We start from the raw sequence: 118,259 nt of genomic DNA on the forward strand, positions 1-118,259 counted from the left end.
AAAACAACAGCTAGAAATGGCTGCTAATACCCCGTATGCTGAGGAGTAAATTAAAGGAGGAATTAGCTTGCGTCTGATTAGCTAGTTGGTCAGGCAATAGCTTACCAAGGCAATGATTAATAGCTAGTCCGAGAGGAAGAGGATGATCAGCCACACTAGGAAGATGAGGAATACAGAGCCATGCACGAAAGAAGGAGTCACTGATCGAAGCTTAGTTCCTAGTCCTTCTCACAATCGAGTGGGCCAGTTTCTCTTAGGAATCAAATCATTAAATCCTAGACAGGACGAATTCACTCTTAGGAATCATTAAATCCTAAAAATGATTGTTTTGATGTATCGCGTAAATTCTTTGAAATGAAAATCAAATAATTCTCTGTCCCAATAAAGGGATTATGAATTTAGCTAGGCTTATAAAAAGTTAAAAACAATCAACCCTAGCCCTACCCATTATATAGACGGGTCGATGTAATCCATTTGGAATATCAGATTGGATCGCCCTATAAGGCGAAAAAATTGAAATGACCATTTAACAGCAAGCTAATTTTACAAGTCTTTTTGCATTATTTGACTACTAATTAGGGCTGTCCATCGGTCGGATCGAATCGGTAAATGCCCTTGCCGATTCGATTTCCGAAAATTTCGGTAATCCAGTTTTGATGCCGATTTCCGAATCGATTTTTTCGGATTTCGGCATTTTTCGGATCCTTCGGATTTCGGTATATTTCGGTATTTTCGATCCTTAGATATTTGCAGGCCTTCTCATTTCTCTCCCCTTATTATGCATTTTCCCAAATACCTACACACAGATTCACACCAAAACCCAGGATCGAAACAACACACAGAAACCATGGGGAGGGAGAACAGACAAAACATAAAGCATCAAACATTCACATCAGCTTCGATTCACAGACTCACAGAGTTTCTAGGGTTTGATATGGGAGTTTTCAGCTCGATCAAAATTGGACCCATGCGTTTACACCAATTGACAGAGCTCGGAGTGAGGAGAAGAATGGGACCGGAATCGCCGCAATCAGCCGTCGGAGTCGCCGGAATCGAGCTGGGGAAGCCGCAGACTTCCCGGCTTCAAAGCACCATGTACGGCGGTCGTTGGGGCTGTTGGTGATCACCGAAGGAAAAAGCATGCCCAGAGGAACGTTGTGGGACTATCCCGACGACGAGAAGTCGCCGGAGTGAAAAAATCCGGCTAAGGGGGGTTTCGGGTCTGGTGTGTTCGATTGGGTTTTTGGCTGGGATTTTGGATGATCAGAATCTAGAGGGAGAGAAGGGAGGAGACGAGCATGAAATGCCCGGCCACGTCGCCAGCCACCGTCGGACGGCGGCCGATCATAGAGAAAGGGAAATCAGGAAGGGAGGAGAGATGAGAGAGGAGAGAGGAGAGAGAAGAGAGAGTTGGGGGATGCGGCTGGTTTAGGAGAGAAGGAAAAAAATTCTAAGTTTAGGTTTTTATACTAAAACCCTACTGTATGAAAAGACCAAATTGCCCCTTATAACTTCGAGCGTCCCTAATTTCACCATCGTAAGTCTGATTCGGGTTCCGTTGACGTCTACACGATCGTAGGCTCGAACTCTACCTATCTAGACTATAATTAAATTATAAATCCTAATAAAATTTATTGTTCCTCAATAATTCACTTAAATCAGTAAAATTCAAAATAAACCCTATTAAATACCATATACCCTAAACATAATCAATACCCTATCCTAGATCCTATACATATACCCTATACTAGTATCTCTATATATACCCTATACCATATCCTAGCTAGTAATGGTGTAGGAACAACCAATAATAATTTGATTAGTTTTGGGGTTTAGTCAGATTAAGGTTTGGCCAATTGGGGGTTTATAAATATACATATATATATATATATATGAGAACATCTCTGATCGAAACCGTCTATGTTTTAGGAAATCATTCAAATATCATCTATGCAAAAAATCATTCAAATCGAAAATTGTTTAGCCATTTGATTAGTATTAACAATATTGAAATCTAATTGATGAATTGTGTTTGCATGTCTACATAGTTTAGATGAACAATAATGACTGATTTGACTAATTTTTTGCGATGATAATCTTTAAGGAGAGACCTAAAAAATGAATGGTTTCGATCATTAAAATACAATGGAGAATGGATTCCACAAAGAATCTCTTAAGTATTCTTAAGAAAAACTGAGAAAGTGAGGAAGAGAGAGTCACCGGGGGGGGGGGGGGAATAGGGGTGGGTGGGCGCAAAAAAAAAAAGAAAGGAAAGAAAAAAATGAAAAAAAAGAAAGGAAAGAAAAAAAATTGGAGTTTGGGCAATTGGGGTTTCGATTGCGGTTTTGTTTGGGGTTTCAATTGAGATTTTGTTTGGGGTTTTTTAGTTGTTTTAATTCATGTAATACATTTCTATATAAATAAATAATTAAAAATATCTTAAACCCTAATATAAACTATAGTATAAGACTATAATACCATAATACTAAACCCTAATATAAGACTATAATACTATATGTTATATGTTATATACTTATATATGTTACATATATAAATTATAGTATTATAAACTATGTAGTATATACTATCAATATATAAACTATAGTCCTATAGTATTATAAACTTTATAAACTATATACTATCAAATATATAAATTATAGTCTTATAGTATTATAAACTATATACTATATTATATACTATTAATTATATAAACTATAGTCTTATAGTATTATAAACTATATACTATCAAATTATAGTAACTACTAAGAACTAATTAGTTTATAACTTTATATATAACTATATATTATATACATAAACAATGTTAGGTATATAAACATTATAGAGTAATTAATAAATAATAATAGACTTAGTGTATAGAGTTTAGTGTTTAGAAATTAAAATTGTATGCTTAATTGGGTTTTAAGTTTTAAGTTTTAAGTTTTAATTATAGTACGTGTATGGGATATTAATAGAGTTTAGTGTATTTAACTTTTAACTTTTAAGTTTATGATATAAGATAAAGTGTATAGACTATAGAGAATATATAATATATAAGGTAAAGTGTCTAAAACTATAAGTTATAACTAAAAGTCTAAAACTATATACTAATTAGTAATTTTATTATATAGGGTATAAGTATAACTAAAATTATATATTAAAACATTATTATATAAGTAGTTTATACTTTGTACTATATACTATATAGAGTTATAAATTATATAATATATAAAGTTAGTAAAGTTATAAACTATATATTTATATAAACTATATGACATTATAAACTATATACTATATAAACTATATACTAAGCATATTAATGTAATAATAATACATATAAATATATATAATCATATACTAACCATATTAAATTATTAATGTAATAATATTACATATAAATATATATAACTAAATTTCGGTAATTGTTTAGGATTTTTCGGTATATATTTCGGTTTTTTCGGTAATAATCGATTCGGTTGCTTTCGGTCATAATTTTCGGTAATCGGTCGGTTTACCAATTTTTTTCGGTTTTTACCAAAACCAAACCAATTTTTTCGGTAATTTTTTGGTTTCGGATATTCGATTTTCGGTATGTTAAAATCGATTTACCAAACCAAAAAATTTCGATCGGTAGTCGGTCGATTCGGTAAATACCAAACCAATGGGCAGCCCTACTACTAATGTGTGCATATATTATTTGGTTAAAAAAACAAAACATTGATATGAAGTCTGATTATTGATCACATATAAATAAGTGGTTATTTTTTTCATTGAATTATATGTACGTGTGTATTCATGTAATAAATAAGTGATAAAGACATTCAAATAGTTTGGACAACATATAGATCGAGGAGGTGGTATAATATGTTTTACGAGAGATTCTTTAATGAGAAAGGTATATAGTCGTGTCACATGTATGGTATAACTATTAATGATCGGTAGAATGACATATATATGTTTATTTCAAGTAAAGTTTATAGTATTTTAGAATAAATAGAGCACTTCACGGCATAGTATTGGGTGATCTTACCTACCATAAACATGATTTGAATGTCTATTCAAGACTTTGTCCTATTTTACTCCAAAAATAAAAAGCCAAACTTGGAAATTTGGTCCATATATCATGGGGCTGCAATTTTATCTAAAAAGATTGTAATTAACTTTATTTTCCTTAATTTTTGATATGTAACCAAATCTACCACAAGACCCGCTCCAAACCCAAATTTGCTATAATCACTCCTAGCCGCATGAAGATTCTGAACGTGCAAAGAGAAAACAAAACCCAAAAAAGAAGGCCAAAAATGGAAAAGATGAACTTTCATATTCCAAAAAAACAGCATGAACCTCTCCTATAAATTCCTCCCAATCCCATCACATTCCTCAGGCAGCCGAAGTCTTCGTTTCCAAGGCGTTTGATTTCGATCATTTTCATTTCCCTTTTACGAACGCCTAACAAACACCATAACAGCACCATGGAAATGAAGAAGATCGCTTGCGCTGTTATCTTCGCTGCTGCCTCTGTCAGCGCTGTGATGGCTCAGGAGAGCATCAGCAATGCCCCCGCCCAAGCACCAGGACCAAGCAGCACCACCAGTGGTGCCGCTGCCGCTGGCTTGCCCGTCTTGGGGTCCATGGTTGGTGCCTCCCTTGTGTCATTCATTGCCTTCTACTTGCAGTAAATGATCAAGAAAGAATGAGAGAGAGAAAAAGCGCGCTTGAGCTTGGTTCGATTGAAGGAGGGGAATGAGATTGATTTTTCAGTTTATGTATTCCATGAACTTTTTTTCTTCTTGTTTCCTTTAGGTTTTCGATATCTTCTTTCTCATTTATTTCACATTTAAGTGCATGAATGACATATATATATAATACAATGCAATAAAAGAGCATTCTGGTTCTGGGTTAACGTTGTACAAGGTTCCAAAACCCCCCCCCCCCCTTTTTTTTGGTGCTTGGTCTTTATTTTTCAACTACTCTTGCATGGTTGATCTCTAAACTTTCACTTTATAGGTCCAATATTGTTTATAGTAAATTAGGGAAACCCCCTTCAAACAAATATTACTTCCATTCAAATTCATATTAATTGTTTTACAATTGTTAACCTCTTTGGCTAAATACCAGTTAGTTTCCATTTTAGGGATGATGAGTTAGCCCACAGACGTTGAGATACCCAAAATGCCCTTAAGCCTTCATAACTAACATTCAACACAAGTTGACTTCTTGTACGTGGGGAAAATCATTTAATTCTCCTTATATCTTGGTTATTGATTGTTGTTGTAATCAATTTTGAATTTCAATAATAAAATTCAGATTTAAGTCATATATCTTGTATCATATTCTCCATATATATATATATATATTTTTTTTATATTTGGAATGCTTAAATGCTAATACATAATTTATCTACATTAATTAAAGGGGGTACGTTTTAAAGCCCAAAATGGAAAATAAGCTTTAAACCCACAATCAAAAAATCGGTCCAAACCCAGGCCACTAAAATGAAATCATGTGGAAAAACACGCTGAGCACAAATGCCCAGCACTCTGCCATTTTTTGTTTTTTTCTCGTCTGGGTATTAGAGCAGGTTCACCCATGTGTGTTAGGTCGAATGATCACACGTGCTCTACGTCACCTAATATGAGTTGTCCACGTGTTTGGTTTAAGCGACGCTACACGTTGCTTGTAAGGGTCTTGGGACACATTGACAAATAAGTCCTTAATATAAAACATGTTTAATTGACATCCTCTGCATACATTATAATTGAAAAAGAGAGTTTTCTCAATAATTACATTGTAGATAATTAGCTTAGGCATTAATGTGTTCAACTCACTCTTGAATGTGCATGTGATAATATTGCACAAATTGTGTTCAATTCAAAATCTAGGCTAACTTCAATTGCCATCCTTTTTTGGATGAATAAAAAATATATTGGAAATCATCATGAAATTTAATTAATCTCTTGTGTGCTAATCTCATACTAATCAAATACAATTACGTTGTTCTACACAGTGCCGTTCCTGACTTTTTAGAGACCCCAGGGCGAAAATCTAAAAAGGGCCTTTTTGTATATAAAGAAAAAAATTATAAAATTATGTAGGCATGTTTTCCATTTACTTTTGCTTGAAAATAAAAAATAAAATGATACTTTCATTAAACATGAGATAATATTATAGTTTGTACAAATTTTTAACAAAAAACTTGGGACAATAAATAATTAAAGTTATAGGGCCTTTGGACATACAAGCTTTGAACAAAAAGTAATTTAAACTTTGAACAAAACCCTAATTTCATTGGAGACAATGGAGAGGATACGAGGACTAAAGAAGAGATCAAGAGAAACCGATAGCTAATCGAAGAAGACCATCGAGCTGAAGCCTTGAGAATCGAAAATCTGATCGAATGGATTATGGAGGAACTTCAACTGAGGAAGAGAAATTAAATGATTGAGAGTTGAGAGAGTTTGAGACAGTGAGGGAGGGATGGAGAAAGAGAAAGAGAAAAACAAAAAACAAAACCCTTATTCGTTTAATATAAAAACATTTTGACGTTTAAACTTTTCAATAAAGAAATAAAAGTCTAAAAACTGAATTTAATTTTTACTTTAGTTATTATAAATTTAATTTGGGCCTCTTACAAACTTGGGCCTCTTAGATATAAACCTTGAACACCTTAATTACTACTTACTAGGCCTCTTCATACCATAGCTTTAAATTTAATTTTTTTTAATATTATAATATATATATAAAAATAAAATTGGGCTCCCCTTGATAGTGGGCCGTGGGCGGTCGCCCCTCCAGCCCTTGCTCAGGGACGGCTTTGGTTCTACAGCGTAGACGTACTCATAATTGGAACAATTAATTTTTTCAATCACCCTTTAAAGATCATCTCTGAGAAAAATCAACCAAATTGAAAATTTTTTAGTCATATAATTGTTACAAAATAAACATATAGTTTTGATAACAACTAGACTCACTGTATATTTAATCAATAACAACTTGCTAACCAAACGATTTACATTGTGGTTGATTTTGCAAAGATGCATGATCTTTAAAATGAATAGTTATGATTATGAGCCTACACAGTGAAACGACGTAATTCTAATTAATTAGTATGAAATCAGTACACAAGGAATTAGTAGAGAATCCAAATCTTTTAGGTCATAATATCAAATATGTATTCTCACAATTATTGTTTGAGTGCAAATTTGCTCACCACCTTATTAAGATGGTGAGCTTTACCACCATATTGGGAGTCTGCCATGTGTCATGTGGAGGAGTAAAACTTCAATGTAACGGTTGCATATACTCATTATCTCTATTCTTTCATCACGTAATTACAGGATGAGAGAGAGACACGTGGGTGTATTATACACCTGTAATAGTTAACTATTTAAAATTAACATATTAAAATACTATTATAGTGAGAGAGCGAGAGAGAGAGAGAGAGAGAGAGAGAGAGAGAGAGAGAGAGAAAAAAAATTTGAAATAAGTGAAAATACTATTATTGGGTTTTTTATTTTTAATTTTTTTATTATAATGATATTTTAATACGAGTTAATTACACTTACATCCCCTGAGGTTTATCTTTTTTTTGCATACACCCTATGAGGTTTCAACAATTACACATACACCCTCCAAGGTTTCAAAACTGTTGCATATAACCCCCTATAGTGAGACGAAAAATTATGAAAAATTATGCAAAAAGACATGTTAAGTAGGGCTGGGAATGGGTCGGGTCAGGCCCATATCGGCCAAACAATCGACCCACCCGAACAACTGAGTTTGGCCATTTTCAACAACCACCAACCGACCCAACTATTGTGAGTCGGTTGCGAGTCGGGCAACCGATAAAGCAGATATAAGGCGGGTCGATAATGGTTTCACCCGACTTTTGTCCCTCTAACAAAATGCACTGTGATCAAGCTATCCAGCCCAAATTCAGCAAATTGAAATTCCAATCAAATCCAGTAAAAAACGCAATGTCGATCCCTACAAATCCAACAAAACCCAATCGAAATTCCAATCAAATCCAGCAAATCGAAATTCCAATCAAAACCCAGTAAAAAACGCAGTGTCAATCCCTGCAAATCCATCAAAACCCAATCGAAATTCCAATCAAATCCAGAAATCGAAATTTCAATTAAAACCCAATAAAAAAACGCAGTATAGTCAATCCCTGCCACACACAACGAAGACTAGAGGGATAGGGAGGAGGAGAAGACAAAATGGTGGAGCTCGGAGGTGGTCTCGGCACCGGCTGGGAAGCTCTGGCAGATGGCGACGTAGAGGTGAGCTCGGGTTGGCAGAAGCATTGCAGAGAGTGTGCGAGGCTGCGCGATGGTACGGGGAAGAGGAGAAGACGAAGATGGCTATGATGATCAGAGACCAGGAATCGCAGCGACACACGAGCCGGAGAAGGAGACCAGAACGAGGGAAAGGATAGAGAATAGAAAGACGAAGGGGAGAGGAGATAAGATGAGATAGAGAGTGAGAGTCTGATAGTGATACGGTTGCCGTCGTCAAAGGATGGTGAATTATAGCAGCTCAATGCAGTGATCGAGTATTGCAAGATTTAATGGAATGCAAAATTGCTTTTGTAACTTAATGGTACTGGAATATTTGAACATTGGTGGGAGAATTGCTATTATCCACTATTATACTTAAGGTCCTAAAATCCATGGCTAGTATTTGTTTAATCTTTTACTAGATTCACCAATACATCAACTATACGCAACAATGGTGAGCCTCTATTTGCAACTACCTGCAACATTGGTGGAGAAATAAACTGTCAGCAGTGTTAGACAATTCTTGTCTCCGAACTCTACCATTCCAAAAAATTGGTTTGGGTAGCCACTTTGCCACCCATTTCTCTACAATCTACTGCCTAAGAGTGACTGCAAGGTGGCGATTGATCCTTCAAACCAATCTTTAGTTGATGATGCATCAATAGATAACATAAATCAATAGTGAATTTAATTAAGCAGCAAATGGTGTAGTGGGACCTGCATCACATACATAAATATCATGAAATCTGGCACTACAAGTAAGCTATATATAGAAAGACTAACAAAGTTTCATATATAGCTAGCTACATGTGCAGCTACCCTACCACCAAGGGTCATGCAGGTCGTGACAATTTCTAATTAAAAAGGTAATTGTGTGATAGTTACCAATTTAAAAAAGTATATGGTTGTTATTCACTTATATATAATTTTAAAATTAGACATTGGTAATGTCAACAGCATGTCAGCACAATGACAAGATCCATAAATTACTTTTTGCTTTTGTCCGGTTGTTAATTCACATATTTTCTCTTAAGTTGATTTTGGTCAATAGTGATTATCATGGTATTTTGAAGAAGTTCATTGACTTATTTATAATATTTAAAATATTTATTGATTTTTTTTTTTTTGTAATTGACCCAATAAACTAATATGAATATATCTAAGATATTAGTAACCACTACAACCCCCATCTTATTTTCTTCTTCCTAAATTTTGCACTGTCATGAATAGCTCTCTCTCTCTTAGGGCCCGTTTGTTTCACCTTCTTAACAGGGATTGGCTTAGTTAAGACTCTAAGCCCATGTTTGGTGAGAGTGGGATTAAAAAAAGAGGGGCTTAGTGAATCCCCTCTAACTTAAATGAACCTTCTTAGATGGGCTTAGTGAAACCCATGAAAAAGTGGAGGATTAGCTAAGAACCTCTGCCTTGCCTCACCATCGTCACATGGAGCCTCACCATCATCACCGAAAATATGATCTGGATCAGCTCAACACCGAAGTCGGAGCCGTCCTCGCCGTCATCCGTCGCCGTCCGGTGGACCCCCACACCCACTGCTTCGCTATTGGAGAAGACAGCATCGACCCATCTCTTCTCCAATCCCTAAAATCTCTGCGCGCTCTGATCTTCAACCCCCAACAAGACTGGTGGACCATCGACCCGTCCATCTACCTATCCCCATTCCTCGACGTGATCGAAAGCGACGACGTCCACGCGGCCGCCACGCGGGTCTCCCTCTCGGCCACCCTGAAGATCCTGAAGCTGGGCGTCTTCGACGAGAAGACCCCCGGGGCCAAAGACGCCATCAACCACGTCGTCACCGCCATCACCACCTGCCGGCTCGAGCGGACCGACCCGGTCTCCGAAGACGCCGTCTTGATGAACATTCTGCACGTTCTGACCGCCATCATGAACCACCGCGCCTCGGTTTTGCTCTCCGATCAAGCCGTCTGCACCGTCGTCAACACCTGCTTTCATGTCGTGCAGCTTTCGACGAACCGAGGGGACTTGCTCCAGCGAAGTGCCAGGTACACAATGCACGAGCTGATCCAGATCATATTTTCAAGGTTATCTGAGATTTCATTTGGTTGTTGTAATTTTATGAAGTGGGTGTTAAATTTTCTATCTTTTTTGTTATTTGGGATTTCATTTCTGGTTTGGGATTCAAATCTGTATCTCCACCTTGTTAGTCCTGCACTACACCAAACATAAAGGCAGTTCTTAGCTAACTTAGTCCATGCCAAGCTAGTCCATGCCAGTCCCTATAAATAATCTATGCCAAGACAGTCCTGTGAAACAAACGAGGCCTTAGTGTCTTTAAAGTAAAATAAACTAGTTTGGGTTTATGAACTAGTTTTGGGCCATCTTTTTTTTTATTATTATTTATATTATGTGCCTTTAAAGTAAAATTTAAATGTAAAAAAAAATTTATTTAACTAATGAGGTGGGTTTGGGGATTGGGGACAAGGATGTGGATCCCATTCCTCGCGGGGACAAATATAGGGAATCCCCTAATTGAAAATTTTGAGGATTAAGGTGGGTATCAAGGGCAAAAATAAATTCGATTAAGGGTATGGAGGTGGCTTACCCATCCCTGCATGTCCCCATTTCCATTTCTATACAATTATTAAGATATAAAATTCTAAACACCCTTAAAATTGTACACATGTAATTGATCATACCCCTTCTTGGTGTTACGATTACACACAATTTTTTTGTTTTGTTTTTTTGTTATCCTCAAATCGTGAGTTTAGACTACATATTCAAGTAAAATCAACAAAAATATCAATGTTGCAAATAACTTTTTAAATCAACCACCTCAAAAGGTTGGATCAATGATCAAATTTCTAGGCACGGATTAAATCAGATCAATGATCGAGTTTGAAAGAATAAAAATCTTTCTATTTATAACTTCTATTTCTTTGAAAAAATTTGTTGGGGTCCGGCCTCGGGGTCTGACTATTAATCCTGATTCGACATTAGAAGTATATTAATTTTTCCCCAATAACCGAATACTTTTGTCTATAAATACTGCATATTTGATTCCATCTACAAATCTATTTTCTTCCCTATGAGATAGGCTTAAGCTTTCGCGTCTCTCTTAAATTGCAGTCATGGTAAAATCTTGGTTTATTAATTTAATCATTAAACATCAGGTAACTGCCAAGCACACGAATTCTCTATAAATAGAAATAATGGATAATTGAGGGCTTGTTATTCAACAATATAACATGACTTATAATTTTTTAATGGCAGTTCCAAAAAAGCGCATCTCTTTAACTCTTTTTTTTTTTTTTTTTAAAAAGGGATTCGTAAAAATATTTGGAAAAGAAAGAGGAAAACAACAGCTAGAAATGGCTGCTAATACCTCGTAAGCTGAGGAGTAAATTAAAGGAGGAATTAGCTCGCGTCTGATTAGCTAGTTGGTGAGGCAATAGCTTACCATGGCGATGATTGATAGCTGGTCCGAGAGGAAGAGGATGATCAACCACACTAGGAAGATGAGGAATACAGAGCCATGCACAAAAGAAGGAGTCACTGATCGAAGCTTAGTTCCTAGTCCTTCTCACAATCGAGTGGGCCAGTTTCTCTTAGGAATCAAATCATTAAATCCTAGACAGGACGAATTCACTTTTAGGAATCATTAAATCCTAAAAATGATTGTTTTGATGTATCGCGTAAATTCTTTGAAATGAAAATCAAATAATTCTCTGTCCAAATAAAGGGATTATGAATTTAGCTAGGCTTATAAAAAGTTAAAAACAATCAACCCTAGCCCTACCCATTATATAGACGGGTCGATGTAATCCATTTGGAATATCAGATTGGATCGCCCATTTAACAGCAAGCTAATTTTACAAGTCTTTTTGCATTATTTGACTACTAATGTGTGCATATATTATTTGGTTAAAAAAACAAAACATTGATATGAAGTCTGATTATTGATCACATATAAATAAGTGGTTATTTTTTTCATTGAATTATATGTACGTGTGTATTCATGTAATAAATAAGTGATAAAGACATTCATATAGTTTGGACAACATATAGATCGAGGAGGTGGTATAATATGTTTTACGAGAGATTCTTTAATGAGAAAGGTATATAGTCGTGTCACATGTATGGTATAACTATTAATGATCGGTAGAATGACATATATATGTTTATTTCAAGTAAAGTTTATAGTATTTTAGAATAAATAGAGCACTTCACGGCATAGTATTGGGTGATCTTACCTACCATAAACATGATTTGAATGTCTATTCAAGACTTTGTCCTATTTTACTCCAAAAATAAAAAGCCAAACTTGGAAATTTGGTCCATATATCATGGGGCTGCAATTTTATCTAAAAAGATTGTAATTAACTTTATTTTCCTTAATTTTTGATATGTAACCAAATCTACCACAAGACCCGCTCCAAACCCAAATTTGCTATAATCACTCCTAGCCGCATGAAGATTCTGAACGTGCAAAGAGAAAACAAAACCCAAAAAAGAAGGCCAAAAATGGAAAAGATGAACTTTCATATTCCAAAAAAACAGCATGAACCTCTCCTATAAATTCCTCCCAATCCCATCACATTCCTCAGGCAGCCGAAGTCTTCGTTTCCAAGGCGTTTGATTTCGATCATTTTCATTTCCCTTTTACGAACGCCTAACAAACACCATAACAGCACCATGGAAATGAAGAAGATCGCTTGCGCTGTTATCTTCGCTGCTGCCTCTGTCAGCGCTGTGATGGCTCAGGAGAGCATCAGCAATGCCCCCGCCCAAGCACCAGGACCAAGCAGCACCACCAGTGGTGCCGCTGCCGCTGGCTTGCCCGTCTTGGGGTCCATGGTTGGTGCCTCCCTTGTGTCATTCATTGCCTTCTACTTGCAGTAAATGATCAAGAAAGAATGAGAGAGAGAAAAAGCGCGCTTGAGCTTGGTTCGATTGAAGGAGGGGAATGAGATTGATTTTTCAGTTTATGTATTCCATGAACTTTTTTTCTTCTTGTTTCCTTTAGGTTTTCGATATCTTCTTTCTCATTTATTTCACATTTAAGTGCATGAATGACATATATATATAATACAATGCAATAAAAGAGCATTCTGGTTCTGGGTTAACGTTGTACAAGGTTCCAAAACCCCCCCCCCCCCCTTTTTTTTGGTGCTTGGTCTTTATTTTTCAACTACTCTTGCATGGTTGATCTCTAAACTTTCACTTTATAGGTCCAATATTGTTTATAGTAAATTAGGGAAACCCCCTTCAAACAAATATTACTTCCATTCAAATTCATATTAATTGTTTTACAATTGTTAACCTCTTTGGCTAAATACCAAATTAGTTTTCGTTCAGTGCTACAAAAAAGCTCATACATATCACTATATTAGTATCAATTTTAAAGATATTCAATATAATATAATTTTTAATATCATTTAAAAGTTTTTTTTTTCAAAAATTGATATATAAACTATTTTACATATTATTAGGATTTTGAATGTGATATATTATGTTGGACAAATTTATTAACTCTGCTTTAAAAGTGATATATATACAAATAAATGATGAGAAAATTTAAGAACGAGAAAAATGCGGTACTGTTCACCACTTAAAATTTTTTTGGCAACCCGTGTTTACACACACCCACACTCACATCCAAACTGAATCACCCCCAGACCAAACCCACACCCACACCCTAACTCATCATCTTCTTCATCGATCTCCGACGAAGATATATAGATTGAGCTCGAAGATTAAGCTAGCTAGCTGGCCGGCTTCCAATCCACCCAGCTTTAAGATGTTGAGAGCGAAGGCTTGTAGATCGAGATCGATGGGTTGAGCACTCGCGAAGGGTTGCAGAGAGTGAACGCGACAGAGAGACAGAGAGAAGTCTGAGAAGTTGCAAACAGAGAGAGAGAGAGAGAGAGCTCGATCTGGATGACGTCGCGAGATCCAGATCGACCCAGAGAAGCCTTCCTGATACCACTTTCCAGCCTTCACGATTTCAGGTATTTGATGAGATTGTTTTGTTATTTTTTCTTTTTAATTTTAAGTTTAGATTTCGGATTTAGGGTTCTAATATCTACAGGTTGTTTGAACATGAGAGTTTTGTTTTTTGGGTGTTTATGGAATTTGGGTGTTTTGTAGTTTGTTTGAACTCGGGTCTGTTTGAATTTGGGTGCTAGAATTCTTTGTATTTACTTGAAATATGGAACATTATGTAATGATCATTCATTTTGGGTCTGTGTTATGAATTTGGCTCTACCTGGGTTTTGTTCCTTTCACCAAGAATTTGGCTCTTCCTGATTTTGGCATTTTGGGCTGCTTATGGATCTCTGTTTGGTTTATTTGAAGTTTCTGTTATTCTGAAGTCTGAATTATGTTCGTCAATGATGATATTTATATGGGTTACTTGTAATTTCAGATAGTCTATTTTATATGCATTCATTTGATGCTTATCTTTGTATAAAGTCTTTTGCACATAAGGTTATAATTTATATGAGCTCTGCAGTCAATTCTCACTCAGTATACATCACAACTGATGATGCCAGCTATCTCTCTGATGGCCTCATTCATAACAAGAGACGCAAAGCCGCTCATGAGAGAAAAAAGGGTACATCACATATATATATTTATATATATATATATATGTGTATGTATATATAATAAGTGATTTATGTGTACGTGCATCCATATGTTTCCATTCTTTTGATTGATTAGGTGATTTGTTGGAGGATTGATATGTACATGTTCTTCGCTTGTAGTTTGATCTGCCATTAGTGGTATATACTATATATAGTATTACATTGTACAAGTTTACAGTATGATCATACTTTCTTCTTTTTGTATTAATTTTTGTTTTTGTAATATCTCTGCTTTGATGATTTCAATCTTTCCAATTTGTTAATTCGTTCCATTGTGATTTTGTTTTCTTAATGAATTCTTTGTTAACACTTTAATTGTTACTTCTTGTATACATATATATGTGTATTAGTGTAACTTGATGGATTTTATAAGTTTATTATTTATTTATTATGGTAGACTGTATGAGTCTTCTATGGGGACAATTCAATTCTTCTTTCTTTTTGGTTAAACAATTGTATTCTCCTTTCATTGTTTGCATTTTTTCTTATTTAGAGTTTTCTTTACTCAGGCTCATGCATTTTATGAAACCTTGCAGTAGTAATTAAATACTGTAGATGACATGCTGCTCTTCAAATTAATTGATTTGCATTTACTAAACGATGCACCTTTTTAAAAACCCACTGTTAATTTGGCATCTCCAAGCAGCTCTCTCTCTTGTAGTAAAATTATTAAATTGATGCAAGAAGATGAGTTTGTTTTAGCATTGATGACAATAAATTAAAAGTTTTGCATTTAGATTGTTGAGATTTGGTAATTTTGGTTGTGAATGGATTTTAAAGAATGAAATCTCCTCAGGGAGGCCATGGACTGGGGAAGAGCATCGAGTATTCCTAGCTGGATTGAAGAAGCTTGGGAAAGGTGATTGGAGGGGAATAGCTAGAAATTTTGTGACCACCAGAACCCCAACCCAGATTGCTAGTCATGCACAGAAGTATTTCCTCAGGCAGGCTACAAATGACGAGGAAACGAAGATCAAGCCTTTTTGACATGCACTTTAAAGACTTTTCTGTATCTCTCTCTCTCTCTCTCTCTCTCTCTCTCTCTCTCTCTCTCTCTCTCTCTCTCTCTCTCTCTCTCTCTCTCTCTCTATCTCTCTCTCTCTCTAATCTCTCTCTGTACTATGTATATTTTAGTGTCATATAAATTACTAGTTTAGACTTGATGGACCTACAGGATCAAGGTACTCTAGACTCCTCACGATCACCAACATATAAAGCTACTGAAACTAGCTTCCTCACAGGTAAGTCCATATATTGTGTCCATATATTCTAATTTAAGGATATAAAATGTCATGTATTGTTTGAATTTTGTATAATAGAAATACATATGTGACAGCATGGTGTAATGGTGTGGATCCAATCTTGTGTATGGGAAAAGAAATTGCTTGAGTATCATTGTTCTTTTTTTTCTTTGGTCCACTTGTGTAAATGTTTTTTCTTTCTTCCCCAGTTTCAGTGCACTAGCCATGTTAGTCTATTGGCCAATTATTAATTTATGGGTTAATTTAGACCAAAATTTTTATAAGGGTTCTACTACTGGTGTTGTACTTTATAAAATTGTCTGACTGTTTAAATCTTACTTCTTAGATTTAATAATGGGAAAGGATAAGAATGCATGATTGGTCTATCTCATGCTCCAATCAGATTGTTTAATTTCTGGATTTGCTGTATTGGGTTTTGTTGATGCACAATTCTAATAACGTACTGCCTTTTCTTTGGTATTACAGCTTTCCTTCTCGTTCAGACCAAAATTGTTGATTTTTTGTGGATTCAAAGATCTGCATATTCAACCCAAAACATAAATCAAGGTGCAAGCCAATATAAAGTAGTTTAATGGAATTTATATTATTTTTTATTTTTGGGTTCCTTCATATCAGAGTTTATTTGGGTTCCTTTACTTCATGTTCTTTTATGCTTAACCTAGATATAATGTTTCTTTAGTGCTTGTCTCTGCTGTCCTTTCACCTTATATTGATCATAGATAGTTTTATATCTTTATGTTCTATAATTCTCTGACCTTGCTGACTTTTGCTACTCAGGTTCTTGCCTCTCTCCATCATGCAGTCATTCCTTATCTATCTAATCTTGTCTTGTTATGGTAAAGTTAAATACTAAAGTGGTTTTATTTTATTTTTCATATATTTTCTTTGTAACTTTGAGTCTAATTCATTGCTTGACAACATATATGCAGCGACTTCTTAACTAAATCATACAACATTGGTGGTGTTATCAGTGTCATGGCTCTTAGCAGCCTCTTCATCCTCATAAAAAATATGGTTTAGACTTTAGAGTACCCCAACTTTTATGAGAAACTTTATGCATTGTTGGTTCCTTTAATTTTTATGGCAAAACATTGGTCAATATCTTTTCAGGTAATGCTAATTACTACTATTGTAACAGTTTTCAGAAGCTAAAGTTGTATAGCTAGTGAGAAAACCCAGGAAATTGACATAAATTTTTTATCCTTTTAGATATGTTGTGTTCATGATAATCAATTGAATGCAACATAAAATATATTCTATGTGATAGCTAATTATAAGGCCTGATATGGATTATACAATCCACAGAGCTTACCGGCTCTGCCATGGCTGGTGCTCTTGGTGGGTTCAATGCCCACGCCAGCAATATTGTTACTGCAATCTACATAGCCACTGGCCAGGATCCTGCTCAGAATGTAGAGAGCTCTCACTGAATTAACATGATGGAAGCTGTGAACAATGGCAGGGACCTTTACATCTCAGTCAGCGTGCCTTCCATTGAGGTACAATACAACTAATTGATGCTTCTTTTGAGTGAATTTATCTCATTCTGAATTTTAAATGAGTTTTGAAGTTGATGTCAAATCCATGGCCTAGTTTTTTGGGGAATGTTATTCTTTTGCTTGTGTTTCTTGCATTTTTTCCTTTCTCATGTACACTACCTATCTTTATTGACATGCCCTTTGCAGTATATTGCACTTGCAAATCACTATATGTTTGAAAATTTTCATATATTTTTATTCTTACAAGTTACAATGAATTTAGATAACAATATAGACCATTTGCTATGAAATCTTGAATATTTTAGTAATGTGATTTGGTATGAAAACTCAATTTGTTTCTTTTTAGTACTGTGATTTTGTAATTTTGTTTGATTTTTCCAATTGTTAGGTGATCGAATTTATAAGGAAAGCAGTACACATGGGAAGGAAATTGAAGTCAATGAGGTGCAGATTTCATGGGTTAATTTTGATTCAATCAGTTTGTAAAATTATTTTCCCTCATGAACTGCTATGATACAAATTAGAACAAGTGTGCACTGCCATGCCTTATATTTGTACATGTTGATGACTATATAGGCCTAACTTAGATTTAATTAAGGATGGGGTTAGAGATGAGGTCTCCAACTAATTTTTGTGATATGTAGACATATTTTGGGTACTTGGAGATATTGAAATTTATGTGAATTGAGGATCTTTACTATGTAATGGATGTTGAGCATTTATCTCAATGGGTTGGCCACTAAAAAAATATGCAATACAAGTGTAATGGTATTGAGCAATTATCTCAGTTTTCAAGCAAAAAATTGATATCTAAACAGGGTTTACATAACAATAATTTCAAAATATACGAGATCAGTTCTTTCAATGTAAGTGATATTAATCATGCCTTCAAAATCAGTTCCATCACTCAAACTGATGTCTATGAGTATATTTATACCAGTTTCATACTCTTAAAACATATAATTCAGATATACGATATCATTTATTAGAACCAATAACGATATCTATGAGACTATTTATATCAGTTCCGTAATTCAGGAACATATAAGTCTGATCTAAGATATATGTTCTTGTACACAATACAGATGTCTATGTAAATAATTATACCAGTTATACTATTATACGATTAAAACCATATTATTCATTTATAAGATATCAGTTATAAATATAATACTGATATAATATATTATAAATATATTATAAATATATCATTTACTACGTTTTTAACCATCCGGGAAGGAAAAATATATCGCATTTAAAAAAAGGAACTGACGTAAAAAATGATATAGATATCAGTTCAAAACTAATATGTAAACCAATGAGAATATATATCACGCTTTCCAATATCAAATTTTAGGGGCCTTAGATATCGGTAAATTATTAATATGTATGACCTTTTTTGTAGTAGTGATTTTAGGGATGATGAGTTAGCCCACAGACGTTGAGATACCCAAAATGCCCTTAAGCCTTCATAACTAACATTCAACACAAGTTGACTTCATGTACGTGGGGAAAATCATTTAATTCTCCTTATATCTTGGTTATTGATTGTTGTTGTAATCAATTTTGAATTTCAATAATAAAATTCAGATTTAAGTCATATATCTTGTATAATATTCTCCATATATATATATTTTATATATTTGGAATGCTTAAATGCTAATACATAATTTATCTACATTAATTAAAGGGGCTACGTTTTATAGCCCAAAATGGAAAATAGGCTTTAAACCCACAATCAAAAAATGGGTCCAAACCCAGTCCATTAAAATGAAATCATGTTAAAAAAACACGCTGAGCACGTACAAATGCCTAGCACTCCGCCATTTTTTGTTTTTTTCTCGACTGGGCATTAGAGCAGGTTCACCCACGTGTGTTAGGTCGAATGGTCACACGTGCTCCACGTCACCCAATATGAGTTGTCCACGTATTTGGTTTAAGCGACGCTACACGTTGCTTGTAAGGGTCTTGGGACACATTGACAAATAAGTCCTTAATATAAAACATGTTTAATTGACATTCTCTGCATACATTATAATTGAAAAAGAGAGTTTTCTCAATAATTACATTGTAGATAATTAGCTTAGGCATTAATGTGTTCAACTCACTCTTGCAATGTGCAAGTGATAATATTGCGTTCAATTCAAAATCTAGGCTAACTTCAATTGCCATCCTTTTTTGGATGAATAAAAAATATATTGGAAATCATCACGAAATTTAATTAATCCCCTTGTGTGCTAATCTCATACTAATCAAATAAAATTACGTCGTTCTACAGTGTAGACGTACGCATAATTGGAACCATTAATTTTTTCAATATATCACCCTTTAAAGATCATCTCTGAGAAAAATCAACCAAATTGAAAATTGGTTAGTCATATAACTGTTACAAAATAATTAAACATATGGTTTTGATAACAATTAGACTCACTGTATGTTTATTCAATAACAACTAGCTAACCAAACGATTTCCATTGTGGTTGATTTTGCAAAGACGCATGATCTTTAAAATGAATAGTTCTAATTATGAGCCTACACAGTGAAACGACCTAATTCTAATTAATTAGCATGAAATCAGTACACAAGGGATTAGTAGAGAATCCAAATCCTTTAGCTCATAATATCAAATATGTATTCTCACAATTATTGTGTGAGTGCAAATTTGCTCACCGCCTTATTAAGATGGCCGGTGAGCTTTACCACCGTATTGGGAGTCTGCCATATGTCATGTGGAGGAGTAAAACTTCAATATAACGGTTGCATACACTCATTATCTCTATTCTCTCATCATGTGGTTGCGGGATGAGAGAGAGACACGTGGGTGTATACACCCGTAATAGTTAGCTATTTAAAATTAACATATTGAAATTAATACTATTATAGTAAGAGAGAGAGAGAGAGAGAGAGAGAGAGAGAGAGAGAGAGAGAGAAAATAATAATTTAAAATAAATGAAAATACTATTATTGGGTTTTTTATTTTAAATTTTTTTATTATAATTATATTTTAATACATTAATTTTAAAAAGTTGACCATATATAGTTTACCACAATTGGCAGGCTCGTAATATGATGCTCACCACGAGCAAATTTGCACTCTTACCGGTCACCACAAAGGAGGCAACTCAAACTAAATTCATACCTTGGTGGAGTACGTGGGCTGGACTCGGGGAAAATCCTGAATGGAGGTGGAGCTGTAAGGGCGATAATTAAGTTATTTGTTTGATGATGGTTGTTGAGATCGCTTGAATCTCGTTAAGGATGACTATTTTGGACACAACTGGCAAATGACACGAAATAATCGAAAACAAAACCCAAAAAACAGCAATGCAAAAACAAAACCCCAAAAAAGGAAAAATATGGAAAAGCTCGATGAAGTACTGTTATATTCCAAAAAGCAGCATGAACCTCTCCTATAAAACACTCCCAATCCCATCACATTCCACAGGCAGCACTCTTCATTCCAAAGGTGTTTACGTTTGATCATTCTCATTTCTCTTAGACAAACGCCTAACACCTTCACAGCACCATGGAAATGAAGAAGATCGCTTGCACTATTCTCTTCGCTGCTGCCTCTGTCAGTGCTGTTATGGCTCATGAGGGCACCAGCCACTCCCCTGCCCAAGCACCAGGACCTAGCACTGCTGCCGCCGCCGTTGGCCTGCCCGCCTTGGGGTCCATGGTTGGTGCCTCCCTTGTGTCATTCATTGCCTTTTACTTGCAATAAAATGATCAAGAAAGAATATATGAGAAAGATAGAGAGACGACGAAACGCTTGAAAAGATTCAATTGAAGGAGGGGAATCAGATTGATTTTTGAGTTTCATGTACTCCAAGAACCATATTTCTTCCTTTACTTTAGGGTTAATGTCAATCTCTCTTCTTACTCATTTCTTTCACTATTATGTGAATGACACACACACACACATATATATATAATGCAATTCAATAAAAGAGCTCTATATATGGTTCTGGGTTGTACACGGTTTCTCTCTTTTTTCTTTTTTTTTGGTGCTTGATCTCTATTTTTCAATTAATTTTGTATGATTGATCTTGGAACTCTCTTTTAACGGAAAATATATATATATATCATGTAGCTGTAGTGCTGTACAAATTAGCTCTTAAAAGTGGTGAAGGTGGGTGGGGTATAGTTATGATTAAGCTAAGTTCAGGGTTTGATTCCCTCAAATGTAACAAAAAAAAATTGTAAAAAAGAAAATAGGGTGTTGGAAAGAGAAAATGGGTGGGTATAGAAAGTTGAGTTTATTACTACATTAATTAATTAACATTAGTTTTTAATTCTATTATTAAAGGTGACGTGTTTGTGGGAAATATATGGATTATTGAGTTTCCTAAATTGATTGTGGCATGAATGTTGAAGTCTCGGTATGCCCCAAAGTCCAAACCCAGATTTTAGGGATGAAGATATGGGATCTTCCTCTTCATACATTAATTGTGGAGGTATAATATGTGGGGAATTAATTACTCTAGGGTACATGACAAGTATTTTATTTAACCTCTACTATACCTATTGTTCAAATTTAACAATAAGGTCACATTTGTAAGTTATGATATTAAAAAAATATGTTATTTTTTTTTTCTCTCTCTCTCTCACGATCCACACTGCTCCACAACGAAGTTTCTTGCTCCTGCTTTCTCCCAACAAATGGCGACCACCGGTGTGCTCCCTACACCAGCGCCGACTCAACCCACCCTCCCCGCTACCGGCTGGCCACCACTTGCAGCAAATCGATGCGAGAAAGGGGAGTAATGTCGCAGGCTTCCTCTCTCTCTCTCTCTTTCTTTCTTTCTTTCTTTCTCTCTCTCTCTCTCTCTGTGCTTGATCGAAGCCTGCTCGAAGCCTTCTAATGGATCTGCTCCGAGCTTGATCGAAGCCTTCTAGATCTGCTTTGACCACTCCGACTTCTCCTTGATTGGGCATGATCACAGCTTGTGGTACGTAGACTCCTACTTTGATTTTTTATCAGTAGAAGGTTCTTGATTCTGAAACTGCAATTTCTGGAACATTGGAAGTAAACTGAAACTGCAGTTTATTGGAGTTGTAGTTACTAACTGCAGTTTCAGAAACTGCAAATGAACTGAAACTGCAGTTTATTTGAGTTGTAAGCTTGCAGTTGTAGTGTAAGTGAAACTGCAGTTTCTGAAACTGTAAGTGAAACTGCAGTTTCTGAAACTGTAAGTGAAACTGCAGTTTCTGAAACTCCAAAGTAAACTGAAACTGCAGTTTTTTTGGAGTTGCAGGCTTGCAATTGCAGAACGATGCTTGTGAGTGAAGATGAACAATTGTCGATTTGGTAAAGTTGAAGAAAGAGATCGATTTGGCAAAAAAAAGAAGAATATCAGTTTTGGGCTGTTTGTGTAGCTGGTTTGGTTGTTATGCGTTTCTTTTGGAAGGTGTCCGCATGTTATATATTGGGGGGCTAGTAGATAGTGTCCGCAAGTTAATAAAAATAGATTGAGTAGTTTTAGTTAATATTTTGCTTTGTTAGTACCTTATAATTAATGGACTCATATGTGGGGAAGGGAGCTATTAGAATTGGGTATTCATTGGCGTGTAGGGGATGGTCAGTCTATTCAAGTTTGTGGACCGTGGTGAGTTGTTTTCTGCTTAATTCGAATATATCAGTGGGATTTAGTTGAGATCTAGGCCGTCCACGTACCCTTAGATATTTTTAGCTATAACATGGTGCTGTACTGCTGTGAAATTGAATAATTAGCATTTTCCTAGCCGTAAAAATAATATAAAAAAAGTACCATTTTCCTTTGTGACATGGCCTACATGAAATTCATTTGGGCCGGGCCTCTAACTTTGGGTCATTCTGCTTAAATTTAGGGATACATCGCCTTTTGCTTTTTCTCGTCTTAACCTTTCCCCATCTCTCTCTCTCTCTCTCTCTAAATTTTTGGTTCACCAAAAATGGCCGCCATGATCTCACGCAGACTCAGCTCCAAGCTTGTAAGATCCTTTCATTCTTCTTCATCATTGTCCTTATCCTACTCCACCTACTTCATCACCCAAAAGCTCCAAAATCCTAAAACCCCTAAACCCTTCGCCCACTTCTCCAATCCCACTTTCCCTCAAACACTCTCAAACCCTGAATTCGATCTTTCAAACCCTTTCACATCTTCATCAACCCCCACCACCATTGTCAACGACTACGAAACAGCACCAAATCCAAAACCCATAAACCCCAATCTCGATTTCTTTGGGTCACATTCAAGTTCCAGTACACAATTCAAAAGCCTTCACCAAAGGGTCTTTGATCCTGAACCCAATAATTTCAATCTTGGTTTTACACGATCATGTTCAAGTTTCAGTACCAATTTGTACAATCCTAGGCTGAAATGGTTATCAGATAACAAACCCAGATTTCTTTCAACCTCTGGTTCATCATCATCATCATCATCATCACCAGAATCTGAGAAACCCCAAAAGCCTAGTGAATACCCCAGCCAAAACCCTGAGTTCAAGCACCAAGAAATCGAAGGACCGACCGTGGAGCGTGACCTCTCTGCTCTGGCCAATGAGACCAGAGCAGTTCTCGAAGGCATGGCGAAGAACATGTACAGTCTGAGCAGGGCAGTGGCTCTTCTGGGTTTGGTCCAACTCGGCCTTGGAGCTTGGATTTCATACATCACTCGGTCTTCGCCAATTCCGGAGGTCTCAATTCAGAGCTTTCTGGCATTTGGGTTGCCCTTCTCATTGGCATTCATGTTGAGGCAGTCTTTGAAGCCCATACACTTCTTTACGAAGATGGAATTGCAAGGTAGGCTGCAGATTTTGACTCTCACTCTTCAGGTTGCTAAAAATTTGAATATCTTCTTTGTTCGGGTTCGTGGACTTTCTCTCTTGTGTATTGCTGGTTTGTCGGTTGGAGTTTTGTTCACAATGCTTACAAGATAGTTTTAGTTATGATTAATAAGATTGTTTTCATGAATTTTGATTCGTGATTATGTTGTTGGATTGTCATATGGTTGATTTACCAAATTCGAATCAGATTATTAGTTATGGAGTATTTCCATTTTTGTTTGCTGTGTTAACAGATTTTACCACCCAAGATATAGGATATGGATTGTAGTATTGGCATAGTTATGAGTAGGGTTGGCGCTTTGCAATCTGCTGCGATGATACGATTTGAACTCAACATGAAGTTAACGGATTATATTAGATTTGTCATTACATAACACCAACTCATTAATTACACTTGCTAATTCGAATAATAAACATGTCAAATTAGAGCAAATACGAATAACTCAATCTTGACACAGCAAACATGTTTATTTGATATCATATAAAGAAATGGCTAATTTTCTTATTTTTTAATGAGAGGAATTGAGAATTATACGATTATTTTGTAGATTTTGATAGTATCACGATTCTATCTTATGAGTGTTGATCATAAATTTGGTTTAGAAATAAGAGGATTTGGAATTTTTTGATCACAATATATGTGGCTCAACACATACACGATACAATTAATAATGGATATGTTAGGTTTGTTTCAACTCCTTTGATTAATCAAATATTTCGGGTTATGATTAATTAGTATTTGGCACAAATACCCACAATCAATTCGATGGGCATGTTTGTTAGTGGCTTTTGGAGAGCTTAAAAGCGCTTTTACATATATTTGGCAAAAAAAAGTTAAAAGTCCTATTAGATTATAGAAGTACTTGTATACATTGAGAAAGGTTATGAAGCACTTCCACGTATATTTACACAAAGCACTTTGATTTTTAGTATACAAATTTATGTACTTCTAACAAAAACACTCTCTGGATAAGCACTCCTGAGGATTTGCCTAGGCAACTCTTTATTTTAGTATGCATAAAGTTAATTTGAAATGTTGGTGCCATTGTAACTGGAAAAGCATATGGTGTTACATTGTCTCCGCACCTGCAAATACTGACGCATACTTATGCTTTCTGCTGTAAGAGAGAGGAGAGCTAGTGGATACAGCAATCAGCAGAATCCAAAATTGATGTATTATGTATTTGTAGGTGAAGGAACTCTGTTGGAATAATAAATGAGTGGCTGTTCCTATTCTTTCCTCGAGTAGCCAGAAAGGCCTGTTTACTGTTATTAGGCTATTGTAGCCCTTTGAGGCATTTAATATTTGTTCGTTGGGTGCTGTTCCCAGCCCCTTATTTGTACCAAGATAGCAGAATGCTGTCTTCATAATGTTAATGAGATTAAGTGTCTCTATGTGGATGTAGGCTTGGTTTTCTTCCAGCTGAACCACCAAATCCTTTTGTCTTCCTGTTAAGCTTAACAGCTTAAGCTTTTCTTCATGGTATCAGAGCACTAAGCTCCTTAACCATTCCGCATTTTTTTTTCTTACTCTTCTTACATGGGGGAAGAACAAGAGAAACACCCTTTTGGGTCGCCCTTGGGTCTGAACGTATATGTACCCTCTCCTTCATCACCATTTACTTTGGGTTTGTCTGAACCAGAGTCCAATCCAAGTCTCAGACTTTGCTCTGTTTTACTGAATGGCCTGAACTACATTCCTTGGTCTAGAGCTATTACTTTGGCTTTAGGAGGAAGATCAAAACTTGGCTATATCAATGGAAAAATCACTGCTCCAGAAGCTGAAGATCCAAAATTCGAAGAGTGGCTTTGTAAAGACCAACTGGTCATGTCATGGATGCTTAATTCCATGGAACCACAGATTGCCGAAATATTCAGCTACTCTGAATCTGCTCAACTTCTCTGGGAATCTGTCAAAGAAATGTATGGCCATCAAAACAACGCAGCTCGAATCTTCCAACTTCAGAAAGAAATTGCAAGCCTTACTCAAGGTGGGAAAACCTTCGTTGAACATCTGGGAAAGCTAAAAGGCATGTGGAACGAGCTAGCACTATACCGACCTCACACCACAGATAACACAACCCTTCTAAAACGTGCAGAAGAAGATAAGATTTTTCAAGTTTTGACCAGCCTGGATTCCGAGTATGAAGATCTACGTAAGCATATTCTCATGAGTATTGAACTTCCCACTTTCTCCAATATTTGTACTACTATTCAACGAGAAGAAGTGAGGAAAAAGACCATGAATCCTCTAGTAAAATCTATGTCTGAGTTATCAGAATCAAAAGCCTTCGTGACTGAGAAGCAACGATCAGAAAATAAGAATTTCAAGGACTTCAAGGGAAAACGAAGTCCTGTCTCATGTGAACATTGTGGACAAGCACGACACACTAAGGACAGATGCTGGATTCTTTATCCACACCTGAAACGCCAATTCAACAAGGACAGTAGAAATTTTTTCAAGTCTACTACAGATAGCAAAGGTCCGCCAAAGTTTACAGCTAATCTTGCTTCAGAAGAAACTACCACCCGAAATTCCTCATCTTCTGCTTTAATCAATCAACTCACTCAACTGCTCCAACAAATGGGGAGGAATGAGAAATCCAATTCTGATTATCCAGCGACTTCTCTTGCTCCAGGTACTTTTCATGCTTTTTCATCTTTGTCCCATAATGATCTTTCTGATATCTGGATTGTAGACTCGGGAGCAACAGACCACATGACTAACAACAAGCAGGGTCTCCAAAATCTTCAAAATGCTGATAAGAATCAGTCTGTATCCGTTGCCAATGGTTGTTCTGTACCTGTTCTTGGCTATGGAAAATTTAATCCACTTGGTTTAAACGTTTTATCTGATGCACTCTACGTACCTTCATTTCCTTTTCAGTTGTTATCAGTGGGCAAACTAACCAATGCTTTAAACTGTGATGCTATTTTCTCTTCACATTCTGTGGTTTTTCAGGATCGAATGACCAAGAAGAAGATTGGTGAGGGCGTTTATTCCAATGGGCTGTACTTGGTAAGACAACCAATCAATCAGTCCAGGGTACTTCAAGCTTCTGCCTCAGCAACTGATAACTTGTGGCATCAACGTTTGGGCCATCCATCTACCCGTGTGCTCAAATCTTTGTTTCCTTCTTTTAATTCTAGCTTTTTTAAGTGTGATATTTGTCATTATTCTAAACAAACCAGATTACCTTTTGTGTCATCTGTTTCTAGAGCTAAGAAACCTTTTGATTTAATACATTCTGATTTATGGGGACCAGTCCCTATTGATTCTCATGATGGTTTCAAATATTTTGTTATATTTGTGGATGATTGTTCTCGTACTACCTGGCTTTATCTCTTAAAATCAAAAAATGAAACTTTGTCTTGTTTCAAAGATTTTTGTAGCATGGTTGTTACCCAATTCAATTCCCATGTCAAAGTTCTAAGGTCAGATAATGGCACCGAATTTTTGTCCAACAATTTCATTGAGTATTTATCTGAACATGGCATTTTACATGAAACAAGTTGTGTAGGCACCCCTCAACAGAATGGAGTGGCAGAGAGAAAAAATCGCGATCTACTTGAAAAAACAAGGTCTCTCTTGTTCCAAATGCACGTTCCAAAGAAGTTTTGGTCACAAGGTGTCCTTGCTGCCACCTACTTAATCAACAGATTACCTAGTCGTGTCCTCAACTTCAGATCTCCACTTGAAGTTATTAAAAGCAGACGATTGAACTTGTCTCATTTACGTGTGTTTGGCTGCCAATGCTTTGTGCATATTCAAGCTGTTCACCGAGACAAGTTGGAACCTCGAGCTACCTCATGTGCGTTCCTTGGGTACTCCTCCACAAAAAAGGGATATAAGTGCTATGATCCCTTAACTCAGAAGATCCTTATCTCTCGGGATGTCTCTTTCGACGAAACCAAACCTTTCTTTGGAACTCAACAAGAGACACATCTTCAGGGGGAGAATTTATTTGATCAAATTCCACTACCCATTGTGGATGACTGTCCTCTGCCTACACATCCCGCTACTAGTGAATTGGAAGCCATAGACAACAATTCAATTGCTTCCCATCAACCCGTACCTACACCTCCCTCTGCAGCTCCTAGAAGGTCCAATAGAACTCGTCAAGAGTCAACAAGGCTCAAAGACTTTGTCACCTATCAAGTCTCCAGGTATCCTATTGACAATTATCTCTCTTATAATAATTTCTCACCCTCACATGTTGCATTTGTTAGTTGTATCTCAAAGATCACAGAGCCAACCAGTTTCCATGAAGCTAATAAACAACCCATTTGGCGTAAAGCAATGCAAGAAGAGCTCCAAGCACTTGATGACAATAAAACTTGGACCATTGTCCCACTTCCAAAGGATAAGAGACCAGTTGGATGTCGCTGGGTCTACAAAACAAAGTTCAATTGCGATGGAACCATAGAGCGACATAAGGCCCGGCTGGTAGCTAAAGGTTTTACCCAAACCTATGGGGTGGATTATAAGGAAACCTTCGCCCCTGTTGCCAAAATGAACTCTGTTCGTGTGCTCCTATCTGTGGCTGTCAATCACAATTGGCCTCTACATCAAATGGACGTAAAAAACGCGTTCTTACATGGTGAACTAGAGGAAGAAGTTTTTATGACCATTCCCCCCGGGTACATCCACACAGCTCCGACTGGTATGGTGTGCAAGCTCCACAAAGCTCTCTATGGTCTGAAACAGTCCCCCCGTGCTTGGTATGCTAAGCTAAGTTCTGTTCTCGAAGGCACAGGATTCAAACGTAGTAGTGCTGATTCGTCCCTGTTCATTAAGCAAAGCTCTTCAGGAATTGTGGTTGTTCTCATTTATGTTGACGATCTCATTATTACTGGAAGCAGTGGAACTGCTATTGCCCAACTAAAGTCATCTCTCTCTCAACAATTTTCCATCAAAGACTTGGGTACTCTCAAGTACTTTCTCGGCATTGAAGTTGTTTCCTCCACCAAAGGCTTGTTTTTAAACCAAAGAAAATATGTCTTGGATCTTCTCAAAGAAATCGGAATGCTTGATGTCAAACCCATGTCCAATCCTGTTACAAGTAAAGGTAAACTCGACTTGGATGGAGAACCTCTAACCGACATCAGCAAATATCAAAGAATAGTGGGTAGGTTGATTTATCTCACTATCACTCGTCCTGACATCACGTTTGCTGTGAGTCAGGTCAGTCAATTCATGCACTCACCCAAGTCACACCACTGGACTGCAGTTAAAAGGATCCTTCGCTATTTGAAAGGTTCCCCTGGTCAAGGCATTGTAATGGCACCTCATGGGCACTCTCAGATCATGGGATACTGTGATGCAGATTGGGCAGGGGATCCCATTAATCGAAAGTCCACTTCTGGGTTCTGTACATTTGTTGGCGGCAATCTCGTTACCTGGAAAAGCAAAAAACAAACTGTGGTTGCTCGCTCCAGCGCTGAAGCCGAATATAGGGCCATGGCATCTGTTACAAGTGAGTTAGTCTGGCTTCAGTATCTCCTCAAAGATTTGGGCGTCAGTTTCTCTCTTCCTATGCAACTTATGTGTGATAATCAAGCCGCCATTCACATCGCATCCAATCCTGTTTTTCATGAACGGACTAAGCATATTGAGGTTGATTGCCATTTTATACGAGAAAAAGTTCAAGCAAACATTATCAAGCCTCTGTTTGTGAGAAGTGGCGACCAACTTGCTGATATTCTCACCAAAGGCATTCCAACCAATCAGTTCCATCATATCTTGTCCAAGCTTGGATCTGCCAATGTTCTCGCCCAAGCTTGAGGGGGAGTGTTGGAATAATAAATGAGTGGCTGTTCCTATTCTTTCCTCGAGTAGCCAGAAAGGCCTGTTTACTGTTATTAGGCTATTGTAGCCCTTTGAGGCATTTAATATTTGTTCGTTGGGTGCTGTTCCCAGCCCCTTATTTGTACCAAGATAGCAGAATGCTATCTTCATAATGTTAATGAGATTAAGTGTCTCTATGTGGATGTAGGCTTGGTTTTCTTCCAGCTGAACCACCAAATCCTTTTGTCTTCCTGTTAAGCTTAACAGCTTAAGCTTTTCTTCAAACTCCTTTCCAAATTTCAAACCAAAATAAAAGAAGGTGATCAATGTTTTTCAAATAGGGGAACCGCCAATCATGGGCTTTCCAGGCCCCCTATTCTTGATCCCTTTGGCATTCTTCAGATTTTTATTTTTTATTTTTTTTGGCCAGGAGCATTTTTCAGATATTTGAATAATTGGGAATGTGATATCTTGAGGTGCATTTTCCAGCATTGCTTTAGTGCCACTACCATTTACTCACTCGCAGTCATTTGTGCAAGAGTAATACAATAGAAAAACCTTAAACTAGAATTACAACACCAAACCTCATTTATCTCTATCAAACAAATTTCATCATAAATTGGTGATTACAAATTTTAATTTTCTTTCGCTGAAATTTGTGATCACTCGCAATCAAATAGCATACATATTAAAAGTAATATAATATACATTGCACACTTTTTGACTCATTAATCGAAATAGCCACATATGACTAGATATCACTAAATCGACTATATATGTAAGAAAATAATAAATAAAGCTAGCTGGTGCACTTCGGAAGCAACTTAAATTTCCTTTTTCCGCTTTTATCATTTTTTTTAGTGTTTATAGAATTATAAGAATTACAAAACAAATTAAAAGATATGATCCTTCAAAAAGAAACCATTTATCCGTCCTCCCTAGTCCCTATACACAAATTTAATCCTAAAAGTACATCTCCGGAAGGTTACCCGAGCAATCACTTTCTCCCATGCCGGAACAACCAAACCCCCTTTTCTCTCCAACTCAAAAGAATTATACCCAAAAACAATTGTGAGTAGGGAAGCCTCCCCCACACCTCCTCAGACCTCCTTGCAACAATGTTCTCAACCATATACAAAAAGAATATACTCCAATTTGTTGGATTTCAAACGACCTTGAGCATACAAGTGGTGCAATTTCAAGTCGGGCATTTTGTAGAAGGTAACATTTTTTTACTAGCTGCCCTCTGGCTTGGGTTCTGTTCGCACATAAGTGAGACTACGAGCTGTTGGTGAGGGAACAAAATTGCCAGAGACTGAAGCACCACTGTCACCAGGAGTGGCCTGAGTATCCCGCTTCCACTGCAAGCTCCTGGCTCCAGGTTTGATTAGGGGACGAGGCCTAAACGCACCAGGCATGCCTCTTGGGTAAGAAGACCTAGCAAACCTGGCAGTGGCAAATGGAGAACCACGGGCAATCCGTGGCCATGTCATGACAGGAGCAACTTCTTGATGTGCAGCACCCCTCTTTACAACCTGCCAATGGGATAATGATTGTAAGGATTGTCCTATAAGTAACTCCATTTAAACGCCCCCCTCCCCCCACCACCAACAAGAAAAAAAAAAAAAAGTATGGATTCCACATCACAGTTGACATAGTCTAATACTTGATGGGTGACGGCCAAAATGCAATGGTCATTGAAGACATATCCATGTTGCAAAAGTTGTGCTTGCAGGACGAATATGTGGCAATATATAAATTATGAGCTCACAATAGCAAAAAGATATCGCTTTTAGTAAATTATGAGATGTAGTTTCTGCAATTATTACCTTAAGTATCCGTGACATAAAGGAGGTACCATCCAGAGATAGTGCATTGTCTGCTGCCTCCTTTCGTGTGAACTCTACGTAAGCCGACCTGCTCAAGTACCGATATTCAGAAAAAGAGTAACTGAAGAATATGTATTGTCCCCAAATAAAAGGAAAAATTATGCCTTGTAGCTGTGAAAGGTAAGTAGAATTATGAGACGACACATCTTACCCTTTAGGCTGCCCAGTTGCTGCATCAGTAAGTATCACCACTTTTAGCACTTCCCCAAACTTGTTGAAATGTCGAGACAGACTATCTTTTGTGGCAGCAAAGTGGACCTGTGAATTTGTAACAAATATAACAAAACTAAGAACGTAGAGAACCAAGACAAACTCTGAAACCCAGAAGAGCAAAAAGATGAGCTATTACATTGCTAACGAAGATAGTTCGAGAATCTGCGTCCTCCAAAGGACGACCAGCAGCATATTGACCTGCACAATATTGTAAAAACAATAAATTATATACATAGTTGTATACTGCTGAAATCAAGGAAGATCCAATGCAGGAAAGGGAATCAATCGTTTGAAGAGCTAATAACAAGGGATCAACTCCCCTAAATTGGGGAGGAAAACTAGCATCTCCACTTTAAACAATATTAACATGCAGGAAAAAAAAGTGTCGACTATTTTTATGAGTTCCAAAACTCACCAGTGGAAGATGAAAGCAACTTCTGGGAGTCTGCAGCAGGATTTGCCTGTTATCACCGACGCAAGTAGCTGAGTATAAAGGAAAATTGAGAAAGTGAAGATAAACATACATGTAAGGCGTGTGTGTGTGTGTTCATCTTACATTTCCATTACCAACTGAGACAGGGTTGCCATTCTCCTTCATCACACGCAAATCAGATTTAGGAACCCCTGCCTCATCATCCTGTACAGATTTCCAATCATCCAGTTCAGCAACTTCTCTTGGCTCCTGATGAGGTGGTTTCCAAGTATTGACATTCACAGATATGTTCACAAGCTTATGTGAAGAATTTGCAGCTCCAGTAGGTCGACTATAATCTTTATTCCTTGATGTCCGCATAACATTGTCAGCATTCTTAGCTACACTGTTCTGCACCTTCAGTGAATTCTCACCCTTGTTTCCACCAGATGTCCCAGTTTGTGAAACATCAGTAACTCTACGACCCATAACATTGACATCATCAAAACCTTCATTGTCTGATATGGAATCAGAAACCAAACCAGTATCACTTTCTAACATAGTATTCCCTACATACTGCCCACTGTGTTCACTTCTTTGTAGATATGTTGATCGGGTTTGCTCAAGTATTTGGACATCTTCATATTCAACATCCTCAGTAGCAGCTTCTCTAAATGAAGTGAGTGGCCCACTGGTCTCTGAAACATCCATACCACGACCAAGCCGGTCAAACACACTTCCGGAAGATTTAACTCTTGTCACATCTTCAGCAGCTTCTGCCATGGCTTTCATTACAGTTGCCATGGGATTTGGCACTCTGGCAACAGTTGCCATGGGATTTGGCACTCTGGCAACAGTTGCCATGGGATTTGGCACTCTGGAAACGGACTGGATTCGTCGGGGACGATCAACCAATGTTGAGTCAACAGTGGGTGTAGAAACCACAGAACGGAGGCGCTTCAATGAAGGCTCCATTGCTGAATTGGATTGCCTTGAGGTTGTCAGAGCATCACGCACAGCAAATTGAAGCAGCCGTCGAGGGGCATCAATATTCGCTTGCGAAACTGGTTCCCTCTGTGAAGATATTGATTATTGACTCAGAAAATTGGATAATAATAATCAAAGTGCACACTTTTTATACCAAAGAAGAATTTTCGAGGAGAATGAGTCTAGTCTACAACATTAACTTGCTTAAATACACATAAAATCCTCTTTTTCATTGATGAGGGGACGAGGGGGAGGGCAGAATATACATTGAAAACCATAGATATATTAAAAGCCAGTAATGTTAACACCCATGCAAGCACATGCAAATTAATGCTTGATATCAACAACAAAATATTCTAAAAAGAAAATGAAGGGGAAAAGATTAAATGCTATTTCAGTTTCCACATAAAACATGGTCAAGAATGGAACACTGATGGATCGAAGAATAATAAACGAAACAACTTAAAACAAATCTTTCCAATCTGCAGATGCGATTCATGTAAAAATGACAGTTCCAATACTGAAAAACAATACAGTTTCGATACTGAAAAGCAAGACAGTTCCAAACTGAAAAGCAAGACAGTTCCAATACTGAAAAGCAAGACAGTTCCAATACTGAAAAACAAGACAGATCCAATAATGAAAAAAAAAAAAAAGAGTCAAATACTGAAAATGAGCAGTCTCCACCACACATCGGCATATATTAATTATTTATGACTATTTAATAAAACTGAAGAACAGATAATTACAACAAGAATAAAATGTCACCAAACACAAACAGATGCAAGCTCCAATATCAAATGATTAGAGTCAATCTCATATTAAAAAAATTTAAAATACCAACCTTTGTATTCTGCCGCTCATCAGGCCGAATCCTTTTCCTCTGAGCTGCAGGCTGGGGCAAAGGAGACCTTGCACGACTGACTTTGTCATGACTTTTTTCCTCTACATAAATATTTCCAATCTCAGAGCTTCGAAAAGGAGGGGGTTCAGCAGCATCCCTTGCTAGTCCTTTCCACTCCCTATTGTGCCGGCTTCTAGATAATTTATTAGACTTCTCTCTTTCTGGCTCAGAACCCAGATTATGAGCATCGTTTTTTCCAGGTTGGTCCCCTGATACGGTTTTTCTTTTACTCACGTCTTCTAAATGCGAATCCTGAGGTTGTACATGCAAATCCAAATTTGAAGCCAGATGATCCCACAACCTGTCAGGAATAATTTTAATAAACAAATAATTAAATCATATAGCTGAGAAGAAATGTGACCAGGTCACAAAGCTAAGTAGAAATGCTAAACATGCATTATCTATTAACTCAACTTTTCTCATAAAGGAGGAAAGATAATCAAATTACCAAGAAACAAAAGAATCGCTGTCATCCCCCAAAAATACATTTAACTCATTCTTTGCTTCTTCTTTGCCCCTTCCATTCCTTAAAAGGACAATTACATATTCCTGCAATGAAGATTAGAAAAGTGAGCTAGAGTTCTAGTGCCATAAATTTATTCTGTGCGTAAATTTTATTTAAAGAAAAATCAAGGGTACACAAGTTTAAAAGAGCCCTGAAAACATAAAGAAAAGACAAAAGAAGAAGAAAGACAACAAGTCAACCAAAAGAAAAACGTCCTCAAAAAGAATTTTTCATCTCTAACATGACGCTCCACTGCTTCAAATCTCCTACCATTCCTTCCCGTCCAAATGTAGCAAATCAAGCACAGCAAGCAGATGACCACAAATAGAACATAGTAGCACCTAATGAACCGCAAGTGAAGAAAAGGAGAAAACCACATAACACCCATGTAACTGGCCAATGCACCATATATAGAAGTTATAGAAGTTATAAAAGTTAAATCTATAACTAGAATAGGTGCGAAATAAAAAAATGAGAAAAGAACTTGGTACACATTAATAGAGAAAACATCGGTACACTAAAAACACAAAGCAAATAACTATAACAGCATATGTTTAAACTTTAAACTCACTACTCAAATAAAAAATACATAAAACAAAAAACAAACCCACCCAAGCATGATAGAGATACAGAAAAAAAACAACCATAAAATCAATGAAAATAAGAGGTATATTGCAGAAAACATTTTTTGGGTATTGGATGGAAAAAATCAAGTACTATCTATTCAAACAACTTCATGGTCCTGTAAGGGGCAACTACCTTTAATCTCTACCTTTAACAACTTCTAATATTATATGATAAATTTTCTATTAAGGGCACCTTAAAAAGCAATGTGTTCTATGTGTCATGCCTACCGGTGTGTTGGACATACCACCTCCAAAGGCATGCTCATGATTGATGCTTCCTAGCTTAAAGTAACAACAATTAGCTTATTTAACCCCAAGTAAACCCATATGGGCTTAAAGCCTATACTATTCATATATAAAACTCCAGGGCCTTGCAGTAGTTAGCATAGCCCTAAGGGCAACACCTCTACAAAACCCCACCCCCCCCCCCCCCCCCCTTCATCGGTACTCCACCAGAGAATTATTCAAATACATCAGCCATCAAGAACATCACATTATATTTCCTAAATGCTCCTTAAGGAGAAAACCAGCACATGAGAGGGAAAAAGGGCATAAGCAATTCTCCAAGAGCTCCCCACACAATCACCTTAAAGAATTTCAGACCAAAACCTATTAATATTTGGCACACATCTCGCACCTTAGTCTTTACTGCTCACATTTCAAACAATGGGCATTAACTCTTTGAACAAAAAACCCCAAAGGAGTCTTGGTGCATCTCAGAGGTATCTTAACAGAAGCAAGAGAAAAGCAACCATTCTCTACATGCTCATACCAACAAATAGGATGTATTCAAAATTATGGGTAGTGATTTAAATGACAATAATTTTCAAGAGTTCCGCAATGCTTATGAGTTAGCATCTCCGACCTCTACCACCAACCTTAAATCCAATGGCAACATTGCCAGCACATGTAAGAAAGCTTAACCTAGCCACAGTTCAATAAAAACAGTTCATGGTATCAAAATTTACCATCCAAATCAATCGAAAACCGGCAAATATCCACTAGAAACAATATCCAATCACCGAAATAAAAACAGAAAACCAAACCCAAGATATTCTCCAAACCCCAATCAAAGCACTAAATAACAGTCCAACAATCAGCGCAAATTTCAGAACAACGCGCAAAGAGACTTAAGCCAAATGAGAGAGTCCGTACCACAAGCGTGTCATCGGTGTAATCCCCCATGAACTCCTTAAGCTTCTCCCTCACACTCTCTCTCAACTTGACAACTGAATCGCCCGTTAAATTAACCCTAAAGGTCCGATCATCGGCTCGATCCACGCTGCCCATTGCGCTACAAACCCTAATTTAAGCCCTCAAAACAAATACCTTATCACCCAAACGCTTCAGAAATCTCCCTCAATCACAAAACCCTAGCTCAGGTTTATAAATATCCGCAACCAACAATCAAACTCCTCCTCCTCTGGGCGATAACTGGGTACGGAAGGTTCGAGGATTTTCTCGGGAAAGTGACGGAAAAGGTTTCTTGGGAATTGGGTTATAGGGTTGCATGGAAAAAACCCCCGGGAGCGAATTGCCGGGGAGGAACAAATGGGTATCTTCTGAGAAGAGAGAGAGAGAAAAAGAGAGAGAGAGAGAGGGTTTTGATTGAGGGTAAACAAACCGACTCTTCGTAAGACAAGTTTTCTACTGGGAGTGGAATGCTCTGCTTTGTTGCCGTTTAGGGATAATTTTTTGTTGTTTTGTTTGTGGGCTGTTTGTTTTTCTTTTTGTTATGGGCTGAAACAACGAAATGCAATAACAATAAATTTCCCTAAAGACAGCCCAGTAGCCCACATCCAAATAAAGGGAAGGCCATGGCTATTCCGACCGGCCTAAATTACTAAGTTGACCACCCTATTTCAAAATTCTAACTTTACCCTTAAAACAAAAAATTTTGATTTTATTCGACAGTTATCTGCTGAACATTGGTGGATTATTCGGTGGATAACTACCGAATGGAAATGAAAAAGGCATTCGACAGTTATCTGTCGAAATATTTGTATTTATTCGACACTTATCTGCCGAACATTGATGGATGTTTCGGTAGATGACCACCGAATAGATCTGGATGATTTTATCATGTTTTTGCAATAAAGGGTAAAATAGGAAAAAAGTTGAAAAAAATATGTTTGGGTGGTCAACTCAGCAGTTAAGGATGGTCTGCATAACCTTACTCTAAAGGGAAAAAGACTAAATTCTAAAGATATTAGGGGGTTCTACATATACCCCCCAAAATACTTTCCCAACCCCCATTTTGTTCTCTGGCCAAAGAGAGAAAAGCATTGTGTGAATTTGGATTTGGGTTTGAGGTTAAGGTTTGAATTTGGATTTGAGTTTAGGGATTGAATTTGTATTTGGATTTTGATTGTCATTTTCTCTAAGATTTTTAAGGAAATGATGGCCAATAATTGGAAACGAGTTTAATAATAAGAGGGATGGAATACTTTCGATTGAAAAATGGGAGGTTGGGACTAGGTTGATAATGGTCATTCACGACAAATTAATTTCTCATTGTATATGAAGTCTTTGTTTCTAGACATTTTTCTTCTTTAATAACCAAAGCTGTTGTTCCTATTTTTCCTCTTCTGCAATATATTTTCATTGAAAAGAGAAAAAATATATACACATGAACTTAGCAAATCTACAACCTACACTTCCATGTAAAGTCTGCTGGAGATAAGGAAAGGGTTGCCAGAGATATGGGGAAGAAGCGCCGAAGATACAAAAAGGAGGGGTTGGGGTTCCAAATCAGGTTGGGTTTATGGGTTTTTTTTATTCTTTGAAAAAAATAAAAACAGACAAGTGTAAGTGTGCTATTGGTCCATGTCGATTGGGGTGACCAGGAGGTTCACTTGGGGTGTGACCCAAGTATTGTACCCCGTCAATGCTTCTCCTCTCCTATAAGGCCTTCTTCGTTCATAGAATGAATCATTTTGGAATGTCAAACCATACTCATTTCAAAAGAATGAGAATGAATAATTTTTAGGGAAATTACACTAAATAAATTTTTACTTTTCTAAGCCCTTTTTTGACTTGAAAGGACTATTATACCCTTGATATAAATATTCTAATCAAAGGCAAAAAATTTGTCATTCTGTCTCTCCAGCTCCATCCCACCAACTCTCTCTCTCTCTCCCCGAGTCGTAGATCTCACAGACAGATCTATACAAGATTTGGATGAGATCTTATCACATTTGGAAGACCGAAAAGAGCTCCCATCGCACCTCTTTATCTTTCTCGATCTCATCGAAACCCAAAATCAGTTCTCTCCTTCTCTCTCCACCTCCGGTGGCCTCATTGGCACTAGATCAGTTCGTCGTCGTTGCTCGAATCGTGGTCGAGGTTGTGTCGAATAATGGCTGCCACTTTGGGTCGCTCGAACCCAGATCCAACCAGAAAGATCATCCTACAACGACAAGCTTTGGAGCGGCCACCATTCAAAGGGTCACAACCAATATCCCAATTGTGGATCCTCTCCAAAGCTATTCTCTCCGGATATTAGATCAATGGTCAATATTTGAGCTTTTTTGTCTATTCTATTAGATCTCTTCAATAGGATTGTGCTTGATCTTTGAAAACCACAAGAGGCTATGCACCAAGACTTATACTAGTAATGGAGAACAAAATCTCATATCTGAAACAGAACATTGAAAAAGAACAAAATCTTTTAATTTTTTTTTCCTTTTAAATAGAATTGATAAAATAGCTCAATTATATCTGGATCCACGATTCAATTTGAGTGTGAGAACATTGAAGCTATTATGCAACTCATATCTAAGTTGCAAATGTGGTTACAAGAATGAACTTGCTGCAACCACTCTAAATTGTGCTGCAGCCAGTTTTTATTAACCGTGAGGGGGATTTTTTTGGGAAATGGCCAAAGAGCTATGAAATGTAAGACTTTTCCCGCCAAGGTCAAAAAAGTTAAGTGCATCATTAAATGAGGAAAAAAGTGAGTGCATCATTAACTGAGCTTATTTTATAAAATTGCCCTAATTTTTATGCTAGTGTTAGAAATGTTGGGAATGGTAACCAATAAATTATTAACTTGAATCACTTTGATCTCTTGTTTTAGATAAATAAGTGGGTTTGTGTAGTTATACAAATCAAAACTTGTATCTCAATGAGTTTGGATCCTATGTCCTCTTGGTGTCTCTTACTTAATATTTTGACACATGTTAATTCATTTATCATGCCTTTAACACTATTAACTTGTTAAAAATTAAAAACAAAAAAGAAAAACAAAACTAATTCTTCCATATATTCAAGGCTTCAAAGTGTTCTTAACATTTTCATATTCTTTTTGTTGACCCCCCCCCCCTCTCATCTTCTTCAACATGTTCTCAGACTCTCCATCTACACAAACCCACCATCGATCTTCTTCAACTCACAAGTAACCACCAACCAGTGGAACAAAGAATCAAAACACACACTGATTTTGTTTCTTTTTAATATTGTTGTAGACACCGAAATTGTTGAAAATTACAAGTTTCACCATTTGGCTAGTCAAAGATGATTTGTGCAAGTCATGGGCTTCAAGCACATGTGACACATGACTCATCAAGACAAAGCAGGCCACCAAATATGAGAGACATCAAAGAAGAACATCAATTAAATCAAATCAATGGCTAAATTGAGGGATATTTGGTCATTAATGGGTTAATTACCGAAATTAGGGGCATTAATTAGCCAATTTCCAAACTATTGGAATTTATTTATATTAAATGTTAAATCAAGCCAATTAGCCCCAAATCAATCAAAATTAAGGCTCAATCCCACAAATCAAGGAATTCAAATTGGGGATTCTAAATTCAGAATCGCACTTTTGCCTATAAATATAGGCTCGTGGTTCAGAATAGGGGTCTTCACACTTTTGGGAAAATCAGATAAACTCTTTGGCCAAAAGAAAAACACCTAAACACTCAAAGAGTTCTTCATAAGGCTCGTAAAGAATCAATAAGTACAATACACACGCGCCGATTCTTCCACCACCAAAGCCAAAAAACCATTACCACATGACATATCTCAAGGTCAAAGATTGATCAAGATCAAGCCTTGACTGCCCTCAATCAAATCTCTTTCAAATCTCAACTGTTCAAGGAGACTTGAATATTCAACTATTTGATTCAAGATCAAGTGATCATCGCCCTTTGATCAACACAAAATTTGAGATTGAATCAAAGGACTTCTTTTGTAAAGAAAACATACAAAGAGTGTAACCTTCAAATTTATTAAAATACAAATATTTACAGGAAATTTGTGTTTACAATTGTTACCTTAAATTTAATGGGCTTTGACCCTAAGGATGGAGATGCTGTAAGAACCAAGAAATTTCTGGTTGATCCTTCATTACCGACTTCTCATCCATCACTCCCCTGAAGTTGGCCTAGCTTCCATGTTTTCTTTAGAGGAATTTCACCAAAATTTTCAGCAACCCTTCTTAGATTGCATAATTCTATCATTTCAATTGCAAGCCTTTCAAAAAGATGATCCAGGCATAAAAGACAAAGAACTTGTCATCATATCATGTAGAAGAGAAAGAGTTGCATCTCCTGAATTTGCAGCTGGTTGACACATGTGATTCTATATCTGCACTTGTGGTCTCAAATCATTTGTGTAGATTAACAATATGATAGACAAGTGGGTGTTTAATCAAAGAAAAGTTCACTGAACACGATTGTTGAATGAATTCTTGTATAAAGGTTTACGACATGTCAAACAAGAATCCCTAATTATAATGTTGTATGGAAACCTTTGACTTGAGGCACTATGGGTTGCCTTGTGCATGTGTGACTAGACTATGACTATACAATGTACCCATACTCGTGACCTTCACTTGGAGTGCGCATAGCTTGGATCTAGTAATTCATGTACGAAGGATTATAGTTATACAACAAGAAATCTGTCACCGTCAATAAAAAAGGTGAATGACTTGTGTGACATTCTATGATAGTTGTCATGAAAACTCTGGTCAGAGCATTAGATTATAATTTGAGAAAGGTCTTCTCAAATTATAAGACTGGACAACATCAGTTATAAGATGTCTAGACATATGAACGTTTACAGAGGATTGACAAATTGTTTCCTTGTCCCATTGTTTATATTCGGGTTATTGTATGACAAAAAAATATATTTCGATAAGATTATAATTGTATAGGTTCACCGATATTCTAATTATTCTAGGTAGTCATAAGACGCTGTTAAGTGTCACTCATGATTTGTGTATTAAAGAATTAATTAATTAAATATAATTTATTAATTATTCTTATTTAAAAAATGTTTCTCATGGAATACATTCAATTTCACTGCGAGAATGCCAGAAGAATTAGAACGTACTAAGCGGTCACACTCTATATAAGGATGATTGACCAAACAATTGAACAGTATATGGAAGATCTAATTAATAAATTATTGGGGGAATTAATTATTAAGAATAATTGATTAAAGTTCAAATTAGATTTGGACTTGGTTTTATAATTAATATTTGGGTCTCACTTAAGCAAAGCCCAAGTTGGTTGCATTTATGCAAAGCCCAAAATAATAAACATTATATTTTTATATTTTGAAAATATAAATTATAAATATGTATATATATATAGATAATTGGAATACTGACTTGGTAAATTAGTTTTGGATAAAACTCTGATCAATCAAGTTTGACTTTGCATTTTATTTAGGATAATTAATAAAAAATGAAATATCCCAACAACCCAATCCCACCCTATATGGCCGACCCACTATAGGATTTTTAGGAATTTTTTTTTTTCCTACTTACACTGTAAATAAGTGTTATTTCTACTCAGTTAGTGTAAATGAGAGTCCACCTAAGGTTTAGACTTTCAAATACGTTCTTTCACTTTCCTGAAAGTTTGTGGAAGAGCATAAAAGAAAGTCAAACCTCTCACATACATAGTCGGCCATACATAGGAGAGAAGAGTTTTGATTGTGAGCTAGCAATTTCGATCATCACTCTCATCTACTTTGCTTGGATCACATTCTCGTGGACTATTCTTAGAGGCACGACACTTGTGGTGCTAAAGGTGAATCCAAACGTAGAAGAAAATCACCATGAACAAACATAGCTCTATTGATAAACAAAAGCAAGTATTCCTTTATCCTAGTTCATGTATTGAATTCCATATTTGTATATCATCGTATCCTAGGTTATAGGTTTGATAAGAAAAACTTTAATTGTTACTTTCCGCTGCGTTTTCTATAATATTTCTATATTATGATTAATCCCATGAGGTTTTTCCAATAGAGGTAACAACAAATTTATTTCCAAACTCATCCTCCACTACTTCAAGTTCACGTGAAGAAAAATCCAACTTGGTGACTGTGTGACACCTTTTTTAAAATTGAGCCAAAATATTTTTGAAGAGCATGATAATAATTTAACACTAAGAATAGTATAGGGTCACTCAAATTGGGCCGGGCCAATTGACTATTATGTAATTAGCAAATATGTGCATGTGACAATTATGGGAACCCAAATTATATTTTGACTATTATGAAATTTTCAAATATTTTATTAATTTATTTGTAATTTGCTATAAAATATAGTCGAGTTCAACACTCCACCACGTATAGAACAGTGCTATATAAGACTATTGAACCTCTTAGTCCAACACTGCACCAAACATAGGACAACATTAGATTTAGTCATTTCCAATCCAACGCATTCCAAAGAAAATAATCTTTCCAATCCAATCCAATCCAGTGTAACAACTAACAAACCAGACCCATAGGCTTAGATAGCCCAAGACATTAACCGCAGACTTAAAATAAAGGGGGGAGTGGAACTGAAACCAGTCTCAAAGCCATCATGACTCAAGGCAACTAAACCATCAGTAACATATTCTTTTCCTTGTATACTACTAGTCTCTTTTCACGTCGCCAATATTATTATAGACAAAAGATATTGTTATTCTTTTGTTCTTGATGGTGGAACCTTTTTTTATTTTTTATGGTGGAATCGTTTGAATGCAGAAAATTATACACCAATTTTAAGGATTTAGAAAAGTTTATCCGTGTGTTGAAAATTACATGAACAATATAAATAAAATGCAAATAATAATTTTAGTCTCCGTAGTTTGATGGTTATTTCAATTTTTTTAATTAAGTCTTTATAATTTACATTTTGTTACAATCAAATTCAAAATTAAAATTTCGTCCAAACTTTATCTATAAAACCTTAATTTTTACCTTAATCAACACATGTGGTGCATGTGCCTGAATTGAATTTCAACTATAGAATTTATATAAGACTTTGAGCATGCTACTATGCTATGCTAATATGGTATTTGCTATCATGTTCATGACAATCTCATATTAACCCATTTACACCCAAGTGTTTAATACATAAATTTGGTGAGAGAAAGGTATACAATAAATTAATCTGTATCTAATCTTAAATAAAATATATTCTTATAGTAAAATCATAAATAAAGATTATAAATAAAATAAGAATGAGATGTAATATTTCTTGTCTTGTACTAACCTTTAGCTACCGCAGGATGATGTGGGCCCACACGCCCACCCCAATCTTATTGAAGTGAACCTCAGGTAGTGCCGTAGTGGGCTTGGCCATATGTGACCGACCCTCTTTATAATTTATCCCCACTTGCTATCCAGCAAACTAGGTCCGTATGAACAGTGTGTAATCCAATCACAACCGTCAATCTCAATTTGACTTTTGACAACAAGTCATATTAATTTAGCCAAATTATATAGGCTCTCATAACATGGAGGTAAAATTTGTTGTAAATTCTTTAGACAGACGTGAATTGTCTGTCTTTAACCGATCCAATGAATTAGTTTGATACGTAAAATTTAGTTCAAGACATCTTTGGTTACAAAAAAAAATGGGACTTATTGAATTGGGTTTATAACTAATGAAACCATTAAAAAATTGTGGGAAAACAAGACATTTTTGTAAAAGCCTGCGAAATCTAATATTAATTATTAAGAATAAGGTGTTTTATTTTATTTTTTTTAGGCTCCTTCAATTTGTACATTATAGACTTCTTCAACTCAAATTAACCTTGCAAGTACATGCCACATGAACATTTTGTCAAGTGATTTCACAAAAATTATGATTTAAACTTAATTACAACTGTTAATTGATTACAAGAGTGATACAATTAGAACGATAAAAATCCAAATAAAAAATAATTCAAATTATATAAACCAAATCTTTTTTTTTTTTTCAGCATGTGTTATATTGACTAAGCTCTTGGTAAGCATTCACAAAGATACTAATACTTTTTTTATTAAAAAATAAATAAGAAATATGTGTTATTTGAAATTAAAATTTTGTTAATTTTTTTGTCAAAATTTAATTTTGTTTATGAAGAGAAAAGCGAGATGTGGAGAGAGAGAAAAATGGGAAGAGGAGGAGAAAAAAAAAAGCAAGAGAGAAGTTCCTAATTAATGGATGGACAATAACTCTACTGACCGAGTGTTTTAGATTTTTTTATTTTTAATTTTTTTAATGGCTGTATTTAGCAAAGGGCACTTTAGAATTTATAAAAATTTGATTGTAAAGTTACCATTTAACCTCCTTATAATGGATTTCATTTATTTAACTAAGGATATTTTTTAGATTGAAAGTTAAATAGTAAGCAAATTAATATGAAATCAACCACTCTTTTGGATTCACCACATGAGTAATTTAATCCTAACCGTTCATTTTTTAAGTCACACTTCAAAGATTATTATTGTAAAAAAATCAACTAAATCAGAAATATTTATAATAAATTACTCATAAATTCAGTTTTTGAAAGATTTTTAACTAAAAACTCAACCAAATAAAAAATTAAATTACAACTTAATATGTTTGTGTATGCGCGTGCGGAGCGTAAAAATTACATTATTGAGAGCTCAACAGGTCATCGAGGGCTCGACAGCTTACTGAGAGCTCGATACATGTTGATGCAATTGCTTGCAAATGCATCTTTTTGCTTGCATATGCATTTTTTTTTGCTTGCAGATGCATTCTTTTGTTTGTCGATGCATTTTTTTGCTTGAAGATGCATCTTTTTTACTCGCAGATGCATGGTTTTGCTTGCAAATGCACAAGCATATTCACTCGCATCTGCAAGCCGCCGAGCGTTCGGTGGACAATTTGACTTACCTTTTCGACTGGTTAAGGTTTGATTTAACTTTTTTTATTATTTGGACTTCTAATTAACAGTTCATTTATTTAGTCATCTAATTGTGATCAAATAAATAAATGAATACTATGTTTTGATAAAAGCATGAAAATGGTATTATTATAATCAAATGGCTAAAAAATTTTCGATTTGGGAGATTTTTTACAAAAACTAATATTTGAAATGGGGCCTAAAAAATAAAGGGTTCTGCTTATCTTATTATATCATGTAGTAGACCAAAAAAGATATTTAGCTTCGTACAAATTTACTAATTAATTAGCTTTAAAACATTTTTATTTTTAAAATTTTTTTGTTTGTTTTATATATAGAGAGATAATTATAATAATGGTTCACAAATTTTACCTCGAGTATCACTTTGGTGCATTAACTTATTTTTTGAATTATATACTTAACAAATTTTCAAGTGTATCACTTTAGTCCATTTTATTAATTTTATATATTATTTTTGTCATTTTTAACCACATATATCACGTTAGGAGGGAAGAGCGAAGAAATGAGTTATCATTTTTATATTTCAAAAGAGAATCACATGCTTGACACGTGACTAAAATTGATAAAAAAAAAAAAAAGGATAAACTTGACAGAATAAACTTAAATGATACGCAGATTATAAAATTAAAAAAATAAGTTTGTGAACCTAAGTGTTACTAATCATATTGTTGTAATTTGCTATATATATATATATTAAGATAGAAGATACTAAGACAGTAAGATGATGTAAAGTTGTAAATCATGTAACAGACATAAGTACATAGCATGGAACTAGATTATAAGTACTGTAACGTCTTAGTTAGGTCTGAATGGTGCATATGGTAGGAGACGTCTGACGTGTGTCAGCCACACGTGTACATCTGACGAGGACAGAGATGGGAGAGAGAGAGAGAGAGAGAGAGACCGCGTCGCGAGAAAACGAAAGCGGTCAGATAGGGCGGCTTGGCTTATAAAGGTCGACGCGAGAAATTGCCCTTGTCAGTTGTCAGTTGTCACCATTCTTTAGTGGGGTTTCCAATTTTTTTCCCGTTTCCCATTTTGCCCTTCCACTTGCATTCTTCTAGGATCGCGTACATTTTGCTTGTTTTCATTTTACCTATGCAACAATGCCAACAACATGCACCAATAAAAACAATAAAATATTTGCTCCTTTCTTCTTAGTGGATGACAGGAAATATCCCTCTCATTACCACTTTATTTATTATTGTATTTTTCTTAGTTTTACTTAATTTCACGATCGATTTGTGTATTTTAAATTTATTTAGAGTGAAGAAAAAGAAAAGGAAGATGAAATCTTATAACACATGCTAGCTTTTACATTATACGATAAATTATAGGCTATAAAGATGTCATACCAAATTGGCAAGGCATCCATGATGAAGCTTTTGTTTGAATTTAGGATAAGTAAAGGAAAGAAATTGCTTTTCAAGCATTTTTTTTTATATAATAGCTTTTATGGCAAATCATGAGAATGACCATAATAGTGTGTTTCGTAGGTAGAAATTTAAATTTCATATATTACCTTAAAGGAATGAAATTCTTAAACATAGTCTATTGCCTATGTCTCAATTTTTTGGAGACATTTTATCAAGTATTTTGTTTCTCTTCTTAAAAAATATTAAAGAAAAAGTTGGGTGTCAATACAACTCAATGGGTGGAAAAAATGACTAGTGTAGGTAATTATTTTGAGTAAAGAAAAAATAAATTATTTTGACTAAATTAAATGACCAAATGAGAGGGACCAAGTGATATGTCACTTGGGGAAGTGGTTCTCATAATAAATTACTCATAAATCCAATTTTTGAAAGATTTTTAACTGGAAACACAGCAAAATAAAAAATTAAGTATAAACTCAATCTATTTGTGTACGTGCGCGAGTAAGGGAACTTATGCCCTATCGAGCGCTCGGCAACTTACAGATGCAGTTCGTTGTAGATGAATTTTTTTGCTTGTAGATGCATTTTTTTTGCTTCTAGATGCATGATTTTGCTTGCAGGACGAAAGCTCGGCAATGCCCATCAAGTGCTCGGTGGACAGTTTGAGTTTTTTCTATTTAAGTTTTCGACCGACTGAGATTTGGCTTAACTTTCTTTCTTATTTTAGACTTCTAATTAAAGAATTCTTACTGTTACTTGTTTCTAAATGTATTTGTAAGTAATTAAAATTTATATATAGCTGTTCTCTCTTATTATGTATGTACATAATAAATGTAATCTATAGTATATTAATAAGACTCACGTGTATATTGTGAGAAAAAACTTAAAAATAACTGACACATACAATAAATTTGGCACAAAATTATATAAATATTGTATTGATTTATAACATAATGAAATCATTCTAAAAGGGTAAATGAAAATCGGCACATATATAACAAATTCATCTTTAATCTTTAATGCCATTAGAGTTAAAGTTTATAAGTGCAATTCATAAAAACAAAAATAAATAATAAAATATATGTGATTGACTATTGCAACATCCGCAACCAATAGAATGAATCCGACGGCTAAACATTGTCGTCCATGTAAAATCCCCGGTCCCACCCAATCTTAAATTAAGCTTGTCAGGACATAACCTTTTCTCAATAATGACGATTACCACGTCAGAACCAATCTACAAGAAGCAACCAAGCCAAGCCAAGCCAAGCCAAATAAGATTTTTCTTTTAAATATTTATTTATTTTATTTTTAAAGTAAAGGTAATTAATTAATTAATTGCTCAGAGAAAAGTAGGAAGGGCATTTTGGTAAAAATGAATCGCAGAAATGTTTTATACGCGTCTCTATGAGGCCCATATTCCATCGCCATTACCGACCTTTCAGTCCCTTCATATCCCCATTTCTCTGTCTCCCCTCATGCCCATCCAAACCTCCTCTCTCTCTCTCTCTCTCTCTCTACCATATTCTCTCTCTAAAAAACCACAACTTTTTTCTCTCTAGAAACCTCAACCTCCTCCACTTTTCTCTTTCGATCGCACAAAAATATTCAAAATCGATAGAAAGAGAGCTCGGAATCTGAAAATCAAAGAAATGGCCCAGAGGACGGAGAAGGAGGAGACGGAGTTCAAGGTCCCTGAAACCCTAACGCACTGCGTCAACAACTGCGGCGTCACAGGCAATCCCTCCACCAACAACATGTGTCAGAAGTGCTTCAACGCCACCACCTCCACCTCCACCACAACCACAACGACTTCTTCTTCTTCTTCATCATCATCAACAATTTTGAAGTTTTCCGGCGAGAAAAGCGCGAGATCCAGCTCGTTTCGGTTCGAAGGTCCGGCGGCGGCGGAGATCGGTAGTCGAAAAACATCGGCGTCGGAGAGCTCGAGATCGGACGAATCGGCGAATCGGCGAGTGGTGAACCGGTGCTCCGGATGCCGGAGAAAGGTCGGGTTGACCGGATTCCGGTGCCGGTGCGGTGAACTCTTCTGCGCCGAGCACCGTTACTCCGACCGCCACGTGTGCAGCTACGACTACAAGGCCGCGGGTCGCGAGGCCATCGCGCGAGAAAACCCCGTGGTCAAGGCCGCGAAGATCGTCAGGGTTTGATTTTTATAAAATATTGAAAAAAATTAGTAGTAATCGAACTAAAAATTCTGAAATTTCTCTCATGATGATAAATTTAGAGGATTTTGTGCTTCGATTCTCTCATGGCGTCTCTCTCTCGGAGATCATCGGCGATCGATCGTTTAGAAGCAGAAGAAGACCACCTTCGTTTAGAGCAAGAGAGAGAGGAGAGGACCGATCGCTCGCTCCCTTTCGATATTCAAGAAAATCAAATTCGCTCTGATAATTATTTTTTTTATTTTCATTTTAATTTTTGTGTTTTCTTCCTTTTTATTTTTTTTGGTTGGAAATGATAAAATTATTGTGATTTTACGATATTCAATGCGTTGTTGGTTGGTGTTGGTGTACAGCTTTTTCTGTTTTATTATGTATTTTTCTTCTTTTGTTGTGTAGTGTGAATGGCAGTTAAATGTAAATTCGAGCAGGGAACGGGGGGTTTCCGTCATTTAGGAATTTGCGACTGGAAATTTCGGCTGGGAAAGGTTGAGACTTGAGAGCCATGGGGCCCACGCAATGGACAAGTTGGTAGTTTTTGTTTTTCATTTATTTATTTCTGGCGATACAAGGAGACGATAAATTGATAAATGATACGTATAAGCCGGCAAGTTAAAGAGGTCCAATAGGAAAGTGCTATGTGTGCATGGAAAAACCATAAAAAGCTGTAAAGTGGTGAGGTGAGGTGAAGGGAACATTTGCGTATAATAATTAGTCGCTGTTTTCATTACAAAAAGAAGAAGAGGGTGTGTCAGGATTTCTAGAAGTAACTATTTGGTGTGACTGTGTCATTAATCTATTATATTATTACGTGGTGTTATTAATATAAGTCGAACTTAAAATTTCTTTCAACATTGAAAAGAAAAGTGATGTTATTAATTTATTTATCTTATCAAAAATATAAATTCGTTATTTACGTATATTATAACAGATTAATAATATCATGTGTCGGTATTACTATTACACCAAAAACTTGTCGACGTAAAAAGATGGTGAGATGGGACGGCTGAGATGAAGTGTTGCTGTGTGGAAGAATAGATGACGTCGATGAGTGGGCATGCGTACCTGGATAGTTGGCCCATTGGGGTTGGGTGGGGACCACATTGGGTAGGTCTCTCTTGGGGTTGTGACCTTTGAGTGACATGAAAAGCTATCAGAAAAGTACATGTGTATTATATATTTATATGTATGCAATAATGTATAATAATGTATGTATGTATGTATGTATGTTATGTATGTATGTAAATGAGAAGATGAGGAGTTTAGGTTGTTGGTTGGTAAGTTGGTAACATAGTTGTTTCATGGTAGAAAGTGGAAATTTTGTAGATCTAGGTTTGGATGCTCTCATCTGTACCAAATATGGACAATTTTCCTTCCAAGAAATAATTAGCTGACTTTATTGTCTATTTTTTTGTTTCTTTCCTGAAGGTGGAACACATTAAAAAAATAACTAAAAACACATTTTCTAATCCATATTGGACATTAACAATCTATAATTAATTTTCTGATTAAACAAAAATGAAGTCAAATCATGTTGTTCTTTATTTTGTAGCATATTATTTATCAATCCACGAAAAAAATTAACTATTTTAGGAGTAAAACTTTGACCCCATTAAAACCGTTTTTCATAAAGAAACAAACAAATGGGTGCTCTTTATAGTTTATTCATCCCGCAGCCAGCGATGAAGTAATCGCTCCTTTCTAATGAATCATGGTTCGACCCAAAGTATTGTTTGAAATCAATTAATTCTTTTTTATTTAAGAGGGACATTTCAAACTTCTCAAATATTATGCAGAAAAATATCATTAACTTAACAATTAAGTTAGTTGGCTCATTTTGTTTGTCTGTACTTTGTTGGAAATAAAGGTGTAATATTAGTATATTAGATATAATTAAATACAAACAATCAATTGTAATTAAAGACGTCTTAATCATGACTTGACGCGTTAATCCTGACATAACATGTCAATAATAATTGGATTAACATAACATGTCAATAATAATAAGGGAAATGTTATCCATCTTCTTTTTTATATTCTTATTCTGCAATGTATTTTCATAATCAGAATCGTTTATTTTTTAGATAATTATTTGAAGATCATCTCTACAACAAATCAACTAAATCGAGAATCATTTGGTCATATAATCATTATCAAATAAACAAATGGTAAATCAAATTATTAACAAAACCTTATGTTTATTTGATCACAGTTACATAACCAAACGATTTCCGATTTGGTTGAGTTTTTGTAGAGATGATCTTCATAGTTAGATCTAAAAAATGAACGGTTCCGATCATAAATTACATTGCGGAATGAAAATAATAAAGGAGAATATCAGTAGAGAAAGTAGATTGGAGAAGGTGAATAACATTCCTCTAATATTAATTACCAGTCCAAGGCATGGACACAAGCCAATAGCCCACACACCAATCACACACCTATACCATGGAAATAAATGTTTATGGTTTTTTGTCCAAAAAGAATAAATGGGTCCCACACAAGTGTGTTCTCTTTCTACTCGTGCTATCCAGATAGACGCGTCAATCCTGATCGAATGCATGAACACAAGAGTAGCACAAGCCAACACCCACATAATTTTTGGTCCAAAAAGAATAAACTAGGTAGGTTCATACATACGCGTTCAGTTTCAGGTGTATGGTGTGTTAAAAATTAATCATATAAACGTAGTGAGAAATAAAATTTTACACAATCATGCTTCAGATTGTGATATGATACAATAATTTCTATGATTTACAAAATAAGATTCATACGTTGTTCTCTTGATTGGAAGCCTACCAAGATGCGGATCCACAAGCTCTCCGCCAGTTGGTCCTTCTAGTCACACAAATATGTATGACCTCTAATTAGTCCACGCTAGGAAAAGATGGACGAATTGAACTTTATGGAGATTCTTGAAACCATGAAACCTTGATTCCATGATCTAGTACTTTGCCAAAGTTTCCTGAATCTAAACATCTGTTGTCTCTTGGTAACATCTCCCATAATACCAGGATTGATAGATCCTATGTTAAACACACACGTACCCCTATACGTAAGTGACGATACCCAATTAACATCTGTGACTAAACTCTAGGAATCTAGCTTTATAATATAGTTAAAGCATAGCGACCGAATGCACAGGACAATTGTGGCGTCTCAAGTATAGAGACCAGTCGTATTATCAAGAATTAACGAATTTCTGTTGACATGTGTGTAATACTCCATAATAGGTATTCGTTATATCGGTCATGTTCAGTGAACCATATATTAGCCCCATGATTTTCTCATAGTGTCTCTACACCGATAATCTGAGACCGATTATCCTAAACGTTAAGCGGGGATAGATCATGCTGGTTTTACTAGATTGATATTGTCTAGTTATCAATCATGTAATCAGGAATTGTTTAAACTTCAAGTACTAAGATATATAAGTCTCATTGTCCTAACTTCTTTAGGACATTATTCCCTTAACATGAAATCATAGACCTCTTTTATGCATATACATATATATATATATAAGGATATAGTATGTATATGAAGGATGAAACATAAAAGACAAATTTGCTCTTTGATATTAGAAATATACACAATACGTTTATAAAACGATTTGCATAAGTGCATATTCCAACATGGTGATGGTGCGCTTGTGTTATTGAACCTCTTCTAGTTCATACTCCCGTTGCACAAAAGTGGGTATCCCTAGAGATCTCAACCAAGTGTGTGTTCTCTTTCGACTCGTGCTATCCAGATAGATGCGTCAATCTTGACCGAATACATGAACACAGGAGTAGCACAAGCCAACACACACATAATTTTTGGTCCAGAAAGAATAAACAAGGTAGGTCCATACATACGTGTTCAGTTTCAGGTGTATGGTGATGGTGCGCTTGTCTTATTGGACCTCATCTAGGTCATCCTCCCGTTGCACAAAAGTGGGTATCCCTAGAGATCTCAACCAATAGACCCAAATTATGGCTAAAATCATTAAAACTTTTCTAATGTGGAACTACACCTTTGTAACTTTGTTTTTCCATTTTATGTGTCTCAGATCAATTTCTCATTCACACATTTATGCTTTTAAGCATAAATATTGAACTTGCATTTCCTCATGATGGAGATTACTATTGCTATATGGGAAATGACTCCACTTATACCCTATTTCGCAGTTGAGAATGTTACTTTCACTTTGTTTTAATTGAGAATTCCAAATTACTGGTCATCTTAATTAATTTGTCATCTCCATCACCATTAAAATAAAATAAAAAATATAAAGGAATTGAAGGAAAAAAAAAAAAGACAGGGAGGATGCAGTACCACCCCACCCTTCTCACCTCCACCCCAGCTCCCTCCCCCTCTTTGGCTACCGGCTGTTGACCCCCTCTTACGTGAGCCTGATCTTGCGAGCTTGAATCTCCTCCGCCTTAAACATCGCGAGCGCTGGTAAGCAAGGAAGAGTTCTCGCACGACTTGGAATCGCTGGAAACCAAGCTTTCCTTCATCCAAACAGAACCTGCAAACCAGAAAAGATTGATCATCAGAAACGAATTGAGATATATGGAAACACAAATTCAAATGCAAACAAAACGATTTAATTTACTTTGGAGGCTGTCTGGATCTACAACTCTTGTTGGGAATCAACTCTCGCTCTTCTCTCGGCGACTTGTAGTCGTCGTCCTCATCCAAACGGAACCTGCAAGAGAATGGATCAGAAGATTGATCGAAAACAGAGGCATATAAACTTAAATTCAAATGCAAACGAAAGGGGCAGAGAGAGAGAGAGAGAAAGAAAGAGAGATGTGGCAGAGGGGAGAGACCAGCGCAGGCAGGAACGGAGTCATCGATGTGGAGGGAGGGGTCGGCAGCCGGTGGCCGGAGAGGGGGAGGGAGGTGGGGTGGAGGTGAGGAGGGTCGGGGGTAGGGGGTGGGAACGGTTCTTCATCCCTCTGCCTTTTTTTTTTTTTTTTTTTTTTTCTTTAGTTCTTTATTTTTGAAGTATTAGTTTTTTAATAGTGACGGAGAGGACAAATTTGCTCCTAAAATGGATCACGTGCGGGTCACGTGATCGATTTTAATGGATGTTTTGATGGATTTGACAGAAAATTTTTAATAGAGATAAACATTAATTTGGAGTTAATCAAAGTGAAAGTGGCATCCTTAATTGCAAAATAGCGTAGGCACTCTAGTACTGCCCATAGGGTATAAGTGGAGTTCTTTTGTTAAGCTTTTTCCTTGTTTTTATCATCTTTTTATTTTATTTTAGAAATAATAGTCATTTTATCCTAACTTTAGGCATGAATTACCTATTTTACCCTCACTTGCATGACAAGTAACATGTGTTTGGACGAAAATATTGATGAAATCTTGATAGCCTATTTTTAAAAGTTGGAGGGGTAAGTTAATCAAATTTTTATATAGTTTGGGGGTTGGGTCATAGTTGAAGGGGCAAAATGGCTATTAAGCCAAGAAAATAAATACGAATTTTTCATCAAATTAATTGTTGACTAAATTTGTGATCCAGATTCAATGTTTTATAAGAGAACATTATCCTCTAATACTATAAAATAATCCAACATCAAGTGCTGAATTTGACTATAGATCCATCAATTCTTCAAAATAAGATAAAAATTGAACTGTGCTGTTTATATATCATATATGCATTTGTTTATTTTATTTTATGTTCATGAAGAAGTCATAATATAATATATATTGTGGTCTATTTAGGAGGCTACTGGGGTTGATCTCAGGTGCATGGAGCTTTCATGAAGACAAACGGTGGAATCAATTTTTGGACCCATTTACATGCCATATATTCCACAATGGGCAGACACTCAAAATCATGTCATCACATGAGATATCGGCTGCCCATTCCATTCAAATGGTATACATACCAATCAGGAGTGCCTTTCTTTAAAAGTAATTATATAAGAGGCAAAAAATTATGGAGACTATGGTTTCAATGATTTATGTTGATGATCACATGAATCAATGATTTACAATTGATTTTTTTTTTTTTTTGCAAAGTGAGACCTAAAACATTAATGGTTTGGCTCATTACATCACATTTTAGGGTAGTTCACATTTTAGGGTAGTTCCCTAACAATTTAGTCATCTATTTTCTTGAAACAGTGCATGTCCCTTTATAGATGACATTGTATGACGATTGACAAAGAGATTCTTTTCAAAATAATAAAAAGACAGAATTTAAAGTCTTGAAATTTTTAAAATTTATTGTTTGACCAACCTATTGAGCATGATGAAATTTAAATGTAACGTATGTGGTACATGTGTTGGTGGTCATGGTGGGGGCTGTGGGAGTGGTGGTGGTGGTGATGGTGATGGAGGTGACGGGGGTGATGGTTTTGTTAGCAAGTAGGGTGGTAGGAGCAAGGTGGCAGTGGTGGCGGTGATGTTAGTGATGGCAGGGACGGAAGCGAGATGATGGTGCAAGCAATGATGAGGCGGGTGAGGGTTGTGGTGGTAGTGGTGGTGGTATTGATGATGATGGAGGTGAGATAGTGCAAGTGCCAATGAAAGTGGTGGTGAGGTGATGAAGCAGTAAGATTTTGAAAATGACATATATTTAAGTGGTGTTTTCTATTTTTTGGCCAAGGGTGGCCAAGCAAAGCCTTTGGTCCTTTTTTATGGTTGATGCGAGGTGTGCCTGGCACTGGTCAAGGCTATTTTGGGCTTGAACAAAATTGATTGTGATTGATTTGGTGACTGTGCCTAGCTAAATCTGCTTTTTATCAAGCGATAATACGGCCAGACAAGGAATCGCCTCTTGGCCTAGGTCCTTTTCTAGTCTTGGGAAAATGACTTTGTAATGAACAATAAAAATAAATGGATCGAACAGATCACAACCAAGCCCATGGTTTTGTTATTGAAGCCCAGTGGACGCCTAAGCCCAAGTTTGTTATACAAGCAAGCCCAAGTCGGAGAGATTAAACAAGGGAGGTCCTATATTGCCGAGAGTCCTTGGTGAAGTAGGATTTCCAGGAAAGGCAAGAGAGCAATAACTTTGGCGTAAAGAAAGGAAAGAGGAGTCCGAGAGTAAATAGGAAAGGGTTTCCTAACCCTAGGAATTGATCACTATATAAACAAGGCTTTGAAGAAGAAATCTCTCTCTCAATACATCTCACAAAAATCAAGCACAAACTTTTCAACAACTTAAGTTCCAAAATTCTCAAGGATTTCAGCGTTTCTTTTAAATTCTCTAGTTCTTTAAGATCTAATTCCTTTTGTTTTTGGGTCTGCTAAGATCTTATTATCTTAGTATCGATTTTCTTTAAGTTGTTGCTTTCCATTCTCTTTACTATTTTCTTTATGAATTTTGTTATTAGAACTCGCATCGTTACTCAATTCAGAGATGATAAAATCATTCATACTTTCTTCATCAAGATTCATTATTTTACAATTAACCCTGTTACACAAGCCACAATCATTCGTACTTACGAATTTGAACATCGAGTCATAGAAACCAACTACAATTAGAAGTCCTTAAGAATCAAGGCACTAAGAACCTAGGTGAGTTTTGTGTTTCTTTGCTCGCCGCGCAATTAGTTTGGTTAGAAGTTAGATCTCGGTGCAGAAGAGATAAAAGAATTCAGTCTCTAGACTGGCCATTTTGGCCATGCAGTGGCATGCCCGCAAATTATTAAAAGGACTACAGTGGTTCTTTGCTAAAGATTCAGCCATCTTTGCCGTGATTTTTAGGGGAAACAATTAGCAACAAAGAAATTTAATCCACCTCCTAGTAAATAACTCGGTGGGGCTCATCAGGTAAGAAAATAATCTGATCAAGTTCTTTGAAAATAACCTGGCCTCTTATTAGGCAATGTTTACAAAAGTACTTGTGTTTATTGGCCGCATTTACAAAAGTAATTGTGTTTTTACCACCTAAAGTTTTAGTTGATTCCCACTTTACCACCCAGATGTTTATTTGTCCTATTTTACCACCTACAACTATTCTTCGTGTCCCATTTTACCTTTTTCTGTCTATTTCGACAATCAAACTATTAAAAAAGCTAACGTGATAGGGGCATTCATGTCATTTTGTCCACTTGGACAAAAAATCAATTAAAAATCTTCATACTTTACAAATATTAAATTTAATTAAAAACTAAAATAATTAAAACAAAAAAACCCAAATGCAGCCCCCCTCACCTGAACCCTACCCCACCCTCTCCAGCCAGCTTCAACATGCCACCAGCCCTTTTCACTCTCTTTTTCACTTCCTCTCTCATCTCTCATCTCTCCTCTTTCTTCCCTTCTTTCTCTCTGCCTCTCATCCCTTTGCTCTTGTAATTAATCAAAGACTTCCATCGGAGACATTTATAATAGAAAAATGAGATTGAATTTCTCAAACAATAATGAAAGATGTAGGGCTAACATGGATTGAAAATTAAAAGTCGATAAACCCTCGCTCTACATAACGAAGACAGTTGCAACAACCCTAACCGCAACCGCCACAGAACCGGCGACAGTGAACCAAGTCAAAACGGCACCATCATTGGCCGATGCAAAGCTTCCGATGGCAGTGCATAGAGTGAAGAGGGAGAAGTGGCCGGAGAGATTGGGGAAGATGAATTAAGGAGGAGAAGGTGAGAGTCGACAACAGGCGCTGTTGAAGGAGCATCTATTGGTGGAGTGCTTAGTGGAGAAGGCGCCGGAGATTAGCCGTCGATGGTGACTTGGCTAGTGATGATGTCGGAGATTGTGCTCTTGTTGAGGCCACCAAGAGTGCAACCATTTTTGGGGAAGTCGTCGGCGACTGTGGGTGGGGGATGGGGAAGGAGGAAGGAGATGCTGGTGGTGGTTTGGGGTGGGGTGGGGGTGCTTGGAGGAAGAAGATGAGTTTTTTTTGTTTAATTGATTTAAAATTTTAGCTTTTTTTTTTTTTTTTGCAAAAAAAGAAGTTTTACCATTTTTTATTAATTGTTTTGTACACATGGCAACTTACGTATGCAAAAAATAGGCTCATAATAGCCAAGAAGGTGCCACATCACCAATCATTTTAAAATATGAGAATTTTTTATTTATTTTGTGTTCAAGTGGACAAAATGACATGAATGTCCATATCACTCAGCTTTTTTGATAGTTTGATTGACGAAATATACGGAAAAATGTAAAATGAGACACAAAGAATAGTTGTAGGTGGTAAAATGAGACAAATAAACATCTGGGTGATAAAATGAAAATTAACTAAAACTTTGGATGGTAAAAACACAATTAAGCCTTTATTTTACTTAAAAAAAGTTTGGTCATCGTCTTATTTATTTTTTCATGACCAACAAGTTTGGCCTACCCTTATCTCAACTTACTCTTCCAAATCTGGTCAGCCTCATTGAGATACAACTCATGTTTTAATTAAACTTATATCAAACCTTTCCATTTAACTAGGTCGGATTCCTTTCATTCAAAAATAGCCCAACCTTCTATTTTACCCAAGCTAGCTAGCCTCACTTGATCTAGACAAGCCAGATTTATTTTGACCAAGGATAAATTTAGGTCCAAACATTCTGGTCTCAATCAAAGTCATTGTACCATTTCGATCTAACCCAAAGGTAACTTGCCTGAACTAACTTACTCAAATTCTATTCCCATTGATATTCCAACCGGTGTCAAAATATGGCCAAAAAAGCTGGCATGTTTTACAATATCTCCAAGTCAGGCCATATAAAAAAACTAAGCACCAACACGTCCGTAAACGACATCAACGCAGCCAAGGACGACATTAACACGGTTAACACCAAATCGGCCAAGGCCAACACTACCAAGACAAATCCGGCCAAGGTCAATGTGGCCGCAATGTGCATTACGTGCAGGTCGTATTTGTCCAACCTCATTTTGATCAGACAAAGGTTATCTAGTCACCTTGACTCCTTAATTTCATCTTATCTAACCTTAAACCAACGTTCTCGGCTTACTTCTGCTTAATTCGGCTTAGGTGTTAAATTTAGGCCCAAACTGGTGGAAACTAGAGATACCATTTTTCAAATACCCGTTTTGCCTAAATACTGAGTTTGAATTCTTCATCTAAACAAGGTGCTATGAGAATAAAATATCCACAATAAAAATAGATAGCTAATACTAGTTTTACATAAAGTTGGGTTTGGTTTAGTGATGATCATCATATACATATATGTGGTAGTTGTTCTTGTTCACGAATGGATGATGACAAGAATGGAATCAGTTTCGGTTTGTCTGGGAACGTACCTTTTTGCAGTTCAATAATTTGTTTTTGTTTTTGTTTTTTTTGTAACATTAGGCCATAATGCAAGAGTTGTTGTCTCCCTCATGTTTTGTTCTTATGTTATATTATATATGTATGCATTTCCTCTATTGGCTCACATTTCTTTCTGCACTATGACATCATTCAGTTTTACCTTGCCTCTCTCACTGTTTCAGTTGCCCATATTTTCTCCACATGTTTCTGACTTTCCTATTTTTCTTTGGATGTTGTTAGAAAACTAACTTTTTTATTTTTTATTTTAAATTGTCACATAATTTTTCGTGTTGGGGAGGTTGAATTGACAAAAAAAAAAGTTAGAGAAGTTGAAGATATTTTGGGGCTGTTTTAGTACACTATAATTATAGAATAATGCTATACTTACCACATTTCTTATACCACATTCTTATACCATCTCACGTGTCATTACTTTATTGAACAGAGTTTTTCTTTTTCTTTTTGGGTTTTTCTTTTTATTTTTTAGTATCCAATGTATGAATGCCATGTAAGTTGCCACATAAGGTGGTATGAAATTATGGTATAAAAATGTGGTATATCTAGCAGTACTGATAATTATATGACATACAACCACGTTAATGATAGAAAATCTAGATTTGAATAGTGAAATAGTGAAATCATCAACATCTAAGGGCCAAAAGGCAATTTTCTAGATTTTATATATTGTGGCACAAGATTTTGAAATTGAAATTTTTATATTTCAACACATCCCTTCATATGTGACTAAATTAAGCCAAATAAGTGAATAATTTATATTTGGTGATATAAAAGAAACATAATTTTATTAGACACAACATGTGAATAAATTATACGGTACCATGTTAAAGTTGGAGCATTTAACTCAATGGCATGACTTCCAAAATTTCTGATGCAAGATTTATATTCTCAATAAGGTAGATCCTACAATATTGGAGTTTCTTGGATGGAAATTGGAGATTTACTGTCCCTCTTTATATGGAAGTTGAAAGAAAAATTGAGAAATAGTGGAGTTTCTAGGATGAATTTTTTTTTTTAAATGCATTTTCAAAGGAAATTTAGTGGAATTTAGAAATATATAGCTAAGAAATTAAAAAACAACATATAGAAAAAAAGCATCCGTCAAAGAACCACCAGATATGTCATATGTGCACAAAAAACTTTGCTGAATAGAGGAAGTTGACATATTTTGCTAATAATGGAAATGAAAAAGGACACCAAAGTGGGCTGTGGGGCACCATATATACAGCTATGCAGCAAATTTTCAATGGCACAAATGGCTGTCAAAAATCCAAGGGATCTCATTGATTTTCCCCACCAGTGGCTCTAAGCCAAGCACAGACGTTAATGTTCCATTGGACAAGGGAGCATGGACAGCATTTATCAATGCTACCTACAGCACAATTAAAGAAAGCATCCAAGACCCTTACCTCTATCAGAGATAGAGAGATAATACACAACATATTATTTGAGATATTACAACAATAATATTAAGAATTTCAAATTTATATTTCAAATTTAGATTTCAAATGATGTATCATTATATATGGTTATGTTTTATTTGTTGTAAAATAAATAATTCTTAAAGTGAACTATGTATGAATTAATAAAATACTGACAATGTTACACATTATTTGAGATTCAAATTTAAGATTCCTAACACTACTCATATTACAAATATCAGTACTCATTTATGAAGGGATGGAATGTATTGAAAGCAAAGCTAAATAACAATTTTGGTGTTAATTAACCATCAACAATGTTCAAGTGCGCATGGTAAACTAAAGGGTTAAGCTCATTAGTACAACTGACCCCAATGACCTTTTTCTTTTAATTTTTTAAAGCCGAGAGGAAAGGAAAAATGAGCATAAAATCTTTAAAGCCCATCACCTGTATTTCTTTTTTTGATGGAAAAATGATAGAAAAACTTTATTCGACCCAATTGATTAATGTCATTCAGTGCAGAAGAATTTTAAAAAAAGGGAATAGTCCACAATGTAGCCAATCAACTTTGCAATTAATTATAACACCATTGCTCTGAATTTACTATTCATTATCCCACACATAAAGATTAAAGACAGAGGTCCAACCTCCTCCTCCCCCTTTAATCTCCTTTGAACTAAAATAAAAATTCATTCAACAAAGGTACAAAGCATATATGTCAAAAAAAAAAAAATTTATTTTTTAAAAAAAATCATGTATGTCGTCAGCCAACAAAATTGGAAACTAAAAATTCCTTTTCAAACAGCCATTTGCTATAAATATCCATTTTCCTCTATCACATCTTCCACATGTCCTCAACTATATATTATAGGACACAGCTTTAATTAAAAGATATAAGCAAGTTTATTGGTTGTAGCCAAGGAGTGTAATTTTGATGTCGAGGAAATTTTCGATGGAAATTTTGACGGAAATTTTTGTGAAAATTTCGATTAAAATTTTGATTTCGATAAAATTAGACAAAAACGACCATATATTTATTTAACATATTATGTACTACATAGATAAAAAATATTGAAGAAACCAAATTATATAGTAGGTTTCATGTGATATAAGGTGAATATAATGTGCGCTGGATGCAAATACTATTAGAAAAATGGGTCACTGATTAATAATTATATAAATAACACCTCATACCCTTAACCCTAAACTATATACCCTCTATATACCATATATCATGTAAGGCTATATCTCTCCATATACCCTATACCATGTAAGGTTATACCCTCTATATACACTATAAGGCTATACTCTCTATATACCATATACCCTATATTATTAAATTTACTCAACCCTACCTCCTAAACCATAAACCATAAACAATAAACCACTCCCTAAACCCTAAATTATATTAAACTTATATAAAATTATAAACTTAAATACTCCATAGTGATATTTAGTTTATAAACTTATATAAAAGGCTTATTTACATCATTGTCTCCTGTAAGATACATTTTTTTTTTTTTTTCACTTTGCTCCCTGAAACTTAAATCCTTTCAGTTTGCCACATGAACTTCACACAGTTATTGCAAAATACCCTATGTCATCAACTGTGTCAATTTTCCGTTAAAATAGCTGACGTGGCACCTATATGGCATGAGTGAGACCCTTTTTTAGCTATGTAAGATCCATGTGGACAAAAAAATAATAAAAAATAATTTTTAAACTAAAAAATAATAAGATCCATGTCAATTTTTTATAATTTGTTTTGTCCACATAGATCTTACATAACTAGAAAAGGGTATCACCCATGTCATATAAGTGCCACGTTAGCTTTTTTAACAGAAAAATTGACAGAGTTAACGGTATAGGGTCTTTTGCAATAACTGTGTGAAGTTCAGGTGGCAAACTGAGAGGATTTAAGTTTCAGGGGACAAAGTGAAAAAAAGTGTATCTTATAGGGGGTAATGGTATGAATAAGCCTATATAAAATTACTAAACCCATATTATAGTTTTTCTAAAAAAAAAAAAACCATATTATAGTTTATATTGTTTTAAACTTTTAATTAGGTTTTATTACATTTTTAATACCCTAATGTCTAACAAAAAAACATATTTAAATATGTAATGTATAAAGTTTTAGTACAAATTTTTTAATTAAACTAGTTAATACCCATAAATTATGTAATTATGTGTTTTTTGGTACAAAAAATATATAATTATGTTTATATAGTTGTTTAGTTTATATATTTTTTTATTATTAAATTTTTTATACTCGATATTCCTAAAACTCTAGAACTCTAAAAAATTATAAAACCTATTACTTCCACCAATTTGTAATACAAATACTCAATATGCTGATGGCCAAAAAAAAAGAGTAGTACTTAATATGATTGAGTGTTGAAGTCGAAGTGTCCAACCCGCTTAAAGGCTTACAGCTAAAGCCTTTCCCAAAATAAAAAAGCTTAAAACCTTTGAGTATATTATATTATATTTGTTAACCACTTAACCCTAAAGTCATACACATATTTTTTCACTCTTCTTTCTCAGTTTTGTGTCGCTGCTCCTCTCTCTCTCTCTCTCTCTCTCTCTCTCTCTCTCCTCCTCTTCCTCATCTTTGTTTCTCAGTTCTCTCTCTCCTCTCTCTCTCTTGCATCTCCGTCACCTCACTCTCTTTCGTCGTCGATCTGTGTTCTAGGGTCACGGGGGGAAGCCGGCCAGGGAGGCTAGAAAATGCAGAGAAGTCACCGGATGAGGGTTGGGAAATGCAGAAAAGTCGGAGGAAGGAGGGCTGGGAAATGCAGAAAAGTCGCCGGGGAGGGTTGGGAAATGTTGAAAATGGATGGGTTCAAAATTTCGACGAAAGTTTACAAAAATACACGTGTGGCAGCTTCGAAATTTCGAAAATTTCGCCGAAAAATTATTGAAAATTAATGGATATGTTATAAAATTTCGAGGCTCCCCAAAAACAAAAATTTCGGCGAAATTTCGCCGAAAGTTTCGAAATTTCATTCCTTAGCACTTGTAGCAGCCTGCCTTTTTTGTGCACAAAATATGCGTGCTAGTACTACAGTGGTTCCTAACAAATCTCATCGTATCATTTTTTCACCATGGCCAAAGAACCATGACTCTTTATGGGGAAAACAAATGCAGCAATAGAGATTTCAGCTAGAGTTGCATCAAACTCGAAACTAGAAATTAAATTTGACAATATGCACAACCCTAGATAGGGCAACTACTTTGAAACACCCAAAAGACAATGAGTTTCATATGCAGAAGATGGCATCTAAAACCCCACATAACAAATTAAAAAAACCTAAAAGACAACAGAGTGATAAATATTTTAAGAGAAATTTGCACATTTATGGTACAAACTATAAGGGGTGTGTGCATTTACTACCCAAACAAAATATTTTTACTAATTGCCATATAAACTTTGTTTCGTGTTGCAATGTACCTACCGTTAGATCCCATCTATTTTTCTGTTACACGCTGACATGGCGTGCACCACGTGTCACCTCTTTTCTTTTATTTTCAGATTTTTTATATTTTTCTATTTTTAGAAACTTTGAAAATTAATTAAAAATAGCTCCGGAGTCAGAAAAATATACGGAAAATTCTTACGGATTCGTCTTAACTAGTATTAATTTACTATGGGTAAAATTACCATTTTGCCATCTAAGTGTTTCCAGAAAATTTTGGAAGTACACATTTATTTCTTGTTTTAACGCACACACCTTTTATAGTTCGAGTGCTTGTGCAAATTTCTCATATTTTAATATTTTACATTCATCAATAATTTAAATGTACATGGTAAATTAAAGGCCAAGGTCATCACAAACAACCCATCATGGTTTCTTAAAGAGTGTCAAGAGTAGAGGCAAAGCAAGCATAAATATATAAAGTTAGCAATTGTTTTAGGAGACACAGGCATTACAACAGTTCCCCGACAAACCTGCAGTACAATAATGCACATTCAAACTTATTGCAGAGACCTTGGCCAACAAAAAAAAAACCTTATTGCAGAGCAAATTTAAAAAACAAAAAGGAAGAAGAAGAGCTTCAGCTTCAACTTCCTTTCTAGTTACTAAGCGGGTCCTCTTAAGTCTTCGGACTAGCCTACTAGTTACTAACTTACTATTTGTCTAGTTCTTCATTTATGTAGGGGCTGCCATTTCACTGAGGAACTGAGCAACCCAACTGACCCAACCCAATCTATTCGAATTGTCTTAGTTTCCCATCTTTCAATGCATGGGTTCAATCAGGCTGCTATTTTATCAACACGACACATTCAGTTTGGGGCCCAGGTTGCATTGCATATATATTTCCAAATCCATGGAACTCGACCCAAACTAATTGACTATATGAAGATTGCACAAGCGGATGGAGATTGGAGCCTTATCCTCCATACAATGGATGCATGTGTGATGCAGTACCTATGGATGCATGTTGTTGTGTTTGGCTCGCCGAAATGTTTCTAGAAAGTGATTAAAATAGGAAATTAGCAGTTTTAGATAATTCCTAGTTGGGTACAGTTTTGGCAAAATTCCTGCCTACAATCTAGAATAGGTGAGATAAAGATTAGGTAATTAATCTTGGGTGAGAGATCTAGGGTTTTTGGAAAACACTTTGAGAAAGGGTGTACAAGGGATTTGGGATTGGGTTATGTGATTTAGTCCAATTGTAATCTTATACTTATTATTCTCATAGTGAAGAACGAAGATCTCTCCCGGGGACGTAGGCAGAAATTTTGCCGAACCTCGTAACAAATCTCAGCGTGATTGTGTGTGCTTGTTGGTTTATTATTTTCTGTTTTCTTGGCTGTATTTGTTATTTTTCTTTCATCGAATTATTGCTTGTACGCCGTGACGGTGGGAATTAGGATTTAATTCTCAAACTACATCAACAAGTGGTATCAGAGCCATATTTCGTGTTCATCGATCGTGGTTCCGTGTTTATCGATCAAGGGTAGTTTGTCATGGCAGCGAGAAGTAGTAGTGTTTCATCTTTTAAGGTGGAGCAATTTGATGGAAGAGGTAAGTTTACTCTATGGCAAAAGAGAGTGAAGGATGTCCTAGTATCGCAAGGCGTGAGACACGCCTTGAAGGGAAAGGAAGAAGGAAAGTCGGCAAAGATGACAGATGATGACTGGGAAGACTTGGAGTGCAGGTGTGTGAGCACGATTCGGCTTTATATTGCTGATAATATTATCAACAATATAGATGAATATTCTGCCTCGAAATTGTGGAAGAAACTAGAAAAGCTTTATTTAGCTCAGAAGTCTATGGCCACAAAGTTGAATCTGAAGCGGGACATATATAAGCTGAAGATGGAAGCGGGTGCACATCTCATGGATCATATGAACGTGTTCAAAGGACTGCTGAATCAACTCGAAAAAGTAGGGGTAAAGATTGAGGAAGAAGATCGAGCCCTCTTACTTCTAACCACACTTCCTGATACATATGACAACATAGTGGATATCTTCTTGTATGGTAAGGATACACTGAAGATCGAGGAGGTCGAGTCAACTCTCTTTGTCTAGTGAAAGGAGAAAGAAAGTTGAGAATAAAGATTCCTTATTTGTTGCTCATGGTCAAAGAGGAAGGCAAACTACCAAGGGTTCTAGTGATAATAGCAAGGCTAGATCAAAGGGTAGTGGTAAGGGTTGGCAATGCTATAGGTGCAAAGAGCGGGGACACATAAAGAAGGATTGTCCGACTTGGAATAAGAAGGATGGTCATGGCTCTACAGTAGTAGCAGACTATAATGAATCTGGAGAGCTTCTCACAGTCTCTATAGGTAACACTTCTTCTCATGGTGATTGGATATTGGATTCGGGTTACTCACTATATATGCTCTAGGAAATAATATTTTGAAAAGTTTCAAGAATCAAAGGGAGAATCTTTCTCTTTCCCTGACGGGTCCAAAGTTGATGTCATGGGGGTTGGAATGGTGAAGATCAAGATGTTTAATGGGGTGGAGCATTCTTTGGGTGGAGTCGCTTATGTCCCAAAGCTACAAAGGAATTTGATATCCTTTAGTAGGTTGGATTCCAAGGGCTACCTGGTTTTGATAGCAGGTGGAGTCATGAAAATTACTCATGGAAGCATGGTCCTAATGAAGAGAGAGAAGTGTGGTGGTCTATATCGTTTGATAGGAACTCAAACCTCGATGGTTGGTTGGAAACGGAATGCACAAGAAATCAAGCGCTTGAGGAAGGTCTCGTTTGTGGGTACAGCAGAGACGGTTGTGACATGTTTCCAAGGTTCAAACGATGGTGAGAAAGGAGATCCTACTGGAGGAGGGGGTGAATCGAGGCTTCTCTTCGGTGCTAATCGGTAATTGGTTACACGATGCAGCTGCACATAGGTATTGGCCGTGCGAATCAAGGGTGGACCATAGTTTCTTGATTCGGGTTATGTGTAGTTGGTACAAGATCAAGGCCAATGGTATTTGGTGCAAAGTAATTTGCATGATATGCTCACCAAGGTGGAGATTGTTGTGTTTGGCTCGCCGAAATGTTTCTGGAAAGTGATTAAAATAGGAAAGTAGCAGTTTTAGATAATTCCTAGTTGGGTACAGTTTTCTTAGGAATGCTAAAAGGCTTGCGCAAGGCTTTTCCTAGTTAAGGAAGTTCTGAGTTTTCCTAAGTGTACAAGGTTATAATTAGTTATTAGGCCTATTACCTAATTCTACTAGGAAAAGGAATTCCCAACTGTAACCTATTATATGCCGCAGCCTATAAACTTATAAATAGGCTGCTGCAAGGCTAGTTAATATATAGACAGAGCACCAGAAAAGGGAGAGAATCAGATTGGAGTGAGCAAGTCCTTAGGATTCTTGGGAGGCACACAATTTAGAATAGGTGAGATCAAGATTAGGTAATTAATCTTGGGTGAGAGATCTAGGGTTCTTGGGAAACACTTTGTGAAAGGGTGTACAAGGGATTTGGGATTGGGTTATGTGATTTAGTCCAATTGTAATCTTATACTTATTATTCTCATAGTGAAGAACAGAGATCTCTCCCGGGGACGTAGGAAGGAATTTTGCCGAACCTCGTAACAAATCTCGGTGTGATTGTGTGTGATTGTTGGTTTATTATTTTTTGTTTTCTTGGTCGTGTTTGTTATTTATCTTTCATCGAATTATTGCTTGTACACCTTGACGGTGGGAATTAGGATTTAATTCTCAAACTACATCAACATATATATGTCACATTTTGTTGGAAACGGCTGAAAGGTCATAGTTGCATATATGATATTCACATGACCTGTTACACTAAGGCAACAAGTATGCCTTTTCAAGATGTCAAAAGAACTATACTTCGCATTCTCTGATCTTAGAGAAGTCATTAAACCCCTCAAGGATCTCAAGGTTAATGGATTATTCATCTATGAGAAGTACGTCTGAAGTTAGGAGCAAGGAATACAGAGGAATACAGAGGAATACAGAGTTATGCATATGTAGGTTGAGAAGAAATTAAAGGATGACCAGCCCCTAGAATTTAGTGATCACTTAGATGAAATAGTAACAACTTTTCAGAGACTTTAACGGTGTGTTAGGATGGAGAAAAAAAAATTTAAATTTAGACAAAACTCATCATTTAAGAAATGATATGTTCTAATTTTCTTGTTTGGATTATAAACACAGAATTTTGTAAATTCTATATGGAAAAAAAAAACTTAGAATTTGAGGACTATAAATTTTAAATTTAAATTTCACTTAAATTGATGTCATATTTAAAATTTCAATTTACAAAAGAAAAATAAGTCCTAACCACCCATCACCTTGTCAATTAACCACAATACCACCACGCCGTAGCCACCGCCACCACCACCACCGCTGCCATCTCTCCCATGTACCGCATGTGGGCCATCACCCTTACTATCATGATCAATTCACCAAAAGCATCATCCTTAGTTGTCACCATCACTATCACTCATTTATAATTGATGCAAAAAAAATACAACTATAAATTCTGTATCGTAATTCTATTATGTTTACAAATTCTAAAATTTTAAACGGAATTAAATTCCATCATTAATTAGTAGTTTCAAAATCCTTGTCCAATTAAAATGCATTGTAAAGAGCAGGCCTAAAGGCATGAGTTGGACAAAAAGACATCCTCGTAGATTATATTGAGGAGGACCTTAATTATCTCCCCTTGGCGACACCACGATTACCGTAATCCTCAATGAGGTAGCTCAGGTTAGTGATGAACTGATTATTAGCCACGAGTTTTGCACCAATAAGGAGCATCCACCATGTCTAAAGGTCTAAACTCATCTAATCATAATTTCAAGCATGGATAAGTTAATATGTAAACTCAACAGATTGCTTGTGGGCTTTGCAGATATTTCTCAAACTCAAAATATGCAATCTCAGTAAATTGCTTGTGGGTTTGTTCGACAATGATTTATATATTTGTTGTTTCCTAAAAGCATTGATGCTTCTTGTAATAGATTTTGTTCCAGCAAATAAGATGAACAGATTGAAGGGCATTAGATCTAATCGCGACCGTTGTGTCGCCGGAGACCGGTTCGCCGCCATTGATACCGTTCGGTCCAATGGACTTTTAATCATACCAAGATCTACAAACCCCAGAAGACCGCTTCACCGTTCGAAACCCAGACGCGATATCGACGTCTGCTGATGTCGAACACCGTAAATCCGAGCCCAGAGAGAGAGGGGAAGGAGAGTGATTCGCGGACTGGTGGGGTGGGTGGGAGTAAGGGAGGGAGGAGGGGGAGGGTGAGAGTGGCTGTTGCGTGCTAGTTTTTTTTTTTTTTCTTGCTTTTCATTTTGGTTTTTCAATTTTCATTTCATTTAAGTTTTTAATCTCATTTAGAGGTATGATTATTTCTAAATACTTTTTAAAAATAATTTGTTTTTAATTGTACTTAATCATAAAATTGAAAGTTTGAGAAAAAAAGTTAATATTTAACAAAAAAAAAATTAACTGAAGACATCGTCGCATATTAATAAAACAGTAGTGCTACATATACCACATTTTTATACCATAATTTCATACCACCTTATGTGGCAACTTACATGTCATTCATATATTGGATACTAAAAAATAAAAATAAAAACCCAAAAAAGAAAAGAAAAACTTTGTCCAATAAAATAATGACACGTCAGATGGTATAAAAATGTGGTAAGTATAGCATTATTCTTAATAAAATTGAGTGATAAATGATAAAAATTATTTTGATAGGTACGAGAGCACACCTCTTGGTGTAGTATTTTATAAAGGCTTATTCATACCATTGCCCCCTGTAAGATACACTTTTTTTCACTTTGCCCCCTGAAACTTAAATCCTCTCAGTTTGCCACCTGAACTTCGCAAAGTTGTTGCAAAAGACCCTATGCCGTTAACTCTGTCAATTTTTCCGTTAAAAAAGCTGACATGGCACCTATATGGCATGAGTGAGACCCTTTTTTAGTTATGTAAGATCCATGTAGACAAGCAAAATTATAAAAAATTGACATGGATCTTATTATTTTTAGTTTAAAAATTATTTTTTTTGTCCACATGGATTTTACATAACTAAAAAAGGGTCTCACTCATGCCATATAGGTGTCACGTCAGCTATTTTAACGAAAAAATTGACAGAGTTAACGGCATAGGGTCTTTTGCAATAATTTTGTGAAGTTCAGGTGGCAAACTGAGAGGATTTAAGTTTCAGGGGGCAAAGTGAAAAAAAGTGTATCTTACAGGGGGCAATGGTGTAAATAAGCCTTTTATAAAAAAATCAACTTTAAAATAACATGGATGTATAGTAAGTAAATGGTGTGAGGTGAGAAAAGAGAGCAGTTTTGCTCACTCCTTTAACTTAGGTGTATGCTCACCTCCCATTTAAAATGCTGTTATGTGTTTAAAATGTTAACCATGAGTTAACTCATTATATTTAATTATTATTCAACAATAAACAATTCATATAAAGCATTTAAAAATATTTAAGACTTCAGAAAAAAAAAACTTAAGAAAACCCATAGCCCACCCACGTGTGCATCTCTCCACCACCCCCATCCCTTCTTCTTCCTTCTCCTCCTCCTTTCTCATCCCAGACCTTCTGCAACTCAAGGTCAAATAAACCCTGCTCCGGACAAAAATAAACAAATAAAACCAAAACGACAAACGAACACAAATCAAAACCCAAGCAACCCAATCAAAAACTCTTCTTCTTCTTCATCTTCCTTCTCATACTCTGCGATTTCTTCACCTAACAACAAGACCCATAGCAGCCTATATTTTTCACAATTATTGGCATATTCATATCACATATAACAACCTCAAAAATGCCAGGAACACAGCAACACAAAAGTAAAGATAGATCAAAATCACAGTAGAGAGAGAGAGAGAGAGAGAGAGAGAGAGAGAGAGAGAGAGAGAGAGAGAGATTTGGCAGAGGAAAAAAAGGGGATCAACGAGATTTGGTAGAGAGAAATAGAAAGAAGGAAGGGTGGAGAACGGGGAAGAAGGAAAGAGTTTTAAATATTTTTAAATATTTTGTATGAATTGTTTATTATTGAGTAATAATTAAATACAATAGGTAAACTCATGGTTAGTTTTTTAATATTATAACAATATTTTAGATGAGAAGTGAGCATAGACCTGAGTTAAAGAAAGTGAGCAAAACTGTTATCGTGAGAAAAATAAGAGTGTGCATATAAGGGTCCTAAAATTAAAAAGAGAAACATTTGAAAGACAAAATTAACCTTGCACTTTTATAAATCTCAAGGGCATTTATGTAGTTCAGCTGAAAATCCAGGGCATTTCACCAAAAGGCAACCAGTATATGATGTATCGTAACGCCGTAGGGCTTGTTTAGCAGCCGAGAGAGCAAGTTCATTGCAGGGAACTCGAGGTCGTCTCGATTGGGATCGCTGGTCTTCAACAATGGTGGAGAAGGCCGGAAAGGGAAGAAAGGAGGAGGTCGTTACCAGGGAGTACACCATCAACCTCCACAAGCGCTTGCATGGATGGTAAGACTTCAAATATTATTTATACATGTATCTTTGTTGTTCTTGTTAATGGGTTTAGATCTGAGTTTAAGGAGCTTAATTTAATTTTATTTGTGTTTTTTATGGTTTTATTTTCGTGGGTTTTTTGTGAGCAATATGTATTATTTATTGATTACATTCTTTGATTTTGACCTTGCCCAATTGAACCCAAAGTGTAGTAGATTATTGGAATTACTGCTCAACTCTGAGCTTTGTGTTTTTGTGAGAAATATGTGTTCACATGGTTGTTTTATTGATTACATTCTTGATTCCGAACTTTCCCAATTGAACCTAAAGCGTAGTGGATTATTGAGATATATTAATAACCTCTGAGCTTTGTTTTACTTCATACCCAATTTAGGGTTGCGATTTCTAGATGTAAAGGCATATATACACATATTTATTATAGCTGAAAATGTTTTGTATTAAAGCTTTCATGAAAATTGTTTTCATATGTTGTATACATAATAAGAGTATTAAAGGTATCAGAAATGATTAGTTAGGGTGTGAAAAGAAGCTTATCTGTGCAGTGAACGAATATTTTTGCTTTTTGGACAGTGTGATTGTTGTTAGCAGGTTGATGCCACTTGGGTTTATTAAATTATTCTTGAGGAAGTTACACTTTTGCAGTAATCTAGAGGATTGCTTAAGATTTATTCTTGGAACCAGAAGTGAATTGTTGATTTGGTAACATGATTTGATGTACTGGTGTACTGCAACCATGATTTATTTATGGCTTATGTCTAATTAGTCCATTTGATTTTTATTTTTTATTATTTGGGATAGCCAAATTTTCTGCATCTCATTCTAATATTTAATTTTTAAAATTTTTAAGACTAAAACTGAAAATTTTTGTTAAACCAAGAACTGGTTGAGAACTGAGGGCTTTGTAGAAGTTAGAGGGTGTTGTACATCAGGAGCTGTGATATTTTTGTATAGAAGACATCTGAGATAACCTATTTATCACAGCATTGAATCCCATTTTAAGAGTTAGTGGCTTCTTGTTATGAGACTCAAAATTATGTAGAAGAATCTTGTTGTACAATCTCTGTTTTTATATGAAATTCTGCTTTGATTGGATTTTCTTTTTAATTTTATCTGAAGCTTCATGATCTTAAATTGTCTATGTTTCCACAAGCTATTTAGATTTAACTTGCTCTACCATAATGTTTCCATCTTTATTTTCATATTGATTCGTGTCTTTGTTGCATTTGATTCCTTCCTGGTTGGTATCATTTTGCACAAACCTTCATTTTTGGCTGTGAATTTATCTCCGACTTAATTGAACTTCAGTGGTAGCAAATGCCAAAGTTGATGTTTCCATCTTTATTTTCATATTGATTCGTGTCTTTGTTGCATTTGATTCCTTCCTAGTTGGTATCATTTTGCACAAACCTTCATTTTTGGCTGTGAATTTATCTCCGACTTAATTGAACTTCAGTGGTAGCAAATGCCAAAGTTGATGTTTCAAAAACATTTTTGTGCTTTCGCATGTATGTCAATGTGCCTGAAATCAATGTATTGAGCTGGCTCTGCATTTTATTTATAGACATTGTGTTTCTGTATACAGTATCACAATTACATATTTTTTTTGGGAATATGCTTATATCAATGTACCATTGGTCTTGATTATAACTTACAATTTGATCAGAATATATTGATATTACATGCAATGCAAGAAACAAAGGTAAAAATTACTCTATAGTGGTGAAGAATATATCTTTTTAAAAGATTCACTGATGGGAAATCTGCTTGTTTAGTTTTTGTTGGGAAAATACCTTAATCTCTGAGTTATGTTTCTGAATCCATTTCTGCGGTTTTTCTTTGTTGTTTGTTTTCTCATTGTTCTGGCTGCCTGAATTGTATTTCACACTATTAAGTAATCTATACCTCACTTCACATGCAGCACATTTAAGAAGAAGGCTCCCAAGGCCATAAAGGAAATCAGAAAGTTTGCTCAACAGGCTATGGGTACTACTGATGTCAGAGTGGATGTTAAGCTCAACAAGCACATATGGAGTCGTGGGATTCGTAGTGTGCCAAGAAGGGTTCGTGTCCGCATTGCACGGAAGAGAAATGATGAAGAAGATGCCAAGGAAGAGTTTTACTCACTAGTCACTGTTACAGAGGTCCCTGCAGAGGGATTTAAGGGGTTGGGCACCAAGTTGATCGATGAAGAAGACTGAACTAGTTTAAATCCCTTTATTCTAGTTAGGTAATATTCCAATTTTGGCTGTATTTTCATTTACTTTAGGATACTTGGTCTGGTTTTGATCATTCTTAGGAGTTTCCTCAGCAGAGTGTTGCGGAATTATTATTTTAAAAACTATTTCTTTCTATTCTTGTTATACTTTACCTCTTCCTTTTTGCTTTTCCTCATTCTTGGGAGTTCCCCCAGTTTTTATTTTGAAGTTTTAACTAATAAAACCCAAGCATTTAATAAAAAAAATTAGAGCAAATTACACCTAGCTACTTTAAGTATGCATCCTATTTCAAGTTCATTTCTTAAGTTCAAAAAGTTGTTCGTCAGTATCTCAACTTTTATTTTGTGACAACTACATACCTCTATCAACTTTTTCGCCTGTCAGTCTGTTAAGCGCCTACATGGCACACTGACATGTTTTATAAAAAATGCCACATAGACAAAAAAAAAAAAAAATCAATTAACCTTAAAAAATGAAATAATTGAAAAAAAAAATTCAGCAATTCACCCCCAACCCGCAGCCCACCTCCCTCCCCACCATCTCCACCCTCACCTGAAAAAAAAAAAAACCAAACCCAGATTCAACCCCAACCCACAACCCACCCCTCCCTCCCAACCGCATACCCTGCTGCTGAACCCACCATTGAAGGCAACCCCAACCCACTATCGATGGCAACTCCAACCCCTAACCCCACCACCTGAGACCCCACAGATGAGAACTCCGAAGATATCACGAGACTCAGAGCGACGAGGGGAGCAAAACCCAACCGGTCCGGCATCCCAACTTCGCCAGAATAGGCGGATCGCCGCTGGAGGTTGTAAAGACGGTGGGAGGATTGCATTTTGGAAATACTTCATAAGCATTTGTTGGGGTTGTTTGTCGTGTGAGAAATTATATGCCTAAAACAACAGGAAAGCCATTAATCTTGAAGGTTGGAATCCATATTATGTAGAGAAAAGGCTCGCGAAGAAAATTGAAGTTGTCTGTAAACTTTTTTTATTCTTTTAACCTTGTCAAATTCTTTGGCCCGGCTGCCAAACATTATACCCTTTGTATTGACAAAAATTTATATGTAAAATTACACATTCTATAAATATCCCATCATTTTTCTGTAAGATGATCGATTTGCAAAACTAGTATTTAACTTGATGTTATGGTCTTGACAGCGGGAGAGCAAACCAAATTACAGTAGACAGTAATCAACAAAATCTTTATTGAAAATTCAAACACTTGGTAAATTAGTAACTTGCCGTCAATGGTGGGTTCGGCGGCGGGGTGGGTGGCTGGGAAGGAGGGGAGGGTTGTGGGTTGGGTTGGGGATCTGGGTTTGGTTTAGTTTTTTTTTTTTTTTTTTTTTTTTTTGCAGGTGAGGGTGGAGATGGTGGGGAAGGAGGTGGGCTGCAGGTTGGGGGTGAATTGCATAAATGTTTTTGGTTTTTTTTCAATTATTTCATTTTTTAAGGTTAATTGATTTTTTTTTTTAAATTTTTTTGTCTATGTAACATTTTTTGTAAGTCATGTCAGTGTGCCGCGTAGGTGCATCTGCTTGCCATTGTGAGAATAGTGGGGTTGGGTGTGCCCTTTATGGTCATTCACCTGGGATAAGGTTTGGTCGGTTTTGGGTTAGATAACACAGAGAGAGAGAGAGAGAGAGAGAGTGTAACGACCCGACCAGACCCAAATTTCAATTCTTATTTAACTTTGGTTTTAAGAGGCTTTAAATGAAGTTTAGTTGCACGACTTTGAAAAAAATTTTCTAAATTTTTTTAGAAGTTTTTGAGAATTTATGCGATGTTTCCACCGAAATCAATTTTTACGTTATTTAAAGTTTATTTAGTTTAAAATGCTCCGTTTTAAATCGTGAGACTCCGTATTTTTCCAAGATTACTTTTGAAAAGTATTTTAAATATTTTGGAAATTTATTCGAGAAATAAAAAGTTTTAGGTTAAATCTTAAATTTTCTTTTTAAATTAGTTTGACCCAATTTTTGATTTTTTATCTAATGGGCTTTTGACTTCAAGTTTGGGCTTGTTAGAAAGGTTTCGAACATACGAACTCGTAGACGCGAACTATGTGTTCATCGAAGTTTCAGATAAAGAGTTAAGGACATTTGAAGTAAAGGGTATTTTAGACTTTTACATTGTAGGATGTTTCTAGAAAGGCCCAATTTTTTTTAAAAAAATTTCTAATTTTTTTAAAAACCTCACTCTCTCTCTTTCTCGCACCTCCCTCTGCGCGCACACTTACCCCCTATAGCCACCATCGCCGGCCACCCCCTCTCGCCGACCCCGACCTTCGGTGGGCCTCCCTCGACGCCGATCACCACGTCCCCGCCACTCCCTTCACCAACCTGACCGTACACACAAGGGAACAAGTCAGAGAAGACCCTCCAGCAGCCGCCACTTCCTTGCCAGATTCCGGCCATCTCCTGTTGCCAATTACTGTTAATTCCGGTGGGTTTTCTTTCCCCTATGTGTTTGGTTGTTCAAAGTTAGGAATTTGAAACTTGAATTTGTGGGGTTTAATGCTATTTTCAGGCTTGCTTGAAAATTGGTTTCGGGGATTCTTGTTGGACAATATTCACCCTTTGAACCCCAATTAAAGATTAGAATTTAAAAAGTTGTGAAATTCTGAGTATTTGTGGAAGTTTGAGTTGGGGGCTTTAGGGCCATTTCAGGATTTCTTGGGTTTTTGGATTAGAGGGTGTTCTTGATGTTTTATTGGATAAGTTTCATCTCTAGAAACTCCAATTTTGCTGTTAGAACTAAAAAGTTGGAGAAATTTTGGAGAAATGATGAATTTTGGTTTTGTACCACCACTTTGAGCAGTTACAGCGGTGGTTTCAACCGCCCAGCCACCACTTCCTTTAGATAATGTGAAAAACGGACCCTTACTGAGTTGGAATGTTTTGAATAGGTGGATGCCCCTTGGGTTGACGGAAATTTCAATTTGGATCGTAATCGGACACTTTTTAGATAACGAATTAACTCTCGGACGAATTCTCAATTTAGGTAGGTCACGTGCATGGTTTCTTTCGGTGTATGGTTAAATTTGAGAACGTGGGTGTCGTGGGTTTGAGTAGGGAAGGTTTGGTAATAGGTGTGACAATGTCATAATTTAGAAAGAGCGATTTCTAACCGTCATGAAGAACATGAGTTGGGTAGGACGTTAAACTTCGTACACACACACACACACACTTTAAATGTCTTTGAGTCGAGACTAAATGTATTTTATCGTGCTATTTTTATAGGTGACACTACCGAGACACGTGATTATTCGGTGGAGGATCAGAGTTAGATTTCTCAGTGTGAGTGGACTTTATTTTATGAACATTTTATGAAATTCATGTTTTCACTCATTTTGGTTATTTGAATTTGTTTGAAAAATAATAGAAGTTGAATTGGACTATTATCTTGAAAGTGTTTTTTTCTTAAATTATGATTTTATTATTTATTTTAGTTATCATGAGTTTTGGCTTAGAAATATTGATTGGGAGTTAGACATTTTCTTTATGAACATATGTGATGAATTTCAATGGTTTAAGTCTATCTTTTGACAAGAGTTTGAATTTGAGTTATGAGTTTTATGAATTTAAATGGGCAATGATGTTTATATATATATATATATATATTTACTTATGTCAATATGTTGCAAATGAAATATCATGGAAAAACCAGTTCAATATGATTTTACGAATTGGTTCCAATTAACAAAAATTATATGGATTTATAAGATATCTTTATTCTCGAGTTATGTTTGAAACGAGGTGATCTTTGAATGGTCAGAAATCTTGTTTGGTCACGAATGATTTTGATATTAAAATGAGTAGTTTTAAACTGCCCTATCAGTACCCTCCTTTAACATGTATAAATTGCTCTGCACTTACCTAGAGATGACTTGGCGGTGTATGACCAGCATCACATATTCGATATGCACTTGCCTAGTCGGCAGTGTACGTATGACCAACATAATATATTGCTCTGCACTCGCCTAGAGATGACTCGGCGGTGTATGACCAGCATAATATATTGCTTTACATTCGCCTCGAGATAACTCGGCGGTGTATGACCAGCATTATAAGCTCTGCGTGCACGTATGACCAACAGTCTCTCGGGTACCAGTATGACGTGATTTTTGTGAAATTTATTGAGATCTTACTTGGTTGATTTTAATCGTAATATCAAATTATTTAACTAATTAGCGTTCTTATAACATTTTAATTGAACTACTGTTTAACATATTCTTTGGGAGAACTTCTCTAAACACTAAAGAGTCAGAAAGATCACTGTCACACTGCACCGCGGAGTCTGTAGATAAGCAAGATTGATCTACCAGAGGAGATATTTCACCCACCGTACCTGATGAGCGCTCGATACTACATTGATCGTCTTTTTTCTTCTGTAACCTGAAATCGTTGAAAAACTCCATATCTATGGCATTCGGCCATTCACCAACGTTCTCCTCCTGAAGGGAAGATTCAGAACACTCATAAAAAAGTTGTTCCTCATGAAATGTAACATCCATAGATACATAGAACCGACGAGACGGAGGATGATAGCACTTGTATCCTTTAGTAGCACGACCATAGCCAACACATACACATTTCAAAGCTTGGGACTCCAATTTGGTACGTTGATGCCCATGTAAATAGACATCCACAACGCGCGTAGCCAAACACTCGAGGCTCCAAATGCAAAATAGACGGAAGCTCACAAGAATCAGTAAGGACATCCAATGGTCGCCTGAAATCTAGAACACTAGATGGAGTGCGGTTAATTAAATACACAACCGAGCTAAGGGCATCGCCCCATAAGAAAGTCGGTACGCGACCGCCAATCAATAATGATCGAGCAACCTCTAATAAGTGTCTATTCTTCCGTTCAGCCACCCTATTCTGTTGGAGAGAATAAGAACAAGATGTCTGATGGATAATGCCATGCAAACCAAAGTAATCCGTCAATCGATTGTTAGCATATTCGCCGCCATTATCAGAGCGAAGAATACAAATCGAACGATTGAACTGAGTGTTCACCATCTTATGGAACAATTGGAATACTCCACATACATCACTTTTATTATGAAGAAAATAAATCCAAGTCATACGCATGGAATCATCTATGAAAGTGACAAATCATCGAACACCATTAAAGGTAGAAAGAGGGGCAGGTCCCCAAACATCAGAGTGAACCAAACCAAAAAGAATTCCACATTTATTATCATTAGAAGAAAACACTATTCGGTGACTCTTAGCCAACACACAAGTTTCACATTGGAAATCCTGGAAATTACAACCACGAAACAACGAAGGAAAACAACCGCCTAAGATAACTAAACGAAGGATGACCCAACTGCTGATGCCAGAGCCAGATCTTTTTCTTATTCGCAACTAACTGAGCACTACTAACTTGATGAGCCCGACTCACACCATCCAGACCCAAAGTATCACCATCCAGATAGTACAAGTCCTCATCCCTTCTACCACTGCCAATCCTCTCCTTGGTATGGATGTCCTGAAAAATACAGTGAGTAGGAAAGAAAACAACAACACAACCAAAAGACGCAGTTAGATGACTAATGAACAATAAATTCCAGTTTAAGGATGGAACAAACAAGGTATTAAACAAAGGAAGAGACGAAACAGACACAGTGCCAATGCCAAGTACTGGAGAAGACACACCATTGGCATTAGTAATGAATGGTTTGGGACTATTAGACGACAAAGATTGGAACGCATATCTATCACAAGTCATATGATCAGTGGCACCTGTGTCAATTATCCATGTATGTGTACAAGAATTAGTAGAAGTACTTAAAGCACAATAAGAGATACTTGACTTGGCAGCAAAAATAGAAGTATTGACCAAATTGCCCTTAGGAGCCGGTTGGGTTGCCTTAAAGGAAGAGTCCCCTGGAGATGCCTTCATGCCTTTCGGATGCCATTTCGGATACCCATGAAGTTGAAAACTCATGTGGTACCATTACAATGAGTACATTTTCGCGTCTCATTCTTTCTAGAACCGAACTGGTTACCACCTAAGGGTCTGGCCACCATGGCCATACTAGTATTAGTAGGACCACCAAGCATGATATCCTGGCAATTAGCCTCAGCACACACTGTAGCATAGGTAGTGCGAAGATCAGGCAAAGGAGAGGTAGCAAGAATTCTCCTTCTAACACTATTCAAATGTGGATCAAGTCCAGCCAAAAAAACATATAGCTGATTAGCACTAACAACATCATTATACAACCCAATATCTCTGGAACATTCCATAGGACAAGGTTGAATTGCATCCACCTCCTGCCAAAGTTTTTGCAATATACCATAATATTCAATAATAGTTCGACCATTTTGACGAGTGGAGATAACCTGACAATGGAGTGAATAAGCCTTGGAACCATCATGACTCAAAGAATACTGCCTCTTGAGAGCATCCCATATCTCCTTGGCAGTAGCCATCCGAATGAACAAGGAACGCACATCCTTGGTCATTGCATCCAAGAGCCAAGACTTAACCATGCAATTTTCATCCTCCTAGGCCTCAAATTCAGGTGAATCACGATCCGTAGGCATAGGATGAGAACCTGAAACTAAACCCCAGCGCTTCCGGCCTCGGATCTTATTCTGTGCATTTAAAGCCCACTCACCACAGTTTGTGCCATCAAGCTTTTCTGGTGTGATTACTGAGTCATTAAAAGTAACCGGATGAAGTGTAGGAAGAGTACTCAATTCAGCCTTCTTGCCATCAATCTTGGAAGAGTCAGCCATGATACCCAAAAAACAAACTTGTAGCAGCAGAACAAGAATCAAAGGAAGAGCAACGGAATAAAAAAAATCTGTAGCAATGGAACAAATTAAGAACAGAAGAATCGCAACGGAATAATGATCGAGTGAGCAACAAGAGCGTAGTGAATAGCAAGATACACAGTAGGTCACGCAACGGCTGATCACGCAACAAGGAAAGGGTTCACGCAGCAGCAGCAGGGTGTCATGCAGCAGCAAGGATTCACGCACACAGCAGCAGCAAGTGTGTCACGCAGCAGCAAGGATTCACACAGAGGTTCTCATGCAAGGAACTCCAACCAAAGCATGATTGCAAAGGAAAAAAATCTCAGATCAAGATCAACCCTAACACACCACCAAAAACCTAAGGCAGACGAGTAGGATTTTGGGTGGCTCTGATACCATCTCAAAGAATGTGTTTAGGGTTTAATCATATTCAGTATATTAATATTAATCACATAAGGTGTTTATACCTATACAAGTGAGGGTCTAAATAGCAAATAAATCTATTCCTATAAATTACAAGTAAACCCATATAAACTAGGAATTTAACAATTACTTATAATTAATTGTGAAATAGATTTTTCAAAAGAAAAGAGAATATAACTATATCAATGATAGATATTGGTAGTACAAAATGTATTATGAAAGAAAACTTAGTCTCAGAGCAATATAGACAAAAATTAGTTAGACCAGCAAAAGTAATACAATTTAATACAGAACCAGTGAGATTAACACATTACATAAGCAATATACCTATTAGGATAGAAGGACATTAATTTACATTACCAATGACCTTGCTATCACCCATAGGTTCATATCCATTTATTTTAGGATTAAATTTTTTAAAAAGTCTACAAGGTGGATTTCTATACACACTTTTAGGAATAACATTATTTAAGAAAGGAATAACAACAACAGATCAGAGTAATCCTCCTAATACACACCATAGCATTAGTTTAGACTTAGAAAAACCACAAATAAAAGATATAGAAGAAATCACTGAACAAATAGAAGAATTTGATGAAATAATATTTGAGCATTCATACCCAACATTAGGACAAATAATACCACTAGAAATATTATCCCTAGATAGACCAAAAACATTAGAAGAGTTTTTACAATTAACAGAACAAACTAGGATTATAGGAGAAGATCCTCAAAAGCATTGGAATAAAAATAAGATAATAGCAAAATTAGATATCATAGATCCAGACTTAACAATTAAGACAGCAGATTGTCCATGTAATCTCATGGACAAACAAGAATTTGAGCAACAAATTAGAGAATTATTAAATTTAAAAGTAATAAGACCTTCAAAGTCTAGGCATAGGTCACCAGCTTTCATAGTTATAAAACATTTAGAGCAGAAAAGAGGCAAAGCTAGAATAGTATATAATTATAGGAGATTAAATGATAATACATACGAAGATAGTTATAAAGTACCAAATAAAGATGAATTAATAAATAAAATACAAATTAGCAAATATTTTAGTAAATTTGATTGTAAATCAGGATTTTGGCAAATTAGACTAGCACCAGAGTCAATAGAATGAACAACATTTACTTGTTCTGAAGGACATTTTGAGTGTTTTGTCATGTCATTCGGTTTACAGAATGCACCATCCTTTTTTCAAAGAAAGATGGAACATATATTTAAGAAATATGACTCTTTTTGCAGTGTATATGTAGATGATATACTTATTCATAGCAAAAATAAAAATGAACATAGAAAACATTTAGAAATAATTTTACAAGAATTCATTAATCATGGTATAATTATCAGCAAAAATAAGATAGAAATGGAAAAACAAGATATAGAATTCTTAGGCATGTACATCAAGTCAGGAACAATTCAATTACAAGAGCATATAGCAAAGAAAGTTTTAGAATTCCCTGATAAATTAGAAGATAAAAAGCAACTACAAGCATTTTTAGGATTATTAAATTACGCTAGAAATTATATTTCTAATTTTGGAAGAAAAATAGCAATATTGCATATTAAAACCAGTAAAACTGGTCAAAGGTATTTTAATAGTAAATATATTAAAATAGTTCAAGAAATTAAGAAAGAAATAACTAAGTTACAATCTTTAGCTTTACCATTAGAAAATAGTTATAAAATAGTTGAAATAGATGCATTAACAATAGGTTGGGCATGAATTTTATATCAGAAAAATCGTAAAGAATCACCAAAGTCAGAAGAGCAAATATGCAGGTATGCATCAGGTAAATTTGGAGAACAGCGCGCAAGCTAGATTACCAGCAATTGATTTAGAAATCTTAGGAATTATTAATTCAATAGAAGTATTTGCTTTATATTTACATAATGAAGTATTTACAATTCGTACTGATTGCCAAAATATAGTGTTTGATTATAATAAAATTAAGACTAACAAGCAAGCAGCCAGAAGATGAGTTTTATTTGTTGATACAATTACAGGAAGATGATTTAAACCAACATTTGAACATATTAAAGGTTCAAATAATACACTAGCGGATATCCTTTCTCGCATCATTCAATGATGATAGGTATGTATTTCTTTAAACCATCCTCTAGCTGAGCACATGCAAATAGAGACATTATGCGAACAAATAATAATATCAGAGCAAGTGTGATGCCATATGTACCACTATACAACAGTATAGTAAGGAGTGGAGCGCCATCAGCACCACTACATAATAAAGCAAGTGGAATGCCACGTGCACCACTACCAGCACCACTACTAGCTAACGCCACGTGCACCACGTGCCCCAAACCTAGAGAAGGACCTTTTAGAATAGCACATGAAAAACGCATTAGAGCACTTGAGCAATAATTTCTTAGTTATAATTTTACTCATCAAAAATTACAAAGTTGTTTTGAAACCCTTACTAGAGAGCATGATAGTATCATAAAGCATTTTTGTATTTTAAATATACAAAACCAAGATTTAATAGCACAACAGTTTCAGCATATAGTCATTGCACCACTAGCTCAACAACTTCAGCATCTAAGTACTATACAACAAGAGGCTATTGAGCCCAGTACTAGTAATAATCTATCAGTTCAGCAGGTTTTTGAGGCAACTTAAACAACTAATAAGCATATATCAGAAAAGGCTAATGAGCTAGTTCTAGCAGCAAAGATCATAGGAGATGACTTCACATCACTTGGAGCAAGAATTTAGCAACTTCCTTCCCACATCCAGCAAAAGATATTTGAAGGATATTCAGAAGCAGCAACAGCATCACAGCTAGAGTTATAGATAGCACTGTACCAGAGCATCACAGATCCAAAACCAAGAATGGATATTACCACTCAGGTTTTTCCACCCTGTTTTTGTGTAAAGCCGGATTCATGTGACTTTATTCATACTTACATCAGCATGGCATTGGCTCGCATTAATTTACAAGACATTGAGCTATGACATTTTAGTTACAAGCACAAAGGAAAGAAGGAAATAGTCCTAGTAACACCAAAATTATTATCTAATTTTGGTTATTTTAGTGACTTACTTATTTCAAGACAGGACAATCTCCAACATTTTTCTCTTAAGTTCCAGTATTTTGCAGACGTCTATCTAGATAAGTGGCTCAATGTCAGCATCTCATTCTTGAGCATACCTCAAGAGTGGTTTCCAGACCACGTCCACAATGAAGCATATCATATAGCATCTTTGATGAAAGCAGTTATTTTATTTCACCTATTCCAAGTTATAGATGGACTCCTACAATCGAGCATATAAGGAGATTCAGAGGAGCACAAATTTGTGATTTTGATAGATTTGATGCTACTCGTCCTCATTTAACACTGATAAGAGAAGATAATAATATTAGTTTTTATAGCAAGAAGGAGAAAATTTTTACCAGTCCCTTTGGACCCATACTCCATATGAGCATAGAAGCTAAAGAAACTTTTGAGTCATTAAAAGAAAAATTAGAAGACATAGAGCAAGTAGAAGCGAGCGATGCTCAATTCTGGAATAATCTTATAGATGAGGAACTCCACAATATTGAAAACATAATGGAAACATAGTCACTTCAAGCAAGAATATTGTGTCTCTTCACCTTTACAGTAGGGAAGCATATTTTCATCTACAGACTTAAGCAATAATTAAGCATCCATCAGCAGGAACCTTATCAACACAACTTGATTCTTTAGCAAAAAATGGACCACGCATATGCATCCAATTTTGGAAAAGCAAAATAATCACGCGACTTCACAAGCAAAGTTTCTCCACAATTCAAAAAAGCATGGATCACTCCATAAAGCGGCAAGGAGACCAAGGAAATAAAAGAGAAAGCTTTGTCCTAAATTAGAAGTTTGGTAGTAGATCCTAAAAAGCATAATTCTTTGATAGTAAATCCGAATCCTCTTTTTTACAATAGGTCCTGCTAAGCTTGTTCTCACTTGTATTCCACTTTTACAGTTTACAGTTTACAGTTTACAGCACTGAAACTAGCAATCGTGCGCGCTAAGCTTGTTTGAAACAAAGTATAATGTCCCGCCAGTACTCCAACTTGCTTCAGATATCCTCGCACCCAAACACGTCCCAAAACCTTCAAGTTGCTGAGCACAAGACACACAGAGAGTGAATGTGAGAGAGAGAGAGAGAGAGAGAGAGAGAGAGAGAGAGAGAGAGAGAGAGAGAGAGAGAGAGTTAAGTTCTGCGTTGTAGTTTCGTAGAGAGATAGAGATAACTTCCAGTGAGGTAACTTCTTTCTTACTCTCTATTTTTCTATTTTCATAATTCATTTTGTAGAAATTAGGGATTGCAGAGAAAGAGGGCAATCTGAATCGGACTGTTAGCGTTAGGGCATACGCGGGCTTGAGGCTTGAGGGCCTGAGGCAGGTGGATTTTGTTCTTTCTGACGATCAGCCAAAACAAATTTGAAATCGTGAATTCGAAATTGGATGTGTCGACCTCAAAATTTATGCTACCAAACAGAGCCGTAATGATCTCTCTGATTCGATTTATTGATTATATTACTCATTTTGACTCTTGAGCTGCAATAATTCTTTTCATTGTATGCCGAGCTTTATGTGAAATTGCATTTGCTTTGGCTGATCCTTTAAGGTTTCTTAGCATTGCTATTTACTATGCTGAATTTCATAGACGGTCACTGAATCATCATATTTGTGGGTTTGTTATGTTTTTTATACATTTTATTTATTTATTTTTGTTTTATGATTTTTATTTGTTATGTCAGAACTCAGAGATGGACTCTCCCAAAATAGGGTGTGACCCCATTGATAGTGAATGTGATGATTTCGACTATGTCTCTGGGCTTAGTACTCTACTGGTTGCCACCATTCAAGAAGCGAAAGACAGGATTTCCCAGATTGAATATGTTTTCTGCAGTCAGCTCTACCCATATTTCCAATCCAAGACTAAAAGCCACCAGAAATTTGAAAGTGAAAGGAAAGACAAGGAAAATAATCTCTTACTTCAAATTGAAACACTTCGGGTCGAAAAGCAACAAACCCTTGAAGAGAACCGCTCACTTGAGCTTGACAAGGAAAACCCATCCAAGGAGCACGAAGAGAAGATGAACCAACTGCTTGTAGAACTGAAAAGTACACAACTCAAAGGTAATGAGCTTGAACGAAAGCTTAAGCAGAAGTCTGAGGAAGTCGAGGAGGGAATGGAACTGCACAGTCGGTTGCTCCAAGAGGTTCAATCGAAAGACTCTATCATTGTGAATAAGGAAAAACAACTGAAAGAAAATGAAGAAAGTAGAAATGTGCTTCTCTCCAAACTGAGTGATCTTGATAAAAGAGTTGATGAAGTCCAAGAGCAGCTCAGAGAAAAGATTGAACAAGAAGCCAAGGGAAATGAGCTTAGAGAAAATTTATTTAGAAAGATTGAGTCACTGGCTTCCGAGATCATGAACAATGAAAAGCTTTTGAATGACCAAGAAGAAGAGAAAAAACAACTTCTGGCCAAATTGGAACATGGCCATCTCCAAAAGGAGCTTCTAACTAAGAATGAAGAAGTGGAGGATTGTGCAAAAGAGAAAAAACTGCTTCTGGCCAAAGTGACTGGTTTAGAGGAGAAAGTTAATGAGCTACAGTTGGATCTTAGAGGCAGGGTCAGTGAAGTGACCAAAGGACGTGATTCATGTGAAAAGTTACGGAAACAGATTGAATCAATAACCTCAGATTTACTGGCTGAGAGGAAGAAGAGTACGGATCGTACTGATGCTTACAAAAAACTGAAATCTCAGTACAATTATCTCTGCACAAAGCTTGGTCTTACCAGGGAGAATATGCTCCCCCAACATAAGTTAGAAGATGGAAGTGATTCATTGAGAAATAATCAGAATCCATCAACTTCCCCTGGTATGATGCTTTTACTTTTTTCTTGTTTGCTTCTTTATTCCTTTTTTCCTCAAATCAAATATAAATAGGCTGTAAGAAAATATATATTATTACTATAATTCAGGGTGATCTGCTAAATATAGTTTCTCTAGATGATATTTGATGGCTGATTTGAAGTATGAGTTTTGTCTTTTACGTTTAAGAACTTTTGTTGGTTTTGTACTTCTATGGTAATGTTAATAGGCTAATAGTAGGCATGTACTTACTTTAGAATATGGTCGGTTTTTTCCATTGTGATTTTGTTTGCTGGTATCCGTTTTTTAATTAGTTCATATATTGCAAAAATTGTATATCTTGAAGACAAAAATCAATATACTTCTGCAGCTGCTTGTTACACAAAAAAAGCGCAGAATGAAATCAGTTTTAACAATAACTTGGAGGATGAGAAAGGAGGAATACCAATTCAAACGATTAGTCCTGTCTCTCCTACTTCCATTTTCCCCGATGTGCCAAAATGTCCTTCTGCTGTTAAATCTGCCCCAGTAGCTGGTAGAAAGCGGCCTGCATCCTGCTGGATAGACACTAGGTCTCGTCAAGGCCAAGGTGGACCTGACCCGCACGATGATTTTCTTGATACCCCACTTGAGAACATCAGAGGAAACTTAAATAAAGCCTTGAAGGAAGTAGTTCCTGATCGTCCAGTTCCAGTTCCAAATGGCATGAAGTTAGATAACTCAGATGATGAAACACAGGATGTGAATGCTGATCCTAGGCCACAGAAGCAGCAGATCCCAGTTCCAGGGGCTGGCAAAAATGGTTTCAAGTTTTTGGAACCTGTAAGAAAAAAAGCTGAGCGGGAAAAGTTGAAAGGAGTTGAATGCAAGCAGTGCAAAAAGTTCTATGATGCTGTTATTCCAAATGATGATGGCAAGGACACTACTAATAATAAGAATAGTTTCCGCTGTGAGCATCATGAAGGTGTTTCTCGACATCGGTATAGGTATGTTCCCCCTCTGACTCCGGAAGGATTTTGGAATATTGGATTTGAATCTGAAATGTGATATTGAGAAATTTTGTATTCATTTATTTTTTTATAGAGCTATGGTTTGTATTGATAGTTAATTTCATATTCCAACTTCTTGGTCTTAAAGGACTAAAACAAGGAATATCACCAAAAAGGTAAAGAGGAGCCATACTGAGGATAGATCCTGTATTTGTCAAATAACACTTTTCCCATACATTTGTTTATTCTTGAAAGAATAGTTTCATAATTTTACCTCCTTTTGTGTATCCAATATTACATGGCACAGTATTAGAATTCTAAGTCCCGATTTAGGGAAAATAAACTCTCTGGTAGATATTCTAAGTTAAGAATCAAACATTATGCATAGATGTTTGGTAGGAAATAGTTGTCTTTTGTGAAGTTTCTTTAGTTGAATTTTTTTTTTTTGTTCTGATTATGTGTCGCAACAGCTTCCTTTAATTATTGAATTAGATGGTAGGGAAAAGGAAAAAGGATCCTTGGGATTGCTTAACAACAGTTCAATTTGTTGTAAGGTTCCAAATTATCTCTCTGTCCCCACACCTCGTCATGCTAGTGGGAGTAATTGGATGTGATTGATTTCATTGTCATGCAACAATTCAAAATTTATGGTTCATGGATTGGAGTTTAGATCCTCAAGTGTAATGTAGGTTTTCATACAAGAATGTTAATATATCATTTTGGTAATCATGCACTATTTTATGTATATAAAGGAAATTCTTGGTACTTTATCTTTCACTCTCCTTATTTCCAATATTATATAGCATACAATTTTTTGCTTTAATCATTACTAGTATCCATACCCTATGTCTCAATGATGTGAATACTCTTGTATTATGACCCTTGATGTCTCTTCAATTTGATTATCTTGATCAAGATATCTTTATCCTTCTAAAACTCACGAACTACTTCTGTTTTGGGGTTTTTGTTGAACTAGGGCTCTTCCTGATGTTCATTTTGGGGGTGTATCTTGATCTGTTTCGTTGCCTTGTTGTTTTCCTACTTTAGTTTGTGGGTTTTTTTGTTGTAAGTGCTGCTGGGCTGTTATTTGGGCCGGAAAAAACCTCTTGAACTACTTGCCCCATCAAACAAAAGTAGTGTGCATTTGAAATTGTCTTATAGTTCGCTCATGTATTACTTATGAGACTATCCTTAGCTTTACTGTTTTGTGTGTGCCTCTAGATATATAGCCTTGGAAATACATAATCATGAGTATGCTTAGGTTAAAAATAAGTCTTTTACATTTAGAATCTTGGATGTGCTGCGGTATCACCAGTTCCTCTCTTGAACTACTTGCCCATCAAGTAAATTAGGTGTGCATTTGAGCTTGTCTTATATTTTGCTCATGTATTACTTATGAGACTATCTTTAGCTTTGCTGTTTAGTGTGTGCCTCTAGATATATAGCCTTGAAAATACGTAATGAGTATGCTTAGGTTACAAATAAGTCTCTTACAATTAGAATCTTGGATGTGCTGCGGCATCACCAGTTCCTCTCTTTTACTTTGGTGGACAGTTTGTCAAATTTGGATGGGGGGTATTAACACTCGCTGGTCAAATAATGAATTCAAACAATACTAGAAGTAAATTGCATTTATGCAGTTATAAACTAGACATTTTATGTGATGATGAAATCCTATGTGCTAGATGGGAATGACATTTTCACTGATTTTATTTCCCATCTACAAGAGGTGGGATTCAACCTTTTGCACCTCTTTTTCTTATTCATTTTCCATGTTAATTTATATGCATATTAGTACCCTATCCCCAACCCATCCCCAATTCGAAAGTCGAAACCATGGTCTAAAAAATTGGTAGTAGTTATTTAATATGAGTTTAAGTGTCCTAGGAAATTGAACCCCACTGCACAACCTCTTTGCTAGCCCAAGAAATGTTTATTCAAATGATTATCCAATAGAGAAAATTTTTGTATGTGACGGCATATGTGACTTTGTAAGAGGATATCACATATGACCGTCATACGAAAAAATTCCTTGATCGAATGATATGAAATGGAAAACTAGGGGTGTTTGAAAGTAATTGAAGTATGTAAAAAGGGGGTTGTATGCCTCATTATAAGTCCAGTAAGTCAAAAGAAAAAAAAATTTAGAATTCATTTATGCAGAAGCATAGCCGCATAGGATTGGGAAAACTGATCAGTTATAGACTGTGGTATTGAATATTGGGAGGCTGGGAGCCGAAGTCCTTTCAGTTTTCCATTTTGGCCTCTGGGAATCCAGACTGGTCTTTGCCCCTTATGGGCTAAGGTTGGTGGGGGCAAACTCGCGCATGCTAGCAAAACCAGACTGGTCTTTGCTAACATGCGCCGCGGGATAACTGTGTGTGCTGTGAAGTGGGGGCAGTGTCAGTCTGGAAATTGAATGTGCATATGTATTGCTGTGCTGTATGAGACTCTGACCTCTGCCTTTGAGTAGTGGGAACTTCTGCAATATGCTCAACGCTGCATAAATGCTAGCAAGTTAATAATGCACACCGCAAAGGGTCACCATGTTTGGCCTGTGATCATCTCAATTGCAAATTTTATTTGGTGTATGCTTCTGTATATATTTGAAACATAGAAAGTTTATGAGACAGCCCTATACGTCAATTGGGTTTATTTCTTTCATTATATGATGAGTCACGTAATGATAGAGACACATCAAACATTTAGGACAGTCCTATAAAAAATTTTCTCCTAAAAAACATGCAAAAAGAATGGGACTCTTCTTGTGGTATAATATTTATCCCTCACAAGTTTACTAAGATTTATGCGTCAGTTTTCGTGATAAGAGATGTGATAGATAAAAGATTTCATTTCATTTGCAAGAAAAAAAAAAAAACGCGAATTTGGTGTTGCTCATGTATGTAAACTTGTAATAATGTAATTCATGAGTCTTTAATTAAAAATTCTTTAGTGACAACATTCTTTGGAAATGTTTGATTGTGCTGTGACTTTTCTTAATGCTTAATTCTTAATTCTTAGTCATAGTATAAAAAAAGAAAAAAAAATCTTAGTAATCAAATCAATTGAAGATAGGAAATAAATGTATTAATTATTACCAATGATTCTCAAGATATATGTATTAATTATTACCAAAAAGATAAATGCATTTAATAGGGTTGAAAACATACGAGGGATTTAATGCCCGGTACCTACCCTACATATGTTGATTTACTGCCTGGATATTGATTATTGAGTAAAGTAATGTGCTATTATAAATGCCTTGTTTTCTGTTCTAAAGCTGGCAAAGACTTTTTATTTTTTAGTTTTCCTCTTTTTGTTTTGTTTTTAATATATCAAGAATAAAAGATAGAAACCTTTTCAGCTTTGAGATTTCTGTAACACCTAACTTTCCGAGTCATATCAACCATATCCTATTTCCATTATTCATACATTACAAAGATATGGTTGGAAATCTTTTCCCACTAACTTCACAAATCTGTTTGTGTGAAACTTATGATGGTTTTCACGTGGAATTTTCTTTTTTGAACTCAAAAGTTAAAGCTATAACACAGCTTCAAAGTGAAAAGTAGATAGGGGAATTGTATATAAAAAATTACATTTTTTTCTTAAATAAATGAATTTTAGAGTGGATTCAAATATGAATAAATGAATACTGTCATATCAGCTGAAATCTAAAAATTTAATATAATAATTAGAGCATATAACTATATAAGTAAGAATTCTCAAAACTATTGTGGTCATAGGAATTTTCATTAATATTCAATTACAAACCAACTTAATTTGTTACTCTTTTTCACTCGAGAAATTATTATATGTGACCGTGCGCAACGTATAATAATTTTTCTTCTCACTCACTCGCTCACTCTTTAATTATATTATTTTGATAATATAGTTTTACGAAATATGATAATTTTCTCTCTTACTATTCTTTATGTTATGATATGAAATTATGGATAAATTACAATTATATACCTCAATTATACACCACTTTTCAATTTAGTACCTCAAATTCAAAAAGTTGCATTAAGGTACACTAACTACTAAACCGTGTCAAGTAGGTACCTCTGTTAGTCTAGCCGTCAAAAAGACCGTTATATGATGACGCGGCACACCACTAAAAGACTTAATTTCAATTTAGTACCTCAACTTTACCATGTTTTTCAAGTTCATACCTCAAATTAAAAAATTTACAAATAAATAAATTTTTTCCAGTTTTTATCTCAAATTCACCCCAACTTTTTACCCATCAAATCTTCACCAAAATCAACAATCTTATACTCATTTTGAAGCTATGAATTTTCTTTTTATAACCATATAGAAATAACTCAAAAAGGAGCTATAAAACGCGAGATAAGTAATCAAAAATTAGGCTACCTGAAATTGCCAATTTGTTTGGAAAATTTAGTAGTTTCGGGAAGCCTACTTTGTGACCAATTTTCTCGGGTTTCATAACTCCTTTTTGCATGAGTTTTATATAGTTGTAAAGAGGAGATTCATAGCTTCAAAATGAGTATAAGATTGATAATTTTGGTGGAGATTTGATGGGTCAAAAGCTGTGACGAAGTTTAGATAAAAACTGGAAAACATTTATTTATTTGCAAGTTTTTAAACTTGAGGTATGAACTTGAAAAACATGGTAAAGTTGAAGTATTAAATTGAAATGAAGCATTTTAGTGGTGTGTCACGTCATTAATACAACTTTTTGAACTTGAGGTACTAAGTTAAAAAGTGGTGTATAGTTGAGGTATATAATTGTAATTAACTCAAAATTATATCTAAAATTTGGACAAAATATTAATTTTGAAATCAGTAATACTACACTTACCACATTTTTATACCACAATTTCATACCATCTTACATGGCATTCATACATTGGACACTAAAAATTAAAAAATAAAACTTAAAAAAGAAAAAGAAAATACCCTTCCAGTGAAGTAATGACACATTAGGTGAGATGAAAATGTGGAAAAAAAAAATGTGGGACAATTAGCATTATTGTTTTGAAATTGATTGTAAAAAAATTAAAACTATGTATAAAGATTTAATTGAAAAAATTAAAACAACAAAGACGAAATTAAAATATGGACCAAACTATACACAAAAATTGGTCTTTTGCTCTTTAAACAATGATTGTATCGTTTGGAAATTAAATGGGGACATGTAATTAACAAAGTAAAACCATTATGCTTATTATTAGCAACCGAAAGAAAACCATTATGATTTTGCAGAAAACTTCTATGTCGGTGTCAGAAATCAATAATTAAGATGATGAGATGTATACTAAATTCCCTAATTGGTTGATGATGATATAATTTTGGAAGGGACAAAAACAAAATAAAATTAGGAAAGGAAGGCCTTCAATCATTGAACTTGAAATTTAATTTGGAGATCATGGTAGGGATATATTTGATTCATCATGCTATTGCTAAGTAGTGAAAACTTGCAGTTCTGTTTTAAAGATGTCTTTTGAATAGGAAGGAAGAAAATAGCAAAAGGCCAACAGAGAAGGGCCCCCTATGTCTTTAGCTATGGTTGCTTATGAGCCAACCCTCCCAGTAAGTACATCCTGGCCTTTTGTTTGGATAGGAACAAACTATTTGAGGAAAATCACTTGGACATGGTCACATGGGCGAGTTTTAATTTTACACAAAGAGAACAACTGCTTTAGTAAGGGTTTAATGATCAAAATCACCCAAACCAAAAACTAAGGCGTACTAACTGTGTTGGAGTTGTACGTTGGTTCGGAGATGTAGCTGTAAACCCAAGCACTCAAGTTCAAGTCTCCAATTTGACCTTTAGAGCCAAGCAGTAAGGGAGGTAAAATCTTTTGTGAATCTCTTAGGCCCGGCGTAAATTACCTTTTTTTGACCATCCCAAAGAATTAGTATGGTGTGCGAAAGCTGGCTTAAGACATCCTCAATTACTAAAAAAAAAAAAAAACTAAGACCTATCCAAGATATTTTCTTGTCCAGAAATTAGAAAACCAACATTTTCTTATTTAGAGAGATTATTATACATTTATCTCGAACTATACCTCAGCTCACATATCTTGACCACACAAAAAGGGGTAATGGTCTTTATAATGTAAAAATAATAATTCAGTTTATAATTAAAGGCTAGTGCGATTAACACTTCGATCTATTGAGCTTCTGCAATTTTCAAAATTATAAACTAATAAATTTTGAGTGTAAACACTCAAAGAGATAGAAGTACTGCTTATAATATTATCCAGAATGCCTCAAACATCCTTAAGAACTCTTAAAAATATTGAAAATTTTAAGGTTTAGTGCGTAGCTTTGTGACCGACACTCAACAGGTGTCGAAGTAAAATAGAGCATCCAAACACTATGGGTGTACGTGTAAAGTTGTTCTTAACGTATAAAAAGTATTTGCATACAGATTTTATAATAAATTTTAAATGCTTGAGATCCTTATAAATAATTAGTCATTTCAGCGTAAAACAGGGGTATTATTCCATGGGATTCACAATCATAAAGCCCTAAACTGTATTATGTGCATGCATGTGTTAAGAAGAGCATATGCATGTGCAAATTGCAAAACAGCAAAAGCCATATTCGATTAATTACTAGTACAGCCTTAAACTCTTATCACATGCACAGTGACTCAGTGAGGCAATGGCAGCTTTAAAAGCCTTGTACACATATATATAACCCCAACCTCCATCAACTTCCAAACCCATCTCCCATCTCCCATCTCCCATCTCCCATCTCCCATCTCCCATCTCCCATCTCCCATCTCTCTCTCTCTTCTTCTGTACTCTCTCACAAACCATGGGAATGAGGGCTCTGTTAATATCATGGACAGTACTAATTAGTGCAGTCCTGTGGAGTACTGGTACTGTTTTGTCCTGCTCACCATCAGACCAGGCCGCACTGTTATCCCTTAAGGCCTCACTCACCGACTCCTCCTCCTTGGGCCTCTTCAACACGTGGGCCGCCGGAACCGACTGCTGCGTAAACTGGTACGGCGTCAGCTGCGACCCCGAAACTCTCCGAGTCGTCGACATTAATCTCCGAGGCGAGTCCGAGGACCCCATTTTAACCAAATCGGGTCAGTCCGGGTTCATGACCGGCTCCATCTCCCCCGAAATCTGCAACCTCGACCGACTCACCACCCTCATCATCGCCGACTGGAAGGGAATCGCCGGCGAGATCCCCCAATGCCTCACCTCCCTCTCCTTGCTCCGAGTCCTCGACCTTGTCGGAAACAAGATCTCCGGCCAGATTCCGGCCGATATCGGAAACCTCCGCATGCTCACAGTCCTTAACTTCGCCGATAACCAGATCTCCGGTGGGATTCCGGCAAGTATCGTTAAGCTTTCCGGGTTAATGCACTTGGACCTCAGCAACAACAAAATCTCGGGGGAAATGCCGGCCGATTTTGGTAAACTCGGGATGCTGAGCCGGGCTTTACTGAGCCGAAACCAACTTACCGGTTCAATACCCCCGTCAATCGGCAGCATGAACCGGTTAGCTGACTTGGACTTGTCCAGGAACCAGATCTCGGGTTCGATTCCGGACCGTCTCGGAAAAATGCGGGTTCTCTCAACGCTTAATTTGGACGGTAACAAGATTTCGGGTCAAATACCTCCGACCCTAATTAGCAATCGCGGGTTGGGTATTTTGAACTTGAGCCGAAATGGTATTGAAGGTAACATACCGGACGTTTTTCACGGAAACTCGTATTTTATGGCGTTGGATTTGTCGTACAATAATTTGAAGGGTCCGATACCCGCTTCGCTTTCGTCGGCCAAATATATCGGACACTTGGATGTGAGCCACAACCACCTCTGTGGGTCCATTCCTTTGGGCACGCCGTTCGATCATCTTGAAGCGTCGTCGTTTACCAACAATGATTGTCTTTGCGGGAACCCACTGAGCACTTGTTGATTTGATGATGATGATTCGGCCGACATATAGGGTTGGTGTAAGTTATCGGTTTCGTTTCGTTCCCAAGATTTCGGGCTGTTGCTGCTTAATTTTATGTGTAATTGTAATTGTAGTTTAATTTTTAAAAAGCAGTATTAAGATCTGAATATGTTTTTAAGTTTCTGTGGTGACTTAAAAAGGGCAAACCGACAACGACAAGGCAGAGTGCAGAGCATAAGCTTGAGAGAGACAGATTCCATGTGAGTGAGTGAGTGAGTGAGTGAGCAAGCAAACAAATATTGTCTGCTTTATTTGTATATTTTATATTTGCTTAAGATAATTTTATTTAATCCAATTATCTTTGAAATATTAATCAACTTGTTTTGTTTTGTTGGGGGTATGGATACAAATTCAAGGGGGAAAGATGTTTTTTATGAAGGTTTTGGAGTATTGCAGCAGAAAGTTTGGAGGGATCGATCCTTGCTTGTTGGATCGATCTCACATAAGTCTCGAATTCAAAGTTTTCTTATGGGTGGCCCCATACTTGAATATGTTCTTTTACCACAATCTATCTAAATTGACCAAGATCGATCGATGACTGGGCTTTTTTTAAGTTGGCTGTAGCTTTTTTAATTTTTTTTTTCATATATTTTGATTTGTAAATTGCCCTTAATTGTAACCTAAATCTTAAGCACTACAAATAAGACTATAGGAGACTACATTTTTGTAAGATTAAACCCTGAATGTGACTGTGAGGTAAACGTACACTTGAGTGCTCTTGAAATCTTTGAGGATTTTTTGTTCCTCCACAGTGATCGAAAAGACATAACAACCCCATAAACATTAAAATATGGTAGGAAAATCAGTAAGCAAATGGGTAGGGAATCCTGGTCCTAAATTATCAATCGATGGAGTGAACCACGCTAAATTTATGTGTGCTTAAATTACTTTTTTTTTTTTTTCTTTGGCTGTGGTTTGTGTTGTTTGTGCTTGTTTTTCTTTATATGAATTGAAATAAATTCGTAACATGTTTGATTAAGAATAATAATTTAAGAGTTAATTATAATTATATACCTCAACTATACACCACTTTTCAACTTAGTATCTCAAGTTCAAAAAGTTGCATTAAGGTACCCCAATTATAAAACCGTGTCAGTTAGGTACCTCTGTTAGTCTGGCTATCAAAAAGGCCGTTATCTGATGACGTGACACACCACTAAAATGCTTCATTTGAATTTAGTACCTCCAAATTTTTCAAACAAATTGGCAATTTCGGGTAGCCTAATTTGTGACTACTTATCTCGCGTTTCATAGCTCCTTTTTGAATTATTTCTATATGGTTATAAAGAGGAGATTCATAGCTTCAAAAAGAGTATAAGATTGTTGATTTTTGGTGAAGATTTGATGGGTAAAAAGTTGGGGTGAAGTTGAGATAAAAACTGGAAAACATTTATTTATTTTTAATTTTTTAATTTGAGGTATGAACTTGAAAAACATGGTAAAATTGAAGTACTAAATTGAAATTAAGTCTTTTAGTGGTGTATCACGTCATCAGATAACGGTCTTTTTGAGGGCTAGACTAATAGAGGTACCTACTTGATACGGTTTAGTAGTTAGTGTACCTTAATACAACTTTTTGAATTTGAGGTGCCAAATTAAAAAGTGCTGTATAATTGAGGTATATAATTGTAATTTACCCTAGAATTTTTATGTGAAAACCACATACATTGTTAGCCTTTAAGAGTTTAACAGCAAAACAATCATAAAATTTGTATAATTGCAATCCCGCTTGATAAAAGCAAGAATTTTACAATCTAAAATTGGTTGTTTTTGTAACAAAATGTAAACTATAATTAAGGACTGAATTGAAAAATTGAAACAACCACAAAAAACTACACAGACCAAAATGATCATTTGCCCTTATTTTAAAGGTTCAATAAAAAAAAAAAAAAAAAAAAGTTATAGAACACATCTTGAATCTTAAGATTAATATCTTCTACTAGCTAGTTTTCGTTTGTGAATTACCATTAATGTGACAACAATGAAAATCATGATTATTTTCTTAGCTAAGATTATTAAGCAGTTGGTATATATATATTGACACTTCCAGTTTGTAATCCAACACGATATTTGCTTTCTCTAATATTTCCTTCTTTATGGTGATGCAGAGTCCTTTGTTTCTGTACATTTCTTTTCTTCCAGTACACTAGCAATTTTTTAATATGTATAAATATATGGTAAATTGAAAAAAATCATTTGAAAGAGAACATTGTTTAATTGGTTCCTTATATGATGTATGTAAATCACAATATAACAAACGTACATGAATCAACCATTAGAAAAAGAAAAAAATTTATACATGTCAAACTGTAATTTATTATTAAGTAGAATGACTATGTTTTTGTTACATTTGAGGTGTCAAATCCTTAACACAGGCTCCTTCTGTTGAGGTATATCTCAACTTATTTATGTTGAGGTATGACCTTGTTGGGGCCCACACGAGTCGTTTTGTGTCGATCCGAACCGTTCGTAAAGATCATCTTCATTGATAGATCATTCTTGCAAAAAATTAGCCAAATCGGAAATCATTTACCTATCCAACTTTGATAAAACAAATGGACGGTTTCATCAAAAATATTTGGTTCGTCCATTTATTTGATCAAAGTTAGATAGGCAAATGATTTTCGATTTGGCTAATTTTTTATAAGGATGATCTATCTATGGAGATGTAAAAATTGAACGGTTCGGATCAATACAAAACGACTCGTGTGGGTCCCAACAGGGTATACCTCAACATAAATAAGTTGAGGTATACCTCAACAGAAGGAGCCTGATCCTTAACATGTTATAATCCTAATTCTTTACCGTCTTTTTCACCATTTGAGGTTAACTCCAACTGCTTAGCAGATCGAATGATTTTTAACATATAAAAAGTTTCTTTTTTTTCGAAAAATTAAGGGCTTAAAGACAGGACCCTTGCCTTATAGTTTACTAAATGATTGTATTTGTCATTTGTTGCTCTGCTTTTTTTCTTATAAATTTTCCAGCTCATAGAGACCCTATTAATGTCTGATCCACCCTTCTGGCCCTGGCTTCAGCATTATAGAGATGGGATAGAATAACATGTCTTGGTCCTTGAAGGTTGTCCCCACTGTTTAACTAGTCATGGCATGGCATGGCTGGCAGGCCCAGGTATTAACTCTAGTGCTGCACTGAATATTTTAATGGTGGTTCATTATTGTGAGAATGTAGATTGTGTGTGTTGTTCTATATTGAAAAATTGTAGTACTATATAAGTGTTTATAAGGATTTTGGGCTTCTCCTTTTATGGCAATTTGTTTTAAGTTAAATGCTCTAATTTTCTTTATAGTATCATGACAAGTTTTTTTCAGTGTTTCAAGTGGCCACACGTACTCTATGTCATACATATGAGTTGTCCACGTATTTGGTTTAAGTAACCCCACACTGGAGTATAAGAATGTAAAGTGTATTATTTCATATTGAGAAATTTTGTATAGTACTATATTTGGCAGCATTTATTTCCTTGTTATTTGTTTTTTCCTCTAATTTTCTTTGCCCAGTTAAGAGAATCAGGTTCACAATTAGCAAAAGCAATTATGTTTCTTTGAGAAAATAATAAAAATATACAATATATACTCAAGAGTTATTTAAGATAGTGCAGTAGAAACTGAAACAAGTACTGAAATGAGGTTGACTTGTCCAAATTATCAATGCAATATATATTTCATATTTAAGTCTAAGAAATTGTAATCTTTCATTTTCTTTCTTGACGCACCATTCAACACTAAAGTTTTGGTGTTTTATTTTTTGACCTATGAGCCAAAACTCTGTACTTCTGAGCAGTCAATGGCACTGCATGATCTAAACAATGGATGTTATACTTTTTCAAGATGTGCATTTTTATTTCATCTCGCTTCACTCTTTTATTCGTTATATTTTTCAGCATCAAACTTCAACCATTCTTGATTAAACTTTTATTTTAAATCTTAACAAAATTAACAAGATTGAGATTCAAATGAATTAACTTTCAATTTAACGAAAGCTTGAGGTCTCCAATTTTATATCATAATAAATTTCAAGGGACAGCACATTTTGTGACAAGCAAAAGAAAAATAAAAATCTTAAGGTTTAGGAGAACAGGAAGGTAATATTAAAAGCTTGGTTTGGTGAACATACATGAAGTTGTGCTGTCTTCTTTAGAACATAATTCAAAGTCCTCACGTAATAGTGGTCAGCTCCTTCAATTTGTTTTGTTTTGTTTTTTTTTTTTTTTTTTGCTTCTTCCACCATTATTAGGAACATAAGCATGAGACTTTGGATAAAACACTCGAAGTGATAAGTATGAATTTAATTAAAATATAATAGATTCACTGCATTGGATGACGGAACCTTTTTCATATAAATAGAAAACATAGGGAAAAACTAAAGAAAAAAAAATCATGCATACATACATAATACAACCAATTCCTTCAAGTTTCTTTAAAACAAATCTTGGTTGATAATTTTAGAATATATATATATATATATATTTTTTTTTTAGAATGGGAGCCCTGAGGCCCGAAAAACAAACTAGCCAGGAACAACCCTTCGCCTAGCCAACAAATCAGAGTCTAACAAGCCTACAATGGAAGATGAGAGTAAGATGAGAGAGAAAGTGAATGTTATTTTCTTTACAATTGAATTAATATTAAGAAAAATAAAAAATTAGAATTAAATAGCAAGTGACAATAATTTTTCATTTGAAATGCTAGCAACCAGGCTCACAAAAGAGACCTTTCAAATATATAATTATATATTTAATTACTCTATATTCAATGAAAATTAAAATGTAATGGTTCACATTTTTTTTATATATAAAGTGTAAATTAAAACAAGAGCCAGTTCAATCTTCATTCATATAGATCAGAGAAAAACTTTAGTGGGGAGTGCCCTATGCTGAGTAAAAGCCAATTAAAACAAGCCACAAGCCATAAGAGACAACACATACCCTCCCTCATCTTCCAAATGGCTTATTTTAATTGGCCTTCCTTGCCACTCAGCATAGGACACTCCCCATTGAAGTTTTTCTCGATAGATCTGTTGAGAATAAGTTCTAATTAGTATATGATTTACTTATTACTAAGTTTTCTAGCCCATATGGGATGAGTAATCTGAGCCCAATAGGGTTTATTTTGTACTCTATAAATACCTCATATTGAGGAATCAATTAATAAGATAAAATAATTCTTCAATCTAGTTTCTTACATGGTATCAGAGCTTTAGGTTAGTTCCTAGGGCATCGTACGCTACATTTGGGGAAAAACCCTAAAACACACTATCCTTACCCACAAAATAAAACTAAATTGAGGTTTCTACTATGGTGGACGAAATCACTCCACCTGAAGGTGAAGATAAGAAAGGGAAAAAAACAATGGGTGAATCTTCTAACTCAATCCAACCCTACATCATATGTTAGTGATAATTCTCCCTTGGCACAGGAAAAATTGGATGACACCAATTATGCTAATTGGTCTATTACCGCCAATGCCAAAATTGAAGGTTAAAGAAAGTGGCTCTACATCGATGGAGGAAAAGAAAAACCTGATGTCGCATTACTTGAATACTAGAATTGGAGAGAAGGAAACTCTTTAGTGAAGTCATGGTTGTTTGATTATATGACCAAGGAGGTACGAGTTATAGTGCAATGCCTAGAGACCGCAAAGGAAATTTGGGATGCTCTCAAATTGTAGTATTCCACTACTCAAGATTTCAATCGGTTGTTTCAATTCAAGCACCAAGCCATGATCACCAAACAAGATAGCGGGTCCGTCTAAGATTATTAAGCAAAGTTGCAGTGCATTTGGCAAGAAGAAGATAGCATCAAGACTTGGGATCTTGAAACTTCAGGGGACATTAAAAAGGTCTAGCATAACACTAATGATGATCGGGTCTACATCTTCCTTACTAATCTCGATTCTCACCTTGATGAGGTTCATGGACTAATCCTGTCTTCTTCCTCCATTCCGGACTTGCGAGAAGCATTTTCTATGGTGTGTGCTGAGACCAATAGGTACGCTACTATGGCGAGTCAACCTATTGTCGATAATTATGCTTTTGTGGTTAAATCTCACAAGGGAAAGGATGTTCGTCTAAGCAATATCGAGCAGAGCTCAAGTGTACGCATTGTGGAGGCGTAGGTTATGTGAAAGAAGAGTGTTTTAAGATCATTGGCTATCCCGACTGGTGGAAAGGAAAGGTGAAAGCAGGAGGCCAAGCTAGCTATACCACATCTCATCCCGAAGAGATGCCAAGATATGCTTCTTGTGTTCGGTCAAGTACACCTGCATGTGCTTTAAGTGTTTTTGTTTTTGTTTGTGATAACATGTGAATAATTGATTCCGATGCTACTGACCAAATGACAAGCGATAAGTCTAAATTCTTCAGGTTGTCTTCTCATGTCCCAAAACCCATCATTACTAATGCAAATGATGTTGCATCACCTGTTTGTGGTGTTGGTTCTGTACAACTTATTCCTACCTTGCACATAGATAACATTTTGTTTGTACCATATTTGAATTGTAGTTTGATATCTGTCGGTCAACTTTCTAACTCTCTTCATTGTGTTACTGTTTTTTATCCTACTCACTGTGTTTTTTAAGACGTCACCATATGGAAGACGATTAGCAATGGTAATGCAAAGAAGGGATTGTACTATTTGGAGCAAGAGTTGTCGAGGCAGACTTCAGAAGGGCAAGCTACTATAGTGCAAAGAGAGTTCTCCAAAAGCGAGAAAGAGATTTGGTACGTTGTGGCATCGTAGTTTAGGATATCCTTCATTTAGTTATTTAAGATAGTTAAAACCTGCTTTGTTTTCTAGGCATTCTCCATATGATTTTAAGTGTGAAATTTGCATTCTTGCTAAGAGTCATCATACTGTATTTCCTTCAAGTTATAATAAAAGTACTACACATTCCTCTTTAGTTCATTCAGATGTTTGAGGCCCTGGTCCTATCTCTACTTGTACTGGAAAAAAATGATTTGTTTCGTTTATTGATGATTGCACTCGCATGACTTTGGTGTATTTACTCAAAACTAAAAGTGCGGTTTGTGAGGCGTTTCAAACCTTCTATGCATATGTCTCTATCTAATTTCACCAGAAAATTGAGATTCTACGCTTGGATAATGGAGGGAAATTTATTAATAATGAATTAGGTCGTCATATGGCACAACGAGGAATAGTCCATCAGACAACTTATTCTTATACACAACAACAGCACGACATAGCCAAAAGGAAAATCGACAATTGTTGAAGGTGACATGTTATCTCTTATTTGAGGGGCATGTTTTCAAACACCTATAAGGTGAGGCTCTCAAAACCGTTGTGTACCTTGTGAATCGGGTTCTTTCTTCGGTCCTTGGTTTTCAAACTCCTTTAAAAGTACTCCTTTGTTCCAGTTCCTCCTTCACTAAAGCTTGATCTTAAAGTCTTTGGCTGTATTGGGTTCGTACATTTATACAAACATCAAAGAGATAAGTTAGAACCTCGGGCTTTTCAATGTATATTTGTTGGCTACGGACTTGATCAGAAATGTTATCGCCTCTACTACCCTCCCACAAGACGTATATATGTTACAATCGATGTGATATTTTGGGAGGATGTTATGTATTATAGAGATTCTCCACTTTAGGGGGAGCATACTAATATGGAAGTGTTGAATCCGGAACAAGAAGCGGTGCTAAGCATTTTGAGAGAATTTGGAGATATCACGAACGAACAGGAAAACGACGCTCGTCTCCAATAGACTTTTTTGGATTTTTCAAGCCAAAATGCAGCTCCAAGGAAACCTAACACAAGTACAATCCACTCTACCACTCCACTTTCACAATCGTCTTCAAATGATCAACATGAGGTATACTGAATTCTGAACCCTTTTCTCCTAGCTCTTATAATATAGAATTAGTTGATCAAGTCAGTCTAGAACCCGAGTCTACTCATTACCTTCCACCACAAGCGAATCGTGGAGTTCCTGCCACTAAGTATGAACCTAACCTAAAGGCCAAAAGTAAAATACTCTATTAGTAGTCACGTTCCTTTCCATCACTTGTCTAGGTCTCATAGGAGCTTTGTGAATCAATTATCTTCTTTGTATTCGAAACAAGTTGTAGAATGCTTTAGCATATCTCAGGTGGACTGAAGCCATGGAAGAAGAAATGAGGGCTCTCTGAAAGAGTGAGACATGTGAGCTGGTGACATTACCAGAGGGGAAGAAGGCAGTTAGGTGTCGTTGGGTGTATACAATCAAATATAAGGCAGATGGTTCGATCGAGAGATACAAGGAACGTCTGGTTGCAAAGGGGTACACTGAATCATATAGAGTCGATTATCAAGAGACATTTGCTCCAATGGAAAAACTCAATATGGTAAGAGTCTTGTTGTCATTAGCTGCTAACTTAGACTGACCCTTGCTACAGTTTGATGTAAAGAATGTGTTTCTTCATGGAGAGCTTGAAGAGGAACTATATATGGAGCTTCCATAAGGAGTAACGAGTACAAATGAGATACTAGTATGCAAATTGAAGAAGGCTCTATATGGGTTGAAGCAATCACCGAGAGCTTGGTTTGGAAGATTTGCTAAAGCCATGAAGTTTTTTGGGTACCATCAAGGCAACTTTGATCACACAATGTTCTTTAATAGGAAGAATGGAAAGGTGACCGTGTTAATCATCTATGTAGATGATATGATTGTAATAAGAGATTACCAGGAGGAAGTAACAAGGCTGAGAAAGTATCTTGCACCACAATTCGAGTTGAAAGAATTTGGAAGTCTAAAGTATTTCTTGGGTATTAAAGTGGCCAGGTCGAAACATATAATATTCTTGTCCCAAGGGAAATATGTACTTAACTTGTTGTCAAAAATAGGGAATCTTGCATGCATGTAAACCTGTGGAAACTTCGATTAAGTAGAATAGCAAGTTGAATGACTCTCCAAGCCAAGTTCCAACAAATAAAGAGAGATACCAAAGGTTAGTAGGGAAATTAATCTACTTAGCATATACAAAACATGATATTGCATATGCAGTAAACGTGGTAATTAAGCCAGTTCATGCATAATCCTAGCTAGGAAAGCACACATGGATGTAGTTGGAAGGATCTTAGGGTATCTAAAGAAGGCACCAGGTAAAGGTGTTCTATTTGCAAATAATGAGCATCTCAATGTAGAAAGGTATACAAATACGGATTAGGCTGGAGCAGGAACAAACAGAAGGTTTACATCAGGATACTTTACCTTTGTTGAAGGTAATCTGGTCACTTAGAGAAGTAAGAAGTAAAAAGCAAGAAGTTATTGCAAGATCGAGTGCAGAAGCTGAGTACAGAGGAATGACTTATAGAGTACAAGAGTTGCTGTGGATTCACATACTTATGATAGAATTAGGGTTAAGGCCTTCAAGGCCTATAGATCTTTATTGTGATAATAAGTCTGTAATACAAATTATAACCCAGTTCAGCATGATCGAACCAAACATGTGGAGGTGGATCGACACTTCATAAAGGAAAAACTCAATAATATCATTCGGTTTCCATTTGTTAAATATGAAGATCAGTTAGCAGAATTTTGACCAAGGTGGTATCAAGACAAGTATTATTTGACTCTTTTAGCAAGTTAGTCATGTGTGATATTTATGCTCCAACTTGAGGAGGAGTGTTGAGAATAAATCCTAATTAGTATAGGGTTTATTTATTTATGTACTAAGTTTCCTAGTCCATATGGGATGAGTAATCTGAGCCCAATAGCATGGGCATATCTACATTGGGGCACATGAGGTTAATTGACCCTATGAACTCTTATTTCTTCCCCTAAAAGTTATAAACTTGACCCCATGATCTTGTTTGATCCTTAGAGTTGGAGGGGGCAATGGTGTTTGTAAAAAGATTTCAAAGAGGCTATTGATTGTAAGGAGAAGCAATGGTGTCAATCAATCGCATGTTAACTTTATCAAATCTAGCCCGAGTTAAGTTAACTTTATCGTTTCAGTATTTTTTGGATTATTGTTTGGCCTTATGGTTGGTATTTCTACAAATCCAGTTTATATATTTTTTTCTCTCCATTCTCAATTCTTCTGTCCAAGGCTTTTACATTTTTTTTAATGTTTTAAGAGGTCAGTTTAGATTTTGTTGTTCTATTGCAAACAAGCTCCCAAAATTAAATTAAATCAATTGGTCTCCCCTTGTCAATTGCCATATAAGTAAAAGTTGGCTTATGCAACAATTACGTAAGTAAATAGTGGTGAAACTGAAATTGCAAAGACATAATAAATGTTAGGGTGAATATATATTGTAGAGTTTTAAAGGTAAGAGTATAAATTGAAAAACGACTCAAACTACGAGCAATTACACCCCACCTTTTGTATTTTACAAATTCCAAATTCTCCATTTACTTCTTAATCTTGACCCCATAAACTAATATTTTTGGATCCGCCACTACCCAATAGGATTTATGTTTGTATTCTATAAAGGCTTTTTTACATTTTACCTACCTGAATTTTGGGGTCGATCTCACTTCACCACCTAAAAAAAAATTGTGTCAGTTTACCACATGAATTAAAAATTTGTTGCAATGTACCATCTCTGGCTCATTTTGTCTAAATTTTTGTTAAAAATAAGGGTGTTTTGATCTTTTTTAAGTTTCTATTGTTAGAATAAAAATGGTTTTTTTACATTTTACCCACTTTGACACAATAGAAACTAACTTGAAAAGACTAAAACACATTTTTTTTCAACAAAAGTTTAGACAAAATGAGTTAGAGGTGGTATATTGCAACAAATTTTTAATTCAGGTGGTAAACTGACAAAATTTTTTTTTAGGTGGTGAAGTGAGATCGACTGCAAAGTTCAGGTGGATAAAGTGTAATAAAGTCTTCTATAAATACCTCATATTGATGAATCAATTAATAAGATAAAATAATTCCTCCATTTTAGTTTCTTACATGATCAAATAGAAAGCAGTAAATTTTCAAAACATAATTCTCCCTTGTATAAGTAGCTGACGATGCACGCAAAGAGGGATTATGATTAGCACTCTGTCTGAGCTAAGTTGCAGGTAGCCAGTAAATTCTTTGCTCTTTGGAGCATTTCTTCTATTTGCTCCGCTTTGTAGCTGCCGTTCTGCGCTGCCACTAGTATCATTAACCTGAGACATCGACAAGGCTCATCCAACACCTCCAACTCTTTGCAGCACTCTCCAACATCTAAGAGAAAACATTCTTCGGATTCGCATGACCTTGTCATCAATATCTTGCAATGCAAGATTTGCTCTGTTTGGAACGATTTGCAATGTGGTTCTGCTTCTGCTGCAGCTGATTCAACAGAGAGGAGTACTACTAATAAGAGCAGTATTATCAAGCTAATTACTACTAGATGTTGATGATCATCACTTGTTATCAACTTTGCCATTACGATGAGATAGAAAGTGTTGATGGGAGATTTAATTAAGCTAGTATTTATGTATATATACAATCACACAAAGATGGATAATGAAATGAACAACATTTTTATTGGCTTTTAAAGGAGGTGATCGAAGTGAAATTCTTTGTGTGCAACATACTTTATTGTTACTTGACAAAAAAAAAAAAACATACTTTATTGTTAAGCAAATGGCTTTTGGAATGCTTAAAGCATTTGTTCGGTGAGAAAATGTACTCTTTTTATTTTTGTTAAGCAGTTGTGCTTTTTAATTTTTTTAACTCAAACATGTTGCAAAATTAGAGGCTTTTCTTATTATAATGGTATTAAGGTATCAACGCATGGTAAACTTAGACTACTCTCAAAGCTCACAACTTCATGTATTAAAAAGCCCCTAATCTATGTTTTATCCACTTAAAAATCACTACACGGAGGATTTTCACGCTTAAGGACAAAAAAAATGTGCTGAGCACTCTTGGAGCTTTATACCGAGTGCTTCATATTGCACTACAGTAGCACTTTTATACATTTTTTGCAGTACAGTTATATTTATATATCCTTTTAAACAAATCAAAATTCTCAATCTTAATCTCGTGAATATCCTAAAACATACTAAATCATGCGTTAACACACTCAAATAAGACCCAATAACAAAAAATAAAAATAAAAAAACATGTAGAAGATAGGGGAAAAAAAAAATTTTGCACTGCAGTAACACTTGAAACTGTTACTACACTGCAATGCCGAGCGCTCAGCACTGTTTTGCTAAAATGCAGACACGAGTTTATCAATGTATTTTTAGGGGCTGTGAGTTAAAAAAAAAATATGCTCGATCACTTTTGAGTCTTCTTAAAAGTTTTTAGGGGCTTTTCAATAGTTTTCTATAATATATATATATATATTTATTTTTTCAATTTTGAAATATAACCTCACCTATTAAGCGAAAACTAACTAAGTAATCAGAATTCTGATAAAATAAAAACTTCATTAACTAATTATTAGAAAACTGAGTTTGTTACCTAAATGACATATTTTGGGACGAAAAAACAGCATCGATCAATCGGCTTCCAATTGCAACTGGAGTTACAACATTGCAGTTATATTATATATAATCATAGAAAATACTAATTAACTTTAAATATTAAATCAATAAATTGCCTAAAACATGATTAAACCTACACACAAAAATTCCTAGTCAAACCCACAAATATTAAGATTCACATAAATTAAAAAATCAGTTCACAACTATAGATTCAATTGTAGATCCAATTGCAATGTAGCTATTATTGTCGATTGTTTGACACTTCCACTAATTGATTAGCAGTCTAAGGACCATCGATCTGATGCATGCCAAATTGTCTTTCTTATTACGAAATTTATAGGTGTCCCTATCATTAAAGGTAACAAATCAAAGTTATATTCCTTAAGTAATTTCAAGAGCTGTCAAACCCTAAAGAGTATATATTAAACTAAAAAAAAAAACTAAGTAATTAGAAAACTAAAAGGTTTACTATTTGTTCCATAGGACCAAAACTAATAAATTAGATTGATCAAAAAGTAGAATATATATTACATTTAAGTCAATTATAAATATCCTCATAGTTACAAAATGGTTGGTTTGAGCTCTTTTTTTGTTTACACTCTAGTCAAAATAGTCAGCCTATGTGCATTGGGTAATCTCTTTTGGATTGTTTAAATGACAAAGTTGTCCTTTTGAGGAGTAGAAACCAACTATACACTTTCCCTTTGTCACATGTCTCCCCAAAACTCTACCACATGTGATTACATATCGTCGCCACGTGGGGCCGACCGCCCACCAGACCATCGCCGACCTACATCAAAGCGTCGTTGAGTTGTCTCTGGACCACTATTGGCCATCACCAGACCTTCGTTAGACCACCACTATGTGTCACTCTCAACTGCATGCAAAATCGCAGTAAATTAAATTTTGAAAAAAAAAGGAAGTAATTGTACTTTATTTTGAAGTATAAGTATTATTTCATGTAATAATTTTCATAAATAGAGGCTTAGTGCAAGGGGTTATTTACATTTTAAATTGTATGTATGAGGTTGAAATCCCACAAATGTTGTTTTTCACAAGGTTAAAAATTTCGTAAATATCGGTCCTTAAATTTATAGATATATCTATATCGGAAAAGTCAATAAAGACATATAATTTACTTAAAAAATTATATATATGGCATAAAATACCCTCCCTATATATCTTATACACTATTATAAGTCTTTTAACATTAAAAGTCATATTTTACTTGGTATTATTGGAGAAATTATTCTATGTATCCGATACACCACCACGTAATGTAACTAATCCAATGTGTCATAATATGGGTGAATGTTATTAATAATATACCTTACTAATATAAATATATCGTCTAATAATATTTTTATACGTTGGATTGATTAAACCACGTGGCGGTGTATCAGATATACCTAATAATTTTTCATATTATTGTACTAGAAGTTTTATTTAATTTAGGGTTTTTTTCATATTTAGTACTTGAACTTTGACCATTGTCTTAATGTGGTACCTAAACTTTTATTTGTCCCAATTGAGTACTTAAACTTTTATTTTGTGTCTAATAGGTACCAAAATGAATTTCTGTTAAAATTATCAACAAAAGTTAGGGGCAATATAGTCATTTCAAAAAATTTATATTTATATTTTATTTTTAATTTTTAATTTTTTTTGTTTGTTGTGTGTTTTTTTTAAATAATTTTAAACATATAAAGAAAATAATTAAAATATACTTTGACTATATTGCTCCTAATTTTTATTGACAATTTTAACAAAAATTCATTTTGGTACCTATTAGACACAAAATAAAAGTTTAGGTACTCAATTGGGACAAATAAAAGTTTAGGTACCATATTAAGACAAGGGTCAAAGTTTAGGTACTAAATATGAAATAAACCCTTTAATTTATGTAATATTGATTGTATTTTACTATTAAGTTCTTATATTTAGGACTTCTGGTTTGTTTCAAACTGAATATAATTCAACTAGCATCAATAAAGATTAGTATAAAGAGGTTGACGAAAGCTGTGCGTTTTGTCTAAACTATACAGAATTCCAAAACTTGTTTTATTGCTTGACTACTGGATGACTTTTCAAAACCTGTTTTATTGAAAGAAGGAAACAGGCAAGAAGAGAAGACGACGTCGTCGTGTCTTTAAGATTATAAGAATGTCATCCTTGTTGCAGAGCTTACCCCTGAGACCCAACCCAAATCGCGCCGCTTGCAGAAAGTCAGAAACGCTTACGCCTATCAGGCTGCCAGAATTTACCGAATTGATTGATATTGCTGATATATCAAAGATATTTGTTACAACTCATTTAAATATCGTCAACTTGATTTCCCGATATCTCGCCTGATATTTTGGCGATTTTGCCGATATTTTCATTCTTTATTTTTAGACTGACATGTGGTGGCCGACCTCCGGTTGCCGATTGGACGTGAAATGATGGGCTTGATTTTAAAAAAAAAAAATTTATTATTAAAGGACTTTTTAGTTTCTAATAGTAATTAAATTGTTTCCACTTTACAGTTTGGTCAAGTAATGAATAAAATGAAATTGGAAATTAGTTTTTTTTTTTTTTTAATAAAACTTGAAAATTAGTTGATGATAATTATATAATTAGAAACATATATTTTTGTTTTTTAGTGTTGTTTACCTTTCCTATGACGTAGCTCAATCTCTTTCCTTTTTCCAGATAGAAAAAAAAAAATCTCTTCCTTTTGTCCAAACCATATTTCACATATTAAATTTATCAACAAACTATAGTAAGACATTGATAGATGAATGAGAGAAATAATATTTTTGTATTATTTTCTACTAGTCTCTTCGCACAAATTCTCGGCACGTGCCAATTTACTTTTTTCTTTTCATTGCACATATATAGTTTGTAGTGGTTCCTGGCTTTTAAGAAACTTTCTTTCGTTATTTTAATTTAAAAATATTAGTTGTTTACGAATTTATTCATGTTAACTTATTAAGTGTAATTTCATTCAATTGACAGTTTAGCAAGACGGTGTCAAAGTCATGAATATTCTAGTCAACCAAGGTTTGTGACTGGACTAAATTAAACTTGGACATAAGACATGTGGAAAATACATTACCAAAGTCTGTTAGTATTATTTGATAAAAATCACAATATATATCAAATTTACACAAAATAAAAATTTGTTTGAGTACTTAATTCGAACAATAGAGAACATTCAAGTACCAAAATTGAAAAAAAAAATCTCATTTAGATAATAAGTTTTGTAACATTATATATTCTACTTTGATAATTTGTAGCGCAAAGAGGTATTAAAAATTGATACTATATCTATCAACAAACTCGTAGTTTAGGGATATTTTTTTAAAGAACTTAAAGAGGTTCTGAGTTCGAATCTTCAATGTTTCGATCAAAAAGATTGGCATTTGGTCTGTGTTAAGGCACAGGCAACCGGTAAATCGATTGCTACTTTGCGCATTTCTTCCAGTTTATCCGGGCTGTAGTTGCCAGTGTACACTGCCACCAGTCGCTTCAACCCGAGACACCGACACGGTTCATCCAACACCTCCAACTCTGTGCAGCAATCTGCGACATCTGAGAGATAGCATACTTCTGTGTCGCATGACCTTGTCAGCAATATCTCGCAGTGCCACAGTTGTACTGATTTGAAAGAACTGCATCGTGGTTGTGGCGCCGGCGCTGCTGATTCCTCAAAGAGCATTACTACTAATAGGAGCAGTGTGAAGCGATCAATCACTACTAGATGATGAGCAGTTGTTATAAGCTTTGCCATTATATGGTTCTTACTTATTAATGCTATATCTACGTAATTTGATGTACGTGCTTATATAAAGGGCTTTGATGGCTAAGTAAGCCTTGGGCAAGTGGTGATTGTTGAATGATGTAAGGCTGTATTGATTTCAGCTACCAAGCTCACATGAGTGCAGATAGCAGTGAGTGTAGCTAATCTGTCATAGCAGTTAGTTAGGACTGGAATGCCATGTGTCATCCTATAGTTAGTAAAGAATTTAATGGTTGTGATGAGCTCATAGGCTCACATGTACCAGCTGTTAGTTAAAATGAGAATCCTTGCAAATGGCGTGAGTTGTATTCTTCTTTCTTATTAAATATATGTGACTGTGGTAAGATCTTTTTTACTAGATCACCACGATACAGAAGCAAGCTCAACTTTTCTCTGAAATTCTTTCCACGATATACCAATTGATTTCCATTAGTTTAACATGGTATCAGAGCCCCAGGTTCTTTCATAGAAGTCTGGGCGTTGTACTGTGAAAATTGCAATTGGTGAGTGTCTCATAGGATATTCCCAAATTCAATATGGCTAACTCTGGAAGTGGGGAGCTGAGAGCTCCAATCTTTGATGGAACAGAGTATGAGTTTTGGAAGGTACGTATGATCACCATTTTCAAATCTCATGGGATTTGGAAGTTGGTAGATAAAGGAATTATAATTCCTGAATCAAAGAAGAAGAAGGGAGAAAAGAGGAAAGAAGGAGAATCTGTAGGCACAGATGCAGAAGATGAGCTTGATCCTTATGTTGAGGATTTGTACATGAAAGATGCAAAGGCTCTGGGAATCATTCAGGGAGCAGTTTCAAAGGAAATTTTTGCAAGAATTGTGAACCAGGACACATCAAAGGGTGCTTGGGAGTTACTTCAACAGGAGTATTATGGGGATGAGCAATCCAGATCTGTGAAATTACAAGGATTAAGGAGAGAGTTCGAATATATGAGAATGAAGGAGGGTGAGTCCTTATCTGACTACTCTGCTCGGTTCTTTGACTTAACAAATCAAATGGAGAAATATGGTGAGCCTTTAACTCAGCAGCGTATGGTTCAAAAGGTACTTATCAGTCTCACAAAAACTTATGACCCTATGTGTGTTGTTTTGGAAAGAACATCAGATTTGAATTCAGTTTCTGTGAATGAAATTTTTGGTTCCCTCAAAAGCTATGAGCTCAGATTAACTAGGCATGATGAAGAAAGTGAGAAACCTGAAAAAGCTTTTGTGAGTATGAATGTCACACCTAAACATCAAAGTCATCAGCCTAGGAACAATGGGAATGATGGGAATAAACGAAATGGGAAGGATTGGAAGAACAAGTATAAAAAATGGGAAAATAAGGGTCGATATGGTGGGAAGCAAGGTACTGATGTGGGAAAGAATAAGTGCAAGATATGTGAGAAGCTGCATTATGGTGAGTGCTGGTTTAAGGGTAAAGTCAAATGTCACAATTGTGACAAGTTTGGTCACATGATGAGAGATTGTCATCAACCAAACAAAAGAATTCAAGCAGCAAACTATGTCAATGGAGTGGAGGAAACAACCACAATGTTTTATGCATGTCATAAGGCTGCAGTTGAAAGAAATCAAAGTGAGTGGTTTCTTGACAGTGGTTGCAGCAACCACATGACTGGCCATGAGTCCCTATTGATAAACATAGATCGAAGCCTCAGGTGTAAGGTGAAAATGGGTACTGGAGAATTGGTGGAGTCAACAGGAAAATGTGTCTTGCCTGTTGAAACCAAGGGAGGAACAATGTACATATCTGAGGTGATGATTGTACCTGGTTTAGATGAGAATTTGCTGAGTGTTGGTCAAATGGTTGAACATGGCTACTGGCTTGTTTTTGGAAATTTTATGGCTTCTATTTATGGTGATAAAGACTTAAAGAATCTGGTTGCAAATGTGAAGATGAAAGGAAACAGATGTTTTCCTTTGAATTTCAAAGATGTAAGACCTGCTTTGGCAAATAAAGTCACCTTTGCTGATTCATCTTGGAAGTGGCATAGAAGATATCGGCATTTAAACTTTGACAGTCTACAATTGCTGCAAGACAAGGGAATGGTGATTGGAATGCCTAAACTTACAAAGGGTGAGCATGTATGTGAGGGCTGTGCAATTGGTAAGTCACATCGAGCTGCATTTGACAAGGGCAATTCAGTTAGAGCTTCTGAAACCTTGGAATTGATTCACACAGACGTATGTGGACCAATGTTAGAAACAATGGAAGGAAACAAGTACTTTCTCACATTCATTGATGATAAAACAAGGATGTGTTGGGTGTATTTTCTCAGGTACAAGTCAGATGTTCTGTCTGTATTTAGAAAGTTCAAGGCTATGGTAGAGCTTCAGTCATGTTTCAAAGTAAAGAAGATGAGAAGTGACAGAGGTGGTGAGTATACTTCAACAGAATTTGAATCATTTTGTGCTAAACTTGGAATTGAAAAACAACTGACAGTCTCATACTCTCCTCAGCAAAATGGTGTTGCTGAAAGGAAAAATAGAACCATAATGGAAATGGCAAGGACAATGCTATTAGAGAAGAAAATGCCAAACTGTTTTTGGGGAGAAGCAGTTAACACTGCTGTGTATCTTCTAAATCGATGTCCAACCAGCACCTTAGAGCACAAGACTCCATTTGAGGAATTTAGTGGAAGAAAACCAGGGGTCAAACACTTGAGGATCTTTGGTTCTCTCTGCTATACTCACATTCCAGCTCAGAACAGACGAAAACTAGACCAAACTGGTCAGAAGGGAGTTTTTGTGGGCTATGGTACTAGGGAAAAAGGCTACAGAGTTTTTGACTTGGGAAGCAACAAGGTGATTGTAGCAAGGAGTGTGATATTTGAAGAAAATGGCATGTGGGACTGGGATTCTAAGCAAACTGTGTATGTTTCAGTCCCTTGGAACAGTGTAGATGATGCAAAGGAAGTTGAACCTGACTATGTGCCTAATACTCCTGCACAATATGCACCAATCTTGGATGATCAAAATTATTCAGCAAGCAGGCCATCTAGTTCAAAGAACCTGCATTCTCCAGCTCGAAATGAAGGTGGGATTGCACTTCAAGACACTTATGATTCGACTCCAAAGAAGTGGAGAGATTTAAATGACATATTTGCTCACTGCAAACTGAGTATTGTGGAACCAGAAAGTTATGCAGAGGCATCAAATGATCAAGCTTGGGTAACAGCCATGAAAGAAGAGATTATGATGATTAAAAAAAATCAAACATGGAGTCTAGTTGATAGACCAAGCGACAAGCCAATTGTTGGAGTGAAATGGGTGTACAAAACCAAGTTGAACTTGGATGGAACTGTACAAAAACACAAGGCTAGACTGGTAGCCAAAGGTTATTCACAAAAACCTGGTGTAGACTTCAATGAAACCTTTGCACCAGTGGCAAGGTTAGATACAATAAGGACCTTGATTGGCCTAGCAGCCAAGAAAGGGTGGAATTTATTTCAATTGGATGTAAAGTCTGCTTTCTTAAATGGGGTACTTGAAGAAGAGGTTTATGTGGATCAGCCCGATGGTTTTCTTGTTCAAGGAAAAGAGGACAAGGTATATAGATTGAGGAAGGCTCTCTATGGTTTGAAGCAGGCACCAAGAGCCTGGTACAGCAACATTGATACTTATCTATTAGAGTGTGGATTCAAGAAAAGCCCCAGTGAAGCCACTCTCTATGTCAAGACCAAGGAAGGAGAAGAAACACTAATTGTCTCCATCTATGTGGATGACATAGTGTATACTGGAAGCTGCAAAACGATGTTAGAAGATTTCAAAAGGGACATGATGATGAAATATGAAATGACTGACTTAGGTTTGTTGCATCATTTCCTGGGAATTGGAGTTATTCAAATGAAGGATAGCATCTTCATTCATCAAAGGAAATATGCTTTGACTCTCCTAGAAAAATTTGGATTAAAGGATTGCAAGTCAGTTTCTACTCCTTTGGCAATCTCTGATAAGCTTAGAAGAAATGATGATTGTGCCCCTGCAGATGAGGAATGCTACAGAAAAATTGTTGGCAGCTTGTTGTATCTCACTGCAACAAGGCCAGACATTATGTTTGCATCTAGTCTTTTGGCTCGATTCATGCATAATCCCTCTGTTAAACACTATGGCACTGCTAAGAGAGTGCTCAGGTATATTCAGGGGACCTTAGACTATGGAATACATTACAAGAAAGGAGATTCAGCAATGTTGGTTGGTTATTGCGACAGTGACTGGAGTGGAGACGAATGTGACATGAAATCTACATCTGGCTATGCTTTTTCATTTGGAAGTGGTGTGTTTTCATGGGCATCTGTTAAGCAGCAAAGTGTGGCATTGTCCACTGCAGAAGCAGAATACCTCAGTGCATCTGAAGCAGCCACTCAAGCAATTTGGCTTCGTTTTGTTTTACAAGATTTTGGAGAAGAAGTGATTGAACCAACTGTATTGCTATGTGACAACACCTCAGCCATAGCAATGACCAAGAATCCTGTGTTCCATCAAAGATCTAAGCATATCAAACGAAAGTTTCATTTCATTCGTGATGCAATTAAAGAAGGTGAGATTAATCTTTTGTACTGCAAGGGAGAAGAGCAGATTGCGGATATCTTTACTAAAGCTTTGCCTAAGGATCGATTTGGCTATTTAAGAGACAAGCTCTCTGTGAAATCAATGAAAGCCTTAGAAGGGAGTGTTGAATGATGTAAGGCTGTATTGATTTCAGCTACCAAGCTCACATGAGTGCAGATAGCAGTGAGTGTAGCTAATCTGTCATAGCAGTTAGTTAGGACTGGAATGCCACGTGTCATCCTATAGTTAGTAAAGAATTTAATGGTTGTGATGAGCTCATAGGCTCACATGTACCAGCTGTTAGTTAAAATGAGAATCCTTGCAAATGGCGTGAGTTGTATTCTTCTTTCTTATTAAATATATGTGACTGTGGTAAGATCTTTTTTACTAGATCACCACGATACAGAAGCAAGCTCAACTTTTCTCTGAAATTCTTTCCTTCTATTGATATATACCAATTGATTTCCATTAGTTTAACAGTGATGGGACGACATCGTCAAGGTCAATTGTTGGCTTTTAAAGGTGGTGAAGTGAAATTCTTCGTCTGTAGCATAGTTTATCAATTGTTTTCAAAATGGCTTTTGGAATGCTTAGATCATTGTTTGGGTAAAATGTCCTCCTTTTACTTTTTGTTGAGAAGCAATGATTTTTTGTGTTTTTTTTTTTTTTTTTTTTTTTTTTTTTTTTGTGTTTTAACTCAAACAGATACATCATGTTACAATATTAGAGGCTTTTCCTATTTGTGGTATTAGTGTATTAAGGTATTCATGCTAGTAAATTTAAGTGTTTTTTTTTTTTTTTTTATATTGGAGGGAATCAAATTATGAATCTAGTTTAGTCATAAAACTTGCACCCACTCATTCTCACTACTAGTAAATGTTATTCAAAGCTCACAACTTTATTTATTTGCCTTTTGGCATTTTGGGCTAAGTTTGTTTGTTTTTTTTTTTTTTTTCAACTTTGAAACATACTTTCAAGTTTCAACTAGTAAGCCAAAACTAACC

General features: G+C 35.7%; 9 protein-coding genes, 1 long non-coding RNA gene and 2 pseudogenes across 14 annotated transcripts; 10 read left to right on the top strand and 2 right to left on the bottom strand.

The window, feature by feature from the left end:
- The first annotated feature begins 4,469 nt into the window (after nt 1-4,469).
- Nucleotides 4,470-4,676, top strand: LOC147292174 (arabinogalactan protein 23-like). Its single transcript, XM_086238798.1, has one exon. The coding sequence runs from the start codon at nt 4,470-4,472 to the stop codon at nt 4,674-4,676; it is 207 nt and encodes a 68-aa protein (XP_086094924.1).
- A 5,046-nt stretch (nt 4,677-9,722) lies between these two features.
- On the top strand, nt 9,723-10,392 carry LOC147292175 (ARF guanine-nucleotide exchange factor GNL2 pseudogene; annotated as a pseudogene).
- A 2,561-nt stretch (nt 10,393-12,953) lies between these two features.
- On the top strand, nt 12,954-13,160 carry LOC147292176 (arabinogalactan protein 23-like). Its single transcript, XM_086238797.1, has one exon. The coding sequence runs from the start codon at nt 12,954-12,956 to the stop codon at nt 13,158-13,160; it is 207 nt and encodes a 68-aa protein (XP_086094923.1).
- A 706-nt stretch (nt 13,161-13,866) lies between these two features.
- Nucleotides 13,867-18,366, top strand: LOC147292177 (uncharacterized). 5 transcript variants are annotated; one of them, XM_086237501.1, is made up of 7 exons: nt 13,867-14,269; nt 14,773-14,874; nt 15,706-15,914; nt 16,080-16,146; nt 16,633-16,713; nt 17,473-17,666; nt 18,055-18,366. In XM_086237501.1, exons 3-6 carry the CDS (start codon nt 15,828-15,830, stop codon nt 17,595-17,597), a joined length of 360 nt encoding a protein of 119 aa, XP_086093627.1. In that variant the 5' UTR covers nt 13,867-14,269; nt 14,773-14,874; nt 15,706-15,827; the 3' UTR covers nt 17,598-17,666; nt 18,055-18,366. The 5 variants fall into 5 exon arrangements, 3 of the variants coding, with proteins under 3 accessions (XP_086093627.1, XP_086093626.1, XP_086093625.1); XM_086237499.1 differs by having other exon boundaries at nt 13,868-14,269; nt 15,702-15,914; XR_015121272.1 differs by adding an exon at nt 16,945-17,003 and having other exon boundaries at nt 13,875-14,269; nt 15,702-16,146.
- A 2,826-nt stretch (nt 18,367-21,192) lies between these two features.
- On the top strand, nt 21,193-21,390 carry LOC147292178 (arabinogalactan protein 23 pseudogene; annotated as a pseudogene).
- A 2,148-nt stretch (nt 21,391-23,538) lies between these two features.
- On the top strand, nt 23,539-24,724 carry LOC147292179 (uncharacterized). The gene has a single exon (XM_086237858.1). It carries the CDS (start codon nt 23,601-23,603, stop codon nt 24,585-24,587), a length of 987 nt encoding a protein of 328 aa, XP_086093984.1. The 5' UTR covers nt 23,539-23,600; the 3' UTR covers nt 24,588-24,724.
- A 6,377-nt stretch (nt 24,725-31,101) lies between these two features.
- LOC147292180 (RNA binding (RRM/RBD/RNP motifs) family protein) lies at nt 31,102-37,460 on the bottom strand. The gene is made up of 9 exons (XM_086236399.1): nt 36,974-37,460; nt 35,136-35,236; nt 34,628-34,988; nt 32,941-33,870; nt 32,800-32,845; nt 32,521-32,582; nt 32,323-32,429; nt 32,112-32,199; nt 31,102-31,817 (listed from the first exon to the last, which is right to left on the bottom strand). Exons 1-9 carry the CDS (start codon nt 37,106-37,108, stop codon nt 31,518-31,520), a joined length of 2,130 nt encoding a protein of 709 aa, XP_086092525.1. The 5' UTR covers nt 37,109-37,460; the 3' UTR covers nt 31,102-31,517.
- Nucleotides 37,461-48,839: 11,379 nt separating this feature from the next.
- SAP5 (A20/AN1-like zinc finger family protein) lies at nt 48,840-49,867 on the top strand. Its single transcript, XM_086238525.1, has one exon. It carries the CDS (start codon nt 49,016-49,018, stop codon nt 49,532-49,534), a length of 519 nt encoding a protein of 172 aa, XP_086094651.1. The 5' UTR covers nt 48,840-49,015; the 3' UTR covers nt 49,535-49,867.
- Nucleotides 49,868-53,782: 3,915 nt separating this feature from the next.
- LOC147292182 (uncharacterized) lies at nt 53,783-54,462 on the bottom strand. The gene is made up of 3 exons (XR_015121537.1): nt 54,364-54,462; nt 54,147-54,239; nt 53,783-54,059 (listed from the first exon to the last, which is right to left on the bottom strand). It is a non-coding gene; the product is annotated as an uncharacterized LOC147292182 (long non-coding RNA).
- A 17,581-nt stretch (nt 54,463-72,043) lies between these two features.
- On the top strand, nt 72,044-74,560 carry LOC147292183 (large ribosomal subunit protein eL31). The gene is made up of 2 exons (XM_086236913.1): nt 72,044-72,200; nt 74,125-74,560. Exons 1-2 carry the CDS (start codon nt 72,115-72,117, stop codon nt 74,402-74,404), a joined length of 366 nt encoding a protein of 121 aa, XP_086093039.1. The 5' UTR covers nt 72,044-72,114; the 3' UTR covers nt 74,405-74,560.
- Nucleotides 74,561-86,094: 11,534 nt separating this feature from the next.
- Nucleotides 86,095-88,736, top strand: LOC147292184 (protein gamma response 1). Its single transcript, XM_086238303.1, has 3 exons — nt 86,095-86,138; nt 86,397-87,528; nt 87,868-88,736. Exons 1-3 carry the CDS (start codon nt 86,121-86,123, stop codon nt 88,566-88,568), a joined length of 1,851 nt encoding a protein of 616 aa, XP_086094429.1. The 5' UTR covers nt 86,095-86,120; the 3' UTR covers nt 88,569-88,736.
- Nucleotides 88,737-95,249: 6,513 nt separating this feature from the next.
- DRT100 (Leucine-rich repeat (LRR) family protein) lies at nt 95,250-96,786 on the top strand. The gene has a single exon (XM_086236293.1). It carries the CDS (start codon nt 95,306-95,308, stop codon nt 96,422-96,424), a length of 1,119 nt encoding a protein of 372 aa, XP_086092419.1. The 5' UTR covers nt 95,250-95,305; the 3' UTR covers nt 96,425-96,786.
- Nucleotides 96,787-118,259: the final 21,473 nt, after the last annotated feature.

This window comes from Dryas octopetala, chromosome 3 (assembly GCF_963921425.1).
Source record: "Dryas octopetala chromosome 3, drDryOcto1.1, whole genome shotgun sequence".
NCBI classification, from domain to species: domain Eukaryota; kingdom Viridiplantae; phylum Streptophyta; class Magnoliopsida; order Rosales; family Rosaceae; genus Dryas; species Dryas octopetala.

Excerpts from the sequence above, each read along its gene's own strand:
- LOC147292174 (XM_086238798.1), top strand. The coding sequence starts at position 4,470 with ATGGAAATGAAGAAGATCGCTTGCGCTGTTATCTTCGCTGCTGCCTCT.
- LOC147292176 (XM_086238797.1), top strand. The coding sequence starts at position 12,954 with ATGGAAATGAAGAAGATCGCTTGCGCTGTTATCTTCGCTGCTGCCTCT.
- LOC147292177 (XM_086237501.1), top strand. The coding sequence starts at position 15,828 with ATGCACAGAAGTATTTCCTCAGGCAGGCTACAAATGACGAGGAAACGA. Across the intron at positions 15,915-16,079 it reads TGCACTTTAAAGACTTTTCT|GATCAAGGTACTCTAGACTC; the intron begins GTATCTCTCTCT and ends ATGGACCTACAG. Across the intron at positions 16,147-16,632 it reads TGAAACTAGCTTCCTCACAG|CTTTCCTTCTCGTTCAGACC; the intron begins GTAAGTCCATAT and ends TTGGTATTACAG.
- LOC147292179 (XM_086237858.1), top strand. The coding sequence starts at position 23,601 with ATGGCCGCCATGATCTCACGCAGACTCAGCTCCAAGCTTGTAAGATCC.
- LOC147292180 (XM_086236399.1), bottom strand. The coding sequence starts at position 37,108 with ATGGGCAGCGTGGATCGAGCCGATGATCGGACCTTTAGGGTTAATTTA. Across the intron at positions 33,871-34,627 it reads ATGAGCGGCAGAATACAAAG|AGGGAACCAGTTTCGCAAGC; the intron begins GTTGGTATTTTA and ends ATATCTTCACAG. Across the intron at positions 31,818-32,111 it reads TTATGTCACGGATACTTAAG|GTTGTAAAGAGGGGTGCTGC; the intron begins GTAATAATTGCA and ends TCCCATTGGCAG.
- SAP5 (XM_086238525.1), top strand. The coding sequence starts at position 49,016 with ATGGCCCAGAGGACGGAGAAGGAGGAGACGGAGTTCAAGGTCCCTGAA.
- LOC147292183 (XM_086236913.1), top strand. The coding sequence starts at position 72,115 with ATGGTGGAGAAGGCCGGAAAGGGAAGAAAGGAGGAGGTCGTTACCAGG. Across the intron at positions 72,201-74,124 it reads CACAAGCGCTTGCATGGATG|CACATTTAAGAAGAAGGCTC; the intron begins GTAAGACTTCAA and ends CTTCACATGCAG.
- LOC147292184 (XM_086238303.1), top strand. Across the intron at positions 87,529-87,867 it reads GAATCCATCAACTTCCCCTG|ACAAAAATCAATATACTTCT; the intron begins GTATGATGCTTT and ends TATATCTTGAAG.
- DRT100 (XM_086236293.1), top strand. The coding sequence starts at position 95,306 with ATGGGAATGAGGGCTCTGTTAATATCATGGACAGTACTAATTAGTGCA.